The 143,513-nt window shown below is 46.6% G+C and overlaps 9 protein-coding genes across 9 annotated transcripts; 4 read left to right on the top strand and 5 right to left on the bottom strand.

Annotated features, from left to right (window-relative positions):
• Positions 1-1,274: 1,274 nt before the first annotated feature.
• On the top strand, positions 1,275-3,953 carry PtA15_9A128 (uncharacterized protein; the record flags this gene model as incomplete). Its single annotated transcript, XM_053172304.1, has 5 exons — positions 1,275-1,410; positions 1,495-1,554; positions 1,634-1,920; positions 2,017-3,707; positions 3,788-3,953. 5 exons carry the CDS (start codon positions 1,275-1,277, stop codon positions 3,951-3,953), a joined length of 2,340 nt encoding a protein of 779 aa, XP_053023558.1.
• An 8,303-nt stretch (positions 3,954-12,256) lies between these two features.
• PtA15_9A129 (uncharacterized protein) lies at positions 12,257-14,419 on the top strand (the record flags this gene model as incomplete). Its single annotated transcript, XM_053172305.1, has 7 exons — positions 12,257-12,298; positions 12,369-12,711; positions 12,858-13,053; positions 13,152-13,871; positions 13,982-14,097; positions 14,192-14,289; positions 14,384-14,419. 7 exons carry the CDS (start codon positions 12,257-12,259, stop codon positions 14,417-14,419), a joined length of 1,551 nt encoding a protein of 516 aa, XP_053023559.1.
• An 843-nt stretch (positions 14,420-15,262) lies between these two features.
• Positions 15,263-22,463, bottom strand: PtA15_9A130 (uncharacterized protein; the record flags this gene model as incomplete). Its single annotated transcript, XM_053172307.1, has 14 exons — positions 15,263-15,362; positions 15,449-16,719; positions 16,790-17,120; positions 17,186-17,303; positions 17,392-17,506; positions 17,585-17,714; positions 17,815-17,951; positions 18,015-18,188; positions 18,255-18,282; positions 18,379-18,690; positions 18,845-18,881; positions 19,088-19,274; positions 22,290-22,364; positions 22,449-22,463. 14 exons carry the CDS (start codon positions 22,461-22,463, stop codon positions 15,263-15,265), a joined length of 3,030 nt encoding a protein of 1,009 aa, XP_053023560.1.
• A 223-nt stretch (positions 22,464-22,686) lies between these two features.
• Positions 22,687-23,960, top strand: PtA15_9A131 (uncharacterized protein; the record flags this gene model as incomplete). The annotated part of the gene is made up of 7 exons (XM_053172308.1): positions 22,687-22,710; positions 22,783-22,869; positions 22,939-23,035; positions 23,132-23,218; positions 23,311-23,374; positions 23,516-23,798; positions 23,889-23,960. 7 exons carry the CDS (start codon positions 22,687-22,689, stop codon positions 23,958-23,960), a joined length of 714 nt encoding a protein of 237 aa, XP_053023561.1.
• A 1,001-nt stretch (positions 23,961-24,961) lies between these two features.
• PtA15_9A132 (uncharacterized protein) lies at positions 24,962-65,939 on the bottom strand (the record flags this gene model as incomplete). The annotated part of the gene is made up of 20 exons (XM_053172309.1): positions 24,962-25,298; positions 25,385-25,571; positions 25,659-26,546; positions 26,648-27,366; positions 27,441-28,271; positions 28,798-29,609; positions 29,696-29,804; positions 29,879-29,949; positions 30,025-30,129; positions 61,294-61,667; positions 61,735-61,975; positions 62,040-62,171; positions 62,281-62,643; positions 62,711-63,436; positions 63,500-63,763; positions 63,827-64,132; positions 64,188-64,343; positions 64,402-64,893; positions 64,959-65,180; positions 65,412-65,939. 20 exons carry the CDS (start codon positions 65,937-65,939, stop codon positions 24,962-24,964), a joined length of 7,863 nt encoding a protein of 2,620 aa, XP_053023562.1.
• Positions 65,940-76,821: 10,882 nt separating this feature from the next.
• Positions 76,822-79,683, bottom strand: PtA15_9A133 (uncharacterized protein; the record flags this gene model as incomplete). The annotated part of the gene is made up of 13 exons (XM_053172310.1): positions 76,822-76,943; positions 77,028-77,035; positions 77,157-77,179; positions 77,261-77,336; positions 77,441-77,538; positions 77,638-77,709; positions 77,775-77,857; positions 77,948-78,582; positions 78,660-78,786; positions 78,884-79,176; positions 79,256-79,387; positions 79,481-79,487; positions 79,608-79,683. The coding sequence occupies 13 exons, from the start codon at positions 79,681-79,683 to the stop codon at positions 76,822-76,824; spliced, it is 1,752 nt and encodes a 583-aa protein (XP_053023563.1).
• A 485-nt stretch (positions 79,684-80,168) lies between these two features.
• PtA15_9A134 (uncharacterized protein) lies at positions 80,169-80,651 on the bottom strand (the record flags this gene model as incomplete). The annotated part of the gene is made up of 2 exons (XM_053172311.1): positions 80,169-80,309; positions 80,379-80,651. The coding sequence occupies 2 exons, from the start codon at positions 80,649-80,651 to the stop codon at positions 80,169-80,171; spliced, it is 414 nt and encodes a 137-aa protein (XP_053023564.1).
• Positions 80,652-82,526: 1,875 nt separating this feature from the next.
• PtA15_9A135 (uncharacterized protein) lies at positions 82,527-83,951 on the bottom strand (the record flags this gene model as incomplete). Its single annotated transcript, XM_053172312.1, has 6 exons — positions 82,527-82,616; positions 82,720-82,844; positions 82,918-83,227; positions 83,301-83,540; positions 83,609-83,740; positions 83,826-83,951. The coding sequence occupies 6 exons, from the start codon at positions 83,949-83,951 to the stop codon at positions 82,527-82,529; spliced, it is 1,023 nt and encodes a 340-aa protein (XP_053023565.1).
• Positions 83,952-107,050: 23,099 nt separating this feature from the next.
• PtA15_9A136 (uncharacterized protein) lies at positions 107,051-107,788 on the top strand (the record flags this gene model as incomplete). The annotated part of the gene is made up of 2 exons (XM_053172313.1): positions 107,051-107,348; positions 107,442-107,788. The coding sequence occupies 2 exons, from the start codon at positions 107,051-107,053 to the stop codon at positions 107,786-107,788; spliced, it is 645 nt and encodes a 214-aa protein (XP_053023566.1).
• Positions 107,789-143,513: the final 35,725 nt, after the last annotated feature.

Below are 143,513 nucleotides of genomic sequence, written 5' to 3' on the forward strand. Positions count from 1 at the left end.
ACCGCACACCCAGAAAGACTTGGGATTATTCTAATGATTTGGAACAGTTGAAAGTCTTGCCCTGGAAGAGAGAAAACAATGAATATTCCAAATCTATTGTCAATGATGATAATCTGACTAAAATCCAAAAAATGCTGCACAAAAGATTCACAAAGTTTGATTGGATTGTGGTTGACAGTCAAATACGTGATTATTGATTGAAAATTTAGAAACTGGAAACAGTATACAGTGTCTGTTTAGCATGATAGATCTAGAGTAATTAACATGCTGAAATTCATTTTTGAATGTAAAATGGTACAAATCTGAATAGCAAACACCATTCATCCAATTTGCTTTTTATTGTTCTTATTCTTACCATTTTTTGCTGCATTTACACTATATTTATCACACCAATAAACAGGGCCTAAAATGATAATGCTTCAGGTTTTCACATAATGTTTTTGTTTGTTTTCCAAATCTTCAAGTAATGATGATCAACTGATCAAACATCTCAGTAGATTTCATTTACCTCTATGGTATGCCTAAATACCAATCTTCAGACTAGATGAAAATTGTAACTCAATTTCACTTTGAGGCTCCAAGAATGCCTCTTCTGTTCACAGTACCCTCTGTCTTGGTCCTATACTTTCTTTGCTTGGAACTTGTTTTATGAATGGGGATCATTCAATCTTAGCTGCAATCAATAAGCCCCATAAAAACCTAAATCCAACTTGAACGATTTCCTGGTAGAAAAACATAAGACTGTGAGAACTGTTGAAACAGAAAATTCTTTCCAAAATAAACTTGTATCTGGTCAAGTAGCAGATAGGTGTGTGAGTGATGAGATACCTGTTTGAAAAGAGATTATGAAGCCCCTTGGGAACCAATTTCCAGCTTGTGCTACATATGAGGGGATTGTCTTGAACATCTTTTGAACAATCTTTCCTGGTATGTGCTTTGGCCCAAACTCACACCATTTGCCATTGACTTACTTCTTCTCCAGCCATGCACGAGAAGAGAGCACTCTTCACTGTGTGAACTTGGGTAATCAATGAAATAGATGTGATCTTATTTGTAATGACGATGGGATCCAGGTGAGCTATGCCTCTTGGGTGAAACTTGGATGAACTTGGGGTGTTAAACATGTTTTTACTCCGCGCCAAAAATTACAGCGCACCCACTGTACATAGTTGGACGTTGGATATGCAATATGCACTATGCACTATGGAGGTATATGCAATATGGAATTACCTACTTTCGAAACCCGCCACAATTACCCTCACGTATATTTACTTATGGCCGAACAACAAAACTTTCGCTTGCATGTTGGCGGCCTTGGAGCATCGGTGACCTCTGAAGACCTCCAGAAGCGATTCTCAGCATTCGGAACCGTCGCCAAGGTGGACGGAGTGGGCAAGCTGGATGCCAATGGTGAGATTAGCTTTCACGGTCCCAAATTGTCTTACTCGGAAGCTGCTCAACCCGTACTTTCCTTCTCGGTATACGTCGCGCTAGGCTCTCCTTTAAGATACGCCTTCGTGGACATCCTCTCAACAGATTCCCAAGTTAAGCGATGTAAGAGTCAACTATTCATCGTCCCCAGGAAATCCAGCAAAATTAAAATGTTTACCGAGTCCCTTTGCTTGATTTGAAGGCATGAACCTCCTGTCTGGTACGACTTACAAAGGAAGCACTTTGAGAATCGCGCCTGCAAGGCCGGATTACGTCGCCCGAGTGGAAAGGGAGCGTGCAAACTTGCCCATCACCACATTTGTTGATCCCGACGAAGAAGCAATCCGAGTTCGCGAAGAAAAGGCAGCTCAAAAACTGGAACGCAAACTTGCCAAATTTCGCGCGCGTAAAAGAGGGATCGAAGGTTACGAAAGTGCGAACATGGAATTAATGACTGTTAAAAAGTTCAAAAGTCGGCAAGGAGTCAATGTACAGTACAGCTTTACCTCTTGACCCCCGAGTTTCTATTTTAATTTTATGCTGTTCCCGTTTCACCAACCAAAATTTTGACTCGCACAATTTTAGGGATGGAAGAAAGATCCAGAGACCTCGCTTCCGATATTCCCAATCGTCACTCGCCCTCTTCGTCCCCTGCCTTCTTTGGAGCCCACTCAATCTCAGGGTGCCAATATGAAAGAACCATCTGACTGTACTCGAGTCCCCACCCGCGCTAGGAGGATTCGCATTGATCCCACCGTCTATCGTGCTGCGATCAAAAACCGCAAGACTCACATTCTAGGGCCAAGAGCTATGTCGATTGAACAATACAAATTAGGGTTTAGCGGTGGAGCCAAAGAAGTCAAAAAAAGTCAAGCGAGTCGACTGATGTGGGAATGCCAACTCGGAGAAGACGGCTCCGTTGTTTGGAGACTAGCAAATGGTGGTAATTTGAATCAAGAAGAGCGAATGCCGCTTTCTAGTTGCACCCTTCAGAAGTTGAAAGATGCGGATGAGCGGCTTTCGTCTTTGGGGCTCTCAAGTACCCCCGCGTTGCGCTTAAGAGGTGGCACTTCTTCTAAACGTCCCCGGCGATCTGAGAACCGACCTAAATCTCCGGACACAAGCTCCATATCCCCCGAATCAGTCGCAGCGAATCTTCCACCGAAATCGGAGGCAATCTCAAGCGATAAAGCCCTTTCGGCGATCCTCAAAGAAGAGCGTCAGAGATACTTGTCCTTGGCCTCTCAGACGGTGACCCAACCGCCCGACAGGAACGATCTGCTGGAGGAGGTAGGGCAAGGTACACAAGCTGCTGTAAAGAGGCAAAAACTGAAAGAAAAGAGACAGGGTTGTCACTTTGAAGATACAATCGAATTCGTACCGGCAACTGCGGTTAATCATCAAGGTCCAAAACAACAGGGCCCCACGCACAATCACCCATCTTCCAAAGCGTCAGAATCCCTGTTAGTTCAACCAACGCTCATAAACTCAGGCGACGAGTCAATGTCATCGAATTCCGAAGCTCGTACAAGCTCGAAGCCAAGTCACTCATCTGATGCTAGTTCTGAATCTGATGCAGATTCCGAATCTGATGCCGATTCCGAATCTATTGCCGATTCCAAATCTGTTGCCCGTTCCGGATCTGACGCTGGTTCTGAATCTGATGCCGGCTCCGAGTCCGTTGCCGGTTCAGAATCCAATTCATCACTAGACAGCCCAGATCTGCAGACTAATCCCACTCAACCACCAGATTCGGACTCGATGATCATGGAAGGAAATTCCAAGATAGAGGTGTTGAAAAACGGGAAGATGGCGGACCACACATCTGCCGTTCGACTATCAGATTTGACTGACATGTTCAGAGCAAAAGAAGTTGAGAAGACAGGCTTTTGCTTGACTGACGTTTTGGGGGAGATGGAACTGGACGACGATATCCTCGGGCCAGCCGACGAATCAGAAATTGAGGCCCCACCATCCGGGCAAGATGACGAATCTTACAAACAGCAGGGCGGCCCGCCTATGAAGTCCAACGCATTCATCCATCCATCTCGCCTGGAAGGTAGCAGCTTTGTTCAATCCCGGACTGTCGCTCAAGTTAAGCAATCCAAAAGGAAGGGGCCATTCTTTTTTTATCCCACCGACGAAGATCCGGAGTCGAAGGTTGTCGATTCGTTACTGTCAGCTGAGCATCGGGAGACCGCACGCCGACATTGGCTATCAAGTGGCCAAGGAGCATCTTCGAACTGTTGGAGGACGTTTATTAGAACCCAGTCCAAGTAAGCGCTTGATTGTCTTCGCCGTGAGGCACGTGACAAAGAAAATGTGTTGATGATCCCGTTTCGGCTTGTTGAGCTAGTCTCGAAATCGAAACTGCGCACGATGAAAAGAAGTCAACTCTGACAGAACAGCTGCGTCGCAAACACAAGGATGCGATCAAGCGGGATCGGAAATGGGGCAACAAACAGCCTACTAAACCTTTAACTCTCAAAGGATTAGAGTCTGAAAATGATTTATCGGACTGATGTTTCATTATAAGGCAGTCCGCTATTGATACTGAGTTAACCCATAACAAAAGGTTTATATGCTTTTCTCGTTGTGGAAAAGATGTATTTGTGTTTTTACAACTTTAACTAACGGAAGGATGATTGCACTGAGCATTGCTTGCCGCTAGATTTCGTATTCCTTCTTAGGTTCTCGTCCCATCGCAGGCACTCGTACATGATCAGTAGCATACTTTCTGTTTTTCTTTGCAATAATTAAGTGATAGGTGCCAGAAAAGAAATGGCTCCACCGGGACTCTAACCCGGGTGAGACTAACTCTGGGAGGCTGCTTTACCAAAGCCGCTAGCAGACAAATTCAAAGTCTGACATGCTGCCAGAATCTGGATGCTCTTTGGCTCAAGACCCCACCCGTGGGCTCATTCCCCTGCAGGTACGCACCGTCCTTGAGCTCCAGACTGTAAATCTTACAAATAATAAACGGATTTACTTCGCGCACAGAGGGAAACTTGTTGCGCATGGGAATTTCCATTGACTTGACGTCACTTGACGTCAGGCACCCTCAATCAGTCCTCTCGTGTATCCTCTCAGTGGCTGGTCTGTTCCGGTCATCGAGAGGGTGGTGTCCTCTCGATGATCGGTCTGTTCCGGTCATCGAGAGGGTGGTGTCCTCTTGATGACCGGTACAGACCAATCATCGAGAGGACTGATTCCTCCGGATGGCCGGTGTGTCTCAACCCGGCCGCCTGTCACCGCAAGTCACCCCCCGTGCGCAGATAGTTTTTTGGGGGGAGCTGATGGCGCGCAGATCAATCCAGGTCATCATTCCCCCCACAAGAATCAAATATTTTTTCACCCTCACACTCTCAGCCACATATTGTGTTTTGAATAATTCTTGGACATTTGGGTAATCCCCCCCTCCATCACAAAAACACCAACTTCACTTGATGTACGCCAAAAATGGGGTTCACTCACAGATTCTACTCATATCCAGCTACCAGTGCCTCCCTGACCCCAAAAGTGTAGCTTTTGAACTTTCCGGTGCAGAACTGATTTTGGAAAAGTGTCCAAGCTTTTTTCAAAACACAATATTAAATACTAAACATTATACAGCCATTCTCAAAAAGCTTGCGGTTGGGTAGGCCCAAATTTTGGACTGCTATTTTCAGCCTCAAAGCCTGTATAGCCCCTGTATGACAGGCTGCATACAGTAATGTGATTGTAAAAAAATCACTACTTTCTTTGTTTTTAACTTTGGGGCCTCAAGGGTTGGACCATCGGAATCCTGGGCCAATTTTACACTGATTAGACCCTTCGCCGCATCCCCCTCCCCTGCCCTGTGGCCAGCGCGGCACCCTCATCAAGCCAAACAGCCGCCCAAAGGTATGTTGACTGCCTGTACAGTGAAGCTGTACAGGCCTGTGGCTGAAATAAAAAAAATCTTTTTTTGGCCTCAAGCCCGCAAGCTTTTTGAGAATGGCTGTACAGCAGATCACAAAAAGCTTGCTTTTGACGGGGGGTCAAAATCAACATTTTTATTTTTTACACCTGGCTGCGGTGTATTGAACCCAGTATAGCTCCAGCCATCCCGGGATAAATTTCTGACTTCTAGAATTTTGTGATTCAAGGGCTGGGAGCTGGACTATTGGAATCCCCTTCCATTTTAGGGGTTGGGGGCCTTGTCACAACCAGGGACTGCTGCAGCTGGCTCATCAGCAAGCAGGTTGGAGTTGCTCCAGTAGGGCCCCGGCAGCCATTTTGCATCCTGTACAGCCATGTGTACAGGATGCAAGGCTGAAGATTCCGGTGGTGTAAAAAAATAATCTTGCAAATGGGAGCGGTCCCAGAAAGCAAGCTTTTTGGGATCTGCCGTATTGTGCAATGCATAAGGGTCTTGACCATCTCTCCAATTGAGCCACTTGTGAGAAAACTATTCAACTAAACTAGATCACTGTTTTTTTTGCTTCCAGCCTAGCTGGGGGTGTTGTCAGTCTTTGTTCTCAGAGGGGCAGGGGTTTCCCCACACATAATTCTGTAAATCCAGCCATAAGAGGTACAAACCGCTTTTGGAGTCTTGCAACCCTTGGCCAGGACTTAACATAACTAAAAACCTAATGAGAGAGGGAATTGTTAGGGCCAGGAACCAACAGCAAGCCAGAGATAAGTTGGGACATTTTCATATGTGTCCCAATATTTTGAACAGATCACATTTCAACGTTTCATAATTCTGACCTCACCATTATCTACATGTTTCCATTCTGCAATATCAACTTGTATGAACAAGTGGGTGTGGTTTCCCAATCCAGGCCACAAACAAAGCTCTCCCAGGCAGAACCTTGTTACCAATCACATGGATTATGAGGGTAGTAAGAGGGGAGATTTGTTCAAAAACTGAACATATGTACCAAGTATTTTCAGACTTTGAATCTGTCTGATAGCAGATTTGTAGCTTAATGGTAAAGCAGACTCCTAGATTCAATCTCAACCAGATTCAAATGCTAGTGGAGCCATTTTTTGGACTTATTATGTGCACGGAGGGAAACTCATTGCGCACAGAAATTTCTGTTGACTCAATGTCACTTGTTGTCAGGCCCCCCTGCAAAGGAAGAGAGTGCCTCTCCTTATATAGGAAAATGTGGGGCATTTGTGCTGGTGGTCTATGTACATTTTGACAGTGTAGACATGATAACATTTAGCTGGTTATCTACTCACAAGTGTGGCTTACACAGACCTCTGGGAGTCTGGTTGCTATGGAATCTTCTCAAGTGACCTGCACAGTGTAGAAATAAAGGTTGGGTAGGGTGTAGAAATGACCACTTCCACCTTCTTCAAGAATGTATATCCGGGCTTGAATTATTATTGATGTCTTGGCTCCACACTGCTATGTTCCGCTAGCCTTCATATATCCAAAATGAAACTGATCTATAGTGTAATCATCCGCAAGTGATGAAGCTCTGCACTCCGCAAGCATAAGTATGCAGTAGCAATGAAGCAAGTAAGAAAATAAGGGTCACATAAACTCTTCTAATACTCTAGTATGTCTGAAAGTGTGAGTACAGTGATGAGTAGTAAGTAAAATGATGAAAAGGGAAAAGAGAAGAGAAACTGTGATCCCTCCATGCACATCCATCTCCGTTCCCACCCCATCCCACAGTTTGACACTTTCCTGCACTAGTCCGCCATCTCCACACATCACATTCCACAGACTCCACTCCTCTACAATGCTTGACCTCCCACGTTGTCTGCCTGGCCCCCATCAGTTGATCTCTCACCAGTGCCTCCACCCCAGCTCCACCCGCTTCAGCTGCCCTGGCTGTCCCGCTGACGCGCCAGTACCGCTCCAGTCCACTGCCCAATCCAAACTCCATGGTCCACAATCCGCATATTGTCCAATCCGTGCTTTCCGTGTGTGTGTGATTTTCTGTAAGCTTTTACTGTTGTGCTTTTCTGACATCATCCTAAGTGCTCATGTCCCCAAATGCACTCTGAGCTCAGCTGCTTGTGCATTCCTGCCTGCGCTATTGCCAAGTGGAAATTCTACCATGCTTGTCAATATAAATCACCACAACAACTTCCTGTATTTCTGTGTAGTCTGCTTGAGTGACTTGCACAGCCCCATCTGTAAGGGTCCAGTGGAAACTCACTAGAAATTATGTGGAAAGTGGCAAGGGTACTACAAGGCTAATTAATGCCTTTGGAACTTCTAGTTCCAATGTGTACTGGATTTGAGGGAGCTAGCCAGCAGAGAGAAGGGTCCAAGATCTCTGTAAGTACAAATAGGTGAAGAAGAAAGAGAATAGAAAGAGGAAAGTCTTACCTAGCCAGTAGAGACTAGAGAGAAGGGTCAAAGATCTCTACTGGACTAAGAGAGAAGAGAGGCAAGACTAAGTACAAGTGGATTATCTAAGCATATGATAGTCCTTGTGAAACCTCACTGAATGGTTTTACACCATGAGTAATATGCAGCTTTATTGATGTGGCTTTTAACGAAAAAAATTGGTGTCTATTTTGCTGTAATAAGTGGCATGTGCTTGCTATCCAGCTGCAACTGAGGCTGGCTGGCTGCTACACAGTTGTATATATGCACACAGATATATGTAAAGGGTAGTACATATAAACTATATATGTTCAGTTGTGTACAAGTATGTATGTAAACTGGAGTGTGATTTGACATTTCTTTCTCACCAAAATTTTTGACCTTGTGCGCAAGTCCCTCCCTGCCGGAGAGGTGGCTTTGCCAACAGCCACAGCAGAACTCCCGCCAGGAGGTACTGGTATTAAGCTAGAGGTCTGTTCAAGATTGCCTGGCCCACCAAGTCCTTTCAAAACTTCAATCAGAAATTCAAACCAACTATCTGTCATTGATTCCAATTGAGTACATTCAAGTTGATAGATGCCTTGGTAACAGAGTCTGTTTAAGAGTCTGTACACATGAACAGACAGAACCAGTGACCCATCTCACCCAGTCTTTTCAAGAAGCAGGTGTCTCACCCAGTCCATTCAAGCTAAAATATTGAACAGACTGGGTTACATAATACAATTGGGGAGGTATCAACACCTGTTTTACATTGCATACCAATTCTAGCATAGTATGAGATGGTTTGTTTTGCCGCAGGAGACTATTTATTTAATTTCATGTAGATATTAAATATTTGAAAGAAAAGTGACTGAAGATCGAGGATGAGAGAAGACAAGGGCTGAAGAAGTCAAGAGCACAAGATGCTCAGGGACTCAGAACAAAAGATCAGAAGTCTCCAAAGGAGCAGGTCTGTCTGATATGGGCCCGGAACTGAGTGAGTGTGTATTTCATGAGGGAACAGAAGAAATACACTGTGGCAAGGGGCCTAGAGAGGGGGCCTAGTTGGCTATGGAACACTCTGGAAAGGAAAAGAACAACAACAGAAATAACCCCTCTTCTGGGCATGGGGCAGAATTCTAACAATATTCATGCAGAGAGTATTTTATGTATTGAAAATTTTATGATATGAAATTTGTTGAGTTTATGCCGCCGTGACAGCCCTGTGAAATCTCACTCGCATGCGCTCCCTTGTTTCGCTCAACTCACTCAACTCACCGGTCTTCTTTTTCTCCGTCGATCCACCTTCTTCAACCGCTCCCGTCTCGACTTTGATCAGACTCTGAACCCTCAAGCTTCGTCTCGACATCGCTCAAGATCAAGCTTCGTCTTGACTTCGATCAAGACTCAACTCTTTCGCTTCTCGACATTGCTCGAGCTTTCTCATCAATCTCTCATTCGGCTCTCTCTCCAATTTGGTGAGAAAAGAACCGCGATAACCTCGGTCCACATCTCCCTTGGCTAATCTTTCTTTTCTTTTCTCTTCTGTTTTCTATATCATCTCCAGTGTCCTTGTTTCCCAATCTCTCTTCTCTCTTCTCCTATCTTTGGTTGTCTCAGAAGCTATATTATCTTGTGGTGGTAATTCTTTCTCACTTATTTCTTCTAATGTTTTCTCTCTCTTCCCTGAAAGTTCTAATGTTGTTTCTTCAGTCTGGTTCTTGTTTCACAGCAATACAGTTTAAATCCTAACAAAATTTGAACACCATATTTTTTTCATTGTGACTTGTTCCATTTTACTTAAAACATTATTGGAGGAAAAACTTGGGAATTTCCAACAGTTCACTGGGTCTGGGACATCCATTTATTTTGAGCACAAATACAAAAAAAAATCACTGGCACACACTTCAATTCAACATGGTCAATTCCACTCACAAATTCTGTGTTCTAATGATCTACTCCCCACTTATTCAATCTATATTCCATCACTGTATTGCTTGGCCTTTATTCCATCATGGGGCACCCGTATCTTGGGATCAAAGAGCACCACTGACCATTTCTGAGATGGATGAGGTCTTGGATTTTAGATTTGATGATTTAACAAACATTTTGGATCCAAATGATTTTCCTGAGTCTGAACAAGGCTTCCCCAAAAATACTTTCCCCAAATTTTCACCATCAACATCAGTAGCTCTCCATAATAATGCTGTTGGTTCTGAAGAGGATCAGTATTTCCAATCCAATATGCACATCCCTATTGCAATATCTGTAAACGTGATAGATCCATTAACCAGTCTGTACCACTACAACCCCAACAAGTCCATTCAAGTTGACAGATTCACCTCTGGAAGTTCATCCAAGTATGAGGATTTCTTGGAACCACATTCTTCTTCACCCTCAAAGCGTAGTAGCCTTTCACCCAACCAGTTTCCACAACCCCTCCAGAATAATATTTCTTCAAACCCGGATAATGCACTACAGAAATTGACTGCTTCAACAGAATCATCTGATCAGTTTTTTGAAATGCTTTTACCAGCAAGTTTAGCAAGAGGCCAGGGATTTATTGCAGAAAAAATTGGAAATACTCTGTCTGGTAACTGCTCGGAAATCCTTCCCAAATCTGATAGCTCACACAGTGCTGCATTGAAAAACACACAAAGTAAGTAAAAATTATGTTTCATATGTAAAATGAGAATACTAAAATCTCAATTTCTCAACTTTTTCAAGGCGGATACAATAAATTCCAAGGTAGTTTTCAATACATGCCAAATGATGAAGATTTCCCCCTCTTGATGAATATTTATGGGGGAAAATCAATTGAAAAAGAATATGAAGATAAGAATTTGTTTGATGTATCAGACATAGACCCAATGATATTTGCCTGGATCAAAACAGTCAAATTTCCCACCAAAAGATTAGATACTAAACATGAAAATTCAGGAAAAAATAAAGAAACCCAAAATAACTCTAGCATATTGTGGAATAATTTTCTTAATGGGGAGACTCTTCCAAATCTCATTCAAATGGTTATCAAATATGGGAATATTTCTAGATATGAAGTTATCCTAGACACCAAGGAGTTAATTGAGGAGGTTGACTTAAGAAACAGGCAGTTTCTTGCTTTCTTTACTACACCTGGCAATCCCAAAATCAGAAATTGTTTGGGTTGGGAAAAAGAGAAATCTAATGAAGAATTGAGAGTCAAAGAATATTTAAAACTGCATGAATGGTTGAAAGAGAAACTTCACATCAATGATTTGAGCATTGAATATGCAAATACTAGTGATCCAAATCTCCTGCAGCATAAACTTGAATCATTATCTGAATTTCAAGAGCAGCTATTTCTTTATTTTCAGGAAAAACATGAGAACATCAATATACCTAATACATAGAATTTCATTTACCATAAAACTAACAAAAGAGGTCAATACACAGTCTCAAGACAGGAAGCCATGAAAACCAAGACTGCATTATGGATTTTAGGAGAGTATTATAAAAGCAAGAACCAACAGGCTTGGGACTTTGTGTTTGATAAAAAGGATGCAAACTTCTTAAAGGTTTTTGCACTTATCAAGATGAATAACTTTCATAGTAACCTCAGTAGAACTTGGAAAGCTTGCCAGGAATTAGAACAATTGAAGATCTTACCTTGGAAAAGGGAGCTCAATGAAATTCAAATTGATCTCATAAAAAGTAACCGCATCATAAAGGCAAGGCTTTGTCAAAAGTTCAATAGATTTCATTGGGGTTTGGCAGAAAAACAATTGGAACATGATTCATAATTCAACAACTGATCATAATCATAATCTTTCACATTTTCACATTTTGTTTCTTTCCTTTTTCCAAATATTGGTTAATGATGATTAATTTATCAAACAATATATCATTCAACATTATGTTTTTATCAGATATCAATCTTATGACCTGCAGATGGAAATATTGATTAATGTTCTACTCCAGGATTCAAGAGTCCTTTCAGACCCTCTATATTTTATAATAATACATTTATCTTGATTCCTAGTTGGGATTTACTTGATTGAGATTGGAGGCTCAGTCAAACCTGCTTGCCTAGTAGCCATCACACAGATGCAAGTCATTTGCCCTAAAAATTCAACCTGACCATAACTGTTTCCCTACAGAAGAAATATTTGATGCTGGGGGGGGGGGAGTGGATACAGAAAATATGCTCATCAGGGGAAGTTACAGATAGGTGTGTGTGATGAGGATTCTGATTTCTTTTACTTTGGGAGCAAGCAAGGATTGGGTGATCAGTGCGGAAATAGCGGGACTCAAAGTAGACCCACGCATGCCACTTGCAAGGCAAGGCAAGCCGGCGTTCAACTCAAATGTTGAACGTCGACTTGCAGTCTCCCCGCAAAACCGGGTTATGCAAAGTGACCTGCATGCACGCGCGGGTCTACTTTGAAAACCCCTATTGATTTCGGTGGTTTTGTCTTGCGGCGGCCCGCCCCGCCCGAAAGCACAGCGGGGCAGTGCGGAGTTCGCTGGGAACCATCATCGAAGCAGACTATGTCATTCTCAATCTTGGAGGACGTTCGAGCTACCCATCAGGTTGGTTCAAGGAAACATCGAGATCGATTCGGGAATTTAAACTTACGCCCTTGCTTTGAAACGTCACCAGGACCTAGACCGACTGACGAGCTATCTGACTACGGTTCTCCTCCCAGGCCCACCACGATCGCATCGTGACAAGCTGGTACAAGCTCATCGAGCGAAATACCTTTCAGACCTGATCACCCTTCGAGCGGGAAACTTACTCGAATCCTATACCGATAGAGACCATGAGCGGGCGGCTGAGATAGAGAAACTATCGGACACGACTAGAGGCGAATTGGCTGAGTTTTACGGCCGACTGGGACGACTCAATGATTTCCATCGGAAATATCCTCATCATGCTAACTTGGATCTTTCGGCCCCTTTCGATTGGAGTGGATTAGAGGGAGAAGTGATCGACGGTCGTGATTGTAAGCGTCTTTTCGTCATTCATTGCCATTGGCGCAGATGAAGCAATGGTTCCCCTAAGTCACTGATACTTCAATTCATCAATTCGAAAAAAAAAAAAAAAAAAACGGATTCCTCAAACTGGGTTTGAATTTCTTTTGTGATTTAGTCATCGATCGAATGTTTACTGGTGAAGAATTGCTCGGCCGGTATCTCGACTTGCATATCCATCATGACACCTACAACAATCTCACCTCCACATCTAACCTAGCATCGAAAAGGCTTCCTTACATTTCATATATCGATACATTTGATCATTTCAGTAATATCCCCCGGACTACTAAGAACCGGCCAGAATATATCACGTCAGCGCAAATCTTTGAGTTACTTATGATCTCATGCTCCTCGCGTGGGCTAATTTTATATTCTCTCCTCCTCTTTGCGACGTTTCATTCGTGTTTAGATACCTCAAGGATCTTCGTGATTATCTTGAATCATTTTATCGACGCACCCATCCTCTATACGATCTTGATGCTGATCTAAATAACCTATATGAAGAATTCGAAGAGAAGTGGGCTTCAGGGGAGGTGACTGGATGGACGTACGAGGAAGCAGAAAATACCGAAGGGATCTGGTGTGAAGCCTGTACCAAGCTCTACTCCAAACAGACTGTATACGATGCCCATCTGAAATCAAAGCGACATCTCAAATCGATTGAAAAACTGAAGGAAACCGATACTACGGGGACCCACTCGAGTGAACCTAGCGCAAAAAACCTGAAGGAGTTGAGGCGTGCCAAAGACCGACCGATAGCGTTCTTGGAACAAGAGATTGAATTATTAGGAAAATTGCTCGAGTCGTTTCGAGTTGATACTAAAGCAAATGTCGAGCGTAGGGCCGCACTGACGGATAAAGAACGCCAACAAGAAATCGAAGAATACGAGGAGCGTGAAGCAAAAGAACGTCTGGAGGCGGAGCGGCAAGCGGAATCAGCGGCCAATGGGGGTGGGGTCGGCGGAGAAGCGGCTGAAGAAGAGGAGGATGACGAGGCCCGGATCTACAACCCACTGAAATTACCACTTGGATGGGACGGAAAACCCATCCCCTATTGGCTTTACAAGCTGCATGGACTTGGAGTCGAGTACAAGTGCGAGATTTGCAGTGACTTTGTGTATATGGGCAGGTCAGTTCTTCCTCTCTACTCCCTAAAACTTCTTCATGTCTTCATGGATTCACGCATCTAACCGAGGATTTCATTGTCTATGTTTAACCTGTCTCGGACTTCGAATATAGAAAAAACTTCGAACGTCATTTCCAAGAATCTCGCCATGCCTTCGGCATGAGAGCCCTGGGCTTGCCCAACACCAAGCATTTTCACGAGATCACCCGGATCGAAGATGCATTTGCATGTACGACCAACATCACGCATTTCCTTCCGAATCGCCCACTCCTTGAACTGATTTTCTCGCTTTGTCTGATGCATGTTCATTGATTCAAACATAGTGGCTGAGAAGTTGAAGTCGGAAGGCAGGGCCGAAATCTTTAGGGATGAAACGATGGAAGAGTTGGAAGATGATGAAGGCAATGTCTATAATCGCAAAGTTGCGTTTCTTCCTTCCTATCCTTATGCTTCGTCGATCTAACTTTTGTTCGACACGTTGACTCTGTTTCTATTGAATTGGTTGACTCCTGTAGACATACGAAGATTTGCAAAGGCAAGGACTGTTGTGATGCGGATTACGGTATGGAAAGTAAGCTATCAACCTTGGCGACCTTTCCCACATTTGTGCCCTCAATGTGTTAGAAGTTTATTGCATCGATTCTGCCTTTAAATCAATTTATAGCATCCAAAGCACAGCTATCTTGCCTTACTTGTAAAAGAAACGAGTCGCAATTGAGAGCACTTGATAACACTTACCCTAGGTGTGCAAGCCATTTCAACTGAAATACCTTATCTGGTTTGAGATGTTGGTGTCAGATTGCACTCTAGCCTACGCAGATAATGTAACGCGTCCAGCATTGCTTTAAATTTTTGTTCACATTCTGGCAGCCATGACTGATAGAGACAAAGAGCGAGCAGTGTAGACGGAAAGGTGCTGTTGTCTTGTGCTAATGTATTAAAGTTTTCCAGGGTACGGTGCTCAGTTGAGTCCGCCCAGCTCTCTATTTATGTAGTTCAGCCCGGTCGTCCGTCTTCCTCCACACTTGGCAAAAATACATTAAACGTCTCTTGCTTACTCATCTACGTCAGTTGCGTTGCTTGTACTGCAGACCCCTAGCCACAAGGAACCAACCAGAACTGCCTGACTGCTAGAAAAATCTTCTTAATCCATAATTCAAGTTCATGCAGATACATACAGTGTTCATGCAGATAGTCCAGAGGTAGCTGTACATTATTTTCTTTTTCTGTCCTCTTTCAGACAGTCTATTTATCTAGATCTAATACATTCAACAATGTATCAAGCAAATAGAAAGAAACCAAGAAACTGGAACTAAGGAAGACCACCAATGGTAATGACTTATTGCAGGACTTGTAGCAAAATGATAAAACTGAGGTATTGGTGGTGGTTTGATCTAGTAATATGGATATTTGGGTTTGTTCTTGTGATTGACTGATTGAGATGGACAAGAAAGAAACAGCAAAACAAAGCAAAGAGTAGAACAGATGGAGAAACTGAACACCCAAGAACAGAGTCAGCTAGAAAGAATCTTTCCAGATTTAATTGTACATTTTTTAGACGTTGAGGGCAATTGAATCACCAAGTCAAGAAAGTGTCCAGAAGGTCAAACTGAGTGTTTATCGGACTAGTCATCCCTTCAGCTGCAGTAGTAGTGTCTTGCTGTTGGTTAAGATTGGAAGAGACGGGCGTATGATTTGGGCTATTCTCGAACGAACTTGGATTAGGCATCGGTCCATAAATCCCAGGGTAGCTGGATGGTCCAGGTGAGAGCATGGTATCGTTCGATGGAAGGACCATTGGAGGGTGGAAGTGCTCAGTAAAGCCTTCGAAGTAGTGGTTGGACTGCGAATGGGAGACACCAAAGATCGGGGTATTGAAGGGCTCTTCCTTTGGCTCGATACTCAGGTTTTCCCAACACGGCGGCTCGTTAGATTCCTCTTCATCAAATTCATCTCGCGGAGAATTCACCATGCCTGCCCATGAAGCCATGTTAAATGAAGTGGTAAGTGTGCTGTTCATACCGTTGTTATTGTTTGGACTACGACTCGGAGTATTTCGATTCGCGCCCGATCCTTGATGAGATCCGTTGGGGGGCATTCCGATGCTGGTGGCAGCCGATGGTCCATCGGTTGGACCCGTCGATCCAAAAGAGGTTCCTCTGGACCGACACGAGGAGGTCAAAGAGGAAACCCTACCAGAGGCAACTGAAGAATTCGACATGCTTTGCGTTCGATTCTTGCGAGTCAAGCGAGTTGATGCCCCCAGTTCACATGGGAAATCAGTGGAGGTATGATGCAGATGTGCGCCAGATGATTCCAAGTAATGCGCCAGCGCCATCGATCCTTCACCCATCTTACTGGTGTTAGGTGATAAGAGTGGTTGGTTGGGGTGATAAGAGTGCATGGAGCGGCTTTGCGGGTTCGGAAGAATGTCGGCGGTGAAAGGGGACATGGCTTGTTTGTGCAATCGACTTAAGCGATTAAATAGGTCCCGACAGATCGGACCGTACTGAGCAGCTGTATTGAAAACAGTCATGGCAGTCGATAGAGTCGACCAAGCATGTTTGCCTAAGATGCACCCGGGTGATTTGATGAGCAGCGTGGCCACGCAAGTCGCGCCATTGTACGCATGGCAGAAGAGATACCACCAGCGGTTGGCGAGTTCTGGATAAAGTGCTTGGGCAGCCTGGGCGATACTGACTAGATTCCTGGAAGATTCGATTATCACTGAGAGTACACTTTTAGAGAACGGGGAGTTCAATGGCTCGGCTGCAGCTTCAGATAAGGCTAGCGCAAACGCACGTCGATGCAGAAACAGGAGAGTTGTATTCTGCAACGCGGTCATGAAGTGCTACAAAAATGAAAGAATGGCGTGAGCTTTTCGGTGTGAAGATGTGAAAATTCAAAATGTAAATCGCTACCTGCTGCATATTCAGCTGGAGGTCAACTAGACCATCAGATCCTGACTTCCTTTCAACTGGATTCAGATCGCACCAGGAGGGACCTTGGCAGATCGGAGGCGTGTTGGAGCACTTCAACTTTGGCGATAAAGCCTGATCAAACTGTCTGAGCTCTTCATCCAAGCGATTCACAACTGCCAGTGATGGTGGGGACACGCTAAACGCGTCATCCACGACGCGTCCGATGTAAGATGAAAAACGCCACTTGGCAACATGAAAGTCTACATTTGGTTCATGGCTTTCGGGTTGTTTGAGGTCAGCTCGTGGGATCGAGGTGTCGAAATGTTTATCACTGTTGAAACAGGAAACAATTCATGTCAAGGGTGGCACTGTAGAGTAAGCTAGTTATCTACGGACCTCATGGCATAAGGGCGACCCAGGACCAGACTCTGCAATCGGTCCAGTGATAAAATCTCATGGAAGGTTCGACGCCTGGATTCTAATTCGGACGACTGCAATCCCCAATTGGAGCCGTCTAGACCAGGGCAATAACTGAGCTGACCACGTCTGACATTGCAAGGTCTCTTTGTGTGGTGTAAGAGTACTGGAAGGCACTAACTAACCACGATGAAGGCCCATGGACTGACAGAGGCGCATGGCGGTGCCCAACACTGGCCAGAAGGTTTCCGCCCCATCGGCCCGCGAATTCATGACGTAGGTACCCATAGCGTGGATAGCCTACCAAGTAACGCGTCAAGATGAAACATCAGTATATTGAATGGAACAGGGTTTAGTCTGCATGGTTCGTGACGTTACCTGTACAATCGCCAGACTGGGACTAGAAAGGTAGTCAGTTGACCTGAGACAGGTTTCAGCAGCATCGTGCCACTTCCGCGCATCTGGGTGCAAGGCCTGGACAGCAGGGTCGAACAAAACGCTCAAGGAGCTGTCAGGATGAGGGAAGAAAACAGGTTAGAGGCGCGTCGAGTAAATCAAATGACCAGAGGCTTGGAAACACGCAGGGTGGATAAGGAATGAACACGTGCAATATGGAGTATAACAAGGCCAATCTTCCGATACAGATTTCGTTGCGATGATCATCGTACATTTCATCGAGGAGAGCGCTAAACTCGGTACGAGTCAATAGCTCATAGAGATGAAACACGTAGTTATAGTAAACGTTCTACATTTCCAAGACAAAGTATTAGCTTGGGTATATGGAATTGGCGAATGAATAGAAACGTACTCCTAATCGTTCGGCCTCGTGACGATCGGGTAAGTATCTCTTGAGCTGGTTTGGATCTAAGGCCGAGCGACCCATGAGAACCTGAAATGTAAACGGGGATGGGGACTCTGACGTCTCATTAGGATCTTCGGAAGTGCCCGGCGTCGAAGACAGAGAGTCACAATCGGACCAATCCTGTGAGATGAGTGAAGATGAATATATGGGCGTGGTGGATGTCTGAGGATATAAAGCAAATCTTACCCCATCAAAAAAAGCACTGCTTGCACTCCTGAAAGATAAAGACGAATGTACAGAGTCAGGGAAGGTCAGCCATTAATCCCAGTAAGGCTCACTGGTTAGACTGTGAGGGCAAAGAAAGACTGACAACCCAAGGAAGCGAGACCTGCCATCATCACTGACGTTCAAAGTTCCAATACCATCGATCAGAGCTAGTACATGGGTATCTTGTGATTGTTCTGATGGTGCAGCCACCATGCCCATATGCAAATAGTCGGGCAGGACTCGAGAGCCAGACGGGTGCTCGGCTTGCCGATCATCGGAACAGTGGAGCCGTAGTTGATGGTCTTTGCTTTGCAGCAGGTTCTCCAACTCGGAGATTCTTGCAAGCAGGACGGAAGTGTCCTTGGTGCGGACTTTGGATTGGAGAGTTCCGTCGGGACAGATGCGTGCGCAGCCACTGAGACCGGAAAGTCATCCAGATGTATGAGTCAAAAGTATACGCGGGTTGGTTGATACAAGGAGAAGGTGGCGCGAGCGGGGTTGAAGGCCAGTCCGCCGAAGCGGAAGATACAAATGAACGGGGAGAGTGGTATGAGGAGAAGCCGACTGACCGTTTGGTGCATGATGAGCACGGCCAAGTCCGATCGCCTGATTATGGATAGTTGAATTGAATTGCAGGCCGCAAGACAAAGCGAGGGGGGAAGACACCGGTGGGGAAGAAGGATGCAGAAAGATGGTTGGAAGAAGTGGGGGATAGCCAAAGAGAAAGAGTCATTACGCATCGGATCAGAGGCCGGCCAAGAAGGTTTATGTCAGATCAAGTCAGGAATAACTAGGAAACGATGCTTTCGTACACTTGAGCTTCAATCGCCGACACTCGGCGCAACTCAATCGATGACGGGGCCGGCGCTTTGGAGGGGGAGCCAGATGGGTGGTAGTCGGAATCTTAGGTTCATTGGACGCGGAGTAAACAGGCTCTGACTTGATGATTGAGTCCATACAAGAAAGATAAAGATAGGATGGGGGGAGGGGATGTCCTGCCTGTAAAGAATGCAATCGCCAAAATGGAGCCCGGTCTCAAAGGGAAAGGATAGCCGATCTGAAGCACAAAGTGCAGCTACAGTGCCCTAGCCCTCTTCTCTGTAGCCCCGCGCCCGCAAAATGTCTTTTGAACTATGACCGCTAATTAGATGGTCGGCTCAATATCACCCTACGCATGTCTCAAGAGTTACGACATACCGGCATATGTCATGACCACATGAAACCTTCTTTGCAGGAACTGTCAAATATTTGCTTATGTAATCTGCATATTGCCCTGCAAAGAAGAGTATGTATACATGTGCCACCATATGATGAGTTTTTATGTTTTTAATTACAAGAACCAAAGTAACTGGAGGACTTCCCGTGCAATCTGGGACCCCCACAGATGTTGGTTTAGACAGACTGGATGACTTCCCTTCACATCTGAGACCCGCAAAGTTGTGGATATAGACCCAAAAACTCTAGATTTTTGCAAGGAAATGGAGGACTTGCCATCAATTGGGAACCCCTTCCAGACCTTGATCTGAGGCAAATTTTGCAGGGAAATCTAGGCTTTGGGACTCTGGGAGCCTCCCAGATTGTAATGGGAAGTCCTCCAATCTAGCTTTTGGGGCTCCAGATCACTTCTGGGAGGCCCTCAGATCTCAACTGGAATTCACCCACTAACTTAACACAAGTCCTCCCTGGTGGCAACGGGCCGGTGTGCTATCTGCTAGCTTAGCATTGTGTAGTTCCTGGCAACATGTCCTTTGCGGTAGCGCCGCTATGAGAGGCTGCACAATGCTAATGGATGCTATCCACTTCTTTATTTTGAGGGGAATCTGTTATCAGTAGCAGGCAATCTGCCAATCACTGACTGCTAACAGAATAATGCTCAGCAGTAGTGTAGTCCGGCTAAGCTATGCTAAAATACTGACTGCAAGTAGTTTAGTGGACCACTGTTTTTGGTGGGAGGCTTGCAGTGGCTGGCTGCAAAGCCGGCCTCCCTGCAACTTGTGTATTATCACAACTTTTACACAGAAGCAGAAAGTTTGTTTGTTTTGCATTTTGTTTTACTTTTTTATAGTTCCCTCTCCAAAAAGTCTGCCCCAAGATAATTTTTCAAAAATTGAAGAATGTGACTCCACTGCCAGGAATCATTCTTCTGGCTACAATATGGGTAAGTGGCACAAATTCTTTACAAGGACAGAACCTAAAATTCTGCCTATTAAAGATTTTTCACTTTTACCTTGTTGTATAGCAGATACTTTCTGCTCCTGCTTGTATTAAGAGAGAACTCATAAGCCTTGCCTACAGTGAGTGCTCTGTGTGGGGTCCCCCAGACCCTCTGTTTAAGTGGCTTTGTTAAGCTAGACAAAAGTATAATCTTTCAAGAGTGGAATGGGACTGGGAGACCATCCCTAAAGATCTGACCCTGCAGAACCAGATCTGCAGCCTCAGGAATTACTTTTCCCTGCAAAAGTGAAGTATTGTATTTTGAAGTATGCTTGAATGTTTCCTGAATGTTTCTGGTTTTGTGATGCAACTTTAATTTAAAATTCAAACCAAACTGTAGACAGACCTTGCACTGAAGGCTTTTCCACACCTAAGTTTAAGCCAAACCTTGAGATTGAATTTTGCCTGGGATGTCCTTGTGTGACAGCCCAGCACTTGGTTGGCCCCTCCCTGCTTGCCCTATACTTAGAGAGGAAAACAGCTAATGGTCATGGACAGTGGCTTGTAGGGTCAAGAAGGTGCTCTGATTATGAATGTGAACTTGGTTTTTATCTAACCCAACTCCTAGAACACTTGCTGGAGGATGCTGGCTCCAGCAGTGGATTTGGCCTTGGGAGGATCTAGCCTTGGGCCTCAAGGCTCACATTCTTCAAAATACAAGATGATTTCCTGGCTGCAGATGTACAGGAATTTCTGCAATACCAGGAAATATTTTCCAAATTTGATGCATGTGATGAATACATAAGCTTTGCAGATACTTTTGCAGATATGGATTTACTTCTGAAGATACTCAAGGACCCAGGATAAAAATGTATGAATTATTTGGCCAAAACTCAAAATGGAACATATTTGGCCTTAAGGGTAAAGCACCTAATGTCATTGTGATGTACAATTTTTTTCCTGTCAAAGGATTCATTCTCTCAGCATACACACAGATGTGTATGAATGGGTTCAAGAATAAAAAATGTATGGATTTTCACAAAATTCTGGATTTTTCATCACCCCCATTTACAAGGAGTTTACTGACTCCTAATCAGATAGCCTGGCTCATAGGCAACTTGAACACTGCATTTTTTTGAGAACACAAGTTGTTTGGGTGTAACCCAGACAAAATTATTCAATCCAACATAATTTTGGGTATTGATTGAGAAGAATGTTTGTACTTAGACTGGAACTGTTGATATCGTGATGAAGAAAAATTCCACATGTCACAGTAGTACACACAATGAAAAAATTGATGGCCAAGCTTGCAAGCAACGGTGGGTTGCTACTTTACTCTACAATAACCGGGGCTGTAGAGTAAAGTAGCAAGCTGCGCCTAACATTTTTACAGTTATTGTTAACGCTAGCACCCGGATCGCCGCGTCACGGTTATTGTAACTGGCCTTTTTTTGTACAGCCGTTACTAGTAAAGTAACGTGTTATCAAGAAAATTAACATTTTATTAAGCAAACAAGGGTCAAATTGGCCCTTATCAAGCAGAGCAACACTTTATTGAGCAGTGAAAGGCCAAATCAGCCCTGAAATGGCCCTTTCTTGCTCAATATGTTGATAAATACCTGCTGCTCTGCCCATAGATATCATAGCAGCCTTAAAAAAAAAACACCCGCCCGGTGCGATATTGATATCGCACCACATTTCCCCATTGCTACCGGTGCGGTTAGCGTAAAGGGACCAAAAATCGCTACAATAACGTTACGATATCGATAACCGTAAAGTAGCGACCCACCGTTGTCGCAAGGTGTACTAATCCATAAAAAAAACGTTTTGCCAACTAAATATGAAAGATATTCAATTCACCATGATAGGCGAGCTCCGAGAATCAAGAGGAATGGAGTGTTGGGCTGTAGAGATGATGATCGAGTGAATTTTCTGCTAGAAAGTGCGAAAAAAGTGATGTAGACTGTGCACACCCAGCTTCATGAAACCAAGGGCTGATGAGAGACGAAAGATGCTCACTTTAAAAGTGTGCATCTTTCGTCTCTGCTGCTATATATGAAAGTTAAAAAAAGGAGAACTGGGACTGCAAATTATGATCGGCTGCTGTTGCTGCGTGGGGGGTGTATGCACGCAGCAGTGTCGGGGGCCCCCAGTGAGGGTTAACGATCAATCCCGAAATTTGGGATTGTCGTTTCGGCGCGCACCTAGATCTTGATTGACCAGGGACAGGTCGGAAACAATAGCAACTCGATTGAAAATGTTCGTCCTTTCTCATCTCAAGGTCGGCTTATCCTATCCGCTCATCAGCCCCGTCTGATCTTACTGAATCTGTTTCTTCTTCCTGTCTTTCCAGGACACTGTGCGGGTACAGGCGCGTGATTTTGGGAGGGATCGGGCCACCGTGATTACCGCAGAGATCAATCGGAAGTATTCGAATAAGGTTCGGCCGGATCTTCTACCTATTTCGCAATCAACACTCACTAACGATTGCATTCCCCTTATCATCCAGGTTCTTCCAGACCTTGGATTGTGTATAGCGCTTTTTGATTTGCTGGATGCTTCGGAAGGGAAGGTGCTTTATGGGGACGGCTGTTTGTATCACCGAGGTAAATGAAAACCGATAAACAATTTTATAATTGTCTTTTCTCTTTTTTAGTTGAGGGGCTAAAAATACCTTTTTTTTTTCTCGATTGTTCCATCAGTCGAGTTCACTTTGGTTGTTTTCCGACCGTTTATTGGAGAACACATGATAGGCACCGTTAAATCGAGCTCACCCACAGGAGTCCGAGGTGGGTGAATTTGCCTAGTCGCTGGACTCAACTAGTCCACAAACTGACAGACTGTCAAAATCCTACACCTCGATAAACAAAAATTCAACAAGTCTCCCTCAAGTTTTTTGATGACATCCATATCCCATATCGACTGCTACAGACTCCCTCGGCCTAGTATGAATTCCATCTGAACTACTCAAACCACGAAAGAGAACGAAACCCTCTCCCCCATTTTGCCTTTTGCCCGTTATGTGAATTAATGATTTTTATTTTACTTTTTGCTTTATTTTTCTTATTTTGTGACAACCACCCCAGTGACCCGGCACTGAATGAGTTTTTCTGGGCCTCAGAATATTCGGATCCGGAGTCAGCAGGTTCGATGCCGGCCGACCTACTCTCTTGCTCGGAAGACCAACGGCTGTACATGCAAATAGGCCAGCCGATTCGGATTCGGATCGAGGAGGAACATTTCTTGGACGTTGGGCCCAAGGAGGCTCCCAAGGCAGCCAATCCACCACCCGAGGGTGTCGAGACTAGTGCGCTTGAGGAACAGCTTCGGAAACAGAAGGAAGAGGGCATTCCTCCTTATAGTCTAGTCGTAAATTGCTTCTGCCATGAATGGCTTCCCTTACATTCAATTCCAGTGCAAGGCTCTTAACTCACCCACCCCATTTTTTGCTGCATGTAGGCCTCATGTGATGGACCCGGATTGGGTATCTTAGCCTGGTGGCAATCAGAAGACGGCCAGGAAGATCAATAAAACAGGCTGGATGGCTTTCTTGTTTGTTGATTTTGTTTTGCTCGTTTTCGGAAAATGGAAGTATTGTGATCACTGCGGAATCCCACCGAACAGTCCAATATCAAGGTTTCTTAAGTATTTACCAAGATGGTAGGACTTCATGTATCAACGAAATTTAAATTTCGAAAACCTTTCCAGGAGACATGATTCATCCGGCCCTTTGCTGAAGACTTCGTCTTCATGCTCACTGCACAATAGCACCTTGGCACACCTGCCTACATAGATCCAATCATTTTTTGTATTTGTGCATTTGATCGAAGACAAATTACACAACTTACAAACATATGTCTAATTGAACTTTGACCCGTCGGGTGCCCAGGTTTTTTGGCTGGTCACTCAAGTGGATAGGTGGACTGTTGCTTTTGGCTTCAGGGGAGTTGTCCAAAGTTTGTCCGCGCCAGAAAAAAAAAATGTTCTATACACCGTAACATTCGGAGGGTCCCTGCTACGGCGTCCCCCCTCTGATTAGGGACTTAGTTAAGTTAACCGTAACACACCAGACTGGATGGCAAAGTACTGCCCTCTTTCTTTCTACTTGTAGCTGGAAAGGGCAATTATTCGAGGTATACATTCACATTTCACGTTTCTCGGTCACCAGCAACAACAATCAGCATGCGAGCATACATACATACAGACATAGATCAAAAAATGGAGTAGGGATTGTTGGTCAGAGCAGACAATTACAAAAAGGAGTTCAGATCAGATGACACTCCTTAAAAGATGACTATAAGACCCAAAAAATAAATAAGGCAATCAATAAGCACTACAACTTGAGAGTAGAAGGAAAGATAGCAGGCGATGTGGTAGGGTGTTTATTTTTCTGGAAGAGTGAGTGGGGACTCGGGAGGAGAGCAAACGATGGGTAAAAGCAAGGGTTAAGATGGCATAAATGTTTTACAGTTAGTGCATGTTTTCTGATCATTTCAATAAACCTTGTGAAATGTTGCGCTTGCGACTATCAATCAATGTAATCGATTGAGGTCAGCTAAGCAGTCGAGTACCTGGTTGAACTTGCTCGACAGATCGGCCAATGGAGCCTGCCCATCAAATACGGCAGATGTAGCAATAGGAGCCAGGGTCATGGATTGGTCCTCGTGCGCCTCATCCTCGACGGTTTCTTGTCGCTGGGTATCATCATCATTTGGTTTCGATTGGGATTCTTCTGCCTTCAAAGCCATCATCTTTTTCATCAGATTCTCGACTTCGTCCGGCTTCATATCCAAGCATTCTTCCAAGAAATCACCGTCCAGAAAGCCGGTCGATTCGATTTTTCTTGACTTCGTTTTAAACATTCTATACCTATTGTAGATCAACATAAAAAAAAGTACATCAGAAAATCAGCTGCTTCTGTGCGAGCAGAGGAGTGGGGATGAAGGAGGACTTACGCAGAATGTCCGAGATTTCCAACGGAGTTGGAGATTTTACTCAAGTCGGATTGGAATCGAGCCAAGAGATTGGTCTTCTTTTTGGAGCGGATCTTAGCAACCAAGCCGATCCCACCCGTACTGGTAACGAAGATCAATTTAGTGTGGCCGATCAGACTTGATTCGATAAAGCTCGGTACCAGGCTGCCTATAATGCGTGCACCGATTACACCAAATTGGCATGAGTCACAACAAAGACTCAAGCCAGCAAAAGGTCGGCGCGAAGGTTACTTACCACTTCGGAAATGATTGGTATTCTCTCCAAGATGGAATGCACCAGCTTGAGTTAGAATCTCTTCCTCGCCCATGAAAGGGCCAGGGCTACTGATCTGAGGATTGATTTGACTATCGTCTTGCTCATCGTCTTCATCGCCGCTATCCTCGCTATCGTGATCATAGTCAACAAGCTCATCACGTCGATCGAAAACTCGATGTTGAGCGGCTCGGTCAGAATTGCCGTCCGAACCGGGGGATGTAGAATTATTTCGATACTGGACAGTGAACAGGTTGAAGTCACTATCGGATGCAATAAACTCTCGCTCCGAAATCGTGCCGATCGGTCGAACGGACATCGCGCTGAAATCACGCGCTTTGACGACGAGTTCTAAATGTTTGAGATCAAACTCGAGTAAAACTACCGATTTGTAGAGATCTCCCACCAAGACCTTCGTCCCATCGGTGACGACTGTTTGAGAAACGAATCCGCCACCCCAAGTATCCAATAATCTAAATTCACCTTCTGCTTCGTCCACCATCCTTTCTTCGCCCACCTGCATGACATTATAATCACGCAAGCTTCTTTCCAAGCCTCCTTTCAGAGCAAACGCATGGACGAACGCATTGGCGGAAGCTACGAACATCCCATTGGGTAATCCTCCGATTCCTCCCACAGATCCGGATAATCTTCCCACATTGGTCAGTCGGAAGTCTCGGTTGGTCGTAACGTTGTCTCGGTTCGGATTGATGTCTCGGAAGGCCAAGATCCTCCCAGTTTTCGCTTCAGCTTCAGAAGTTTTGATCAAACCAGTTCCAACGACGAAATGCTCAACCATGTCGCTACCTAACTTGATAGCTGCTATACTGGAACCTTGTTCTGTGTCTTGAAGTTTGAAGTCATACAACACTAGACCAGACAGATAATGTCAGCATCGTCATCTGCGAACCTAACCTTGCGACGACCCTGGTTCTGGATTGAAGCAAAGCAATTTAATAGAACATGCTTACATTGAAAGGTCTCGTCGTCGAAGACTTTAAACGACCCGATCCGATCAAGTGTTCCAGCCTCTTGGTCCAATTCTGATCGGATGCAAACCACACCATACGCTTTCATATCTTTGGAATGAGCGATGCGGCGAGGTTGCTCGCTGCCAAGGGAAATCTTCACGGCATTCATCTTTTCGCTCATGTTCAACTTTCCGATTCTGATCTCGTTATTTGACGCCATTACGATCGAGTCTTGGAAGAATTTAGCATGTAGAGCGGTCGTTGATGTGACCCATCCACTTTGAACAGTAACGGGGGTATGCACAAATCGGCCGTTGTTGGGAATCCGGTCAATAAGGGATGGCTGATCACTGTTGGCCCAAACAAACGCTCCCGTTGTTTTCTTCATCGATACAAACTCGACAGGGCGTATGCCAAGAGTCGTGGTTCGTGATGATTCCTCGTCGACAAGCTGCCCGTTCGGTCCTAGGGCGACGTTAATCATTTTGCCGTCCCCTAGTCCAATCAGCAATCTGCAATCATCGGATTCGGTCCGCTCAAAATTTGTCATCACTAAGGAGTTTACCATGAAGTCTGAATCGGTATTGACTCGGCAGATGCTGGATGATGTAGATATTGAGATGATCTCCACGCAGTTAGTAACCCATTGAGCGGCCGCTACAAAGTTTTCGTTTGGATCAATTGCTAAGCTCGAGATATCATTTAATAATTCGCACGATCTACAAATTGAATGACATGTAAAACATTGGTGAGTCATACACCAGCAGTACAGTCTGATTGGAAAAAAGCGCACCCTTCTTCAACAAATGCGCCATCTTGGACACGTAGCACGACGACTTGACGCTTCAAGGACACTGCACATCTTGTAGCACCATGGGCAGCACCAGTTATACTCTTGACATTGTCTGGTTCCCAAACGAGCGTGTGACTAGCAATGACTTTTTTGTAAGTCACCTGGACAGAATATCGGGAGTTGGAGTGGGAGCCATCTAGTATGTTTCCGGCAAGTATGGTAGGTGTGTTAGCTTCAAAGCCATTAAACTGTTCAACTTCTTCTATCGTGCCATCTTCATTCAGCGCCAGGAACCTGGTGCAGTCGGCGCATGAGAGTACAAGACGATCATCAAAATCCTCCACCGATTGGACTTGTGTTGCAGATCTTAGCGCCCAGAGCCGTTGAACACCACCGACCTCGAGAGAGCCAGACTCGCACATGCCGATCCCATGCTTGATCACCCGAAGCGAGCCATCGCGATAAGCTCCACTACACGTAACGATTTGGTTCACCAGACTCTTTCGATCTTCGGTCACGCAGAAGTCCGATATCGGGGCCAAGTTGGGGAATGTGGTGATCACCTCCGGCTGGGCGAATGTAGGTTTCGCTTGATTGAATGAGGAGGCGAGATCAGGAAGCTTGAATAGTTGACTGTCACCAAAGTGCGAGGCCAGAAAAACGAATCCAGATGGTATATAGACGAGCGCTTCGGGTGAAGGCACATGACCGGCATCAAAATAGCGCAGCAAGGGCGCCCCAGTTTTCGATTGCCTCAAGACTAGGAAAATTATGTTCCCATAAACATCTCCGAGAATCCAGCAGTTAGGAACCTCATCTAGTTTGCAGAAACTGAAACAAATAAGGACAAATAGTACTGATTGATTAGAACCGCGTCATGAGGGACAATGTATTATGAGCACTAAGTGAAAATCCTTCAATGCAGAAAAGGGCATCTGCCCTTCAGATCGTCTGCCGTGGTTTAGTCAAGTTGGGTAACTTTTTGCCAGAGGTGTGGTGGGACATGTGAACACACTCGAACGTGTTGGTTTAAGCGCCCAATGTTGGCGAGTGTGAATGCCCTTGAGGTTAACAATGCACATATAATATGATTTAGCCTGTGGGTTGAGTGTCGTCAGGTTGGCAGAAAATTAGCCTGAAATGAACTTTCAGGTCAGCTAACACCTCGTACTCTGGCTCGGATGCGGATAAGGGGCAGGTTAAAGCTGCTTGAGCCACAGATTCAACCCGACCATTGCGGATGTAGTGAGTAAAGAAGGGGGGAGTTCGATCGAAGTAGAGGGAGATTGTAGTGACTCAAGATGGTATGTTGGATTGAATCAGAGATTGATTGAATTAAAAGCTGGTGACACCTTACCAGGTATATTGTCCAAGCGGGAGTTTTATTGCAGGGCCAGTCATCACGCCTTGTTCGGCCGGTTGTTTGCGGGGAATGCCACTGATAGTCGAGCCGGTTGCCTTTGTTTTCCCTTTGGTATTGCTCGCTGAGGATTCCGGGGAACCAAAACGTACAAGTTCGGCACATTCTTCACCGATCAAGATCGCACCCTCATTGGCCGGATCAGAGTCATCACCATGACCAGGAAGGGAGAATGGAATGATCAATCCGGTCACTGGATCACGACAGCTATAACTACGAAACAGTTCTTGTTCACAATGGGCTGCTTGCAAATCAAGTTTCCGGCTTCGCAAGACCCGATCGCCAAGGTGGTTCGAATAGACGATCAAAAGGATAGGTGGATGGCTCGCAGGAAGAGTGGCAAAATTGAGAGCGTGTACATTGACTTCATTTAGACGAAGCTGGAAGCTCCTGTAAATTTCGCCATCAGGATCGTTGTAGCTAGGATGTAGGTTTTTGTTCTGATTGGCAAACCCGGTTGGGACGTTGGCCTTTTTCCGCTTGCTGAGAACTGGATCGAGATGCTTGGATTTGGAGAGGCAACCGGGGACCAGCGGGATAACATGCAGGATGCCATTGAGAGCATGGAGGACTACACATCTTCCGTGGGGGTCGACGATGGATGTGTGAACGTAATCAGCAGGTCGAGCACCGATCTGGTGGAGGGAGATTGAAGCCGTTGTGATGATAGTAGCTGATCTAGGGCAAAACCGAAGCGTAAACAAGTTGAGGTCGGTGGTGAGTACTAGCAGCGTGGCAGTTGAATCGTTCTGGATATCCAAATTACAGAAAATGAAAGATAAGTTACGGTGAATTCAAGAAGCAGTGTGTGACAGTCAGGTTTGGTGTGACATACCGGTTTCTTGTAAGAATTGATATGTTCGACGACATCGAAGACCTTCGCCAGGTGCAGCAACTTCAGGCCATCTGGTTTGATTCCATAGACCTCGATGGTAGATTGTTTCCTGTCAAGTGGCGAGAAAACCCTTATTTAGCGGCTTGGCTCTAATCTCAGGTTGAGGGTAGTAGAATCTCGTACCCGAGTACGAGTGAGTCGATCCCAGGTTCGATGAAATCGCACTTGAGCGCATGTCGGGTGGAAGTGGGTAGCTGTCGGGTCAACAGAGGGGGCCTGATTAAGCTGATGATGACGAACAAGCCATTCAGAGCTGTGTGATGACTGACCTGGGCATGAGTGAGATAGAGCATTGGGACTGTTTGTATATCTGGACCGTCGGCCGGGTTAGCAATGAGATCCGAATCGGTCGACCCGAACAAGGTCAAATGGTGCTAATAGGATGAGTGATGACGGATTGACGGTCAGCTGGAGCAGGCTGGTGGTCAAGGCCCAAGGGTGCTCGGAGTCGGCGGCATCGATCGATGGGTTTATATCTGAGGGGGTATTGTTTTGCCCTAGGTCAGAAATCCGCTCGTCTGGACGGGGATATCTTCACGGTGGGGCCGTATAAGTACATAATAAGGCCCCGCTTGGTTGAGTGATTTCATAACACAGCAGCTGACTTAGTTCTGCGTCATGGTGATAGAACTGAACTGCTCATCCTTCAAGACGGAGCAAAACTGACAATGCCGGCGGAGAGGATCCGCCCGGCGATGCTCGGCGATGCCCGAGTTTAGCCAATTTCATCAAGATGAACTCCAGTGACGCCACTTCTCAACACACATAGCGCTCATGTATAATACCCACTTATGTACATAAATAAATGCATGAAAAAATATGTAAATGTATACTTCCCGACTCTCCTGTCGTCCCAGAATCGTCCTCAAAAGACAGTTTAAGGTATGTTATGCTTCTATCCGACTACATTTACCCCTCTTCCTGATGGAAAGTGGGGATCAGCTCGCCGGGTATGGTAAGTATTGCTTGAACTGCAGATAAATCATTGCAATTATACTCACAAGAGATTTTGATTCCTTTTGATTTCATTTTGTCTCCGGCTTTCTGAAGATGAACGGGCCCCTTTGTCGGGCAATTGTGAAGGTAGCTGAAGGCAGTGCCAGAAAAACGCTACGCCAGCCCGTTGAATTTTGGAATATGCACAAAGCGTCTACATGCCAGAATGGTTAGCAGTTTGTCACACACTGCACCAGGTGTCAACTCCAGATGCAGATGGTAGACCCAAATAAATCCTCATTTTTTCTGGTAATGGATGACTTCCGTTGAGTCTGGGAGCCACCCAGATCTCAATTTACACACCCAAAGTCTAAAATTTCAGTATAAAGGAACATGTTTTCCTAAGTCTGTAGTTCATGGCTTTCATGTTTGCTGCTCAGGTTTTTGGTAGGTGTCTTGATTTACGATTTAGGGGGGATCTAGAGCTCTCCAAATGCCAACAGGAAGTCATCCCATGGAGACAGTCAATCTGGGAACTCAGATTTTTTTGGATTTCAAAGGGAAATCTGTGCTTGATTGTCCCAAATCCTATATCTGCCAAGATTTCCCTGCAAACTCTGAGAAAATATGGGTTTCCAGATTGACAGGAAGTCCTCCAAACTGTTTCATTTTTTATAATACATTCCCATCAATACAAAATTCAAGACTGTAAACTGACACCTCAACAGATCCTTGTCCAGTTGAAACATAGCATACACTGGAGGACTTCCTGTCACTTTTGAACAGATCTGGAATTTCAGATTTCGCAGGGAAATATGAAATCTGGAACTCTGGATATGTAACTTTGGGGATCTTTGGGGACCTAGATTTCCCTGCAAAATCTGAAATCTGGCCGGTCAGATCAGACTTTCCAGATTGACAGGAAGTCCTCCACAGAAAAAAGAAAAGAAAAAAACCAGGTCAGCTGCTTTTGGTTGACATGTGGGATGCTCCAACCCCGCTGCTGTTGTAGCTCCACCTGATTGGGTAAATTCCCGTCAAGATCTGAGAACCTCCCAGAAGTGATCTGGAGCCAATAAAGCTAGATTTCCCTGTAAAAATCTAGATGTTTTGGGTCTATATCCGCAACTGCAAAGATGTGGCAGGAAGTCATCCATTAACAGTTACCTTGCATTGATATTCATTTGTGAAGGGATTAAGGCCAAAGAAAGATGTGATAGGAAATTTTAGATTGGCTTTGAAACAAATTAAATAACAGACAAAGTCTGAAAAAAAGGACTAGATACTTACTTGTCAAGGCTTAATTGTATTTGAGCCATGTGAATGGGCTCAATTTTCCTCAGATGAAAAGTTAAATTCATGACTGATGGGTATAGTGTTGCTGTGTATCTGGCTCATTTACATAGACTAGACAAGACTGATTGGGCTGTGGGATCAAGAACAAGATGCATAAAAAAAAAGAAAAAAAAAATTGATAAATCAGACACAGACTAGGAAATAAAAGGAGTGACAAGGATTTTGATCAGGAGTTAAAAATCTGAGAAAAAAGGGGAGGAAGGAGAGTGATGCAAGTGAAAATTTGAAATTCCAACAATTTGTTTTGATCAGTGGATTTCAACCCAGATCAAGTAGGATAACCTCAACCTCTGACCAAGTGAAGCTTCCTTCCACTGCAACCATATATTTCAAATATTATGAAATTTCAGATCATAATATTCATCATGGTGGAATCAAGGGCTTAAAGTTTTCTTTGGTAAATATATAAAGATTTATTTTGAGAACCACCTAGCTTTTTGAATCCTGGAGTGTGGAGAAGAAACAAGGAAAAAAGATGACCTTATGAAAGAAAGCAATCTCAATCAATTTCAAAATATCCAAATTAAACATCAAATTTAATTGAAACATGATTTAGAACTTGATAAATTATACCTTGAACTGAGAAGAAGACTGAATTTCTTATATCTCGGAGAGGTAATAACTGAAAGTAGAATTTCTCAGATTTTTTAAATTTGGTGAAACACAGTGATTTTATCCAAAAAATCCTGATAGGAAGGGATTTGTGAATCATTTGGATGAAGTGCATTGTACTTGGAAACTATATCTTCGTACCAAAATCCAAACAGCAAGATTGAAATCTTGGATGCCTCAATTGGTGATTGAAATCCTGCATCATTCAGTTTTATTGATAAATATTTGTGTACAGAACCAAATGAGCTTTCTAGAGACTGAATATATGGAAATTTAATTTCAACCCAACCAAAAATTGGTAAGCTGTCAGGAGTTTTATCAAACAGAATCCTAAGGAACCATTTTATTAGTTCATCACAGTTTTCCAAAATTTTATTTCCTGGAAGTTGGTCTGCAAAACTGTGTATAATGGTGAGTGTCTCAGCTATTTGTGTTATTCTATGACAAAGGAACTTTATTTTAGGATACTTCTGATGGTGCCTTGACTCAACCCCCCTTAATCCAACAAAAGCCTCCTGATGACCGGAATTATCTTGAGATTGAGCTACTGGCATGATACAAAGTGGGAAACCATTCAAGCTTATCATTTCTCCATTATATAGATCAAAGCGGCTTCTTGACACATAATTTCCAACTTTTTCTGCAATTTGCTTTCTGAAGTTTTCTGGGATACCTGAGTATCCATGTTTCAACAATTGTTTGATTGAGATTGTCAGTGATTTTATGTTCCGCTCATGAGTGATGTTTGATATTTTGTCTTCAGTTTCATAGAAAATGCTACTATGCCAATTTAAATAATTTTTTGTATATTCTCTTATTTTAGAAATAAACTTCCAATAAATCTCAGGGTGATTGGTGAGGTCAAAGCCACCAAGTTTCAAATCAGACTTCTTGCTATACCAATAACCTAACAATGAAAGTGCTAATTCAGATTTGTGATGTGATTTTGTTCTGTTAAAGTGCCAGTTAGACAAAACTATTGAAAGTTCTTTCTTGATGCTTTGAAATCTATTTTCAGATTGTTCTGCCTCTTCCCATGTCCCCTCAAACCAACCAAATAATGGAAGGCCATCTTCAGTTTCTTCCAAGAAAAGATTCCTGTACCATTGCACCAAATCTTCCAACTTAGTTTCAACCTGATGGCCCAGAATCTTTTGGCTTAAACCACATGAAAGTGAAAGTCCATGAAAAAGCACCAGGATTTCCAGGATTTGAACAATTTTAACCTTTGCATGGCCCATGTTTCTGCTAAATCTCACCCCCTTGCCTCTAAAACCCTTAGGTAAGATCAAAAAGTCATGCTGACCATGGTCCAGCCTTTCTTTTTGTAGATCACAAGGTTGAATCAATTCAATCGGGGCGCTTTTTAAGGTTATCCTTTGCCAACACTTATTAGCTGGTAGCTTATTGTTTATTTCTGTCAATTTCTCTCCAAAATCCAACAAAAAAGCCTTGATGACTGGTGACTGACTAGTATCTCCGAGGTATGTTGCTGCCCAGTCAAGCAGGGGCTCCCAAGGTTCATCTAAATTGATTATTTTGAAGTCCCTTTGGTTATTTTTAACTGTAAACACAATTGGTCCCTGCTTCACAGAGATGGCCAGAATTTCTTGGCTTTGTTTCTCATCTTCTTGTGGTTCTCTTTTTAATTTTTTTTGGCAGTAAATGTTTGATTCTTCAAGGAGATCTTCCCTCTCACGCTTCTTTGCAATCTTAAGAGTTCTGATCTGCCCATCATCCTGCCCATTATTAGCCACTGATGATTTGGATTTAGAAACATTCAATGGTTCTATGCCTTCTTGTTACCACCACCCCACCCATCTATGTCAGCGCAGGGGATGAAACATGCAGGGTACTGTTTTAATATCAGCAAATTCATGACTTACTCTCCAGCTTGACTCGAACAGGTACGATTGCACGCATAGCTTCAACTCGAGGCCTATCGCCTGGATTGCGCAAAAAGTCTTCCCGTGATCCCGAATGATCTAACACGCAGGCATGAGTGACAAATGTATGTACGGCAAGAACCAGCTTCAGCCACACCATAGAAACTGGAAAGCTGAGATAGTATTCCTGCCCACATTGTGCATGGAAACCTTTACCGGGTTGATTTAAATCAATCTTATCTTCAAAAGAGATGTCGGGTTCTGCTTTGCTTTTTTGACTCAAAAGTCGACCTCGAGATTCGTGAAAGTTGAGTGGTGATCTAAGATCGTGCAGTTCACTGTCACTGTTTGTCGGTGGTATCGGTTCAGTGCGACATAATGCGGGATGAGTACCGATTGTGAACTTCAAATAAGAAAGCAAAGCTAAATTTGTCACAAGAAAACAGAGACGAAAAGCGTCGTTCATCTTGGTAAACTTTGAGAAAAGATGGTCTATGAGATTTCCAGTTTGTGAAGAAACTTGTGGGGCTTGGCCTATGTATATACCCGAACAGGGTTTTCATCCTAACTCAACCAAGTCCCTCTTTACGTACTTGGAGGGGGGGGGGCGTCCCCCATGGACTCTCTTGCGTAAATATGCAAATACATACATATATATGTCCGCAGTTGCAAACTTGCACGATCTTCCGACTGATCAAGCCCTGCGCACCACGAGCTGAACAAAGCCTCCCAGTGAGGCAGCCCCGCAGGGTGACGGGAGGTCGCACTTCGTGCGAGGCGCTTCGCGCCGCGCCCCCCGGCAGGCGAGGGACTTGTGCTAAGTTCGTGCGCACCAAAGTTCAAACTTAACAGTCCCTCGAGACTTCAGCTTGAACTCGCGAAGCAAGCCTCCGTCCGGAGAGACCACCATGCCAAAAAGGGGGTGATAGCGCGCAAGTTGTCGGGGGCTCGCCAACATCGGCAGCAAAGGGACATGGGTAAGTTTGCCTGCGCAAGTAACGGCAACAATTGTGAAACATGTTTACTGCGAAAAGCGCAGCGCTTGTTGAGCCAGCTGCAGGCTCTTTGGCTTTGGTTTTGAAGTTTGGCTTTTTTCAAATACACATATAAGCTATGTGAAGCCCCTCTTGAGGGCTTGCAAGAAAAATCACAACTCAGGATTACCTAACTCTGGAGGGGCTTTGGAGGTTGTGATAGGGGTGCAATGGTGGTCTGCCCCCGCAAGAAATCTGCAATTCCTGTGACATATTGGCTAAATTTACAAGTGATTTGGCCTTACCACAGAGGGTTGCAACTGATACAACCCCCTTCAAAGTGTTTAAACTTTGGATAATATAAAAGCCCTGTATCTTGGCCATTTTTTGATGAAATATGATTTCAGGAGTGGAAATCCCCTTCACTTATGGTGTTCAAAATTGCATAAGATTTTTTTACATAAAATCATAAACTGCAATTTTGGCTGGGAGATGTCACTTCAAGTTTTATGCACGCTGACATCTCCCAGCCAAAATTGGCTTTATGATTTTATGTAAACCATGACATATGCAATTTTGAACACCATAACTGACAGCTGTTGGAGTGGCTCAAGAGGGCCCCAAGGGAACTGCTACTAGAGCCAGTGAATTTATTTCATAAATGAGTGGGAGCTAGCTCAGAGAGATGTGTCATTCTACAGGGATCTCTGCTGAGATACACCCAGGGAGTCCTGCGACAAGGATATCCCAAGGAATCCTTGAGGATTCCCCATAGTGCCCCTGCGCAAGGTTGGACCAGCGGCTGCTGGTCCACACGTTCATGTGCTCTCCACCAAATGGATCACAGGGGCTCCTCATGATGATCATCCAAGGATACCAATTCTGCCAGCCGTGGAATCCACGTGGAGCACGGTACCAAGCTGGTGAAAAAAGGCCTGCACCTAAAAACAACACTGACAGGATTTGAAGCAGAGCTCTGTGACAGGACATACCCAGAAGCATTGATTGGCAGCTACACTATTCCAGATTGTGAGGGGGCTTGTTTTTAAATATTTGACCCACTCAAGAAGCCGTTTGCGAGTCAATTTTCCAGCAAAGTTTTTTTTTCTTCCTTTCAATTACATATTTTCTTGAACTTTCAACACTTCAGGACCAGCCTGAGCTAGTCCTGGTTGGAAGTGAAAAAAAAAGTTGTGGTGGTGGAACCAATGTGAGCAACAAGCCAACGTGGTCTCCACATGTTACAGGAGTGTGCTTTGTGGAACCAATGGGGAAAAGTGACAAACATGTTGGTTCCATGGGGAAAATGATGTTCTGTAGAACCAACCAGCTTACCAAGCACTTACCAAGCCAATCCTTGTCAGTTCCACGGATCAACAGCTCCTTTTTGGATCCACAAACCTGCTTGCAAGGAAGTACCCCCGGTGTCCAAAGGGTAGGGATGACACTGGGTACCAGTTGGCAGGTACGGGTGCGGCTGTCTGAATTTTGTGAAAATTTGGCCAGGTACCTGCACCCACCATGGGTACCCAGGTGCAAAGTGCCATCTCTAATTACATATGTTCATCACATATAGATTACTTCCCCTCAAGATCATCTACCGGCTTCCCAGACGTGATCTATTACTCAATAAAATAGTTTTGGAAGTCTGAATAAAAATCTGTGAGGGTTTAAGATGGGAAGTGAAGTCACCTGGGTCCCAGTCTACAGTTGCGCGCGGCAAATCACTATACATGGTCCCCCGCAAAAGTTGGACTGCTTGCGCAGGCTGACATGAGACCCCCAACTGAGGTCCCTGAAACCCAACAACCACATTTTTGGTGTGCCTGGGGTGAGGGCTCTTCAGAACTATCGCAGCAAAGCAATCCACCCAGTAGTAGTTTTTTTTTTTTTTTGTACTCCATCATCCGGACATATGGCTTTAGGCCGCATAATTATGGCCTTAGGAGTAATATAAACCCATAATCATGGGATAAGCACACAGCCATGTACATACTGCCCATACCTGTCCCTCGCCTTCAGAATTTTCATCATCATCTAAAGAGGCACGTATAAAATTCATGACATCATTTGCCTCATCAGCTTGCTTGATTTCCTGCTCTTGAGACTGTGTTAACTTGTCTTGAGAATCATTGTAAGCGCCAGTAGGGGTTGAGGTTTTGTCGTCCTCTCCATCAGAATCAACCTGTATTGGGGATCAAACGTTAACCGCTTTTGATTTCATTTTTGCTGCTTCGATTTTCTTCCTTGATTCCAGGGCCTTCACGTTTTCTGTGGCCTTTTTTTCAAGGCGCCGACGTTGTTGCTGTGCATTCTTTGCCTTACTTGGCATTTCTGAGCTAAAAAAAACTTTCAATCAGCCAGATGCTTGTTGAGAAATCCATCACAGTCTATTTACGTGCTCACTGGGCTATCTACAATTTTTCTTGCACCGTGGAAAGTGATCAACATAGACAATTTTCTTGCTGCCTGGAGCCCTCGCCACCAGGATACCGGCGGGGATCCCCGTACCCCGGGGGAATTTTCAAAAAAATTCTGGGCCTCAACCATCCGGACATCTCGAAATTGTGTACAGCGATTTGCCGTGCGCAACTGTACCTCAACCTGCCCCATCATGGTTTTTTTTTATCATTCATCACACCCTATGATATACAAAAAAGACACACTAATAGGTTAGAAGATATCCAGGCCTCTCATACTTCTAATTCTAAATGTAGAGGGTGATTTCACAAAGACAATAGCGCTGAACCAATGACTAGAGCTTGATTTAACTCTTGCACCAAAACCACCTGTAAGGCCTAAGTCCCAACCAAAGAAAGCCGTAGTCCCTCTTGAAGGGCTTCATTTAATTTGAAAAACACTGCACTTCTGCCTCTTGGTGCACATTTTAAACTGGTAAACATATTTTTTTGAGCTGGGCTGTGTTTTTCCTCAGCAAAACTTGGAGCACATTTTTTCCTTTTCAGCTTACAATGTTTACCTGGGTGGGTAACAACGGTACACCAAATACTATACATGTATTTGTATATGGCATGTATTGTATTGTTTTGTATAGCATATACCACCAGGAAAAAAAAATAGTCACTTGATGGCAAGTGACATGATGCAGCTTTGGTTTCTGCTCCAGAGCTACTCCAGCGCTGCTCCAAGTCTGCTCCACCAGCACTTGTAGAGCTTGCAGGACTGCACCAGAGCACTCAATGTGGCACAGTCAGCTGATCCTAATTTTTTCCCAGGAACAGCTGATGCTCATCATAAGCTGAGCAGTAGGCATTGACTGAGCCTGGGCCAAAGCTGAGCATTGGCTGAGCCTGGGCCACAGCTGATCATTGGATATTCCAAGCCTGAATCAAATCCAAGTGTCAGCTGGACCAAGAATATTCCAAATCTGAGCATCAGCTTAGCCAACAATGGTCCAAAGCTGAGCATCATCTTGGAGAAGGCTTGTGCAGAGCTTAGGATCAGCTGGGACAATACTGTTCCAAAGATTAACACCAGCTGGGCCAAAAATTTTCAAAAGCTGAGAATTGGCTGAGCCAATGCTGGTACAAAGCTGAGCATTGGCTGAGCCAAGGCTGTTCCAAAGCTGAGTATCAGATTTTTTGAGACTATTCAAAAGATTAATATCCCCTGAGCCAAGGCTGTTCCACAGCTGAGCATCAGCTGAGCCAAGGCTGTTCCACAGCTGAGCATCAGCTGAGCCAAGGCTGGTCCACAGCTGAGCATCAGCTGAGCCAAGGCTGGTCCACAGCTGAGCTTTATCTTAGCCAAGGTTGGTCCACAGCTGAGCATAAGCTGAGCCAAGGCTGGTCCACAGATGAGCATAAGCTGTTACAGGAGTGGTCAGACTCAGAATCTGAGCATTGGCTGGGCCAAGATTTATCCAAAGCTGAAAATCAGCTGAGCCAATACTGGTCCAAAGCTGAGCATTGGCTGGGCCAATGATAGTCCTAATCTGAGTCTAAGCTGAGCCATGACTGGAATAAAGCTGAAAATAAGCTGGGCCAGGACTGGTTCTGATCTGGGCAACAAAGCTGAGCATGAGCTGGGCACCAAAGCTGAGCATAAGCTGGGAGCTAAAGCTGAGTATCAGCTGACCAGAAATGGGGACCAGTGGTGCCCAGCAAAAACTGAGGATCTCCTGTGGAAATTCTTAAACTGGTTAGATGGTGGGTAGATGGTGGGTAGATGATGGGTAGATGTTGGGTAGATGGTGGGTAGCCCGCTGGAGCTGGCATGATGTCACTTGTCATCAAGTGACTATTTTTTTTTCCTGGTGTCAGGCTCGGTGATGCCAAGACACTAAGTCCTCTAGCTACACGAGTGACTGCGGCGAGTGGGCGCGTCTGTAGATGCGGTAAGATGATGGTTTATAAAGATTTATATCCCTGATGGGATGTAACGGAGGGGCCGCGAGAGCAGCGGAATGGTTAAGGTGCCCTCCGGGGCGGTTCTTACAGGGCCTGACAAGCAGGGGTAGTATGTCCTGTGTTGTCTGGGGTCCGACAAGCGGGGGTTGTTCGACAAGTTCCCAAGTATATAATTGATGGGGATTACTCCCGAGATGATAAAGAGAAAATGAGCTGGACTTACTGTTGGAGCAGGAGTCCAGCGACGAGCAATGAATCTAAAAACAATCTAACACAAGCTGAGAGCGAACTGATCAACAAATATGTTCGGCGAAGTAGTGCGCTGCTGGGCGGTTAAAGTGATTGATGATTCTGGGGAGCCAGAGTCCTCCCAACACCGGCTTTTATGCTGTTTCTGGGAGGCTCGTCGGCTCGCTATTCTCCTGGATGGCCTTCCAATACATTTTGTTGGAAGGCACAGCCTCTTTACTGGTCTTGCTACTCGTAAGACCCGTATCTCTTGGATACCGGTCACAAGGAAGATTCTTTCTTCTTGGAACTCGTTTAAAGAGTTCTACTCGAAATGACACGCTAGAGATCCTCTGCTCTCGAGTGGAGGATCACTAGGAGTCGGTTCCTATGCGGAGCTCTTCGGCGATTCGTGTCCGAGTCTTTCCGCTACTGTTGCTGCGACGGAGCTCGGAAGAAGATTGCTACCACGCGACCAGGTACTGTAGTTCTCTGAGTCGCGTGGCTTGATTGTTTAGCCGCCTACTGGCGGCTGTTGTTTCCATGCGACCAGGTACTACAGTACTCTGTATCGCGTGGCTGAGTGATTTAGCCGCTAACAAGCCCACGTAGTTTTCGCGCAACCAGTGGCTGTCTGCTGAGTATTACGTGGGTCTTCTGAGTGGGTCTTTTTATACATGCTCCCTTGTTTTTGTTACTTGTACCTAGTTGGGATATATTGTACAGAAGAGATTCTGGACCGCGCGGCGGTCCCGTTGGTGTCTAGCTTCTCTAGGAAGCTATTTGTAATATTTAAAACAATTTAAAACAAATCTATGCTGCGCAGAGATCCGCGCTGCGGTCTGCTCTGCACCCGGTTTACGGTGCTCTTGGCTGCGCTACCGGAGCTGCAGGCGGGGCTCTATTCTAGAATGGTAGCCCGGCTGACACCTGGTGTACATTGTATTTGTATTGTATTTTTTATCCAATACAATACAATGTATTTTTTGCATAATGTATTGCCCTCCCCAAATGTAATATTTTGTGGTTTGGCAAGGTCAACACATTTTTTTGAAATAAATTGTATTGTATTGGGTGACCAATGCAATACAAATACGCTAAGAAATTTTGCATTCAAAAATAAATTCAATACAATGTAATACAACACACATATTGCATTTTTTGCACTCTTGTGGGTAACAAAAAACACAGGAGCTGCATACATCTGTAGCATTTAAATGACTGCTTAAAGCTTTTGTGGACAGACATAAATTTGGTACCCACAAAGCTGTATTAGAACAGGTGTAACACATAGTTTTTAGCATAGTATTTCAGTGTTGATGTAAACTAGAGCACAAAGCGGCTCCGCCGCTGCAGGGTGCAAAGCAAACTTAACACAAGTCCCTCCCTGTGCTCGCGGGGCGCGAGTGCAGGAGGGACTTGTGCCTAATGTCCAACATTTGGCTTGAGGCTGCCCAGCCAAATGTTGAAAAATGCCTTCTAACCCAAATATCACCGTATACCCCTCTGATTTATTCACAGCCTCCGGTACCATTAGAATCCTCTTTCATTTCTACATAATCTCAGCAGTCCAAAACAACACCTACTGCCTTCCCCTAATAAAAAAATTAATGTAAAAATTCCACCTGAGAGCCTATCCGGCCTGATGTAGACTGGATCACCCATCTGGCCTAAACACATGAAGATAAGGTTAGACATCAGGCGTTGAGGAACTCCGTCCGGTGCTAGGCCGGCGGCAGTTGGGGGAGGGGAATGGAAAAGAAAAGAAAACTAAGATGTATGCCCTCCGGGGTGATTGGCCGAAAATGAGCGCGGTGAGCCGTGTAGCGTTCGGGGGGTTTGATTTTACGACGGCGGGAGATGCACGTCGGCGGGTTTGTTTTGAGAATGAAGCCGGGGATACTGCCGGCGGGATGTGATCTAAACCAGAGAAGTGGAAGAGATCGGCGTTTGCGGGGTAATAAACTTAGAAGACGTGTGAAAAACTGGGAATACGGGCGGAAATGGCGCCAAAACAGTAACTTTGATTTGATGGAGAACTTAGGAAATTTCTGGTTCAGAGTAGGTCCATGCCGCTCCAAACCAAAGCCGGAGTTTGAACTGAACTCAAACTCTGGAGCTTGTGACATCTAACAGACAGCTCATCACAACCTAGCGCGCACACGCGCGCTACAAGCAAGACAAGACAGAAAACAGAACAGAACAACAACAAAACAAAAACCAAGACCAACCCTCCTCATCCAAACCTGTCCAAAGCGCGCAGAGTGAAAGATAAAAAAAGCAAACAACATGATGAAAAGAAAACTGACCAGAAAACTAAAACACCAACACAAAAACAAAGGAAAAGAAAGAAGGAAGGAAAAGAAAACCTGAAACTCCTTGAGGATGCGCGCCACGCCGCGCCATTGAAACTTGAGGTCTTGATGTCTTGACTCTTGACGTCCTCCGGCGCGCGCCATGCGCGGCAAAAAGCTTGAGCCTCCGCGTGTACCAGATTGTCCACCACATCCACCCACGACTTGCAGTCTGTCCCTAGAATGCTCGTCCAATGCCCGTGCCTAAAGAAAATCCAAGCCCTGAAGAGGAAAGAGAAAGAAACCAGGCGCGCCCGCGGTGCTCACAAGCGTGGCAAGGAGTAGAGTTTTCGAAAATCGCGGTAGTAACTACCCGGGAGGTGCACACTTGGAGAGGAACTTACTTGTGGTCAACAATGTCCTCCCAGGAAAAGAACCTTTTCACTTGATCCGCGGCGAAGCGGCGCTTCAGCTCCGTGCCATTGAGTTCCGCCAAGACGTAAGAACCGCCCTGAACTTGCTGCACAATCCGGTAAGGCCCATTCCAACAATGCGCGAACAACTGACCTCATTGAACCTCCAGCGCCCGGTTGTACGCAAGGACTTGATCCCCTGGCTTGAGCGGCTCCCGGACCCGCGACGCGTTCTTCTCCTCCCAATACCATACAGATTCGCCCCTCGCGTCTATCATCTTCTTGTACGCGATTCCGCGCGTCTCCTCGCTGCGCTCCAATTGCAGGGAGCGCGCAACTAACAGATCAGCAGTGTCTTGTACGGAATCCCAGTCAACCCCAAGGTAGGACTCCATTTCTAGATCCAAGGGAAGAACAGCCCGCTGGCCAAAGACAAGTTCGTAAGGGGAATAGCCGGTGGTCCGCTTCGTCGAGATCCAGTTGGCAAAAAGAACTAGAGGCAGAAATTTCTTCACCAAAGCCGCTTTGAGGGGTCCGTGACCGCGCTCCACCATCCCTTGCCCTTCGGGGTAGTAAGGAGTGGATACATGATGCTGGCCAGGCAAAGCGCGTAGCATTGCAGCGAGCGCGCCTCCGAATTCCGAGCCGCCATCCGTTGAGTAAGCTTGGGCCAGACCATACCGCATGGTCCAATGCTCTTGCAAGAAAGCGGCCACTGCCTCGGAAGTCAAGTTGTTGAGGATTTTAGCTTCAACCCAGCCAGAGAAATTGTCACAAGCGACAATTAAGTACTTAGCGCCGCCCGCCTTTAAGTGAACGGTGTCCATAGAGACTCGCCCAAAGACCGTAGATTCGCCCGTGGGATAACGTAACTCCTGCGGACGTCGAAGGTCTTTCCTTTGGCACGCCTCACAGCTTTGGCACCACTCGGCCACAGCTTTCTTTAACAATGGCCACCAAAAGCGCTCTGAAACTCTGCGGTAAGTCTTGGTGGAGCCACGGTGTCCCAAATCCTCATGAAGCTTCGTGAGGATCTCATGCTGCTTTGACGGCATCGTGACCACTATTTGAGGTAGGGGGCTCCCTCTCTTCATAAGGCGTCCCAATTGCAGAAAGAAATCAACCAATCGGCGCTTCATCGTCCAAAACTCCTTCGCATCCATCCCTTCCGGCTTCCGTAGAGTCGCCAAGAAACTCTCCACTTCGCGCCAGTAACCTTGCTGAAAGCCGGTGTAAGAATCTTCCGCGCCAAGCGCATAAGAGTGCCGCGACTTGATGTGCGACTCATCCTCATCAAAGTCGGACGGAGGGTCGGATTCATCGTCTCCTCGCGGGCGGCGCAAGAGTCCGTCGGGCATCGTAAAGGTCTTCCCAGGCCGGTGCACGATGTCGAACAAAAACAGCTGAATAAACGCTACCCAACGCGTCATAGGCGCGTTGGGAAGACTCGGGGCATTAATCATCTCGATCAATGAGTGAACGTCAACCTGCAACTCGAAATGTTGGCCCCACAGAATCGTCTGCAACTTCTTAAGAATGCGCGCCACGCCACAAAGCTCCAGCTTGGGCTGGGAGTAGCAAGACTCAACGTCAGAGAACAACAGTGACTCGTAGAGCGCCGGCCGGTCAAGTACGTTTGAATCTTCCTGTGTTAGGACCGCGCCTGCTGCATGGAAGCTTGAGTCCACTGCCAGCTTAAGCTTGCCGGCCTCCTTCCCGTATTGAATTTTGGACAGGACAATGTCATCAACACTGGGTCGCTACACTATTTCAGCGCTACGCGTTAGCGTAGCGGCAAAAAGCGCCCATCTATTTTGCATAGCGTTAGCGCGCTGTTAGCGCCGCTACGCTGCGCTAATTTTCAGCGGCGCTAACAGCGCGCCAATTCTTTGTTAGCGTTAACGCGCCGCTACAGTCGCTACGCTACGCTGCGCTGCGCTACAGCGCTTTTAGCGGGAAAAAGCCCTTTTTTCCCGCTAAAGGCGCTGTAGCGCAGCGTAGCGCGCGCTCTTTTGCGCCCTGCATGTGTAGCGTTAGCGCAATTGCGCGCATCTGCGCTAACGCTACGCTATCAGCTAAAATAGCTGCGCACCGCGTGCGCGTAGCGTTAGCGCATATGCGTGCAATTGCGCTAACGCTACGCTAAAAAATAGCGCATTTGCGCTGCGCTACGCTACGCTAACCGCTATGGTTAGCGTAGCGACCCAGTGTTGATGTCATGGCCCACCAAAACTTTCAACTTCCGAAACGCGTCCTCGCACTCCACCGACCATAGCCAGTCAGCATCCTTCCGTGTCAGGCGTCGCAGAGGTAAACATATCTCGGACAAACCCGGTATAAAGATCCAAACATAAACCACTACTCCCAAAAAACCGCGAAGTTCTGTCGTGTTGACCGGGGTGGGCCAAGAGAGAATTTTGTTAACCTTTGACTTCGCCATTCGGCGGCCTTCCTTGCAAACGACATGGCCCACGATGTCCAGGGCAGGAACACATGCTGCGAGCTTTGACACAGAAACCGTGAGACCGCTCTCCTCAATCCTGAAAAGAACCCTTTCCAGGGTTGTTGCGTACTCCCAAATGAAATGGCGGATCCCTGCGTGCCACGGAAGAGGCTTGTCATCGTAATCAGAAACGGGGCCCTTTATACCTCCATCATCTATGAAAATGCCGGCGTGGTCAGGGATTTCTTCTTGTAAGATCCATACCATCTGTGCTTGATAGACGGCCACCGAGTTGGTGGCACCTTGTGGAAGGCGCGTGAGTTGGAAGCGCCCTAGAGGTGTGTTGAAAGTCGTAAGGGGTCTCGAGATGGGGTCCAAGGCGCGCTTGTTGTAGCCGCCCATGATGTCGCCAAGACCGTAACATGCTCTTCCTGCAAAGGACTCGACGAAATCCTCCGTAGCCGGGGGTACTCCCACATCCTTAACGGTCACTTTGTTTAAAGGCTGAAGATTGTGAACCACCCAAAGCTTGCCGTTGCTCTTTAAGACGCAAAAGACCGGTGACGAGTAACTCGAAGTAGATTGCTCGTACAACCCGTTCTTCACGCACTCCCGGATGATCTGAATGTATTTGTCCACTTTAGCCGCCGGTATTGGGATCCTTCTCTTTTGCCAGGGCTCACGCTCTACCACTGGAATGATGTATGGGAGTCCGTAAGAGTCCTTGAGTAAACCACGCTCCTCGGGTACAAAAGCGATGTTAACATTGCGCTTGGCTAGCACGTTCTTGATGAGGTTAAGCTTGTCCGGCCGCAGCCAGCCATCCGGCCCGAAGTTAACCACCGACAGCCTTTCTTCCGTCACCCATCCCTTAGGCTGAAAAGGACCCGCCAATAATCGCGACAGGCCCTGATAGGGGTCCCTTGAGAGCGGCGGTTGTTGTAGCGGGGGATTGAGCCCCTGAGGCATTGGACAATTCACCGGCTTGATCTTCTTGGACACCGGCTTGTACTTCGCCGCAAAAGATAACAAGGCTCCTTCCCACCACGATTCCACCAGTGATAGCTGGGTTCGCATACTGAGGCCGCATTTCAACAGTCGCCAGGTCCGGTGCTTGGCGACATCTTCAAACGCTGCCTTCTCTGCAAGGGTAGAAAGAAACACCGGTGCTTTGCTCACGAGTGTGGCCCGAGGTAGGGTTTTCGACATTGACGTGGCATCTTGCCTGGAGGTGCACTATTGGGAAGAACTTACTTTTAGTTCTCCCAATCCCCCCGTCATCCCAAAATACACAAATCCTTCCTCCTCCGCCATTCGAAATTCAGCTAGTTTCACCTCATTGCGGAGGGTCATTAGTTTTACCTCGTCGCGGAGGCTTGGGAGTTTAGGCTCATCGCGGAGCTGAACTAGATTAATCTCATTGCGGAGGACGTCACAGGACGTATCTAGTTTATTCTCATTACAGAGACAAAATACCGGTGAATTAAGCGCTAGTTTTCCCTCATTGTGGAGGCGTTCCGAGTGAGCCACAAGGCTCTCTGAAAGTGAGAAACAAAGGGGGTCGCTGGCGGGGCTCACAACTGTGGCGCGCAGTAGAGTTTTTGACAAAGGCGTGGCATCTTGCCCGGAGGTGCACAATTGGGAGGAACTTACTTTTAGTTCTCCCATCCTCCGCCGAAAACCATCATCCTCCTTTCCAACCTCTCCTGATAAACCTTTGCCGATATATGCCGCCCTTGCGGGTAAACTAGAATTGAAAGCTTGAAGAGACTTGAAGGGAACTTGAGGGGAAACCGAGCCACCAAGAAAAACTGAGTGAAGAGTAGGAAATGTTTTTTCTGACTTTTGACAATTTTTTAACTGTTTTTCGAAATTTTTGAATGGATTTACTTGAGGAGTACCAGAAGACAAAGAGAAATAGGGCCTGTGAGTTCCTAAGGGCAAAGTTGATCCAGCAGCAAGATTTCGGAACCCTAAATTAGATCTGCCGCCTCCCAAACCAACTGTGTCTACAAAAAATGACGGCCTTCCAGAGAGTCGTCACGAGCTTTCCCTTTATGAGAGAGGACCGCCTTTTGCCCGTGGCCGGGAAAGTCGCGCTCCCAGCGTCCAGAATCCACCGAGCACAGAGACACCTCGATCTTGCGGCCTGTCGAGTCCGGCAAGAGGATACGCTCGCCCACCTGATTGTCGAAGTTTAAGCTTGCATTGAAGTCCATAAGAAATGGCCGACCAAAGATGAGGGGCCCGTCCATTTGTATGATCCAGAAGTGACACGACCCGACGATTGTCTTTCCAACCCGGATGGGAACATCTTCTGCGACTCCGACGAGTTCACACGCCTGGTTTCCAATACCATACACCGCGGAGCTGAAATTCACTCGAGGACTAATGTTAAACTTATTAGCCATGGAGTCGGAAATCAGGTTCAGCTGGGAACCAGAGTCAATTAACGGGAGGGTGTTACTCTCCTCATCGTCGACCAAACACGGCATATGACCCAGCGGACAAGAGTAGAGCCTCATGCCGTCGATCCGCCCTTTGCCTTCCGAATCTTCCACCAGCGTTCCCGACAACACCCTCATCTCGTCCGCTCCAACCTTGACACGCCGTCACGCCACCCACTTCTTCATTCCTTCTGCGACCAAAGGAGCCACCGCCAAAAGCTCCGAAACCGTTACGTTCGGCACCGGGACGTCAAACATCTCCTTGAGTATCACATCCGCCGCGTTGGGGTGGTCCTTGGAGATGCCGCGCTCGAAACGCACCTTGGGGGACGGAGGAACTGTCTTAGGCGTCTCCGGTGCCGCTGAACTATCTTTTGACATATCTTGCATGGGAGGAGCCGCGGGCACCCGCTCAAACAACTCGGGATCAGCGTCCATTTCGTCCGTGTCCGACCCAGTTTTCGGGGCTGGAGCCTTGCGCATTGGTCGCCGCGCCATAGAAGGAGGGGCGACAGTGAAGGGCTTAGAGGTCTCGTGCTTCTTCTTCGCAGGATCCGATTGATACGTCCCAGAAAACGACTGGGATGAGATTTGGGGAGGCTGCCAAGGGTCTAGAGAACCGCATGCAGCTCGAAACTCCTGATCCGGAATGCTAGCTGTTGCTGCCTTTGGGTTGTACGAAGCCACTACGTGGCGGATGGGTCGCGAGGAGTCAACCGGTATGAGTGCGCCGTTGGGGAGAAAGAAACTGCCTCCCCTTTGCTCCACCAACTTCTCTTCCTTGTCCTTTTGCAACTCGGTGCATCGACCCAGCCCGTGGCCCTCCCTGTGACAGTAATAGCAAACAATAGGGCCTCGAGGCGTCGAGGGCCGAGCCTGATTCGCAAACTTTTGCTCCAGCCGCTGTTCGAAGGACTGTAGCATCCGCTCGATCTCGTCTACCGTAGCCGGGGCTCTGACCTGCTCCGGAGTCCCTTTGGGCCGCCGGTCAGCCTCCATCCGCTGCATGACATCGTTTGACTGCTTGAAAGAACCCTTGGGTACCGGAACTTTCGCGCGAGAGCCTTCGAAAGTAAGGGCCGTCTGGTTGTGCATGAACTCCTCGACTGCTTTCTTGAGGATCTCGAAGGTGGGCAACTTGAACCGATTGTCCTGCGTTGTAATCATTGTTTTATCCTTGATCAGCTGGTCTCAAATACGCTCCTGTACGCCTAACGAAAACGACTGATAATAAAGGCGCTTAATTTCTTCCACCAAGTCAATGTGGTCCTTCCTGAGCAAGTAGGACTGAATAGGCTGCCACATTTTCCGAACGTCCTGAAAATCGACGAAAGAAGCGACACCTCCTTTGCCCTTCCAACTCTGCACTAGATTCTCCAAATCCTGCGTCGTAAAGCGCGCAGTATCAATCTTGCCCCAATGCGACAACATGGCCGCCTTCAAAGCCGTCCAGTTCGGAGGGTCGAACCCATCAAGTGTCTCAACGACGTCCTTGATCTCAGCACCGCAAATAAAGAAGCGGACCTGCTGCGCCATGTCGAGCTCCAAAGCGCCATCCAGCTTTGCGGCAAGTTGATAGTCTGCCAGGAACCTTTTGACGCTGGTTCCATCAAATCCCAACGTCTTATCCTGAGGTTTGATCTTGATCATCCTGGATTCTTTGGGCGGTGTGGAACTACTCAAAGGGGAGAATAGAGCTTGGAAGGGAAATGGATAGCAACACTAGTACTAATGTAAGCTATGCAAGGGTGCTGATGAGGCTGCCTTCCTGACTAATGCTGAGGGGATGAGAGTAACACTAAGAAAAAGAAGAAAAGGTGTGGCTGATTTCTACTTGATCTTAGGAGCTAGTACTATGAGCTGACTACTGCCTACTGAAGGTGAGAGGGTTGGAGCAATGGTTGAAGGGGGAAAGCAATTGGAAATGATTCAATGGCAATGGGTTGATGAGAATGGGCACTATAATTTCTGTATCTAAAATTCTCTATAAATTCTGCATCAAGTACAAGTGAGGGGGAAGGACAGTTCTTATATGAAGGAAGGATGAGCACAGACAATGGGGAGCTCTGGCTATGGGAATGAAGGGTGTACAAATGGGGAAGGTGATGTGAACATAGTAACTACTTGTAATGATGAGCACTACTGAAAGAGGTAAGCACAGATCCAATGATGTAATGTGTACAATAGGCATAGTACATAATGAGTTATGTATGTAAAGGGTTTAGTATGTGAGAAAATATCTGTAAAAAGAATGTGATGTAATGATTCAACTAAGCTACTAATGAAATGAGTATTGTAACTAATGAAGACTGTAAGGTTTCTGTAAGTCTTGTATCCTCTATAACTACTGAACCATTGGAGATAAGGGGGTACTATGTATGAGTGGCTATAGGTGAAATTTGGCGTAGAATCTGAATATGCAATAATAATGAGGTATTTGTGAAGGTTTATGGGGAGATGGGCAATGTAATGATGAATATATGTAAAGAAAAGGAATAAAATACTACTTATGGTTTGGAATGGAGCACCACAACGGTAATTCGTGGTGTGGCGGCAGTTGAACCCTGGTTGACGGTAATTTGTGGTGTGGCAGAGGTTGAACCCTGTTGAGGCGGCGGCGGTGAGGTTGAGAGGAGCATCTGGTATTCAGGATGCGGAGGGCGGTAGAAATAGAGTCAAGGGGGAGCGGAGGATCATTATATAAGGGGGGGAGGGGGAGGTATTGACAGCAGGGGATCCGGTTTCGTCCTACCCCCTCCCTAGAGCAGCCCTAATTAATTGATTAGGCCCTCTTTGATAAACAATTTGACCAATCCCTTTTTGCGTGTTGCTGCGGCACGGGCTGGGGGGTCAATCCAAGGCTCCCTCTGGGGTGTTTGGGGATTAAATTCAATGTATTTTCAATTTAATTCAATGTAATTATTATTATTGGTGCCTCTTGCTAAAGAACACATGCCAAAACTTAGATCTAAGTTTCTGTGTTTGTGTGAATTTAATAAACTTGGATAATTAGCTTGATTTCTAAGTGTGTCAGCTTTGGACCCAGTTGGATGCACCTCATGCTCTGGCTAATGGATGGGTTGGGATGACACTCTATTTGGATGGATCAGAGCAGTTCAGAGTCCTAACCAATGTAGTTTAAACCAAACCTTGTTGAAAATCAACATACACCTCACTGTCACTCATGTGAAATGGCTAGACTCTGGTGATAGCTCAAGCTGTGCAATTACCGGTAAATTTTGAGCATGGAGATCATCAAGTGAAACCTAATCTGTCCTAGAGATTCAAGATCAATCAGCAAGCTCATTATTAGATTCATCATTCACCACTTCCTCTCAGCCTGCCAACAACCCTTCCACCTGACTCAAATTCCCCAATGATTTTGAATCAAGACATTGTCTCCCTTGATCTACTAGGATCAATTGATTGATTGGATTCAACTCTTCAATTCATGGACCTCTCTTGCTCATCTAAACATGGTGATAAGCGTATATTAACTAGCTGTCTTTCCAAGACCTTTGTTTTCCCATTGGGTATGCCTTACTTTCTCCAAAAACCTTGTCCTTTATTCTTTTCTAATCTCCCCGTTCTTTCAGATCTGGTTTTATTTTCTCAGGATGAATAAAAATTGTAGGTTCTTTAAACCTTGGTCTCAACCTGTCCCCAGGGCAAATTAAATTCAACTCTGCTTTCAGGAATACCCCTTTTAACCAATAGTATTGAATAAGCCGTACTGAAATGGTCCACCAAATCACTACATAATTTCCTCTTTTCAAGTCAATTTTTCTCTTTCAGGAATTAAGGCCCTGTTTGGCGCCGGTATATCCATTGATATATTTCACAGATATTTCACAATTATATCGCTGAAATACCGGTGGTGTTTGGCACACCAATATAAACAATTGGCTGTAATTACAATTATTTCAGCTCAAATATATTGGTAGCCAGGATCTCAGACCCGGCAGCTCACACCAACAATGCACAACCCAACACCCGAGACCTCTCAAGAAGAGCAGGTCAACACCCAGCAATTGCCTCAAACATCTACTCGTGGACGTGGAAGAGGTCGTCCAAGGGGAGGAGCGATTCAACACACAGGTAATCGTGCCGCCACTATCCGAGCAATTCAGCAAGTGACTGCCTCACCTCGAGAATCCGATTCCCATCTGAGCGCTGCACCAGAATCCGGAACCGCTGACGTTGAAGATCCTGATGAGCCATCCCTTCAGACTCCGACTGCCTCCCAGAAAGGCTCGAAAAAACTGCGCTGGACCGGTCCAATGGAGGTTATGTTGCTCAAGCTCTATGTCCAAGAAGTCGAGAAGGGGAAACAAGCAGATAACGGATTCCAAAACACATCTCACCGGCACGTTGCACAACAGTTAAGGGAGGTGTTCCCGGAAACTGAGCATCTCCTTGATTATGCCAAGTGCAAATCCAAGTTGAACCAATCGTTCAAAAAGTACTACAACACTTTCCTGGCCTGCAAAGAGGCAAGTGGTTTTGGATGGGATGAGACTGCATGCGAGGTGACTGCTTCACATGATGTCTGGGAGAGATATGTGGCTGTGAGTCCGTTCGGTATCCTTTCCCTTTTATTCAGTATCCTTCTCTCTGACATGTATTGATTATGTATAGGTACATCCAAATGCTAGGAAATTTTGGGGAGTACTGTATCCCAAGTTTCGTAATCTGGACAAAATCTTTGGTACTTCATTGGCTACCGGCAAAGGATCTCGATCCCTTGCGCAGCAACTGCTTATGCCCTCCCAGCCAGTTGAACCTGATCGCCCCGAATGGGTGGATCAGCAAAACGACCAAAACAACAGCCCGTCTAATTATCTCTCACGAAGTCACAAGAAAGATTCAATCGCTACGGCTATTAGCGGATTGGTTGGCTATATGAACACCCAACGCAAGGAACACGCCCAAAGACTTCAACAACGGGCAGCCAATAACCAATCTAATCTTCAGCGCGCAATGGCATTGTATCAAGAAGTTCATGCCGAGGAAGCGAGTCAAACTGAGCAGTTGGAAGCCTTCCGAATCTTCCAAGACAATACTAACGCCCAAATGTTTACGAGTATCTTGGACAAGGACCTCCGAACCCAATGGCTTTATCATGAGATTGATCAAATGCATCAAAACTGATGCATTTGAGAAATCTCAATTTTTTATTTCCTCACTTATAGCCCATGTCCGTTAAAAAAAGATAGAACCAGTGCTGGATTTCATTCATATATACATATAAAAAGAATATAAATGATTTTTATTGTTGTTGCCTTCTGTTTAAGGTTGCAACATATTGCTGCCAAAGACCTTCAGCGATTGAGTCTTGCCAGTTTTCACATTCCTCTCTTTCTCAATCGCTAGAGTACACGCCTTTAGGTGGAGGATCATTCACCTCCTGATTGTGGAAGTAGCTGTTGCTACTATCTGAGTTCGCTTGTTGAAAAATCTTGTCATTGAGACCGTTCCGAATGATGTTGACATTGTGGATGCAAGCGCAAGCAAACACAATTTCATATTGCTGCTCCAGGTTGTACTCGCTGGCCTGCATCAATATCTTAAAGCGTTGTTTGATCACACCAAAAGTACGCTCGATAACATTCCGAAGACTTGAATGTCTTAGATTGAAAAGTTCTTCTTGGTTTGCTGGTCTAAAAATCAGAGAGCCAAAGAGTCAAATCGGACTCTAGTGGTGAAAATCAGAGCAATGAAGATTGACCTTTGGCCAACCATTGCTTGCTCTCTTAGGTGATATCGGGTACCTTGATAAGGAACCAAGATGTTTGGTTCCAGCGCGTAACCAGCATCAGCGAGATAAAAGTGGCCGGGCTTTATATCAAAATCCTGAGTCCGAGCGTCTTGAAGTACTCGGGCATTGTGGGCACTGCCCTCCCATCCAACTCGCATGTAGGTGAACCTCATGCTGAAGTCGCACACACCAAGGAGATTTTGAGACAAAAATCCCTTTTGATTGCGGTGTGCTGCTGCTCTTTCAGCAGGTACACTTGCCGGAATATGGACGCCATCGATAGCTCCAAGGCATTTGTCGAAAAAAGGCAAAGATTTGGGATTACAAGCTATATGTCAATGTGCGCGTTCGGGTGAAGGAGGGATGAAGAATCTTGGGGCAAGCTGCACTAAAAGTTCAAGGATATGTCGGAAAACCCTAAGCAAAAGCATGGTCAATTTCCAAAAAGCAGGCAGCCAAAAGGAACAATGACTCACTTTGAGATAGTCTGACCGGAGTGCTGAAAACAATCCTGAGCTTGTCGATTCAAGTTATTATGTCCGATAATGTAGAGGAAGATTGTGAGTTGTTCTTCCATGGGCAGTAGCTTTGAGATTGGTTCAATTTGGACAGTCAGGAGCTCATCACATAAGAAAAGGAACGTCGAAGTTGTTACTTGAAAGACATCAACGGTGCGGCGGGGATTTCCCTGAAGGATTGCCAAGGTGTAGTCGGTGCCAGATAAAGGTAAGTCGTTGTACGGCCTTTGAATGGTTTTGTAGCAAGTTATTGTTGTCAGAAGGAGGGAAAATCCCATCAGCAGGGTGGTTTCTTCATGAAGAAAAAAATCCTCTTCTTTGCTATTGATCTCGTCCATTGATGCTGTTAGGGTGGGTGGCTGGCTGGGTAGCTTTGTGTTTGGGCCACAGGGTTTATTACACCTGTGCTGACAAACACTCAGCATTATATTCATTATTTTTTATTTCAGGTGAAATAATTGCCATGTCACAGATTATTTTGCTGGCAATTATTTCACTAATTATACCGGCGCCAAACAGGGCCTAATTTCTTCAGTTTTTTTTTGCACTCCCAAGGGATATCAACCGACTGCATTGTTCCAAACGGACACTGCATACTTTGAATGCTTTTAGTGACCATGAAGGAAGTACAGAAATGTGGACAAAAATCCAGAAATAACTAGCTTGATTTTCAGTCCTAGAATTCAAAGAAACACCCCATAATAAATGACAGAAGACCATAAGAAATGCCAAATTCAAGAAACACAAATATTATGGGGGAGAAAGATAACCTTGAACTCAAGCAGTTACTCCTGGAAATGAGAAGGAGCCCAAAGTTCTTGGATCCCAGTGAATGAATCACAAAAAGTAGTGGTGATTGGATTTCCAAAGCTTCAAATAACCAGCCATTTGATCCAAGAGAATTTGGTAGGAAGGAAGCTGAGAAGATTCTGGATGTGGTGCTTTTGCAGCTATCTCTGCATACCACATCCCAAACAGTGTGATTGCAATCCTGTGTGCCTGATTTGTTGACTGCATGCCTAGATGATTCAGTTTAGTTGATAAGTATTTGTGCACAGGGCTAAATGCGCTTTCTGGTGATTGAATGTATGGAAATGGAACGGTCACCCAGCCCAAAACGGGCAGGCTCTCAGCAGTTTGATGGAACAGGATGCTTAGGTACCATTGTATGAGCCCATCACAGGTTTCTAGCACGATATCTCCCGGAAGACGGCTTGCAATCTTGTGTAAAATGCCCAGTGACTCGGCTATTTCGGTTATCCTGTTTGTAAGCAACTTCAGCTTGGGCTGCTTTGGATAGTGTCGTGCTTCGATCCCCCTCAATCCGACAAAAGCCTCTTGATGGCCAGAACCATCTCGGGATCGAGCAACTGGCACGAGATAAAGAGGGGAACTATCCGAGCTTAGCATTCCTCCATGATCTAAATCAAACCGGCTTCTTTCCACATAACTCTTGACTTGTTTTGCAATATATGCTCTGGATGTGTCTGGGATACCAGCGTGTTGCTGTTTCAAGAGGTGTTCAATCAAAATCACCAGTGATTTTGTGACAGTTTCCTGCCCTTGAATGATGGAGAGTATTTTGTCTTCAGGCTCATGGATGATGCTACTACCCCACTTGAAATATGCTTTGCAGGCTTCTCTAATTTCAGAAACCAACTTCCAATAAGCTTCAGCTTGATTGGCGCTTCCCAAACCAGGGATTTTCAAATGAGCCTGCTTAGCATACCAATAAGCTAACAATGAAAGTGCCAATTCAGCTTTGTGATGTAATGACTTTCTGCTCCAGTGCCAAGCAGACAACACGATTGCCATTTCTTTCTTGATGCCGAAAAATCTATCTTCAGATTGTTTGGCCTCTGTTGATGTGCCCTCAAACCAACCAAACAGCGGAAGACCATCTTCAGTGTCTTTCAAGAAAATGTTCTTATACCATCCCACCAGGTCTTCCAGCTTGTTTCCAATCTGCTGGCCCAGAATCGTGTGGCTCAACCCACATGAAATAGAAAGTCCATGAAAAAGCACCAAGAGTTCCAGTATCTGGACAGCTTTATATTTCGCGTAGCACATGGTTCTGCTGAATTTGGTGTCCTTGCCTCTAAACCCAGTAGGCAGGATCAGAAAGCTGCAATTCCCAGGATCCAGCCTTTCACTTTGTAGACCATGAGCTTGGATGAGCTCGATTGGGACGCTTTTCAAGCTGATCTTTTTCCGAAACATACGAGGCGGTAGCTTGTTGTTAATTTGTGTTAATTGATCTCCAAATTCCAACAGAAAAGCCTTGGCAACTGGGGACTGATTGGTGTCTCCAAGGTATGTTGCTGCCCACTTGAACAGGGGATCCCAAGTGTCATCCAATTCGATGATTTTGAAGTCCCCTGGGCTATGTTCAACTGCGTGAATAATTGGTTCCTGCTTCATTGAGATGGCCGGAACTGCTTCGGGTTTTTCCCCATCCTCTTGGTTTTCTCTCTTTAATTTTTTCTGACGGAAAATGTCTGAATCTTTGGTCTGATGTTCCTTCTCACGCTTGTTTGAAAGCATCACAGATCTGACCAGGCCAACATTTTGCACATCATGAGCCAGTGGGAATTTGGATTCAGATGGCTCTACGCCTTCTGTATACCAACACATCTGTGTCAGGGAAGGGGATGAGACACACAGGTTACTTGAGCATCAGAACGTGTATGACTCACTCTCCAGCTTTACTCGAACAGGCGATATTGGACGCACTGCGTCATCTTGGGGCCCATCGCCCGAATCACGCAACAGTCCTTCCCTCCCTCCTGGATGATCTAACAAGCAGGCAACATGTTCCCAGATGAAATTCAGCAACCCACGTCAGCCATGTTACAAACACAAGACCATGAGACACTATTCCAGCTCACATTCTGAGCGAAAATCTTCACAGGCAGGTTCGTTCAAATCGATCTCCAGAAGACCGGAGGTAGTGCCTTCCGCCCGGCCATCTTGGCCCAACGATCGAGCGCTGAATTCGTGAAAGCCGGGCGATGATCTATGCAGTGCGGTGTCGCCGTTCGTTGCTGGCACAGGCTCAACACGACATGGCGGGGGACGAGTACTGATTGAGAACTTGAGATGAGAAAGCGAAGCAAAAGTTGTACCTAGTAACCAGAGACGAAAGGCGCTATTCATCCCGATTTGTTTTGAGCAAGGATGGTATTCGAGATGTCCAGTTTGCAGAGAAAATTCCAGCCGACCCAAAGGGGCCTTGATTTCCCAGTGCTTTATATTCATGTCTGATCTTGATAATGCTACCTTGCTCGGAACTGTTTCAATCCAGACAGCTTCATGTTTGCGCATTCATTGATGACCATCTTAATGTTCCATGTTTTACGGCCCGCAGTTGCACATATAAGCTGTTAGTACATCATGACATGTCACCACGGGTCGATACTTTTGATTGGCGCACATCAACCCTCACAATGGGGGTGGGATTTGAGTGGGCGCGGGTCAGTGATGACCAGCGTGCTGTGGATCTGATATACACGGCGGGGACCTCCAGAAGACAACAAGTGTGCGTTAGGGGCTGCGTTCGGAGGCAGGTGGTAGCAAGGACAATGATGGTTCAATAAACACAAGGGTGACGACGAACGATGGACTAAACACACACAATATGAAGAAAGTATGGAAGATGGGGAAAGACAAATAGTGAGCAGAGGAGAGATGGAATCCTTTTAAGAAATGGGGGAAGCAAGATATGTTATTCTTATTTAGGGCCTGTACCATGGGTCTCAACTTTAAAAAAATTCAACTTTTTTTGCCCTGTACACAAAAATTGAAAACTAGCAGAGGGTTCAAATGTTGAAATTCTTCACATTTAGGCTCAAGCCTACATTTTGGACAGGCTCAGTTTTTGTCCCAAGAAATTTTGAGCCAAATAAATTTGGAAAATTTCAATTTTCATGTCCTGTGGTACAGGCCCTTAAAGAAAAACCCAAAACAACTCGCTTGATTTTCAGTCCTGGAATGCAAAGAAACACCCCAGAATAAATGACAGAAGACCGTAAGAACTGACAAATTCAAGAAACATTAATATTATGGGGGAGCAAGATGACCTTGAACTCAAGCAGTTACTCCTGGAAATGAGAAGGAGCCCAAAGTTCTTGGATCCCGGTGAATGAATCATCAAAAGTAGTGGTGATTGGATGTCTAAAGCTTCAAATAACCAGCCATTTGATCCAAGAGAATTTGGTAGGAAGGAAGCTGAGAAGATTCTGGATGTAGTGCTTTTGCAGCTATCTCTGCATACCACATCCCAAACAGTGTGATTGCAATTCTGTGGGCCTGATTTTCTGACTGCATGCCTAGATGATTCAGTTTAGTTGATAAGTATTTGTGCACAGGGCCAAATGCGCTTTCTGGTGATTGAACATATGGAAATGGGACATTCACCCAGCCAAAAATGGGAAGGCTCTCAGCAGTTTGGTCAAACAGGATGCTTAGGTACCATTGTATGAGCCCATCACAGTTTCCTAGCACAATATCTCCCAGAAGACAGCTTGCAATCCCGTGTAAAATACCCAGTGACTTGGCTATTTCGGTTATCCTGTTTGTAAGCAACTTCAGCTTGGGCTGCTTTGGATAGTGCCGTGCTTCGATCCCCCTCAATCCGACAAAAGCCTCTTGATGGCCAGAACCATCTTGGGATCGAGCAACTGGCACGAGATAAAGAGGCAAACTATCCAAGCTTAGCATCCCTCCATGATCTAAATCAAACCGGCTTCTTTCCACATAACTCTTGACTTGTTTTGCGATATATGCTCTGGATGTGTCTGGGATACCAGCGTGTTGCTGTTTCAAGAGGTGTTCAATCGCAATCACCAGTGATTTTGTGACAGTTTCCTGCCCTTGAATGATGGAGAGTATTTTGTCTTCAGGCTCATGGATGATGCTACTACCCCACTTGAAATATGCTTTGCAGGCTTCTCTAATTTCAGAAACCAACTTCCAATAAGCTTCAGCTTGATTGGCGCTTCCCAAACCAGGGATTTTCAAATGAGCCTGCTTAGCATACCAATAAGCTAACAATGAAAGTGCCAATTCAGCTTTGTGATGTAATGACTTTCTGCTCCAGTGCCAAGCGGACAACACGATTGCCATTTCTTTCTTGATGCCGAAAAATCTATCTTCAGATTGTTTGGCCTCTGTTGATGTGCCCTCAAACCAACCAAACAGCGGAAGACCATCTTCAGTGTCTTTCAAGAAAATGTTCTTATACCATCCCACCAGGTCTTCCAGCTTGTTTCCAATCTGCTGGCCCAGAATCGTGTGGCTCAACCCACATGAAATAGAAAGTCCATGAAAAAGCACCAAGAGTTCCAGTATCTGGACAGCTTTATATTTCGCGTAGCACATGGTTCTGCTGAATTTGGTGTCCTTGCCTCTAAACCCAGTAGGCAGGATCAGAAAGCTGCAATTCCCAGGATCCAGCCTTTCACTTTGTAGACCATGAGCTTGGATGAGCTCGATTGGGACGCTTTTCAAGCTGATCTTTTTCCGAAACATACGAGGCGGTAGCTTGTTGTTAATTTGTGTTAATTGATCTCCAAATTCCAACAGAAAAGCCTTGGCAACTGGGGACTGATTGGTGTCTCCAAGGTATGTTGCTGCCCACTTGAACAGGGGATCCCAAGTGTCATCCAATTCGATGATTTTGAAGTCCCCTGGGCTATGTTCAACTGCGTGAATAATTGGTTCCTGCTTCATTGAGATGGCCGGAACTGCTTCGGGTTTTTCCCCATCCTCTTGGTTTTCTCTCTTTAATTTTTTCTGACGGAAAATGTCTGAATCTTTGGTCTGATGTTCCTTCTCACGCTTGTTTGAAAGCATCACAGATCTGACCAGGCCAACATTTTGCACATCATGAGCCAGTGGGAATTTGGATTCAGATGGCTCTACGCCTTCTGTATACCAACACATCTGTGTCAGGGAAGGGGATGAGACACACAGGTTACTTGAGCATCAGAACGTGTATGACTCACTCTCCAGCTTTACTCGAACAGGCGATATTGGACGCACTGCGTCATCTTGGGGCCCATCGCCCGAATCACGCAACAGTCCTTCCCTCCCTCCTGGATGATCTAACAAGCAGGCAACATGTTCCCAGATGAAATTCAGCAACCCACGTCAGCCATGTTACAAACACAAGACCATGAGACACTATTCCAGCTCACATTCTGAGCGAAAATCTTCACAGGCAGGTTCGTTCAAATCGATCTCCAGAAGACCGGAGGTAGTGCCTTCCGCCCGGCCATCTTGGCCCAACGATCGAGCGCTGAATTCGTGAAAGCCGGGCGATGATCTATGCAGTGCGGTGTCGCCGTTCGTTGCTGGCACAGGCTCAACACGACATGGCGGGGGACGAGTACTGATTGAGAACTTGAGATGAGAAAGCGAAGCAAAAGTTGTACCTAGTAACCAGAGACGAAAGGCGCTATTCATCCCGATTTGTTTTGAGCAAGGATGGTATTCGAGATGTCCAGTTTGCAGAGAAAATTCCAGCCGACCCAAAGGGGCCTTGATTTCCCAGTGCTTTATATTCATGTCTGATCTTGATAATGCTACCTTGCTCGGAACTGTTTCAATCCAGACAGCTTCATGTTTGCGCATTTATTGATGACCATCTTAATGTTCCATGTTTTACGGCCCGCAGTTGCACATATAAGCTGTTAGTACATCATGACATGTCACCACGGGTCGATACTTTTGATTGGCGCACATCAACCCTCACAATGGGGGTGGGATTTGAGTGGGCGCGGGTCAGTGATGACCAGCGTGCTGTGGATCTGATATACACGGCGGGGACCTCCAGAAGACAACAAGTGTGCGTTAGGGGCTGCGTTCGGAGGCAGGTGGTAGCAAGGACAATGATGGTTCAATAAACACAAGGGTGACGACGAACGATGGACTAAACACACACAATATGAAGAAAGTATGGAAGATGGGGAAAGACAAATAGTGAGCAGAGGAGAGATGGAAGAGATCGAGGCAGAGAAATGTATGTGTGTAGATGATTGGCGCTAGCCATAGAAAGAAGAACATAGAGAGAGGTGAGAGAAGAAACGGCCGATAAGCCGCAGTCGTCGGCGTATGTACACTACTCCCCCAGCCCGACCCACCCGCCCAAAAAAGATTAGAAAAAAAAAAAACGAAGACAAAGAGAGGAGAGAACCGAGGACCGTAGAAACAAACAAGGGGCGGAGAGAGTGAAGGAGAGGGAGAGTGAGAGGGAGAGGGAGGGGGGAAGTTAATGGAGGGTGAGTGGGACCATTTCGAAGACGCGATAGAACGCGTCGTTATCCTTCATCATAACATGCACCCTACGTTCGCCGTCGTCCTCGGCCCCGGCATGACTGCCCCTGGCCGCTCCCCCGCTGGCGCTCCGGGGCCTTTGGTCGATAGTGATAGTCTTATGGGCATGCGAGCCATCATCGCCGAGCGCCCCGCCATCATAGGTGCATTGGATAGCCTGCCCCCGGATGATCTGGACCCGGCGGGACGTGAGCGTGTTCCACACTTCGACCAGCGTCGTCGAGAAGCAGATCACGTACGGCGAGCTGTAGGCTACTGTCGTCGGTCGGCCGTCCCATTCCATCATCGCCCCGTATCGGTCAACAAGAGGATCCCCATGCTTGTCCGCAAAAAACGCAAACTCTATGTACAAACACCCCACATATCAGTCTCTTGTTTTTTGTCGAGGGAGGGAGGGATAGGGACTGACCGTCATAGCAGAGAAGAAACTCGTTGTCGCCCAGCCGAAACATGCCTAACGGTCTCGACTCGTCACAGCGTCGTTGGAGCGCGGCCAGCCGGGCGTCCTGCTGCTTGATCTGGTTGAAGTCCGGGATACTGGCCGTCTTGAGCGTATCGATGTTCATGATCTCGAACCCCCTTGCACAGTGGATCGTCAGCGTGTTGCGCAGGTACTGGATCGCATACGACTCGGACGGCACAAAAAATTCCTGTTCAAACAACCACAACACTCAGCCTTGTTTTTGGGTTGGGCTGGGGATGGGCAGGACTCACTTTGTAGCCCCGGAACGAGTCCGAGCGGGTCCCTCCGATCCCAAAAAATCCCCGCCGATTAGTCACTTGCGCGTTCTCAGAGTTCCGGACGGGCTCGAGCGCCTTAAACACGGTCTGGTTGACGCCGCCCTTCTTAACATCTGTTACAAAAAAAAGCACAGTCAGAGATAAGAAACACACGGGATGTGATGGAAGGGGGGAGAGGGGAAGACGGACAGATGACGAGGGTGCGCGGTCCGACTTTTCCGCAGCGAAAGAAGAGCACATCTTTATTTCCACTGAGTCTAGAAGCGATAGCCCTGACGGGGTTTCTAGCGCCTGCAGAGGATATCATGCTCGAGGCGTGGTTATGCGGATGGACGGCGGGGGAGTTGCGGGAGGGGATGAGGGAGTCGAGCGGGTAGGCCATCAGGATCTTCTCCGCTAGCACGAGCAGGAAGCCGTACTCCTGTAGGACCGCACATTGGGTGATTGATTTCAGGTAGATCACTTGCTTCATCGAGCCCGGGTCGTTCCGTAATCCGATCCATAATCCATCCTGGCAGCCGATCGCTATCAGCCGCTTTCCATCCGACGACCGGAACGGAACCGAACACGTCGGCGGCTATAAAAAAAAGAGCACTCATCAGGAAAATGTGTGTTGATTGGTGAGAGAGGTAATCGTCGCGTACGCCGTGCATGTTCGAGATCGCCTCGCCCACCGTGGGCCCGCGATTGGGAGGATTCAGTGGTCCGCTAGATTGGGCATTGATAGAGCCGGCGGACCCGCCGATTCCGGAGCCGTTAACATGGCCAGCAGGGGGAGTAGTGTGAGCGGGGACAGAACCGGAGGCGGCGAAGGTCTGGTCGGTCATAGGGTAGAGATCGAAGACCTTGTAAGAGTCGAGGATCTGGAGGCGGAGCCCGATAGCCTCCTCGAACTTAGCCTTCCAGACCAACCGGAGCCGCTCCGAGTCGACATACATCGTGCACGAGTAGCTGTTCCTGCCCAGGGACTGGACGGTGATCGGGAACAGCCACCGGTCGTCTGCCGCCACCGCCCCGCCTGGCCCGCCCCCGGCGCCTACTGGACTGCCACTGTACGGGTCGCTGTTCCCCCGCTCGAGGCCCCCATTGCTCCCCAGCGTGCCCGTGATCGTCCGGAGGCCTCGCGACTTGCGCTCGCATGGGTCGTTGAAGCCCGTCACCCGCATCAGCTCTAGCATCACCGGCGGGCGCGAGAGATGGTACCGCTGGTTGTACTCGTCCTGCCGCTTGATCTTGGTCATCAGGAAGTAGTGGTCAAATAGCATCACGTGCAGTTCTGACCATTCGGATAATCCCGTGCCTCCCTCAGGCTTCCGAAGCATCTTCCCAGAGAATATCAGCTGCCGGTTGGGCGATAACAGTTGTAAATCCTGTTTGAGCGTAATCAGATGTCAATAGGTGAGATCGCGTGGGTGTTATTTTTGTAGGCTTACCGGTGTATCCGGTTTGGTGACGATTTCGTTGTTCAGCCGGACCAGATGGAGCTTGGCCTGCTGCAAGCTGACGGCCTGGTCGGCCTCCTTACACTGTCTCCGGATGACCTCCATGGCGTCTTCGATGCTCGACCGGTCCTCGTGTCCGTCTGGGGTTTTCTTCAACAGACTCTCGAGGAGGAGGTTGTATCGTTGTAGCCTGACAAACGCCCGGGAGTGGTAGTGTTTGAAGTCGGCACGTCGGGGACTGACTTTCGGGATTTGCTACACATTGCTTTTTGTCAGTTGTTTAGGGTGAGGTGAGGACGACGAGGGGTGGAGACTGACGTTGATGAGCTCAGCAAACGAAGGATTCCGAGTCTTCTCGTCGTTTACTTCGACTTCACCAAAGACGTGATCGCTCGTGTAGCGGATATAATCCTGGCCCCATTCGAGGGCCGAATTGAGGATGACATCGCCGATGCCCTTGACGAGTGGGTGCTGATCCTGTTGGCGGATGAGCAGGTTCTGGAGCAGGACCCGGTTGTGGTCGCGGATCTCGAGGACGTTGGAGACCACTTTCTCCTTGAATTCCGGCAGTCTTTGTGGGGGCAGAATCGGCGGACTGGCTTGGACGAGGGGTATGATGAAGAGCTTTGAAGAGCTTGATCAGCCGGACAGAAATTTCGCGATGAACTTTGGTACACACTTTTTCGTAATCATCCAGATCCTGTACGTATTCCTGTTCGCCAGAGATGAGCTCGTAGATGATCGATTGGCGAGCGATTTCTTTGGAGTTTAGAGAGGATATGAGTTCCTTGGAGACTACGGAGGCCCAATCCTTAGTTTGGACGACGGAGGGGACCTAGATCAAACCAATCAATCGAGTGAATCTTAATAAGGGTGTATAGTTAAAAACGCACGGGAGAAGCCTCGGGCAATGAGGGGGCTGGAAGCAGAGTGGGGGGGTAGTGAAGAGGTGCGGTGGTGCTGGTGGTGCGGTTCTTCCTGAGTGGACAGTCGTAGCTATAGCAGAGGGAATGAGTCGTATTTGGGCCGGCCATCTGGCAGCTGAACGAGTAGCATTTCGTGAGGCTTGTGAGTACGCCTTGGGGCAGGTCGCACGGGGTGATTTGGGGAAGCTGTTGGTAGTCGAGTAAGAATGATGATGATGATGATGATGATGTTCTTGTTGAGGGGTTGGGATGGATCCAGCTGTGGGTGTGTGGGAAGATGTAGACTTCCTCGATGTTGTCGTTGAGGATGAGCTCGTGGTTGAGGTTGGAGACCTCGTGGAAGAAGCGTTCGGCTAGGAGTGCTCGTGAGAGGGATAAGGCTAGTTTGCGGTTGAGGGTGGCTTGGGTGGTTGATTTTGTGGCAGGATTGAGACGATTGAGACAGTGTGTGATGATTGTCTGAAGGAAGAGAAGATGGTTCAGTGTGATTGTCAACGAGTGACGGTGTAGAAAATTGGACTGACGACTGCATCCCTGCCGGTGAATGACATGGGATATTCGATGTTCCCCTTGATCTTGGTATCCCGTGGGACGTGATCCAGCACGAACTTGGCGACATGGCTGAGATAGGCGATATCGAAGCCGGGCTGGAGGATGATGTTCTTGTTAGCTTCGCCCCTCTGGTTGGATCTACTGGGCCCGCGCTCGACGGAGAGCGAGGATGAGAGTGTTGAGGGGGGTAGTTTCTGTTTGAGTTCGTTGACGGAGGTGCTCCGGCGGTGTCTGCTGGTGCTGGTGCTGGTGTGGTGGTGCTCGTCGCGATTGTTGTGGTCCTCTAGGGATGGCCGGGTGGTGTAGATGTGTAGCCTGTCTGGTGGGTGGGTGGGTTTGGGTGAGTTGTTGTTGGGCTGGGAGTCCGTTGAGGAGGGTGGGGTGGTTGTTTTCTGGTCAGATGATCGCCTGGGTGGTGGGCCTGCGGATGATGAGAAGCAGATGGGGCGTGTTCCGATTCTGATTGGGATGGAGTGTGCGCCGAGTGGCTGGCCGTAGTCATGGAGGTTTGAGGTATAGCTTGCGCCGAGTGCGGATATCCTGTGTGGGTTTGATGTCTGCGGTTCGGGGAGTGATGGATGGTGGGCTGAGCTGGGTGAATGTTGCAGTGGTGGTGCTAGTGGGTGTGGCTGTGGCTGTGGGGTGGGTGGGAGTGGTCGTGGGCTGGTTGAGTTTGATGGCTGGGCGTGGGTGAATGATGAGATGGATGACTTGGATGCGTGCTGCTGGGTTGATCGTTTGAAGATGTTGAGTGGGGAGTGGCTGTTGTAGTTTGGCGGGAGTGGCGGGAGTGGGGGTGGTGGTCTGTGTGTGGTTGCGGATGCGAAGTGGGTGGATGAGTTCGTGAGGCTGGGCAGGGAGATCTTGCGCTTGATGTGGCTGGTGTTTTTGGGTGGTGGTTGTGCTGGCTGGGGAGGTGTTGTGGTGGTTGTTGGGAAGCTGATGTTGTTCATGGTGGGTGTGTGTTGGGTGGCTGGGCTGCCAGGGGAGAAGATGATATACGAGCACCACCTGTCACAACCCACCCGCGCACCTGGCCATGTCACACCACCAGCCCATCGGCTTCATCGAGAGCCCGGGACCAGCCTGTTCAAGTTGGCGATCCCATTCCCGCCAGCGGAGTCCGGACACGGTCAACAAGTCTCCGGCCGCCGGCGACAGGGGAAAAAGGTGTTGATCAGATCCACCAAAAAAAATCTGCAAAAATAGTTATTCCCACCCGAGGGTGATAACGAAAGATTGGAGTCATGCTTTAGCCTGCCTGGTCCCCGGGTCTCCCTAGTAAAAGGCGAGGGGGACGTTCGAAGAAGAGACCAAACAGAGCATGTGTCTGAAGTGGGATAATTTCAGGCATTTATCCCCGTTGGAAAGAGGCACGGGTTCGATCTCGGCTGTCGTCGGCGCCGTACTCTACCGGCGACAATCACGCAAACCACCGACACCGAATCAATGAATGAATGTGAGCGAGCTCGGAGGACCCACTCCGCCGGACACCTCCGAAACGCTGACGAAATACCTGATCATCGCAGCCGGCCAGGCCTTTTTTTTCTGGGGGTACTCTTCCGGGTCGCCGTTGAGAGTCGTCGGACCGGATTTCGATCGATTGCTTTTTTCGATGGGTTGTACCAAAACCGACGGCGAGGTTTCCTCACCGATCGGAAGCAATCCGTCCCGCACCCCGCCCAGTGCACGCGACCTCACTCACCGGGAGCCTGGAGGGATCCCTCCCGGTCATTAAGGGAGGTCAGCATGGAGGCTGTCGGCCCGAAAGAGCCTCTCGCGCGCGCATATTCGCGCACGGTACATTTTACCCACATACTTCGGGGGGTCCTGTGCTGTCCTCATGTGTCCTCTGAGACGACATTGACATGGCTTCCAAGTGTTTTCCTACGCTTGTCTTCCGCCAGCTCAAGTCAACAATTCCCTCGTTATATATATCTAGCAAACAAGGCCTCACACTCGGCTGGCAAAAGCCTTACCTGCGACGGGATTACAGGCAATTGTTGCAACGGCAACATCAAGCTCCAAAAGAAAGAGGTGCGTTGGACAGCTTGTACCGACTCCAACGGATTATGTATTGTGTTTTGCTAATTAATGGTTGGACTTCGAGAGTGAAGTTGAGTGCTATAGTTATGGGGTTGTCTGGCACAGCCCCAGTTTTAATCTCCATCATTCTACGGAGCCCGCCTGTACCGAAGTGAAAATCTAACTTAACTAAGGCCCTGTTTGGCACTGATATAAATATAGGTGATATAATCACCGGTTAATTCAATAAAAAATACAAAATTCAACATAAAGCCTCCAAATTTTTTTTGTAGGCAACCAACAGTGCTGTTCTCTTCAACTGTGAACCCAGAATCAACTTATCCAGCCATCTTCAGCACCATAATACCATTATATCACTTCATATTGGTCAAAAGTGATATATTGGTAGTATGGTGCTGAAGATGGCTGAATCAGTTGAATCTGATTTCAAAGTTGAAGAGACCAGCACTGTAGGTTGCCTACAAAAAAATATTGGAGGCTTTATGTTGAATTTTGTATTTTTTACGGATGTACTTCGCGCACTGCGAAAAACTCGTTGCGCACTGCAGGGGGCGTCCACTCGACGTCCCGGCCACAGTGCGCGGAAGCTCAAAACGCTTCGCGCACTGCAGAAAATAAACCATGAAATTCTCATTTTTTTTTCTGCCAGCCGGCAGAGGGGATCTTTCTTGCCCCTCCTCCATTTTCTTGGGGTATTTGGACCCCCCAGCATGACATAAAAAAAGGATGATAAAAAAATACAAAAAATAAGCGGAGCGCCTCCCCGGGTTGCACCCCCCGGGGATTTTTAACCTGCTAAAAAGCCATGGATCGGGTACCCAGCCCCTCAAAAACAGAGTTCGAGGGGCAGAAGTACATACCCCATGACTTCGCCGTGCGGATGGCCGGCACAGGCTGGTCCCGGAGCAGAGTACATGCACACTCCCCCGATGACCGGCCAGCACGCACGTGGAGTGCAAATCACCGGTCATTGAGGGGATTACGTACTCCTCTCAATGACCGGAACGGTCCCGCTTATCGAGAGGAGTAAACACATCTCTCGATGACCGGAACGGTCCCGGTTATTGAGAGGATTAAATACACCACTTGATGACCGGAACGAACCCGGGCATCGAGAAAATAATCATCTTGATGACCGAGTCTGCTGCGGTCACCAAGTAGAGAAACACTCCCTCAATGACCGGAGCAAACTGTTCAAGGAGAGGATTGATGAACGGTTCGCTCCGGTCATTGAGAGGAGCACTTAATCCCCTCAATGAATGGAACGGACCCGGCCATCAAGAGGAGGAACACTCTTGATGACCGGGTCTGTTTCAGTCGTTGAGAGGAGCAGTGTTTACTCCTCTCGATGACCGTGACCGGGTCTGTTCCAGTTGTCGAGAGGAGTAAACACTCCCCTTGACGACTGGAACAGACCCGGTCATCAAGAGTGTTCCTCCTCTTGATGTCCGGGTCCGTTCCGTTCATCGAGGGGATCAATTGCTCTCGATGACCGGGACTGTTCCGGTCATCGAGCGGAATGCTTAGTCTCTCGATGACCGGGACTGTTCCGGTCATCGAGAGGTGTGTTTACTCCTCTCGATAAGCGGGACCGTTCCGGTCATTGAGAGGAGTACGTAATCCCCTTGATGACCGGTGATTTGCACTCCACGTGCGTGCTGGCCGGTCATTGGGGGAGTGTGCATGTACTCCGCTCCGGGACCAGCCTGTGCCGGCCATCCGCACGGCGAAGTCATGGGGTATGTACTTCTGCCCCTCGAACTCTGTTTTCAAGGGGCTGGGTACCCGATCCATGGCTTTTTAGCAGGTTAAGAATCCCCGGGGGGTGCGCTCCACTTATTTTTTGTATTTTTTTATCATCCTTTTTTTATGTCATGCTGGGGGGTCCGAATACCCCAAGAAAATGGAGGAGGGGAAAGAAAAATCCCCTCTGCCGGCTGGCAGAAAAAAAAATGACAATTTCAAGCTTTTCATTTGCAGTGCGCGAAGCATTTTGAGCTTCCGCGCACTGTGGCCGGGACGTCGAGTGGACGCCCCCTGCAGTGCGCGACGAGTTTTTCGCAGTGCGCAAAGTACATCCGATTTTTTATTGAATTAATCAGCGATTATATCACCTATAATTATATCAGTGCCAAACAGGGCCTAAGTCCCTCTCTATGTGGAGGGGGGACGCCGTCCCGCAGGGACCCTCCGAAGGATGGACTTGTGCGCTATGTCACCCCTCTTGCCTGAGAGCATCAGGAAAATCGAGCTTTTTTTTCAATCTGCTGTACAGCTGCCATCTCTTATTGGGTGACTACAAAGTCACCCAGCAAAAAGAGGGGCTTATCCAGGAGAATCTCTGTGTCTACTTCTTGAACTTGTGAGGGCCTTCAATAGGGGGGTTCACAATTGAAATTTGTAAAACTTTAGGACCCATTTTGACCTGTTTATGAACATATTATTAGGGAGTTGAAAAATCGACTCCCAGGAATTAATAATTCGACTCCCAAACGTCGTTTACGTCGCGCGGACCGTCTCGGGACGTCTCCCCCGGGTCCGCGCGACCTCGCGCGGCCCCAAAAGCATTTTGGGAGTCGATTTATTAATTCCCCTCTCGAGGATGGGAGTCGATACATTAATTTAACAAAAAATGACGGAATATACAAAAAAAATATATCTTGTCACTGTTGTACCCAAAAGCCCTAAAGGCTTCACAGAAATATAAATACACTCTTTAGAGAATATTTTGAGCTTCACGGCATTAGTACTCCTCAGGGAGACCCTGTGTAGCCGGGGGCAGATTTGGTGGATTTCCTACTAAGGCAAACCCCCAAAACCTTATCTACGGTACTCCAAACGGCCCCAAAGTTTCTTAGCTATAAGATTACACTCTTTAAAACATATGTTAAGCCTCATAGCATTAGTACTCCTCAGGGAGACCCTGTGTAGCCGGGGGGTGGATTTGGCCGATTTCCTACTAAGGCAAACCCCCGAAACGTTATCTACGGTGCTCCAAACGGCCCCAAATTGTTTTAGCTAGAAAAATAACCTCTTTAGAGAATATTTTGAGCTTCACGGCATTAGTACTCCTCAGGGAGACCCTGTGTAGCCGGGGGCAGATTTGGCGGATTTCCTACTAAGGCAAACCCCTGAAACCTTATCTACGGTGCTCCAAACGGCCCCAATTTTTTTCTGCTATGAGAATAAACTCTCTAGAAAACATTATAAGCTCCAAGGAGGTATTACACATCAGGTACACCTTCTATTGGCCGTGGTGTAGCGTAGCGCAGCGCAAATGCACTATTTTTTTGTGTAGCATTAGGGCAATCACAGGTATCTGCGCTAACACTAAACTATAAGCTAAATTAGCTTTTCACCCTGTGCGCGTAGCTTTAGCGCTTATGCGCGCGATTGCGCTCACGCTACGCTAAAAAATAGCGCATTTGCGCTGCGCTACGCTACACCACGGTCAATAGAAGGTGTACCTGATGTGTAATACCTCCTTGGAGCTTATAATGTTTTCTAAAGAGTGTATTCTTATAGCAGAAAAAATTTGGGGCCGTTTGGAGCACCGTAGATAAGGTTTCGGGGGTTTGCCTTAGTAGGAAATCCGCCAAATCTGCCCCCAGCTACACAGGGTCTCCCTGAGGAGTACTAATGCCGTGAAGCTCAAAATATTCTCTAAAGAGTGTATTTATATTGCTGTAAAGCCTTTAGGGCTTTTGGGTACAACAGTGACAAGATATTTTTTTTTTGTATATTCTGTCATTTTTTGTTAAATTAATGTATCGACTCCCATCCTCGAGAGGGGAATTAATAAATCGACTCCCAAAATGCTTTTGGGGCCGCGCGAGGTCGCGCGGACCCGGGGGAGACGTCCCGAGACGGTCCGCGCGACGTAAACGACGTTTGGGAGTCGATTTATTAATTCCTGGGAGTCGATTTTTCAACTCCCTATTATTAAAAAGTTGATAAATTGCACTGATTGATCAGTCACACCTTTTTCAGGACATCTTGCCAAAATTGGAAAATTATGTTCATAAAGGCCTTAAATTGGCCTCCAAAGTTTTATAAAATTCAATTGTGAACCCCCCTAATGTTTGGTTAATTTATGGTGTTCAAAGTTGATTTGCATAATTTTATGCATGCATAAATCATAAAATCATAAAAATATTTTGGTGAGGAAATTTTGTATTACATAATCAGACAGTCATATCCCCTGCAAGAAAAAATTTATGATTTTATGATTTATGCATGCATAAAATTATGCAAACCAACTTTGAACACCATAATTGTGTGTTTTCCAATTTTGTTTGTCCAAAGAGACTGAAACAACAAGTCCTGTATCAACTGCCACATCTCATGGAACAAAGATTCCACATGAAATACAGCAGTTGAAATGATTAATCAAAAAGTGTAAAGAACCATTGCTACTTAAATGACTATACGTACTCATGGGCTACAGTCATTGAAACAGCATAGTATGTTTCAGCACTGAATACAGTTTGAATGTGTGGAAGTGCCTGGAATTCAAGTGTAATGCCCAAGAGGAAATAAAAAATCTACACCGCGGGACAAGTGGGGCGTCAAATTGGCGGCGACCGTGGCGCCCCATTGACCCCGCATGGGAAACTGTGCCTCAGTGGCGCGCTGTGACCATACCCTCCACGGGCGCTCTCTATACGCCCATGTGGCGAGTGGGGTGACGCCACACATGCGTTGCCTGATGTCCAACAACCGGGGGGGAAAGGATTGCCGCCCCTGGCAAAAGAATTAGTTGACTGCGTGCAGGTTTGAACACACGGCTCAGCCGGGCTTTCTCGGCTGCACTCTGTACTGGCTGCGCTAATGTGGTTTCAGTTGAATTCAGGCGGGAAACATGGGTTTTCAATCTCCCTCAATCTTCATCTCCTCCAGAGGGATGTGTGAACAGAGGCTTGGGATCCATGCTGACTCTGTCAAACAAACCAAGAAGGTAGTTGGAGGCGATGTGATGTGTTCATGCGGCGCGCGTTCTCCTCCATTGCACTCTACCCACACGTGCTCACGAGAAAACTAAGGACTTCGATGTAAAACTGATTCCTAGGATTGTCAAGTCGCAAAGGTATGAGAGTTATCCCACATAGCTCCATGAGTTGGCATGGATATCTTCTTTGGCATAGTCAGCAGGGACGCAGCTCGCACCGCTCAACTCCGGCGGGGGTTCAACCCCGCCCTCATCTTTTTGTCTGAACTGCCAAGCCAGACCTCACCCCCTGATTGGAGTATGTACCAGCTTGGGCGCCCCATGGACGCCCCTGTCCATGCCGCGCTTGTGGGGCATCACCACACACTTGAGGTGGAAGTCCAGCGAGCGCCCATGGAGAGTATGGTCATAGCGCGGGCCAGAGACGTATGCGTCCTCTGGGACGTCACAGCCTTTCAGGAATCGCCCCGCGGTGTACACATCAGGATAGTGAAGGCAGTTGATGGGATGGAGACAAAAAAAATAGTAGGTACATGGGGACCGCTTGCGTGGTCCCAGAAATGAAAACTAGAAGGAAAAGCGTCCAGAGACAAGTGTGTGAGGTTGATTATGAAAAACTGCCCACCAAAAGCTGAAATGCTCTCAGGCCACGGAGTTGACTTAGCACATATGTCCCTCCTTCGGAGCTTGCTGCGCTCCCCCAAGGAGGGAAATTAGCTAAGTTAGAGTGAAAATGATCATGATGATCTTTATTTCACGATGCAAGGCAAAAACAAAAAAAAATGGAATTACGGAATGCCATGATTTGTACACAATATAACAATCCCTCATCCCACTTAATCGTACAATCACTCTGAACAGTCCACGCCCTGGAGCCAACACAAGGTTGACAAAAATTGTTATTCTTGGGATGCCCCAAAAAACCCTCCCGGCGTGCAGAAGCCACCTCAATGATGATCATCTGCCACTTTTGTTGCCCGTTAACTTCAATCACAATCCCCCTACCGGCAACAATATCACACAAGTCCCTAGACACCCCAGAAACGTACAAACAAACAACCCGTTCTCTCTCAAGAATTAACATGCTGTAGATTAGCTAATGGACACTTCGTTTAACTCCCCTTGGAAGTCCTTGCTCCATCTTGTCACCTGGTTTTGTGAATCATGTTTTTCTCCCTGCCCGGTGCATAAATTTCTACCCTTCTTATAATAGGGGGTTTCAAAGTTGGCCAGATTCAACTTGCATGCACTTTTGCAAGTCGGTGTTTGAGTCCATTCTTGAACACACCGAGTTGCAAAAGTGCATGCAAGCCACACTGTAATACACCCCCTAAGCCTGCTTGGATGTTTTTTTTCAAATTTGGTGTTCAATGAAAGCCTTGAACACCAACTTGCAAAAGTGCATGCAAGTTGCCCATGGCCAACTTTGAATCCCCCTAATACATACTTGGCCGGACTGAACCCCACACGCTTCCGTCATGGACCCCTTGCCAGTACAAAGTGGTGTTGCAACCCAAAGTGAGTTGTGAGCAGTACCTTTTGTTCCAGCTCTGGGTTTGTTGAGCAGTGCTGGGACAGAGCAGAAACCACAAATGCTTCATTATCTGCACTGTAAGAAGATGTGTGTGAATCAAGCAGATATTTTAAAGTCAGGTTGAAATTATCCTATGAGGGAGGTTCACAACTGAAAGTTGCAAAACTTTAGAGCCCATAGAGAAAGTCAAGCAAGTGCCAAACATTCAACATGTGAAAGCTCTAAAAGGAATCTGGTAATGTAACTTAAACCTTTGACATAGGTTGCCTTGAACTAAGCTTCAATACACAGTCACTGTGCAACAAAAAACTGATGTTTGCTTGAGCAGAGGCAGAATGGAAGTTACACAGGATTATGTTACATGCCAACTGGTAGCAGTGCACAACTCTTTCTTATAGTGTTATGGACATTTTTTTAAATTTGATATTTTGTACCAATTAATCATTAACATGCAATCACATACAGCTTGCCATATTACTTTTACGATTTTGTTCATAAATGCCTTAAATTTACCTCCCAAGTTTTGAAAATTAGAATATTGGTGATTAGATTATCAATGTCCATTGATTTTGACACAACCAAATGTTAAAATAAAGGGGACAGATGACCTTATATATGAAGGGATTCTGCTGTAATATTTTGATTAATTTCTTGATTGGTTTGGAGTTCACATATCATCATCATGCTCCAATTCATTGATCAACTTGATCCTTGGTAATAGAAAAATGGTGGTCAAACTGTGATTGCTCTTTTTGGAGTTCCTGGCAATTAGCCATGGGGTATCAGGCGGGAGCTAAAACTCTCAGTGCTCTTCCAGTTGTAGTACCAAAATACCGCTAGGGGAAGACTGGTTAAAAAAAGTTTTATGTTTGAGGTTCTGTAATAAATTAGAATGGGGAGCAGTGTTTTTCAAAGCAGTGCAATAATCATTAAAGTAGAATCTGTTGCATGATTCCTAAAATTACCTTCACAATTTTTCTTTTTTTTAAAAAAAAACTGCTGGTTTTGTTTCCCGCCAGTCAAACTCCCCTATACTTATTAACCCACTCCCTCTGTAATTGCCTGTTGCCATGAAGTTGCTAAAATGTGCTATGAGAGAGGAGTGTGGACTAAAACCAGGGGATATTTGACTGGAAAGGAAAAGTCTTCAACTGTCCACAAAGTACTCCAGTAAGCCTTGTTCAACTACCCAAACTACACGCTGATCATCACCGGCCATTTTCACGGCGAGGGGGGGGGGGGGGGGGCGCGGTGAGAATAAAGGATGGTTAGTTGGTAGAAATGACCACTTTCCGCCTTCTTCAAGAATATATATATCTGGGCTGAGTGATTATTGATGTCTCGGATCTGCACTGCTACTTTCCGCTAGCATTCAGTGCTCCACAATGAGCCTGATCTATAGCGTAATAATCCGCAGGTGGTAAGCTCCGCACTCCGCAAGCACAAGTCCGCAATAGCAATCCCGTAAGCAAAAGGTAAGGGTCACATAAAACTCTGCTAATACTCTAGTACCCGTAAGTTGTAAGTACAAGAATGATTAGTAGTGAGTAAGATGATAGGATAAAGAAAAGAGAAGAGAAACTGTGAACCTCCACCAGTACCAATTTTCCGCACATCATTGTCCCAGGCTTTGCTCCTCTCCAACGCTTGACCTCCCAAGTCCTCTGTCTAGCCCCTGCCAGTCAGCCTCCCACCAGTGCCTCCAACCCAACTCCACCCGCTAGTGGAACCCACTTTGGCTGTCCTGGCTCACCACTGCTAGATTTTGTTCCGCCACAGTCCAGCCCTGCCTATCCAATCCAGTCCAAATGCCCAATCCAAATTCTGTGATCCACAATCCTTGTATTCTGTCCACGTGCGACTTTCCATAAACTTTCTGAGTGTGATTTTCTGGCATCATCCTCAGTGCTTATGTCACCAAAATGCATTCTGCACTCAGCCGCTTTGTGCATTCCCGCCCCTGCTATTGCTGAGTGGACATTCTACCACACCTGCCCATATAAATCACCACACTGTGGCGCTACTAAATGTGCCCCTCTGTAGAACCAGGACCAAGAATTTTCTGTTTTAGACAAGTGAGATAAGTGATCCAACCTCGAGAGGAGCACACAAGCAAGACACACAACAACCAACGTTTTAGACTAAGACAAGTGAGATAAGTGATCTGACTTTGACACACAACAACCAATGTAAGAGAGAAAAATGATGAGAACATGGTGATGATGGAAGATAGTGAAAGAACAATACCTGAGACACAAGATGCGTGGATCAGTTGAGGAGGAATGCCGAGTTGAATGAATGAAGAAAAAGAGAACCTGTACAATGTGCCCGCGGGCTCTTGACTACATACAACTAGGTCTATGACTACTGCGGCAAAGCTACTTGAAACTATAACAAGATGACTAACAGGAACCCTGGATAGTTCAATACAACCCTGGCCAATCCTCCCCACTTGCCCACCCGCCCATGATGTTCACAGAGAAAAATACAAAAGATAGCACAAGGGGTACCTGTTGTACCTGCCAAAAGTGCCGCTGGTGCCCGCCAGGTGGTGCCGGGTGTGGTGTGAGGTACTGAATTTTGCAAGAAAAGCAAGCAGGTAGTCATTATTCAATTTGTCAGGACTGATGAGTGAATTTCTCAGTCTGGCTAACTTATATAGACTAATTACACATGATCAACTTGTAAGTGGGTGCAAGGATTCAAGCATAATGAATAAAAAAAGACACAAGCATAACTGACACATGAAACAAGTGAAATGAGAATAAAAAGGAAAGAAGACTGGGAGAGCAAGGAAAAGTGAAATTCCAACACAAAGCAGTGAATATTTGCATTGTTAATCATTTTAGTGTGTTCAATGTGGTGTGACTAGGGAAACAATCCAATACCCCTCACCTCCTGAAATGAGTTTCTGGGTTGTTCAATATGTCACTTTTGTTTTAAAATTTCAAGTTCTTTTGAACACTTGTTCATAATTTTTCGGGAGGATTTATCAGAAGAAAAACTTGGACTAAGACGAGCGGCGGCGCAGCCACCCTACAAGTTTAGCTCAGGTGAACGACAAGAAAAATTGCAATCTTCAAAAGAGCAGATTAAGCTTGAATGATACATAGATTTAATTCACACGTTAAATGACTGTTAGTTCTGGTAGTACAACACCATATCATTTTTTGATAATCTAGGAATGAAACGGAGGATGGGGGTGTGCAGTTTTCGTTATGAAGTGAGCTTGATGTGGAATAGCTCATGATTCACATTGACAATGTGATTTACGATCATCACATTTCACTTGGGTAATCTTGGTTTATCAGGCTCCCGGCTCGATTGCGTCCATTGGTTCTGTTCGAGAATCACAAAGAGCTATGCTCTCCTCCGGGATTTCGAACCGCCTGACCGCATCTGGCTGGACCACTACGATCCCGGCAAATCCTGCAGGGAAAGATAAATTGAGATAATGTGCCGTTTCAGCCATTCTGCAAAGAAAGTAATATTTTTAAAGGTTCGTTTACCCACCGCCAGCTCTATGAGATCCCGCCGGGTGATAATTCGGGACAGTGGTACAAATTGAGGGATCAGTTGGAGGTCAGTTTCCACTAACTTCTGTGCGAGGGCTGTTCCCGATTGTGAGATTCTCCCACTTACATGTGCCAGCCGATGTGACAGTGCTGAGCGAAGAAACCAAATGGATGCGCGGAAATTAGCTACGGCTTAGATGATCCAAATAAGATTGAATTGGTTGCACGTACCATGATCCAAGCACCCGGGATATCAGCAAGGATTCGAATGACCACGAATGAAGCCGGAGGTACAACAACAGTATCCCTGAAATTTCAGAAAAAAAAAAAGCAATCAACCAAGTCATCAAATTCACGAACCGCGTACATAATACAGAGCTACCGAGTGCGAAAAAGAAAATGACCACTGACCTCCGCAGAGGATTGTCAGTATTGTACTCAAGTTGTGAAAGTCTTTCTGCTGTGGGAAATCCTCTTCCAAAAGCAACTATGTGCATATCCATCGCGTGCTGATTATATTTTCAAAAATAATCCAGTCAAGTCAGCACGCAAGAGTTTCATCCGTAGGAGCCACAGGAAAGTATGAAAATGCGAGAGAGTGATAATACCAAGTGGTAAGGGTGACTTCCCGTAGCATCTACGTTGACCAGATATAGATCATACCATTCCGGAGTTGGAAACTAGAAGCGGACTTGGTAAATAACCACATTGCGCGTGAATTGTTTTACTAATCAGTCAAACTTACAATAACATTCGCAACTCGTGAACTATTAATTGTGCCGACGCCTCCGGGTGTCAGATCATGGAGAACAGGTTGGTATGGATATGCTAGAAAGGCAGAAGCGGAAGATGGCAACAGATCAGCGATTAAGCATTTGTGGAAATTTTCGAAAGTGCGATCGGTGCAATTGAACTTACTCGCCCAAGAGATATTATTCATAAAATATTTGCCTATCGTTCCTACCGGGGTCGGGGGAGGCCCTGCCAGCCTTGTGACTCCTAGAAGACTGGGTCTATATCCAAAGGGCGGCGGAATCTCATGGGTAATTTCCACTTGCCTTTTATTGGACAGAGCACGAAGTGGAGACGATTTCTCCTGATGCGTTTCTCCCCTGCCGGAGCCGGATCTGCGAGGAATTACGTGGCTGCCGTTTCGATCTTCAGCAGCACTCTTGCTGTCCGCAGAGCGCGCGACTGGCTGGCTTGGGGTAACGAATTTTTTCTTCTCTCGTAGATTTTGGTCACGGGTCCAGTCAAGATTCAGTTCCTCGGCTATTTTGACTGCGTCACTTCGTGAGAGGTGTTCCTGAGTATTATTGATGAATTGGAATCCAAAACCAGCCTCAAAGCGTCCTGAACCAACGACTGAGGCGGGGACACTGCGTTTCACAATAGGGACCATGATTTTGGGGTCGATGTCAAGGCATTCTTGCGGGAAATCTTGTGGCCAACCACGCGTATTCGGGAGAGCTTTGGAAATCTTGACAGGTTTAGCATTGTCATTTACTACTCTTAGAACTCCAAAGGCGGTGTCTTGGATGTCGTTCGGAACCCTATAGTATGAAGAAAAATGAGTGGTCAGCTTGGGACTTTTCACGAAAGTGCTTGTGCGGTCAAGCTGGAGGATTACCAGGACCAGCAATCTGAGTCCATCGTAGCCCTCATGTGAAAGTTTCTGCCTGCATCTTTTTCCTTTGTTTGAATTATTACTGAATATCTTTGTCCATTATGAAGCCAAACATGTCGAAAGTCGGAAGCTGAGGAAACAAGAACAATCAGTGAATGTGGCACAGAAAAGAAGTGAAAACGCGTGGGCTTCAGGACGATATAAGTAGAGAACGCGGCCAAACGTACGTCCATAAACTGGTGTGCTATCAGCTTCGGTTATGTTCAGCATGTGTTCATCGACTGAATAAAAAAACATGGCATGAACGCCGGCGTTTATCAGGCGGAATCTGATCCTTTGGCCAGCAGTGATGGTGAATTCGGGCGGGGATGTAACCTGTTTGCATTGTTGAGTAGTAGTTGCTAGGGAGCAATTCCATTCACCGACTCCATTGATCAGTGCGGAGTTTGCGCCGGGTGCAGCTGCAGTTCCAATGTGGCCTGCTTCGCTAAGCATCTCGCGGACGATATCGCTCGAAGTGCTGGGGGGAAAAACGTTTATAATTAAGATTAACAAGTTCAATCACTTTCAACAGAAGGGAAGGGGCCGGAATACTCAACTTGTGATACCAATCGCTCAGCATTAGGACCACATCTTCATCGAAATCAACGGATCTTTTGAGCGGATCTTTTGGCGAATGGATAATCATAGGGCCGTTTATCCCATCTGCCATCAAATTTTGGTGATGAGAACTGCAAGGTTGATTGTGAGGAACGTGATGTACTTCGATGATGAAGCAGAAAGGCGAAAATAAGTATGTGTAGAGAACATTTTCGAAAACTTACTGGTACCCTATTCGGCATTGGGCAAGAAAAGAAAATAGAATGGCAATTATCAGTGACCCCAAAGAGCCTTATGGAACTGCAGGTATTCACACGAAGCGTGGTAAAAAGGAGATATGACGAGACTCACAAAAAGTCCCGAATCTGTGTAAGGTAATGAATGCGCGATTAGCGCAGTAAAATAAATTGAATGGGTGTGATCCCATTCGGCGGCTCTTTCTAGTTCAGGAGGAATAAAGGCATTGAACTCAACTGTCCATTCAAATTAAATTTGTACGTATAAACACCACCATTGGGAGGAATCGGGCATTGTGTCACGCCTAGCAAACCCAGGAAGAAATGATTAAAAATCATCTTGATAGAAGAAAAGCGGCGTTTTTCAGTCCCAGTTCAAGTTAGTAAAATGTGCTGCTCACCTGTTACACCATCTTCCCAACTGGAGTCGCAATTAGACCAATTTCATTCTACTTCATTAACTGAAATTTAGTGGGGGATGTAAAAATGGAGACTCACTTGGTGCCATTCTGTTGAAGCCGGAAGAAACAAGAAGAAATTTGTCGTGTGCCAGAGGATTTGTTTGACGTGTGGTCCATCACCCGGGCGGGGAAGCAGTGATTCAGAAAATCAACACGACAAAATGAAGCAGTGTAAAGATTGCGTAGGCCAGCGCAATGGTTAGCCTTGGTGGTATCTACTTCGTAGACTCTATAACCGGATATAGAGAAGATGAGAGTAAAGTTTCACTAGCCTGATAGAGACCATGCCAATGCATGGTCAGCGAAATGTTCATTTGGTTATTTACTGTGATCTCCAATCGATCGCCCTCATTGGCCTGGCCGAAGTGGAAGTCGAAACAGTCGCATTAGACTCGTCGACTTGTGAACTCAGACCCTCAACTCACTTCGATCAAGGGGCCAGGAATTTGTCCATTGATAGCCAGAACCGGTCTCAGGAATCCATCTAAGGCTGCCGTCGTTTCAGTGACGGTCAGATTATATCTACGTGTTGTTGGTAGGGCGTGGATGTCAAAGTCGGCTTTCAGAACGTATTCCTGAGGATGCGCTGAGCCTGCCAAAGAATGATGGGTATGTTTGAAGGGCGAGGCGGAGATTATGGCTACGGAGCAATAATAGTAACAGACGAAAATGAAAATTGACAACCCAGGCACAGACATCAAGGGTGATTATTAATCGGCTTCGAGAGGCGTCTTGAGCCGTCGGGATGTTTATGAGATCCGGCTACTCGCCCTGGTGACTCGCGAGCCAAGCAAGAAAAATAGAGTTTTTGGTAATGCAACTCAAGCAGCAGGGCTGGATAGTGATAACTCTGATGAAGTTTCTTCGGACAAACAAAAGTTCAGAAGAGTCTTTACGTGTTCCTGGTTGAAAAAGTAAGGGGGAAAAGACGAAACAACTGTTTGGCAATGGTTGCTGTTAGTGCCTTCGAAAGCGGATTGATGAGGTTGGCGTACTAGAGTGTCGCACAGGATGGATGTCTCTTTCTACTTGGTGCAGGAAGGTTGCTGGTAGCAGAGTATCGAAAGTTTGAGGACTTTTTATACGTAAATGACTGTTGACGCTTTGTGTGGTAAACCAGCGGGCAATCAGTAGGATGTGCTGCTTATCCGGGCCCTGGTCTTGCGCCATCGACCGACTGATGCTTCACGGCGGGCGGACAAGAACCAGTGCTGGTTGCCAATCGTTCGAGCAACAAACAATGTTTCGTTCTAAAACAGGTCCAGCAGAGGATATATTCGGTGGCATCTGGTGCAGGCTCAAGGGAGGATAAATCATGAACAGACGACTTTCTTCCTGTGAAGCCTGAAGTTTTACCCTTACGATCATGCCGGGAGTCGCTTGCTCTTCGGCCCATCTAGTTGTTCCACAGCCCGAGGAGACCCAGGTGGAGAGCTACCCCGGAGCCACAGCGTAACTTTCAAATCATGTATCTGTCAATCGAATCGAAGGGGGTTCGACATCGAGAAGGCTTCGGTGAAAGACAAAGCTCCAGTGAAAGTGTGAGCCAAGGAAATCGGGAGTTCATTGACGACCTGTGAAAGAAACAGACGCCCTCATCGCCTGGCCGGGCTGGGCTGGCTCGGCTCGGATCTGAGAAACGATTGGCCGCAAAGGAATGGCTAGAAAGTTAGGAAGGGTTCCTGTGGGACTCGGAGCCGCATCATGTACCCGCCCATCTATTCGTCCGCCATGATTTCCAAGACTTCAATCTATAGCTATCGGAAGCGTGCATGGTTGCCTAATAGCGTCCCCCAACGTCCCCCGGTCCCGTCAACCGTGAGCACCTCTTTATCAAAGCCTATATGTACTATTTCCTCTTTACGGACGCCCTGCATTTTGTGCTGTCTCATCCCGAGATCTGCGCCTGCGCTGGACGGAAAGATCTGCTCAAGGTCGCAAATACTTTTCTACTTTCATGATGTCATGACCTTACTATTAAGTATTACTACTCCGGGGTTTCTCGAAACGCGTGGGTATTCAGCTCTACAAGAAGACATGAAGAACAATCCAGCCTGGATGTCAAGGAAATGGATGTTGTTCGGCTGAAGATTGAATATGATTGGAACTATGTACGGAATCCTTTGGGAGAGAGTGACCGCAATCGACGCACTTCATTTGCGAAAGAGTGACCGCAATCGACGCACTTCAAGAGTTAGGAAATTCTCTGTTTTCCTATTTTTTTTTTGTTTTTTTTTGCGCTGTCTTGGATTAGAAAAATGTCTCAAGTTCGACGGTTTCTGCCTGATCAGTCATGTTCGTTTCTCAAATATTGCTTTTGATGTTTAAGTCTTGAAGAACGATCTTGCTGGATAGAAAAATAAAAAAACAAGAGTCTGAAAAGAAATCAAGACTTGTCGAAATATTGGTGACAAATTCATTTGAGCTCCTTTTTCCGACTGAGTGAGGATTATCGATGATTCTTAAACTACTTGGTCCCTTCGCATGACGGCCATGAATCCTGACATCCAGTAGGACATCAATTCCATTCAGCACGAAGCTGGGCTTGTAGTGGCTGAAAGGAAGCTTCAACCTTATAATCGATCAACCACTTCTTTCTTGTGTTGGGGGATGTGTGACCTAATCTGACGTTCTGTAATCTTCCTCCAGATCGGGATGGCGATCTAAATCACTCGACATGGTCAGTAAGTACATACAAGGGAGAAGCATTTCGATACGCCCCAATCCTCCAGAAAATGGGTATAAGGAAGAAAAAATTGAACTGACGGGAGCAACAGCGGCAAAAATTGGATCAAGAATGTAGTTCGAGACAGGTGACATTCCACGCATGCTATTTCTGAAGAGGTGGCCAATTGGATCTGAAGTGATCATTACGTGCCCTTTCTCGAGACCTGAAAACAAAGTAGTGTTATCTTTGATTTTGTACAATTAGCCTTCCAAATCTGAGGGAAAGTTTGCACTTACCTCTGACCAGTCGAAGGGCACATTGCTCAGGCGTTAACCCCTCGTCTGCCCCTTCGATAATTTTTGTCAGTTCAGGTTTCGATTTCTGCTCTTCCTCAAAGCCAGGCGAAAAAATCGTCGCGGGAAAATAGCAATGGACGTTGATGTTGTAAAGTAGGAACTCGATCCTCAGTGATTCGGCAAGTCCTCTGACAGCATGCTTGACAGCTGCGTATGCCGAATAACCTGGCACGGCAAAGAACCCAATTACTGAGGATGTCAATACTATCGATCCACGAACACCCTGTTTAGCCATCCTTCGACCAGCTGCCTGAGTATAAAATAAAACGAGAACACGATTAGTTTCCATTTTACAAGTTGATGCTCAAATCCAGGGACTCAACTTGTGCTGTCCACACTGCGGTCCAATAGTTCACATCAATACTTTGTTGGAGTTGAGCTGGTGTAAGCTCGATGAAATATCCAAGAATTCCGGCTGCCCCTCCGGTGCAACTAAATACATGGTCTGGTACCTTCCCGTCAAATGGTGCAGCAGCGGCATCCATGGCTTTCTCCGCACCCTCGACACTCGAGAGATCATACGCCAAGCTTGCAAATTTTTGAGATGGAGATGTTCGAAATGTCTAACCAGAGGAACCACATCAGAAAATAGGCACGGTATCTGGTAAGCCAATCTAACACTGTCGCCCACTTCAATTCTTTCTAGAGCCTCGTCCAGCTTTTTTTGACTCCGAGAAACGATCGTTACGTGGGCTCCCCGACTGGCAAGTAGACATCCAAGTGCCAGGCCAAGGCCTTGTGAGCCGCCTCCGATATAACAGTGCTAGATGATTGAGTTCTCTTCCGATTAATCAGTACAAATGATTGAAAGGAGGTGATAGTGTCTTTAATTGATTGAGCTGATTTACTTGTCCTTTCGGATCAAAACGTTTCTTGCGGAACTGGATCATCCCGATGGTGACAACAGAACAGACAAGGATCCAGGTAACGGTCGATCGATCCAGCCAATACGGTCCACGAAAGAGTTCGAACATGCTTGTGGTATTTATTGATTATGTGAGCTGAACCTCGGCTTCCCAATTGTCCGATAATGAACCCCCGACCCCCAACCCCCGATCCACAGCCGCTGACCTGGAAATTATGCTTCTATGACATCAGTCACTGGACAGATACATGCATTGGTACACCCAAAAGCTCATTCCAGAAGGCCAACCCACAGGCTTGAAGTCATGAGGATTCAAGAATGAGTGTACAAAATGACTTCAGAAGGCAAAGATAAGCGCTTGGGGATATCTTAACATCAGGTAAATCCATAATCTAAGGCCCCGTTTGGCACCGATATAATCAGCGGCATATTTCACAAACATTTCACAATTATATCGGTAAAATGCCGATGGCGTTTGGCAAACCAATATATCCAAAATATGAAATAATTACAAATTACAGTTCCTACATGCCGATATATCGGCGGCTAAATCAGACCCACCCCTCGCAACTCCCAACCTCATCGAGTGGATACAACACTCCACTAGCTCAATGTATCCACTCAATGACCAACAGTTGGTCATTAAGTGGACTTATATATCCACTTGATGGCCCGGTTGGTCATCGAGTGGATACAACACTTCACTTACTTGGTGACCAACCGGGTCATCAACTGGACTTATCCACTCGATAGGCCGGTTGGTCATTGAGTGGAGTAGGTATCCACTCAGTGACCCGGTCGGTTGTCAAGTGGAACATACTCCACTCAATGACCGACCGGGCCATCGAGTGGATATAAGTCCACTTGATGACCGTCCTGTTCATCGGGTGGACTATAATACATCCACTCGATGGCCGACTGGGTCATTGAGTGGGTGAGGTGGGTCATAGGCTATAGCCACTCGATGACCGGGTGGGTGGTCATTGAGTGAAGGGCGAGTTCGTCCATTCACTTTCTTGGTTGATCAAGAGGTGGGTGGTTGGCTGGCTGGGTTTATTTTGATGTACTGACAAACGCCAGCGATATGTTGAATTGCATTTTATTTTGGGTGAAATAATCAAAATGTCACGGATTATTTCACCGGTGATTATTTCACCAATTATATCGGCGCCAAACGGGGCCTAAAGCATTGAGAGCTGCCAACATCAATTCATATGCAATAGGAGCATGCCAAAGCACACAGCATGACACACCAGGAAAAAAAACAGTCACTTCATGAAAAGTGACAAGATGCCAGTTCCAGCAGGCTACCCACCATCTACCCGCCATCTACCCACCATCTAACCACATCTCCCCCCCATCTACTTACCTTTCAGAATTTCCACAGGAGATCCTCAGTTTTGGCTGGGCACCACTAATCCTCATTTCTGGTCAGCTGATACTCAGCTTTGGCTCCCAGCTCATTCCAGCTCCTGCTCAGATTTGGTGCCTGGCTCATGCTCAGCTTTGAACCAGTCCTGGCCCAGCTTATTCTCAGCTTTAGTCCATTCATGGCTCAGCTTAGACTCAGATTAGGACTATCATTGGAGCAGCAAATGCTCAGCTTTGGACCAGTATTGGCTCAGCTGACTTTTAGCTTTGGATCAATCTTGGCCCAGCCAATGCTCAGCTTCTGACCACACCTGTAACAGCTGATGCTCATCTGTGTACCAGTATTGGCTCAGCTGATGCTCAGCTGTGGACCAGCCTTGGCTCAGCTGATGCTCAGCTGTGGACCAGACTTGGCTCAGACAATGCTCAGCTGTGGACCAGCCTTGGCTCAGCTGACGCTCAGCTGTGGAACAGCCTTGGCTCAGGTGATAATTTTGAATAGTCTTAAAACATCTGATTCTCAGCTTTGGAACAGCCTTGGCTCAGCCAATGCTCAGCTTTGGACCAGTATTGGTTCAGCTGATGCTCAGCTCTTGAAAATTCTTGGCCCAGCTGGTGTTAATCTTTGGAAAAGTATTGTCTCCGCTGATCCTCAGCTCTGCACAAGCCTTTTCCAAGATGATGCTCAGCTTTGGATCATTTTTGGCTAAGCTGATGCTCAGATTTGGAATATTCTTGGTCCAGCTACACTTGGCTTTGTATCAGGCTTGGAATAGCCAATGCTCAGCTGTGGCCCAGACTCAGCCAATGCTCAGCTCTGGCCCAGGCTCAGTCAATTCCTACTTCTCAGCTTTTGATGAGGATCAGCTGTTCCTGGGAAAACTTTAGGATCAACCAAATGTGCCACATTGAGTGCTCTGGTGCAGTCCTGAAAGCTCTACAAGTGCTGGTGGAGCAGATCTGGATCAGAAACTGTTGAGTATTTTCTGTGACAGCCCTGGGAAAGGGACTGAATCAGGGGCAGATTCTCATTTCTTTGAGGGACCACTCCTGATCCTTTCCTTGCGGATCCCTTTCCTCACTCATCCATTGGCCACTATCCTTCTCCTCCAAAATTCCTCATCTGTCTCAACTTTGCTCCGGACCCTGTTAATCCTCAAAACTCCTCTCTGTCTTGACTTGGCTCAAGACCTCCTCTCTCCGTCTTGACTTTGCTCAAGACCTCCTCTCTCTGTCTTAAATTTGCACAAGACCTCCTTTTCTCTTGACATTGCTTGAGCTATCCAGAACATCCAAATGGCTCCTTTCTCCAATTTGGTGAGAAATGAACAGCAAAATCCTTGGTCCTTCCTCCCTTGGCTGATTTCCTCTTCTTTTCTATTATATCCTTTATCCCCAGTGTCCTTGTTCTCCATCCCTGTCCTCTTGTCATCTGGTTTTCTCACACTTCTCTATGTCTTGTGGTGGTAAATTCTCTTTCTCTTTCTTCCTGTTTTATCTCTTGTTTCTCCCATTTGTCTGATTTTGTTTTTATTCAGCCTGGTTCTTAATTTCTTAGCAATCTAAATCAAATCTTCACAGAAACCAAAGCTGCATCATGTCACTTGCCATCAAGTGACTATATTTTTTTCCTGGTGACAGGAGTGCTCCAAAGAAAACTCTGGAATATTTGTGAAACCCTTTTTCTGAATGGTGAAGGTGATGATGGTGGTGCAAAACTCTGCCTGACAGCTCTGTTTATGAAGCTTAGGGCAAAAAAACTCGTCAAAATAAGGGTTTTGGGCCCTAGCACTATAACTGTGCTGATGTAAACATTGGTAATTTAAATTACCAAGCTTGTTACGTGGCAAATATGGCCACTACAAGGGTTTAAACTCTCTGTAACAGAGGAAGGATTAATTATGTAATTATTAATTACAGGGAATTAATTTGGCGTAAAAGTAGGTGGTAAGCGCTTAAACTGATTGGCTGTTTGACAGAGGCGGAGGTCTTACGGCAACTACTTATAAGGATAAATCTTTAAATATGCTAATAAGGGATTTTTGATGATTTGAAGGGTTTAATCCAGTGGATTTTACGTGCTGGGGTTGGTTTAAAAAGAAACAGGGCTACAATAGTAGCAGGGGAGAATATTCACGGCAAACTTACGGTTTATGGGCGGTGAATGGTCTGGGGGATTCATTCCTGAGGCTCTAAGGGCTCCTTTAAATATTGGAGGGGACCTTGTGCACGCTACACAGTCCCTTTTTGGTTATGGGAATTGACCACAGTTTGGCGTGTTAACTTCCTTGGCTGTGGGCAATTATTTGTACTATGTTACTTAACTTCCCTTGCTTTGGCACGTGACATTTTATAACCAACTAGAGTCCAAGGCGGCTACGCCGCCGCACCCTCAGGACCCGCCAGGACCCCCAGCCCCTAAGCCTGCCGCCAGGCCCCCCCGCACCCGCCAACCCAAACCCCCCGCCAACAACCTGCAACACAGACACACCACCAAAAAACAATTTCACATTCCCTCCCAATCCCGTATAGCGAGTGTGTCTTAATAAAGTTCTTTGACCCAGGAACAATATATTTAACCTTGAATGTCTTGTGGCGGTGTTCCTTGAAAAAAAAAATCAGCCTCATGTCTTGTTTGAAGTGAGTAGAAAGCTTACTTGAGAGTCCCAATCCGTGTGTTCCATTGTGACTTCAAGGCAACTTTCACTTCCACTGACAACTTCCTTGCGTCTAATGACAATCCCAAGTCCCACAATGCTTGACTTGTTATAGAACTCAAATTCCTCATCACTGAAATCTTGCACACGTGCGACAGAGTGCTGATTGTAAGTCACAACCGGGTTTTTTCTGTTGTTTGTCGCGATTAACTTTCCTGCCAATGAATAGATCACACTTGCAAGGAGGATATTTGCAAGGGCAGTATTTGTTGTAAGAGTTACTTCAAAATCTTGTTGGTTGTTCCTGTCAATGCTGGCACATTGAACAAAAGATTGTGTCGTGACATTTCCGTATTGATTTGCACGGATGTTTTCTGGTATGGACTGCGGAGGTTATCAGTTAAAAATCAAGAAAATTACAGATAGGAAGTTAGCATACTTCATTGAGTGGCTCATAGAGACTGTTGAAATGGACTGGATGATTAGGGTTTCGGTTCATGGCCATTTCTGATAATTTGTTGAAATCAAGATCAGGGAAAACTTCGGAAGCGGGGACGTGAAATTAAAGGCAAATGTGAGTGAGTTCTGATGATTGCTGAAATGTTTTGGTGTTAGGAGGGAGGGGGGGAAAGGGGGGAGAAAGGGAGAGATCAGGTTGCCTTATGAAGTATACGCCGGGTGTTTAATTGTGGACCCGATGAAAGTGGAGCAGGCTAAGGAAAGGCCCTTGACAACACTAAGGAGTGAAGCACTCAACAACAAGAGTAAGAAAAGCTGTTGAGTCCCCCAAAATGAATGACCAACAAGGCGCAGGTCAAAAGACCCGTGTTGACCGTAGATATTCATCTTGAATCTGAAGCGGTTGCCTGGTTGCAAACAGTCAGCTCGCCAAATCGGGCAAATTGTTTTTAAACATTCCAAACAGTCCACCTCAATGCTGGCCAGGAATCAAACTCACAAATTTCAGTGGATGGTAGTCCAAAGAAGAATGTGGGTCGACAAGGTTCAAGGAGGCATTAATGACCCGTAACAACCGTACAGCATGCAAACATTCTAACCGTGCAACCATGGTTAAGGGGGGATCCCTGCAGTCTGACAATTTGGAATCGGGCTGTGGCTGATGTTGGGCGTGGCTTGGCAAGGGTTCAAGACAGTTCGGCAGCTATGCGTCCAAAGTCGGAGTGAGCTGTATCGGAAGAGGAAACGTTGGGCTGCTTCATATTCGAAATTACCACTCCAAAAGGTCGGGAACCTTGCCAAAGATTGGGACAAATGACCAAGCTTATCTCTTGAGCCCTCCTGCCAGTATCGCGGCAGTGGTTCACCGCCTAACAACTGGTCGTCAAAGCAGAAAACCGACACGAAAAACCTCGTAGAAGCGGCCCGCTCATTGCATGCGACGCCGGGCGGATGTTATATTTGCAAGGGAGGTCGTTTCCCCTGACACCACGAGATTGAAAATTTTGGAGCAACTGAAATGTTTTCCTTATCTCAATAACTTATTGTATTTACATATTTATATTGAGATAAGTGAAAATGAAATCTGAATGGAGAATTTACCTGAAAGCAGCACGAGTGGGTGCTTTGCTTCTAGGGATAATTCTTCTAAGTTGCTTCGTCTGGGTTTGAGCTGAGATGAGAGAGATGACTGTCCGAGGGCGGGTTGATGCAGGAGCCAGTCAACTAAGTAGCCTGGTCTTATCCTGTCGGTACGGGTTTGGTTTCTTTTGATCTGCTTGTCGCGCATAGCTCGGATCAAGTCAGTCATCTGCTTTTTTATCCTTTCCTGGGTCACAGGAGTTGGACTACTCACCGGCTGCGGTGCTGGCCGTGATCCTATCGAGTAGGATGGCTGGGGTCTGACTGCCGAGACGGTCTGCGAGGGATCTACGAGAGTAAAGTTGGTCAGCTTATCTGAGCCATAACTTTATCTCTCCACGAGCACGTACCCGGAGGCTGAGTCTATTCTTCCTTTCCCCGGTGCGGTTGCCGTTACGGTTTCCGTATCTGCAAGTGATCAAGCGGGGCTTGTCAGCTCGAGATTGGGTTAGGTTTTGGGTCTGGACTGCTCGAGGGGTCTTACCTCTTTGCGCAGCTGGGTCTATGTTTCTGGCTAACCGCGCGAGCTTCCTTTGCGGTTGCTGCGGGTGGTCTGGGCTTGGCCGCACCAGCTTCCTTAGCGGTTGCTGGGGGTGTTCTGGTCCTGTATTCTTACAGCCTTGCATGCTTCGAGTCGTGAGATTCGAAGCAAGGTCGGAGATTTGGACTACCCCAATTTGGGCTAGTGAGCGGCGGATTACTGAACGGCCGAGGGCTTTGGTCAGGAAGTCGGCCGCGTTGGCGGTGGTCTTGACGTGTCTGAGTTTGATGATTTGAAAGAAGATAAGTTCCCGGACGAAATGAAGCCGGATGTCCATGTGCTTCGTTCGGAAGCTGTTCTGCGAAGTCTCACTGTTGGCCAGGTCTATCGCGCCTCTGTTGTCGGCAGCTACGTCTATCAGCTCGACCTTGTTGCTGAGTTCGATTTCCTTGATGATGCTAGCAAACCACGCTAAGTCGCGGCCTAAGTCGGACAGGGCTTTGTATTCTGCTTCGGCGGTGGATAAAGATACTGTAGGTTGCTTGCTTGCCTTCCAGTTTAGCAGGTGAGAGCCCATGGTTATCACGAAGCCTGTAGTCGATCGCCTAGTGTCCAAGCAATTGCCCCAGTTGGCATCTGAGAAGGCTTTCAAGTTGGCCGCCTCCGATCGCTTGAAGGTCAATCCGACCCGACGCGTGCCCGAGAGGTACCTGAATACTTGTACTGCTGCTTGGTACTGCCTGATTCCTGGGCTTTCGAGGTATTGCGAAAGTTGACTGACGGCGAAAGATATGTCTGGTCTGGTTAAGATGCTTAAGTAGTTCAATGAACCCACTAGAGCGCGATAATTCACGTTGAGTTTGTTGAAGACTTCAATCTCTTTTGCCGTAGCCTTGGAAAGACGCTCTCTAGGATTCAGGGGGCATGAGGCAGGATGCTCTTTCTCAAATCCAAATTCAGCCAGTTTACGCTCGACGTACTGAGTTTGGTTGATTTGAAGGCCTCCGTCGAAGCGCTCGATGTTCATTCCGAGGAGGAATTCAGCTTCTCCTGGGTACTTGATGTCGAACTCTTTCTCCATCTCCTTGCGAAAAACCTCCGGGTGTTTGCTGATGATGACTATATCATCCACATGAGCGAATAACCATGTAGCTGACCGTCCTTTCTGCTCACGCCTCCAGAACACACACGGATCCGACAGTGAGATCTGAAAGCCTAGGGTCTTAAGGTATGCTGTGAGGCGCTTATACCAAACTAGGGGTGATTGCCGTAACCCGTAGATCGCCTTCTTGAGCTGCAACACTGAGTTTGGCGGGCATTCGTAACCCTGCGGCGGTAAGAGAGTCACCGTGTCCTCCAGTGGACAGGTGAGGAACGCGCTCCTGACGTCCAACTGGTGAATCTTCATTCCGTTGTTGACTGCGAACGAGATGAGCAGGCGGAGGGAAGCGGCTTTTCCGGTTGGCGCGTAAATTACGTTGAAGTTCCTGCCGTGGATCTGCCTGAAACCTTGCGCGCAAATACGGGCTTTAAACTCAATTACTTCATTCAATGGGCCGAGCTTCCTCCTATAGGACCACGTTGATGGGATTGGCTCATCGGAGTCTAGTCGCTGGCGGATCTCCCAAACTTCGTGTTTGATCATGTTCTCAATTTCTTTCTTCTCTGCCGCCGACCAGTTTTGACTGTCCTTTCCTGCCATAGCTTGCTTGTGGTTCTTGGGGTCGACCTCAATCTCCACTAGGTATGCTTGTCTAGTCCGCTTTCCAGAGACTATGTTGCTGGCGTCGATTTGGCTGGAGATTTCCTTCGCCGGAGGGGCGGTGGTCCAGGCATAGCGCCGGCCGCTAGCGGCCTCCGGTGGGATCGACGCGTCTGTTTGCCCGGCCTGAGTTTGAAGTTCTTGGGTGGGGATTTGAGGACTGGTTGAACGAAGTTCTCGGATGATCCTAGTGATGTCTTGCTGTTCGGCCTCTAGTTCCTCCGCTGCAGCAGCCATGTCGGAGGTCTCAGGCAAGTGGTCCTCCTCGGAGAAGGGCAACGGCTCGTCAGTTTTGAAGCTTGGGAGTTTGTTGTGTCCCAGAGGAGTGTAGCTTTTGCTGAGAGGGGGACAATCCGGAAAACACGATTCATCAAAGTGGACGTGTTTGGCGGTAACGATGGCCTTGTCTTCAAGGCGGTAGACTTTATATGACGAGTAATCATTTGCATAGCCCAGGAGTACTCCTTCCCAGGAGATTGAAGCGAATTTCGAGTCGCGCTTTGGTTTTGGTTTGACAATCCAGGCGCGACAGCCGAAAGGCCTGAAGAACTGGATGTTTGGCCGGATGTTGAACAGCAGCTCGAGCGGACAGAGTTTGCTTTTTCCGAGAGAGGGAAGGCAGTTTGTCGTGGCTGTTGCTGTTTGAACGGCCTCCGCCCACCATTCTGGGGCGAGATTGGCCTGCATCATGAGACAGCGGGTCATGTCTATGATAGTCCTGTTTGCCCGCTCCGCAACTCCGTTGTTTTGTGGCGTGTAGGCCGGGGCAACGTTGTGTTGTATACCTTTGGCCTTAAGGTGATCCGCCAAGGTGCCGTTGACGAATTCACCTCCACCATCCGAGATGAGCTTCTTCAATTGATGGCCGGTCTGCTTCTCGAAGAAAATCTTGAAGTCCAGGATGGATTGGGCGGCCTGACTCTTTTCTTTGAGTATAGTCGTGTGGATGAAGCCTGTGAATTGGTCGACCAGAGTGAGGAAATACCGGGCTCCGCCGTTCGTCGGGGGGGAAATGGGTCCCACCAGATCTGCGTGCACGATGCTCATTGGGGCATTTGCAGATTTGAAAGTGCCATTACAGGGGGGCCTTGCGATCTTTCCTTGCATACATGCATCGCACGCATGGGTCTTCGTCAGGTTAAGGCTTTCCGGTACCATTCGCGCTATACGTCCTGAGCTGGCGTGGCCGAGTCTGTTGTGCCATTTCTGGAATTCAGAGAGACTGGCCGCGGTAGTGGTACTTAGCCCGGTTGCTAGATGAGGTACCGGGGAAACATCTACTATCTCTAGCAGGTCGTTGGAGACATTGACTTGGAAGGGACGGCTGTTATCAATCTGCACCTCGAAGGCGCCGTTGATTTCGCGGATTGCTGCCTTATGGTTCAGGAGTTGAACCATGGAGATAAGGTTACGTGTTATTTTCGGCACGTAAAGGGCTCCTGATAGTGTCAGAGTTTCGCCGGAGGGAAGGCGAAGCCGAGCAGTGCCGCGAGCAATGGCCACCAGCTCGGATTTGCCGCTTCCGGTAAGGATGCTGATGTGGACCGGGGTGGTGTCAATGAAGTATGCCAACAAATTGAGCATATGGTTGCTTGCACCGGAGTCTAAGATGGTCGACAATGGTTTGGCGGTTGCCGTCGTGTTGTAGGTAAAAGACGGCTTGACTAGCGCCACATGATGCGCTTCCTCTTTGTCTTCATCGACTTCAGCTTGGTATGCGGTCCTTTGCCGTTTCTGAGGGCGCTCCTTTTCCACGAGGGGCTTTTCCGGAGGGCGAGAAGTAGGATTGATGGTCCAGCAGTCCGCTTCCACGTGCGAGGTGGCTTTGGGATTGTGCTTTCCCTTGCTGCATCTAATAATCGGAGCCGAGGTTTTCTTCGGCTTGCGACTGGTTCCTGTGGCAAGGGCTGTTGATGTGGGTTCGGGGTCCTCTACAAATTTTCTCTTCGTGGCTGTCTCGTGGCGTCCGATGTCGCGAAGTTTGGCGATGATTTCCTTTGGTTTGGCCAGGGCCTTGAGGTCTGCGAACAACGCCTGCATCAACATCAGTCGCCTTTTTGTAATCTTGCCCACTATCCCGCATCCAACGAGCACGTCCGGGACCTTGAGACCGAGAGAGCTGAACTCGGCTAGGCTCTCTTCCATCTCGACGATGTAGGAGTTCATATCCTTGTTGTATTGGATATCTAACCACTTGTTCCAGACCTGGAACACTGACAACAGAGAGTCAGATGCGTAAATGGTCTTTATGTCTGACCATATCGCGTAGGGGTCCTGCTCGTTGTCGTCGTTAATGACGCTCGTGAAGATAGCGTTAGAGATGGCTTCGCTAAGTATGCTACACGTGCGCAGTGCTCCTTGAAGTTCTTCGTCATCTGGTTCTTCGGACATTGGTTCTAGTATGTAGTCCTCCAGTCGCCAAGGTCGAAGATGCATCTTGATCTTGCGCTCCCATAACGGAAAGTTAGTCCCGTCGAACTTTGGGACGTTCACGTGATCTTTGTCTGGGCTGTAGGCATCGTTCTTCGGAGCTTGGGGAGTTTGTCCAGATGTGGAGCTCGAGCCTTGCGTGCGTGTATTTACCATCTCGTACTGCTTTCAGCTGCCGTTTGGTTGGGTGGAATCAAGCGTTCCGAGACTGTAAATCTGAAAATTTTGGAGCAACTGAAATGTTTTCCTTATCTCAATAACTTATTGTATTTACATATTTATATTGAGATAAGTGAAAATGAAATCTGAATGGAGAATTTACCTGAAAGCAGCACGAGTGGGTGCTTTGCTTCTAGGGATAATTCTTCTAAGTTGCTTCGTCTGGGTTTGAGCTGAGATGAGAGAGATGACTGTCCGAGGGCGGGTTGATGCAGGAGCCAGTCAACTAAGTAGCCTGGTCTTATCCTGTCGGTACGGGTTTGGTTTCTTTTGATCTGCTTGTCGCGCATAGCTCGGATCAAGTCAGTCATCTGCTTTTTTATCCTTTCCTGGGTCACAGGAGTTGGACTACTCACCGGCTGCGGTGCTGGCCGTGATCCTATCGAGTAGGATGGCTGGGGTCTGACTGCCGAGACGGTCTGCGAGGGATCTACGAGAGTAAAGTTGGTCAGCTTATCTGAGCCATAACTTTATCTCTCCACGAGCACGTACCCGGAGGCTGAGTCTATTCTTCCTTTCCCCGGTGCGGTTGCCGTTACGGTTTCCGTATCTGCAAGTGATCAAGCGGGGCTTGTCAGCTCGAGATTGGGTTAGGTTTTGGGTCTGGACTGCTCGAGGGGTCTTACCTCTTTGCGCAGCTGGGTCTATGTTTCTGGCTAACCGCGCGAGCTTCCTTTGCGGTTGCTGCGGGTGGTCTGGGCTTGGCCGCACCAGCTTCCTTAGCGGTTGCTGGGGGTGTTCTGGTCCTGTATTCTTACAGAGATTAGCGCAGTCGTTTCCCCTGACGCCACGAGATTAGCGCAGTCGTTTACCTTGACGCCACGAGATTAGCGCAGAGGGGGTTGTTCCTGAAAACACCCTGAGACAAGGTGATAAGAAAAAAAACCTGAAACACCAATCAAAAGGTCCGTGAAAATAATTGTCATAAGTAAATGATGAAATTGGATTAAGCATGGTGTTTGAACTGCATACACTACCTGAGACAAGTTGCGGCCAAAGACTTGTCTGATTTGGGCTTTTGAAAGCCAAGGCGGGAAGGTTGTAGTCGCGGAGCTTGAGGAAAAATGATGTTTCAATTCCGTACACTACATGCGACAAGTTCGCGCCAGGGTTCGTCGGATTCGGGTTTTTGGAGGCCGAGGCGGAATCATTGAATTGTCGGAGCTGGAGGACATTTAAGGGCGCCTCTCGACAGCTTCGAAAAGTCACGGCTCAAATCCCCTGTAGCACTTGCTCAGGTTGAGGGTAGCTTGTCCTTGTGCCTCCGCCATTGCACTTGCAATGCGCTTGAGGGTCAAGTAATCAAACTTTAGCCCACCTGTCGCACTTGCACAGGTTGCGCGCCCCTCTTTTAAACCTCCATCCCCGCATTTGTGGGTGATCTGAGGCTCACATTGTTTCACTGCGCTTCTGCAGCTCAATAAATAATTTGGGATTTCCATGTTTTTTCCCCTGGTGCGCGAGCCCAGGGTCAACATTTTGCCCACTTCTGGCCCGAGGAGGGAGAACCCGGCCCCTTTTCATCCGTGATTCACTGATTGGGGGGCCAGTCCAAGGCATTCATGTTCGGGGACTTAAAACAATTTTTCTGGGGAAAAGTCAAACGTACTTTTACCTCCAAGGAAAAATGGTGGGCAGTTGTTTGAAGATCAAGCCTTGCACAGCAAGGCCTGATTTTTGGGCTTCTTGGTAGCACCATAGGGGAAACCCTTGATCCCAATTTCCACGGAAATGTGGATTTAATAGACTTAGATTTTCACGTGTAAAAGCTATGTGTGAAAAGTAACATAATTAATACAATGGATGTTTCTCACCCGTGCTCTCTTTTCACGGTGTACAGGTAATATCTCTTCTAATATATTTTGGACCTACTTTGCGCAGCAGAGAAGAACTCTTTGCGCACAGAATTGACCGTCCATTGACGTCAAGCCCGCTTTGCGCGCAAGCCGAAAAATACTTCGCGCACAGAAATCACCAAATGACATATTTGATGTGATTTCTTTACCAAAAAAAGAGGGAGGTTTTTTTGCCTCCCCCAACAGTTTTTGAAAATTTTAGGGCGACCCTTATGGTGCCAAAAAAATCCTAAACTTTAATCCCGTAAAATAGTGGATAAACCCCCGTCGGGGACTTGGTTGGCAGACTCCCCCGCTCAACGGTCAGTCCCCGGGAGATAGGAACCATCAACGAGCAGCCCCCAAGTCCACTTTGCCTAGAGGACACTGCCAGGGATACGCCAGATCCGTACCTCAGCGACACGATACGATATGATCGATCTCCAGGAAGCATTGGCGAAACCCAACAATACGTCACAAAATCCCCAAGAATCCATGGCAGACGAGGATGAAATTACACCAAATAACCCTCAAGAATACCTTGCGATTCCTCCACCCCCAGAAGGCACCTACCAATCCAAGGAAGAATGCTTTCAAAGCATCCAAAAATGGGCACTTGATCACGGATTCGCGATCTCAACTGCCACATCCTACAAAGTCAAACACGGAATCTGTGTTAAATATCAGTGTGACAAATCTGGCACCTATCGACCGCATCAGAAGCCAATTGAGCCCCCTGAAGGTTCCAAAGAACCAACTATCACTCCTCCTGAAGATTCTGAAGACCCCAAGCTTCCCAACAAGTCCATACAGTCCGATGATCCAACAGATAATCCTGAAGATACTGCAAAGAAAGTCCGAATGAACAACGCTAATCAAACTCGGAAAGCCGAGTGCCCGTTTTGACTGCTCTTAAAGTGTAATCACCAGGGGAGAAAGTGTTGCACTGTCTAGAGAGTGCCAGGCCTGAATTTTATACGTTGCGTGGTCTGATGTCAGTCCAATGTCAGCACTGCAGTCATGTACATGTCATTTCTATCCTTATGTTGAAGTCATTAAGAACTGTTTGAAGCATGAATCAGTCTGGAAACCTGAAGTCATGACTCCAACTGAGGTCATGTTCAAGCATAGTGGATGCTACTTACACAACCAAATTAGAGTTTTGAAGACCCACACAACTGAACCCACAACGTGCAATTTCTGGACAACATCAGAGCTGGGCAATGCTGATCTTGGTAGCACACATCATGTATGTGGGTAAGTCTGTTGAGGTTGATTTTAATGTAGCGGAATGTTGCCAAGTGCACACCGCCATCCCTCCATTGGATCATGGTGCACACCCCTGAGCCACCATCTTTCAACAAGAATAATTCTTGGTCAAGATTACAAAGAAGGTGCTAGTCCTATGTGCATTTGGGAGGGAGGAAAGTATCCCCAAGGGTTGAAGGCGGACCAAGCATTTTTATCCCAATGATCCTCGGAAGGGAATATCCGGAAGTAAACCCATCATGATCCTTAGGCACACCATCCCTGCCTTCCAGCCAGCAAATTTTATCATCTCTTATTGCATTGGCGGCTTTCTATGGCAATTGAGTGTGGTTAATCTCTGGTGGGGATGGATGAAGAGTATTCCTTCCCCTGAGGGGATGAGGTCCAGTTAGCAATGTCCCACATTGTTGACTGCTTGGACATCAGCAAGACTTGGAAGTTGTGCAAGTTTGGAAGTCACGCTGGTAAATCTAACAACCTCCTTCCCAGTAGCACATATATGTCTGAATGTCTTGACACATCTAGACTGATTTGGCTCGTCAGATCCACCATGATACCTCAATTAGAAATATTGAGTGGGTGGGCTGTCCTGTGGGGTGAGGGAGTTGTTACAAGATAATGAAAAGTCAATCTGCTTGAAAATGCTCTGGGAGTTTAGCCACAGTACTTACCTGTCCTGAAATTACTTCTGTGGCAGTCAAACAAACAATCCTTCATTGAGTTACTTTGCATGCAAAAGTTGGACCTAGAGATGATGAAATCCCTTGACCTCTTGTCCCTATGGAGAAGCTTACGATGTGTCCAAGACAAGACTTTGTCCGCAGCCTATATCAATCTTATGTAGGTAGAAAGTTATCATATTTGGGTTGGGGTACAAGTGTGTGGATGCCGGGGAATGTTATGTAACAGCTACAAACACACATCACATGCAAGGGTCAAGGGGCGCGTGGCTCCTGATGGAAGCTGCTTGGCATCTCGTCAAATGTAACAGATTCAAGAATCCACCAGATATCTGTGATCAGCACCAGTGGAGCTTTTTTTGGAACTTCCGCGGCGACCCTTGCGATCAACACGGCCACCCCATTGCCTGGTGCGATGAGCAACACGTACTGTCTTGGTCAATTTGTTGCTCCGATTTCAGCATCTCTGCACTTGACCGACAACCATGTCCCACAGGTCGGCTTCCTCCAACGAGGTCGCAGTCGAGTGCATGTGTATTGTGCCCCACGGCAGGCGGTAGGAGATCTCAGCGCAAAAGCAAGTGAGCACCTGGGGCCGTTACTAGGCCCGACATCGACCTGCTCAAGTCCAGTTTCCACAAACGAAATTGCACCAGACAATATCAATATCATGAAGATTCGAGCGTTTGTTGTGACCCACCATGGGATGCAGCCCGAGCTGTGGGGTTGCGTGTTCAGCCGCTCCAAACACATCCACCGTATCCAGACCTCCTTCGCCGCTGCGAGCGTCGAGCTTATGCCAATCTGGAACTACAACCCAAGACTCTTCTTTGACATCCCCCATTTCGTTTCCGAAAGGCCTGAGGGGGACGTGATGGGTGGAGAAAGTTGGCTCGGAGTGGCTCTTCGACAATGCCGTACCAATCTAAAACCACATCAGATGTCAGCACTTCAATTCCTCCAAAAGAATGAGTCCGCCGATCATGATACAAGGTTGCTGTGGAATCATCCGGCCCATGCTTGGATTCACCACCACACGGACAACGCTGGTATCAGGACGCCTCACGATGAGACTGATATTCGGCCCCAAGGATCCATACTGGCAGACGATATGGGTTTGGGGAAGACCCTGACCACACTAGCTTACATTCTCGCAACACGTGATTTGGCGGTCGAGTATCACTGGGCGGATTGGATACAGCACTCAGCAGCGACACTGGTGATTTGTCCCCTGGCAACGCTGTCTAATTGGGAGAATGAGATCAGATTACACTTTGAGGATGAGGCGATCACTTACAAAGTCTTCCACGGCTCGGATCGGAACAAGCTAAAACGGTGTGACCTGAAATCAGCTTTGGTTGTCCTCACAACCTACGAAATGATTGGTGAGAGTGGAAACAAGTCACATGCAAACCAGCCGACCATTGAGTCACTCAACCTGCGCTGGTTCAGGATTGTTCTAGATGAAGCACAGTAAGTAAATTTTGCTTGAACACCATGGAAGCCACATGAGGATGATTGTTAATGATGAGCACAGTCTGATTAGGAATCCAACTGCAAACCGGACACTCAATATTCGCCAACTTCAGTCCAAGTTTCTTCTTTTTTTGACGGGGACGCCACTCCAAAATCGCCTCTCGGACCTACAAAGCTTGATAACAACTTTGAAGGTTGCGCCGTGGGACAATGAACTTATCTGGCAAAGATGTCTCATTCCAAAAATGAAAGTCGGGGCTCCGGAGGCTATTAAGAGCCTGGCACAGTTGATGAAGTCCATCTGCCTCCGAAGAACAAAAGATGTCCTTTTGAATCTCCCCCAGAAAATGGAACACGCTGTGGTAGTCCAATGTAGCGAGAAGTGGGAGCCATGTTCACGGGAATTGCACGCGAGGTTTATCCGGACCTTTGGAAGACTTCGCACATCCGGGGAACTGTGGGACCCTGCAGAGTTTTTCCGACAGTTGATGATGCTCCGCCAGTTCTGCAACCATCCTATTTTCGCACGGGCAGATCTACCAAACCAAGCAACATGGCGATGGCAAGACTCCAGCAAGGTTGTTCATCTGATAGGCAGTCTGCGGAGCTTCCTAGAAGGAGATCAAGGGATTGAACGCACAAAGGCAGTCATATTTTCGAGTTTTGTTGCATTTTTGCAGATGTAAGCAGAGAGGTTCGGCTCAGATTCTGATGGCTGCGTGCTGATCTGCTATTTTTGAAGCATCAGGCGAGCCCTGGAAGAGCATCATATTGGGTTTACTTGGCTCACAGGGGCCTTAAGGGTAGCTCAGCGTGACGAAAACCTCAACACTTTCCGAAATAATGATAGCTGCAATGTTTTACTCGCGTCTGTAGAGGCAGCGGGAGTTGGGATTGATTTACAATGCGCGCAGAATGTTTACATCATGGTATGTGCTGATAAATTCATTGCAGAATTCCCAGCTGGATGACATATTCTATGTGAAATTCTAGGAACCGAGTTGGAATCCCGCAAGTGAATTTCAGGCCATTGATCGGCTTTACAGTTTGGGACAGGAGAACAGTGTGTTTGTATATTGGTACTACTTACAACGAAGTCTGGAGATGAACATACATCAAGTCCAAAGACGGAAAGGAGAATTGGCGATGTAAGCAAACATTATTTTAACGGCCATCAATTCTCATTGATTCATTGGGAAGCTGATTCAAACAGGAGTAAAGACTAAGTGTACCTAGGGCGGGAAACAAAGAATACGAGTGTGCTCAGCTCCTCATGAAACATCTATGCAGTTAGAATTATACTGCTTACCCGAGCTGTAAATTATCAGCAATAAGTGACCAATTTCGGAAACACAATACAATCCCATGGGTTGAGTAGCTCTCTTTGGGAGTTGGAAAGGTGGGACAGGTATTGTGGAGCGTAGCAGTTGATGGGTAGGTGTTGTGGCACATCTTTGAAGATGTCTGAGGAGCGCACGTCCGAACTTTTTAGGCGGGACTCAAGGATGAACTGAGAAACATAGATGCGTCCGTTGGTGTTGATCTTCTTCTGTACATATATGTTATCCAACTTTGCCGCCAGCCTGCCAAATTCTTCAGATCTCCAAGACATTGGCACCTTGACGAGAGACCGAGTAGGTGCGGTTTCAGTGTCAGAAGTTGCTTTGATGTTATCAAATAGCGATTTTACAGAGGATCGAACAGGGAGTGTAGAGAGAGTTTCTTGACGGTGTTGCTGAACCTGGGAATGCGCAGCCAGATGATTAGAAGCAGTCACCAGAACATCAGACATTGAAAGTGCCCACCTGCATGCGGATTTTGGATTTGCATTCCGACTCCTTCTTTTTCAACTTCTGCTCAGGAGAAAATCGGCCAAGTCTCAGTCCGTTTTGCCTCCCAACAAACCACCGGTGGAGAATGCCAAGTTGGATGGAATGATTGTTGGCTTCCACGGGATCCATGAAGAATACTGCAAGAGCGCCCGCCTGGTAAGCGTTACACCAATGCTTCAGGACGAATTTTGCAAACAACTGGTTCCAGTGGGTGTCCCACGGATGATCCCACGCAAAGGTAACACCGGGGAAGTGAGAGTTCGCAAGGTCTTGAAGAAAGATGTTTCTGAAGATGGGGTGGATTGTCTGGGATTTGCCCAGCAGAGCTTCTGGTGGAATGGGATCTATCGTGTGTCTCAAGATCGAATCCGGCATGTTGGAACCAACGTGAAAGTCATGAGCAAGGGGACGCATCAGCCAATCTGTTGTTACCGGTTTCTTGGGGGAAGTTGCAAGGTTGAGCAACGTTCTGATGAAGGCGGCAATGCTTTGAGCGCAGGGTGATTTGGAGTTGGGGAGGAAAGTTGAATAGACAGCGTTGATCTTGGCAACTCCGAGGGGCGGCTTACCGGTTGAGAAAGTGACCTTGGATGAGGACATAGCGGGATCGAAGTGGAAGGAGAGTATGGATTGACAGAGCAAAAGGTCACAGGCGCTGACATTAAATATTGTGGAGTGGTGGAGGCCATCTGTCAGGCAGGTCAGGTCACAAAGGGGTCAAAGGGGTCAATTATTAGTCAGATACAACAAGGGGGCGGGGTACTTGATCTGTTTGGATGTTGACAGCCAGCAGAGCGCAGAGGACTGTGTGGGGCTCGTGAAATTGTCCACCACAACGTACAGCCAAACTTGAGGGTGGACACTGGCCCACAGATTGCACACAGGTGGAGCTTGTGCCAACCCCGTCCGGGGGGATGGGGGTGCACCCGTGCAAGCAACTATTGCACGGGTTGTCCTTTGCAGTGAATGTCCACCGTCATGTTCGGCCGTACATGAGGGTGGACAGCCTGTGCTTGAAGTGACAATCCCCACACTGCCAGCATATAAGCCTCGGATGCGTGCATCCCTGTTAATCTGGGATGCACACAACCGATTCAACATTGGTTGCGCGCATCCGATGCAATCCGCATCCGAATTGACATCGGGGGACAGTAACCCAAGGGTTTTGCCACCCGATTCAAACTCGGCTGCTCCGCGGCCGAGCCAAAATTGGCAGGCTGTCTGGCCGAGGAATTGAATTCCTCGATCAGTGGCCAGCCGAGTTAACCTCGGCCGCCACCAATCGAGCAATGGAAGCTCGGTTGACAGTTCAACCGAGCTTTCATATGATCGGTCATTCATAACCGATCATATGAAAGCTCGGTTGCGGACCCACCGAGCAAAATGAATATCGGCTGTTAACTCACCGATGATTTCGAATCATCGGTGGGTCAACAGCCGATGATTTTGAATCATCGGTTGTTAGCTCATCCGACGAAATCGAACTGGTCAAGAGAAACTCTCCGGGGAGAAGTTACCCTCCCCGGATAACTTTCCCGGGGAGGAGCCCTCCGGCAGTTAGCACGTCGAACCACAGTGGCCGGAGCCTGCTTGCTGGTCCAAGACGTCGACTTGCCGGTCCAAGCAGACTGCTCAGACTGGCGAGCAGTGCTGGCCGATCACTTAGAGGTACCTCCTTGGCGAGCAGGTCAGCCTGCTTGCCGAGCAGATACTTATACCTGCTTCGCCAGTAGGTCAACCTGCCAAGCTGCTGGCCGAGCAGGTTCAGGTACCTGGTCAGCGAGCAGGTCAACCTGCTGGCCAGGCAGGTAACAGTGCCTTGTCGCCAGGCACCTGAGCACCTGCTCGGCGAGCAGGTTGACCTACTCGCCGAGCAGGTAAAAGCTCGCCGAGAGGGTACTTTTACCTGCTCGGCCATCAGGATGACCTGCTTGCCGAGCAGGTACAGTTACAGGTACCTGCTCCGGCTCGGCCGGCAGGTCATCCTGCTGGCCGAGCAGGTAAAAGCTCGCCGAGAGGCTACTTTCACCTGCTCGGCCATCAGGATGACCTGCTTGCCGAGCAGGTACAGTTACAGGTACCTGCTCCGGCTCGGCCGGCAGGTCATCCTGCTGGCCAAGCAGGTAACAGTACCTGCTCGGAGCAGGTTGACCGACTCGCCAAGCAGGTAAAAGCACGCCGAGAGGCTACTTTTACCTGCTCAGCCATCAGGATGACCTGCTTGCCGAGCAGGTACAGTTACAGGTACCTGCTCCGGCTCGGCCGGCAGGTCATCCTGCTGGCCGAGCAGGTAAAAGCTCGCCGAGAGGGTACTTTTACCTGCTCGGACATCAGGATGACCTGGTCGCCGAGCAGGTACAGTGCTGCTCCGGCTCGGCCAGCAGGTTGACCTACTCGCCGAGAAGGTAAAAGCTTGCCGGGCAGGTACCTCTACCTGCTCGGCCATCATGATGACCTGCTCGCCAAGCAGGTGCTTTTACCTGCTTTGAAAGCAGGTTGACCTGCTCGTCAAGCAGATACCTGTAGCCGCTGCGAAGTCAAGCGGAAACAAGTACCTGCTTGCCGAGCAGGTACAGGCATGTGCTGCTCGCCGAGCAGGTACAGCGATGTGCTGCCCGCCGAGCAGCAACGGTGAAACCATTGTGAGAGTGAGGTTTGATTGAAAAAACCCCGGCGGGTACCGGCGGTGCCGGGTACCTGATTTTGGTAAAAAAGACGCGGGTACTGGCGGTGTCAACCCTTGAGACATTTAGAACGTCCAAGAGGGTTGCAAAATATCATAACTACTAATATAATATAAAATTGTATAAGATGTGCAGGCGCAGAGATTAAACTGTTCTAATTAAATGTAAACGCAGAGCACAGAGCGTAGAGCTAAAGAATGTGTAATGATAAGCTATGTGATAGATCAGTGCTATGGAGCGCAAGAGCTGGGCGCAAGAAAACAGAATAATGCATACATGCTTAAGGTAAGAACAACCATAAGCTGTAGAAATGATAATCAAGAATTAACAAACAAAGAAAGCAAATAGTGAAGAAAAACTTTGACATGCATGTTGATGAGAAGATCACAAACAAAGCCAGTAGAGATCGCCCGCAGGTGCCGTGTGCGGGTCCAGGTAGGTAAATTTTGGATGGCGGGTACCCGTCCAGGTACCCGCTGCAAAAGGTCTGGAGACAAGCAGTCGCGGACGACCTTTTGCAGCGCAATCATGGCCCCTGCTAACCTAACCCTCTTGGTGTCCAGCACATACTGGACGCCAAGAGGGCATACACTCTTGATGTCCGGCACAGAGCGGACATTGGGAGGGTGTATGTATGCCCTATCAATGTTCAGTATGTGCTGGACACCAAGGGGGCATACACTCTTGATGTCCGGCACAGAGCGGACATTGGGAGGGTGTATGTATGCCCTCTTGATGTCCGGTATGTGCTGGACACCAAGAGGGCATACACTCTTGATGTCCGGCCCAGACCTGACATCAAGAATTCACACACAGACATACCCTCTCAATATCCGGCCCAGACTGGGCACCAAGAGGGTATATACACCCTTGATGACGGTCTATGCTGGTTTCAAGGGTGGTGTAAACTCTTGATGACCGGCACAGACCAGAAATTGGGAGGGTATACACACACCCTCTCAATGTCCGGTCTGTGCTGGTCATCAAGAATGTATGCCCTCTTGGTGTCCAGCACAGACTGGACATCGAGAGGGTATACATACACGCTCTCAATACCCGGCCCAGGTCAGGCATTGAGAGGGTATATACACCCTTGATGACCGGTCTGTGTTGGTCATGAAGAGGTTACACCATCCTCGACGCCACAGGTACCGCCGGTACCTGCCCTACGGGTGCTGGGTCCGAGTCCGGGTATCTAAATATGCCCAAAATGACCGCAGGCACCCGCACCCGCCACAGGTACCCAGGTCCACTCGGTGATCTCTAAAAGCCAAAGAAGAGAGAATATTTTTCTCTTCGAAATAGTTGGAGAGATTCTCTTCTCCCCCTCAGAGAAAAAACAGATCAATAATTTTACTCAACTTGCTACCCAAAATCGTAAACAAAAAGTAACATACTACTCAGGATGAGTCTGTACTAGACTGCTAAATTTTGGTACTCAAGTATCAGAATCTTTTATTTAGTATCTTCTTTACTCTACCTTAGCAATCAGAACAGGAGAATAATTGATATGACTATCTTCTGACCCTTTTCTCAGATCCGTTAGAACTTGTTAAGCCATTGTACTCAATAGAGATATTGCTACCAGGTACTTCCTCTGTAAGTTTAAACTCTCTAACCTTACAAAAGGTTATATGATAGTCCCCTCTTATAAATATCCTTTCCAAATCACTTTCCATTTTTACTATCCATAATGAATATTCCTACAAACACAAATACTATAAAAATTTACTCTTGGGTTTTTTGGTAATAACCCAACCGTGCAATCATAGCCAGAAAGAAACCAAAATATGTTAGAAATATCTTTTATCTAACCTCTGATAGAATTCTATTGGAGAGGCTAGCTATAAGCAGCTTAAACAGTCCATAAGGACAAGACAAGTATAAGCGCTATAGATGCTAAAATAAATTTCCTAATTCTTCTCTTATATTCTCTTCCTCTCTATTACTATTGTATCCAGATTTTTGTAGTAATTATATATATAGAGTTACTAACTCCTTGTCCAGCCTGTTCCCTACGCGGGTACACCAGCTGACAGGCAGTCCAACCAGTACCCAGGTCCATTTTGACATTCTCTATGCCTTAATGACTGTCCGGCTCTGGTCATCAATGATCAAGGTGGCCTTGATGAACTTCTGGCTCTGTTCATGGCAATGCCTGGCAAATGCCTGGCAATGCCTGGCAAATGCCTGGCAATGCCTGGCAAATGCCTGGCAATGCCTGGCAAATGCCTGGCAATGCCTGGCAAATGCCTGGCAAATGCCTGGCAATGCCTGGCAAATGCCTGGCAAATGCCTGGCAAATGCCTGGCAATGCCTGGCAAATGCCTGGCAATGCCTGGCAATGCCTGGCAAATGCCTGGCAAATGCCTGGCAAATGCCTGGCAAATGCCTGGCAATGCCTGGCAAATGCCAGGCAATGCCAGGCATTTCTCAATCTCAATGTGACCCAGCTATCCAAACAGTTAGGGGTCAGTGGAGCTGGTGTTGGGTTGAATGTAATCATGATCATTCAATCATTGCTAGCTTCAAATAATTGATGCTAATTTTTTGCCCCTACCGTCAACAGCCGTAACGCTATCCACAAGCTCTTGCTACTTTACAGTTGCTGGAATTTTGTTGTTCAAATTTAAATTGGACAAAATCCCTCAAAGTAAGAAGATAATCAAAATCTACAAGATCGTCTGTCTTATCAAGCAAAATCATTGGTTGATATCCATCAAAGATAAGGACTCTCGCACCAGCAAACCCGCCCAATCTTGGCCACCATCCCAATGTCAAAAGGTGTTTGTTCTTGATCATTCTAACGTGCCTGAAATCAAGTGAGTTCTTCCCAATGGGCTGCCGTTCAAGCCATCTGATGTGTCGCACTTGGGCAGTCACACGCCTGATTGTACAACTTCGGCTTCCAACATGGGTGCCAGCAATGCACCCAGTCGGACAACTTCCTCTCATCGCCCAGCGGGGACCGTCCAACAGACCTCGCCTTTGCAATCCCGCTCCAGATCACGTATCCAAGGCCTATTGATAGGCCCTGGGAGGAGTGGCGAGCACCCAAGCGGCAAATATAGCAATCAATCACGCCATGGAAACCACTCCTGGAATGGGCTCACCTCCATCAGAATAGGGCGCCGGCGCAAACAACCTGCTCCCTCGGAACCACCCCCAGCTGCTCAAGAACCCCAACTGTATTTGAGCCACTCCGCCAACCGTTTGGGAAAACCTTCTCCAGCCAATCACCAATCGAGCCCCACCACCAATCCAGGCACTCCCCCTGCTTAGAGCGACAATCCAAACAACACAGCACCTCAATCTGCCAGCGCTGGACATCAGAGACCACATTTGCCCAGCCACCATTCTGTGGTCGGCAGACCCGTCAAACAACCCTCTGGTGGTAGCAATCTGGAGGCTTTCCAAGCCTTGCATCTTGAGCAGGTCCCGCCTCCCCCAGCCGGTCACCCCCGCCGAGGACAACAGCAGGGAGAGGCCGGCCCGACGGCGAGGGACAAGTCACACACTTCTCAGAGCCGGGGTCGAAAATCACGTCCCAAACATGGCCCTTGCGATGCCCAGCCACACCCCAAGCAGGAGATCCCCTTGGGCATGCTGAATGATGACCATTTATCTTGGGAGGTCAAACACATTGGGTGAGCTCTTATTTTGTAAAATGCTTACCATCATCCTCATCCCCCAATTTTTCATGTTGGTTTTTGCTTTTGACTTATCCTCGCTCTCTTTCTCCAGCTGACTACCAACTGATGATATTATTTGAACATTCACAAATCCTGGTACTCATACCTATACTCACATCTTTGTAAGTTTGTTTTTCCTCAGAAAGGATTTTGATCATGCATGCCAACCGGCACACTCACTTTGGAGTCCTGTTGATCTAACAAGGCGAGGGCCTTGAGACTAAGCCAATCAAAACTAGCTATTTGCCCGCCGCGGGGGCTGCCTGCATCAAATTTGATAACATTCAAGGACATGTGATGAGCTCATCCCTTTCATCACTTGAGGTATAGACAATGAAGAGTTTTAAACTTCCCTACCCCAGAAAAACTTGGTCACCCACAAAGTCCCAGTCTTCCACAAGCTTGTTGCATACGACAAGGATTCAGTGCTTCTCCTGATGGTCAATTTACTCAATGCAGTTGAATCATACTTCCCAGCTAAATCTGCAGATACAGTGGTCAGTTTGGTGGAGGATCCAATTCCGTACATCAGGTTCTTCTCCTTTGATTCATTTTTCCCCAAATTTCCACGCAATGCTTCTTAAAAATTATTCTATTACATAAGTTTCATGATTGTGATCCAACCCCACCAATGAAAGATTCTGAGGATGAAGCCTTGAAGAAGAAATATTCTGAGGATGAAGCCTTGAAGAATGAACAAATCCCAAGAAGCCCCAATTATTTTCAATGTGAAGATAAAGACTCTTGATCTATTTCCTCTGCTGAATCACATGTGGACAAGATTCAATCTCCAAACCATACAATTTTGTGTTGAAGCATGATAATTTAATTCAAACTCATTTTTTTTTTTGATCCTCCATCAGCCACTTTTTTCCTAAGACAAAACCCAGGTACTCTTTTGATTAACATTAATGATTTCACTCATTCTTGTGCAATTTTTGGTCAGATGAAAGGCAATAACCATTAAATTATACCGGTGGGCCATTGAAATTCATGCAAAATGAATTTGATCACTGTTGGTTTGGTTTAAAATTCTTCTACAAGTATTGAAACTTCCTGTTCCACCCTGAATAAGCAAATGATTTTATAATCTTCATTCAGATTTGAGCTTTTAGCCCCAAATTTTGGCAAATAGGCTAAAAATTGGTTTTGCAGCGGCGAAGCCGCCTTGGCCTCTATTTTGTATTATAATAGACCAATTTCCCTGACTCTGTCACATGACATATTGATAACCTATTTTCATGTGAAAAAGCTTCAGTAGAAGTCTACATAATGTTTTCAGGGGGTATTTTTACACGAGTAAGATTACTCTTTAATGTACAGTAGTTTGATTTTATTCAACTTGTTTATTTTACTAATTTTTTGTATGTAATACCTTGTTGGGCGCTTTCTGGGGCCAATTCTTAATTATGCAATTAGTACATGAAGGAATAGGAATAAGGGGTTGGTTTGAGTGGGTGACCCCCCTTAATTTATGATGAGGAATATGATTCTGCAATAATAATGCACTAATTATTATTATTTACTAAGTGATTGCAGTCTTTTGGATACTTGATGTATCTCTAAGGCTGACACCTGGCAATGCCTGGCAAATGCCTGGCAAATGCCTGGCAAATGCCTGGCAAATGCCTGGCAAATGCCTGGCAAATGCCTGGCAAATGCCTGGCAAATGCCTGGCAAATGCCTGGCAAATGCCTGGCAAATGCCTGGCAAATGCCTGGCAAATGCCTGGCAAATGCCTGGCAAATGCCTGGCAAATGCCTGGCAAATGCCTGGCAAATGCCTGGCAAATGCCTGGCAAATGCCTGGCAAATGCCTGGCAAATGCCTGGCAAATGCCTGGCAAATGCCTGGCAAATGCCTGGCAAATGCCTGGCAAATGCCTGGCAAATGCCTGGCAAATGCCTGGCAAATGCCTGGCAAATGCCTGGCAAATGCCTGGCAAATGCCTGGCAAATGCCTGGCAAATGCCTGGCAAATGCCTGGCAAATGCCTGGCAAATGCCTGGCAAATGCCTGGCAAATGCCTGGCAAATGCCTGGCAAATGCCTGGCAAATGCCTGGCAAATGCCTGGCAATGCCTGGCAAATGCCTGGCAAATGCCTGGCAAATGCCTGGCAAATGCCTGGCAATACCTGGCAAACGCCTGGCAAATGCCTGGCAAATGCCTGGCAAATGCCTGGCAAATGCCTGGCAAATGCCTGGCAAATGCCTGGAAAATGCCTGGCAAATGCCTGGCAAATGCCTGGAAAATGCCTGGCAAATGCCTGGCAAATGCCTGGCAAATGCCTGGCAATGCCTGGCAAATGCCTGGCAAATGCCTGGCAATGCCTGGCAAATGCCTGGCAAATACCTGGCAATGCCTGGCAAATGCCTGGCAAATACCTGGCAAATGCCTGGCAAATGCCTGGCAAATGCCTGGCAAATGCCTGGCAAATGCCTGGCAAATGCCTGGCAAATGCCTGGCAAATGCCTGGCAAATGCCTGGCAAATGCCTGGCAAATGCCTGGCAAATGCCTGGCAAATGCCTGGAAAATGCCTGGCAAATGCCTGGCAAATGCCTGGCAAATGCCTGGCAAATGCCTGGCAAATGCCTGGCAAATGCCTGGCAAATGCCTGGCAAATGCCTGGCAAATGCCTGGCAAATGCCTGGCAAATGCCTGGCAAATGCCTGGAAAGTGCCTGGCAAATGCCTGGCAAATGCCTGGCAAATGCCTGGCAAATGCCTGGCAATGCCTGGCAAATGCCTGGCAATGCCTGGCAAATGCCTGGCAAATGCCTGGCAATGCCTGGCAAATGCCTGGCAAATGCCTGGCAATGCCTGGCAAATGCCTGGCAAATACCTGGCAATGCCTGGCAAATGCCTGGCAAATACCTGGCAATGCCTGGCAATGCCTGGCAAATGGCTGTCAAATGCCTGGCAAATGCCTGGCAATGCCTGGCAATGCCTGGCAAATGCCTGGCAATGCCTGGCAATGCCTGGCAAATGCCTGGCGATGCCTTGCAAACGCCTGGCAATGCCTGGAAAACGCCTGGCAATGCTTTGCAAACACCTGGCAATGCCTGGCAAATGCCTGGCAAATACCTGGCAATGCCTGGCAAATACCTAGCAATGCCTGGAAAATACCTGGCAATGCCTGGCAAATGGCTGTCAAATGCCTGGCAATGCCTGGCAAATGCCTGGAAATGCCTGGCAACAACAGTGTATCCGCCGCGCTAAGCTAAAAAAAAGTGGACATTTAGCTTAGCGTAGCGGTTGACGCCTATATGGCCAGACCAAAAAAGTAATAGCGCAGCGGTGTCTCAGCTGCGCTACTCTCTACACTCAGCAATTGACCACTACCCTCCCAGGGCATTGAGCAAAAGCACAGCAGAAAAATTTCTGCTTTCACTGGATAAAAGCAAAGCAATATCAAAACCCCACTACACGCAGCTACATGCCCACTACATGGTTGCTAACCGCCAAATCACCAGGTAGAAACCATGTAGCAGGTCCGCAGCATTGCCTGCCATGTGGTTGCTACCCGCTAAATCAGCGGATAGCAACCACGTTGTGGGTGCGCAGCATGCTTGCTGTCTGCTCAAAGCTTCCGCCTTTCCACTTTTTTCCCAGTGTGTTTTCTCCTTGTAAGTAGAAAAGCAGCAGTAAACCACCACGCTGACCGCTTTGTTCGCGGAATTACGCTGTGCTAACGCTAAAAATCAGTGGTACATTGCTAGTTTACATGACCGCTGATTTAGCGCGCTACAATTCACTTTTTTTTCCTGGGAAATCAAAAATTGGGTAGCGCAGTGATCTGTCTGCTGCATGTAGCAAATAGAGTTGGAATTGGGTTCTAAGGGAGAATTTTTGTAGAGTCTTGAGATCCTATTTGCAAAGGCTCAAAACCTGTGAAGCAAGATAGTAATTGATAATCAGAATTTCTAATTCCCCCATGGGCTTCAAATCCCCCTACAACTCGTAACTATATACATGACTTGTTGTGCAAACCCCTACAGCATCAACCCACAAAATCACTGTGCTGCACTAAACACAGCGCAGTGGACACACTGTTTCTGGCAATGCCTGGAAAATGCCTGGCAATTACTGGAAAATGCCTGGCAAATGCCTGGCCATGCCTGGCAAATGCCTGGCCATGCCTGGCAAATGCCTGGCCATGCCTGGCAAATGCCTGGCCATGCCTGGCAAATGCCTGGCCATGCCTGGCAAATGCCTGGCCATGCCTGGCAAATGCCTGGCAAATGCCTGGCCATGCCTGGCAAATGCCTGGCAAATGCCTGGCAAATGCCTGACAAATGCCTGAAAATGCCTGGCAAATGCCCTCAGTGCTTCCAGGAATTGGTATTTTGGATTGAAGGGTTTTGATCAGACATGGTTGGTCTTTCAAGAACGGCAAAGGAGGGGAGGGGGTCTCAGCAATCCACTGGTGAGAGCTTGGCAGGTGGGGAAATGACTTTTGAACTGACCAACTTTGCTGTTTGTTTTGATTGAGACCTGACACTGCGCTTTGTGAACTGTACCGCTGACAAGCGTGTTTTATGAATGCAATGAGACATCTCTGTGATAGGTAGGGAAACTACCCAAGTGCAGGAAGAGACTGACATTGTTTTTTCTCTTTTTCCCACTGGTAGCGTGTTGCCTGGGGGAGAACACAAAACCTCAATCAGACTAGAGTGTTTGTTCTCCCTATTGAGAGAGGAGGAACAAAAAGATATGAAAACTAAAAGTTTTAGGGCAAGAAAGCCATTATTTCAACCTCTCTTCTCCCCCCCCCCCCCCTTTTTTTTTTTGGAATTGCAAACACATTCCCCCCTCATTCATGATTTCTAATTCAATGTAAACTAATAATATTCAATGGGTGGGTGGTCAGGATTTTTTTTTTGCTTTTGTTGTTGAGGAGAAGGAAGTGCTGAAAGTGATGGACAGTGAGAGCAGATGGGGGAAGAGAGATCCTCAGTCCTGAGAACTATAACAACCCATTGAATATTTTCTTGCAATCGTGGGCCGCTCCACTACACTACGCTTCAAGGCCTCTTATTGTTAGTGTAGCGGTAATGAAAGTAGCCATATTTTCCTGTAGTGTTAGCGCCGCGCTAACGCCGCTACGCCACAGCCCTTTTAGCCGCAAAATAGGCCAAAAACCCGCTAAAACGCACTGTAGCGCAGCGTAGCGGGCGCTTTTTTGCGCCCTGTTACACCACGGTTTTTGTAGCTGGCCCACCGTTGGTTCTTGCCAGGTGCTCAGGCTCGGACTGAGAACCTGGCTGGGAACTCCGCCCGTCAATCACTGCACATGGATCTTGGTACCCTCCTGCGTGCCTGGCTTTTGTACCACCAATGAAACCCCCTATTCAAACCAGACTCAAAGTGTTAGGACTCTATTGAGTCCTTCACTGAGCGTTGTCAAAGGGGCACAAGGGCCATGAAATGTTCTAGTTCCAACGTCGGGGGTAGAGAATAACAATTTGGACCCAGGTACCGGGTACATTTTTTTCCCAAAGCAGGGACCAAGTACCACACCCAGCACTGCCTGGCGGGTACCAGCGGTTCTTGGGGCGGGTACCGGCGGTACTTTGTGCCTTTTTTTCACATACTTGGCGAACGGGACTGGGGACACCAATTCCCCAAAGTCCAGCTTGCCAAGAGGTATATCTCTTGGCGAGCTGGTCAAGTCCAGCTTGCCTAGATGAATACACACCTCTTGGCAGACTGGGATTTTACCAGCTCACCGGGAATAACACTCTTGGCGAGCTGGTGTAAAAATTCAGCTCGCCATGAGGAGGTGTATATTCCTCTTGGCCAGCGGCACTTTGACCAGCTCACCAAGAGGCACACCCCTTGGCGAGATGGATTTCTCGCCGACACCAGGAAAAAAAAATAGTCACTTGATGGCAGGTGACATGATGCAGCTTTGATTTCTGCTCCAGAGCTACTCCAGCACTGCTCCAAGTCTGCTCCACCAGCACTTGTAGAGCTTGCAGGACTGCACCAGAGCACTCAATGTGGCACAGTCAGCTGATCCTATTTTTTTCCCAGGAACAGCTGATGCTCATCATAAGCTGAGCAGTAGGCATTGACTGAGCCTGGGCCAAAGCTGAGCATTGGCTGAGCCTGGGCCACAGCTGAGCATTGGATATTCCAAGCCTGAAACAAATCCAAGTGTCAGCTGGACCAAGAATATTCTAAATCTGAGCATCAGCTTAGCCAACAATGGTCCAAAGCTGAGCATCATCTTGGAAAAGGCTTGTGCAGAGCTTAGGATCAGCTGGGACAATACTGTTCCAAAGATTAACACCAGCTGGGCCAAAATTTTTCAAAAGCTGAGCATTGCCTGAGCCAATGCTGGTACAAAGCTGAACATTGGCTGAGCCAAGGCTGTTCCAAAGCTGAGTATCAGATTTTTTGAGACTATTCAAAAGATTAATATCACCTGAGCCAAGGCTGTTCCACAGCTGAGCATCAGCTGAGCCAAGGCTGGTCCACAGCTGAGCATCAGCTGAGCCAAGGCTGGTCCACAGCTGAGCATCAGCTGAGCCAAGGCTGGTCCACAGCTGAGCATTGTCTTAGCCAAGGTTGGTCCACAGCTGAGCATTAGCTGAGCCAAGGCTGGTCCACAGATGAGCATAAGCTGTTACAGGAGTGGTCAGACTCAGAATCTGAGCATTGGCTGGGCCAAGATTTATCAAAAGCTGAAAATCAGCTGAGCCAATACTGGTCCAAAGCTGAGCATTGGCTGGGCCAATGATAGTCCTAATCTGAGTCTAAGCTGAGCCATGACTGGAATAAAGCTGAAAATAAGCTGGGCCAGGACTGGTTCTGATCTGGGCAACAAAGCTGAGCATGAGCTGGGCACCAAAGCTGAGCATAAGCTGGGAGCTAAAGCTGAGTATCAGCTGACCAGAAATGGGGATCAGTGGTGCCCGGCAAAAACTGAGGATCTCCTGTGGAAATTCTTAAACTGGTTAGATGGTGGGTAGATGGTGGGTAGATGATGGGTAGATGGTGGGTAGATGGTGGGTAGCCCGCTGGAGCTGGCATGATGTCACTTGTCATCAAGTGACTATTTTTTTTTCCTGGTGCGAGAGGTGTAGATTTCTCTTGGCGAGCTGGTCAAAGTCCAGCTCGCCGGGAGGGATGCATTCCTCTTGGCGAGCTGGTACAAATTCATCTCGCCGAGAGGTGTGAATTTCTCTTGGCGAGATGGTCAAAGTCCGGCTCGCCGGGTGCAATGTATTAGGCACGGGCTCCAGCCCCTGCCGCATCAGGAGGCACTTGAGCGAGTACCTCAAGCAGTACCCGGATACCCCCCCACTTTTCACAAAAAAAACAGGCACCCGGCACCGCCTGGCGGGTGCCGGCGGTGCCGGCTACCTAGCAACGGGTCCAAATCGTTATTCTCTAGTTGGGGGGCTTTGTTGCAAGTTTCTAGAGCGGAGAGAGGGAGAGCTCTCTCTGTAAGTACAACTAGAAAGGAGGAAAGAAAAAGGGAAAGGGTGACTGGCTTACCTGGAGCGGAGAGAGGGAGAGCTCTCTGCTTGACTAGGAAGAAGCGGGAGGAGACAAGTCTAAGTACTTGTGGCAAGTTGGGGATGATGTAAGCAGGTTAAAGGACTTGTGAAACCCCACAAGTGGTGGGGGCTTACACAAAGTTTGAATTTTATTCAGTCTTGGGGGAAGAAGATGAACTGATCAGTTTGAGCCACCAACTGCTTCTACTAGCTCAGTCCAATTTGATCCTGTATGATGAGTATTTTATGGGGTGGGAGAATTTGACATGGGCCTCTTTACAGTGACACAAGCATGTAAAGCCCACCACATGTAAAACTACAGAAAATTCCCCTTGGATAGAATTTTACACTTACTTTGCCTAAAATCACCCAACGTAAAGTCTGAGCTTGTAAAGGGTAGAATGTAAAAACACCCCTGCGCACCCGCATCCGGTAGTTTCACACGCTGTTGGCTCACAACCTTGTTCCAAGTGGGTGCAAATCTCCATCCAAACCTCAAGATGTGTAATTTTGCAACCTTGCAATGGCAATCACATGGTACATCCTCCCCAAACCGGACTCTTCCTGCACCAACTAACCACGCACAGTCATCACCTTCCTCCTCAAGCCGCCAACCATCCTTGAACTCATGTAACAGTCTTCAATTTGACACATCCTGCATTCATCGCTAAGTGGGCCACAGACATTGGAATTGGGACCAACACAAGGTGACAGACAACTATGTATGTACAACTACCTCCCACTTCCCTCATTTGACTTTTGCCATCCATTTCATTTTTACGGCTTCTCAGTGTCTCTTCCCAAACATCCCACAGACAACTCATCCTTATTTCCCCTTTTCTTAGTCCTCTCCATCAACTCACCTGACTTGACCTGACCATGACCAAAATTGCAAAGCCAGCAACAACGGCGGACTCAAGGGAAGACTGTCAAAGCTTGTGATTATTCCTCTCCATCTCTGATCTTTCATCACATGCGCGGGCCTACACACAAATGGAGTGAGCAAAAAATTGGACTAACGCTGCTGGCCACATGTAAATCCCCACAAGCACACAGAAACTGCATAGTCCTACCCACCAACTTTGATCTCTTGATCCAGCCACTCTGGTCACCGGCAATGGCGGCCATCTGAAATGTGAAGTTTGGTTACCCGTCAACAGCCCAGCTGCGCCCGCAAACCTTGTCCCTTGTGCCCGCCCCTCCGCCATCGACCCGTCAGTAAAACATGTCTGCCCAAAAACCCTCCTCGCCGCTGCCCAGGGCCCCCAACTCTCACCCTGTTTGCCCCCTTGCCCACCCCTTCTCGCCCCAGCTGTTATACGACCTGATTGGGAGTATGGAGCACAAGTTAGTCAGCGGAGCCGGCGCGAGGGGGCGGATGCGGCGGTACTTGATTGACCTACTCACCGGCGGCCTCTTCCACACCTCTGTTCGCCATTTGCTACTACGCTCCGCCCAGCTCAGCATCCAGGCCCTCCTTATGGCAAGGACCGCGCACACTGCAGCCAAGATCCGCGTCGCTGAGCTCGACAATCTGGTGCGCCTGCAGAGACAACAAGATCCGCAAACCTGTCCCCAAACACGCCCCCCATTGCGCATAAGTGGCTCTGCAAAGCCGCTCTGATCGAACTGAGGTGGAGGGACGAGCAACGTAGAACAGTCCTATGGAGGGCCCTCCTGGTCTGTCTTCTGACCTTCTCCTTTTTTCTCTCTTCTTACTTTAGTTCTCACTTTTGTCTGCCGCGTTTTGTTCCTCTTTTGTGCAGTTAAAAGTCACTGTCATCGAGGAAATTGAGGCGGCGGTGTGGTAACCCTGTTCCTGTTCATACTATCACCCTCATATCACCAAAACCCTTCATAAATACCTCATTATTACTTCATATTCAGATTCTACACCCCATTTTACCCCTAGTCACCCACTCATTTCACCTAGGATTTCCAAATGGATCAGCAGTTATTGGCATGTATAGTTTTGGCAGGTATTTTCTTCATACATATCCTTAGCATTATTACATACATCATTCATTAGTATCATAGCTACATAGGACTGCAGATCTTACATAACTTCATTACTCATTTTTCTCTTCATATGATATCAGCAGTATATTCCTTCATAGCTCTTGTAGTTATTATCAAATGCTCATCATTATTTCATCTTCTACATAGTTACCTTTCATGTGCACTCTTTGGTCATTGCGCCTTCATCATTACTGCTCATCTTCAGATATTGTTACTATGTGCTCATCATGTATCACCCCCCTGTAGTACTTCTCACATATATAAACACCCCTCTAGATGTTGTATCCCCATGATGCACTTTCTACTACATCCCCTCTGTAGCACCTTTACACATCACACTTAGATACACTTTCATCACCATAGAAATATATCCCTCAGCATATATCTCATTACCCATCTCAGAGTGACTCCCAAGAGCTTCTGCTTTTCCCCTTCTCACTTCTCCTCTCTCACTCAGTAGGATTGATACACCTCAGACTCATAAAGTGTTAAAGCCATCTAAGTCAAAGAGAATCATCAGCCATACCCTTTTCTTTTTCTTAGTGTAACCCTCTCTCCATCAGCATTAGTCTAGAGGGCAGCCTCACCAGCACCTGTAGCCTCTCCTACATTATTAGTAGTGTAGTTGACTATTTCCCCTCACAGCTCTTTCCTGATCTTTTAGGAGTTCCACAAGTGGTGTCCCAACAGTGGCCTGATTACCTTTAGATTTTAGTCCTAGTTACCTTTTTCACTACCAGTTCATAGTCCTATCACCTACACAAACCCTTTCCACTCCATTCCTCTTCAGTGCATCAGATCCCAAAACCACAAACCCATAAAAACAAATTTCTTCAGTTTTATTTCTCCCTCTTCTTTTCCCTCCTCTTCAGAACTCTTTTCTTCCCCAGCCAGTTACCTTTCAAGATGTCCATCCACTCTCAAGATGCTGCTCATCCTATCAACAACAACCTAGGAGAGACTGCCAGTAACAACCCAGGAACTCTCTTCAACAACCCCTTCCAAACTGCTCCAGAAGATAACAACACTCACCCTGCTGGACCAGCCAATCCCTTTCCTGAAGATCCAGCTCAAACCAACCCTTTACCTCAACCTACCAACAACTTCAATCAGTACAGAGGCAGCACTGGCCCCAACAATCCTCAGTTTCAACACCCCAATGTCTTCAACCAGTACAGGGACAACATACCTGATCTTTCAGAAAGCTCTCACCTAGGACTCAGACAAAGAATCACACCTCCAGCCCCATCTGTATCTTCCAAACACTCTGTGGTCTACTTTTTGGAGAAGGAAACCAGGATGCCAGCCTACAAAGGACCAATCAAAGGAGTCAAAATCAAGCCCTTGGACAAGGAACTCTGCTTTGATGGAACCAACCTCACCATTGAAAACTTTATTAACAGGTATGAAAATGTAGGATCAACTGATGGAGCTTCTTCTATAGATTTGGTCAGGCAGGTTGTTTCTTTTCTCAAAGGGGAGGCCATCAAGGAAGAAGTGGAACAAATGGAGGCTTACAGGAACCAGAACTGGGAGGACCTCAAGAAGCAGCTACTGGACAGATATGGATCCCCACTCCCTTTGGTCAGATATACTAGGAGGGACCTCACTCAATTGATCAACAACTCAATCCAGGCTGGAGGAATCAAAACTTCAGAAGAATTCAGGTTGTTCAACAATAAATATTCAGTCATTACTAATTATCTTTTAAGAATGAAACAGTGCTCCCACCTGGAGGAATTCAGAGAATTTCTATTGGATGCCCTTAGCCCAGAACTGGAATCAGCTGTCACCAAGGAACTCATCAAGTGCAATGAAATGCTGGCCTCAGAGGATGGAGGAATGATTCTACCCCCAACTTCAACCATCTGCTCCTTCATAATCAGAGAAGTCCATTCAGCATCAGTCATGGAAAGGAGAAAACTCTTCAAAATGGCTCTTCCCCAGGATCAAAAGGACTCAACTCTTCCAGTAACCAAGGCCCCTCCTTCCACCTCTCAACCCATGGCTCCTCCTTCCAGGCCTCCATCTCAGATTACCACTTCCCAGGCACCTAAAACCACAGAGCAGAAACTAGAGGATATCACACAGCAATTAGCAGCTCTTACTGCAGGAAAATCAGCCCCACCTCACCTTATTGGAGCTGCCCCTGGCCAACAGTACACCCCTTCTCCTAGGAATAAACCAGATTTCAAATGCTTCTACTGCTTTCAGAACAACCATAGAACCAGGTCTTGCTCTCTTCTAAACTATGATGTGGATTCTGGATTAGTCATCAGGGATGGAAACAGATACAAATTTCCAGACAACACACCTATTCCTTGGGATACCAGTAGACCTATCAAAACTATAGTGGACCAATTCTCCAAGGATTCTGCCAGGCCAACCACCATCTCTTCCTTTGGCCAACTTGAGGAACTAGCCCAGGACTCTCCAACTGTATATGATGTGGATATTGGAAAAAGGACCAGATCTAGCCAGGACCCAGAGGATGAACCTACTACTAGTGGAAAAAGGACCAGGAATGAAAAGGAATCTCTAATGGATATGGACCAGGATGACTTAATCAAATTTGCAACCTCACCTTCCAAAACTCCTCCTAAACCCAGTCCAGCCCAACCTTCCAAACCAGGCCCAAAAGTTAAATTCCAGGACAACCAGGACCAAGGCCAGCCCAGTACAGACAAGCCATCTAGGAAAACCCACTTGGAAAAGCCACTAGCCAAGGAATACCCAGGGATTGAAGATTCTATAGTCAACAGGGTGCTGAACAAAACTACTGTGGAACTTACCATTGGGGAACTTCTAGCCTCTTCTCCTTCTGCCTCTGAAGCCTTCAAAAAGAAAATTTCCAACAGGAGGGTCTCTGTGGATTCAACCAAATCAGCCAACTCTGCAGCTATGGAAGAAGAAGAGGAAACTCCTGGACAAACTCACTACTCCTGCCCCCTTGCCTATGTCAGACTCACCATGGGAGGAAAATCTTTTGAAGCACTCTTGGACACTGGATCTATGGTCAACATTATCCCTGAGGAGATGGCCCAATCTATAGGACTGGTTATCACTGAAAAACCCATGAAGCTCAAAGGAATTGGAGGCCACCATACTGGAATCACTGGAATCACTGGAATTGCTGAAGGAGTGGAGGTTCTTCTAGGAAAAATCACCAAGACTGTTCATTTCTGGGTAGCTAAAGGAGGAGTTCAGCTAATTGTAGGAAAACCCTTCTTAATGGATGCATCAGCCACTATCAAATACAATGGAAACAGGGAGGAATCACTGTCTGTGGTGGACAAAGGACAAACTTACTTGGTACCAATCCTCCTGCCTAATCATCACAAATGGGAAACCAGCCTTCCAATCAATCTAGTCACCAGGGATTTTTTAGGCCAAGGACAGGATTTCAGCTTCTCCCAATAGGATCTGGAACCCTGTCTAAAGCAACATCACCAACCTATGCCACCTATGCCTCAAAATATAAATCAACCTTAAAAAAGATAAAACCAGTCAACCAACCTATGCCCCTTTCTCTTAATCCTCCTCTGGCCAGACCACCACTCTCCAGGGATCCCTATGCAACTCCTTTAACTCCATTTCCACCTCCTTTTACTCCTACCTCCAAAATTACTCAAGACAGGCTGGACCTTATCAACTTTGGACCCCCTGGATGGCTTTCAGAACAAGAATATTTATTATTAGTTTGGGTCATCACCATCAGACAAGGAGCCCTGGCCTTCAAGGAAGATGAAAGAGGACTACTCAAAAATACCTATGGACAACCTTACACCATCCCAGTTATTCCCCATGAACCTTGGCAACAGAAACCTATCCCAATCCCTGGACCCATCAAGGACCAAGTCATAGAATTAGTAAGGGAAAGACTCAGGACTGGCCTCTATGAACAATCTTTTTCCAGCTACTCCAGCCCCATTTTCTGTGTCAAAAAGCAAGATGGCAAATTAAGGATAGTCCATGATCTCCAGAAACTCAACAAAGTCACTATCAAGGATGCAGGCTTACCACCATCACCAGAGGAACTCATTGACTCATTCACTGGAAGGGCTTGCTATGGACTTGGAGACATTATGGGAGGATATGATGAAAGGGAGTTAGCACCAGAATCTAGGCCCCTCACCACCTTTGAAACTCCTCTAGGAAGATTCCAACTCACCAGATTACCCCAAGGAGCCACCAATTCAGTTGCAGTTTATCAGGCCCAGATGATGTGGATCCTCCAGGATGAATTACCTCACCACATGGGAATCTTTATTGATGATGGAGGAATCAAAGGACCAACCTCAGACTACAATGGACAAACCCTGGATGCCAACCCCCAAATCAGAAAATTTATCTTTGAATATGCCATCACTCTGGAAAGGATACTCTTTAGGATTGAAGAAGCTGGACTCACTATCTCTGGTAAAAAGTTTGCCTGTTGTGTCCCTGCCCTGGATCTAGTAGGCCATGTTGTCTGCAAGGAAGGAAGGAAAATCTCAGCTAAGAAACTCAACAAAATAGAAACTTGGCCAACCCCAATCACCCCAACTGAAGTCAGAGGATTCCTAGGTATCTGTGTCTATGTCAGAATGTTTATCCAAAATTACTCCACCATCACTGCACCTCTCAGACAACTCACCAGGAAGGACTCTACTTGGGATTGGACAGAGGACTGCCAGGAAGCTTTTGAGGACCTTAAAAGGATTATTGGAAAGGATATCACCCTCAAGAAACTGGAATTTGGACCTGAAGCTGGACAAATCAAACTCTCTGTGGATTCTAGTTATATTGCTGCTGGAGCTGTTCTTACCCAGGAGGATTCTGCTAATTTGGACAGGCCAGTTTTATATGAGTCAGTGGTCTTTTCAAAAAGGGAATCAGAATACTCACAATCAAAACTGGAACTCTGTGGGGTCTCTAAAATCCTCAAGAAACTTCAAATCAAGCTCTGGGGCCAACACTTTCAACTCAGGGTGGATGCCAAGTGCCTTATTGGAATGATCAACAACCCTTCTCTACCTAATGCCCCTATGAACAGATGGATTGCCTTTATTCAGCTCTTCTCTTTTGACTTGGTCCACACCCCAGGAAAAACTTTCACCTTACCAGATGGACTTTCCAGGAGGCCTCCAGACCCAGATGAGGAGGACTGCCCTAGCTTTGATGAGGATGAAGAATGGATCAAACCTCACCCTGGATTTGGACTCAAGCAATCTTCTTTTGGAATTCTTTCTTGTCCTGGTTTGCTGCTGGGGACATCAGCTGAGTTGGGGGAGGAGGTAAGGTCTCTTCAACAAGGGATTTGGAAACATTTGGAATACTACCTGGCCACCATGAACAAACCTCCTGGATGCAGCACCCTGGAATTCAGACAAATTTTGCACAAATCAGCCAACTACTTTCTCTCAAATGGAGTATTACACAGGATCAACAAACCTTTCTCCCAAATAGTGGTCACTTCCCCTTCAGCACAGAAATCCATCCTCAGCTCTCTCCATGAAACCCTAGGTCACAGAGGAATTTCAGAAACCTACAGAAGAACTAAACTCAGATTTTGGTGGCCAGGACTTAAAAGAGGAGTTACCAAGTGGGTCCAATCTTGTGAAGCTTGCCAAAAGAGGAACTCAGTACTACCCATGGAACCAAAGAAGCCCACTGGATCATCAACAATCTTTGGAAGAGTTAGTTTGGACACAGTACACATCAAGGCAGGTAAATGGAAATACTTGGTAATTGCTAGAGATGACCTTTCTGGATGGATAGAAGCTGTTGGACTGGAGAAAATACAGGCAAAGAAAATCTCCCACTGGTTCTTGGAAAATTGGATCTACAGATATGGAGCCCCTTGGTCAGTAACGGTGGATGGAGGCTCAGAATTTGGACAACAATTTCAAAACTCACTTCTAGAAGCAGGTATCAAAGTAAAAGTCACAACACCCTATTATCCTGAAGCTAATGGAATGGTAGAAAGAGGACATCAGGCAATCAAGGACACTTTGGTCAAACTGTGTGGAACTGAAGGCAAGAAATGGAGGTCTTATTTACCTTTAGTATTGTTTGCAGACAGAATATCCACCAAAAGATCAACTGGCTACTCTCCCTATGAATTGGTTCTTGGACAATCAATCTTACCCATAGACTTGGAACTGGAAACTTTCTTTGGAATAGACTGGACCACAGTGGAATCAACTCAGGACCTTCTTTTGGCCAGGACTCAACAATTGGAAAACAGGGACACTATTCTTCAGCAGGCACATTTGCACCTTATGGAAACCAGGAAAAGCTCTGTGGATTACTGGAACAACAAAAAGACAGCAAGAAAACCACTACAAACTGGAGAACTGGTATTAGTATACAATAAATCTCTGGACTCCCAATTTGGGAAACTCTTTGAAAATAAATGGAATGGACCTTACAGAATAAAAACTCAAAATCCTGGAGGCTCTTACACCTTGGAAGAACTGGATAGAACTGAATTGGCCAGAAGATATGCATCAACACATGTCAAAAAGTATCATTCTAGGACTTCTTTCTCTGAAAACATACCATAAAATATATATATATATATATATCAATCCCTAGATAAATCTCCCTTCCTCCCTTCTAAATCTGGCCCACTCTACAGGATCCCAGGCTAATTGCAAAAAAAAAAAAAAAGATAAATAAGTAAAAATTAGTATATAATCACAACATAAAATTTCATTAGTATCATTCACAATCATCAATCCTCTCTCTGGCTCTTTCTCTGTCTCTCCTATTTCTTTCCTCTTCATCTCTTTCCCTATTCATCTCTCTCCTATTCCTAGCAGCCTCTTCTCTTTCCCTCTCACGACGTAGGCGGCGGCTAGCGCGGTTCCTTTGGCGGCGCAGGCGCAAATTATCAGCTCGGCGCACTTGGCGCTCAAAGTCGGATCTCGCAATGGCGTCCCGGTCACCAGGACGCAGGTTGGATAAATCAATCATCTACACATAAGAAATAAATAAAAAAAAAAAAGAAAGAAAAAGAAATTAACTCGTTTTAGTATTAAAAATTACTTCTAAAAATAAATAAAAGAACTTACTTGGTTGTAGTGCTCCTTGAACTGAGCAAAGAAGCGTTCCTTGGCGGCTCGAACGGCGTCCTCGTCTCTATGAGTAGCGGTGGCGAATTCGACGAACTCAAGCTCCATGGCATGGTAAAAGTTCTGTGCCCCACGCAGAGGAATGTTCTCGGCCGGAAACGCGGCTTGAGCAGGCATGGTGGGATGGATTCGAGGAGTATGTACTCCATTATAATCAACTTCGTCGTCGGAATACTCGGCTGGGTCTTCGGCATTATCAACACTGTTATCAGAATTATCTACTGGAATACCGGCGGCGTCTTCTTCGGAATTGGGAGTTGGGGGGCGAAACAGCTCTTCTTCAATAGTGCTATCCTCAATTATAATAGGATTAAGATAAGACATCGCTTTGGTTTTCGAGTTAGGGAAAAATAATGGGCAGTTTGGCTATTTCTGCGAGGACTACGGGCTCAAGAAACTATGGACGACGCTGGTGTACGACCCAGACCCTACACTCTTTATTATTAACACTCTTTTCGACTCTGGTGCACGATCCAGGCGGGTTCTCCTTTGGTTTTCTACTTCCGGCCGCGCTCGGGCCGGATTTTCATTAATCCTTTTAGAAAAGGTATCGGCGCTCATTTCCCAAAGCCGCCGTATGGCTCAAACTTTTTCCTGGGGTCTTGCCTTTCATTTGGCGGTGGACCTTTGGATTTCCATCGAGCGGTTCGAAAGATACAAGCGTTCAAAAGGCGTGGATCGAATTTTCTTAGCCCCGCGGACCTACGGACTTCTCCTTTTCGAACGTTACCGGCACACGACAACTCGGGCCGATTTCTAGCGCCAAATTTTCCTTGCCCTCTGGCCTTTCATTCTATCAAATTTTTATCGAATTCCATCGGACGGTTTCGATTTTATGAGCGGTCAAAGCTCGACTTTCATTTTCGACGCCGGTGCGCGACCCGGATTGGTTGTTTTCTCACTCTCTTTTCGACGCCGGTGCACGACCCGGTTTAATTTTTCTTTCCTTTTGAGTTCTTTTCCCTTTATTTTCCTTTTCCTTTCTTTTTTTTTTTTTTTTTCTTTTCTTTATTCCCTTACCCCATGAGTTTTGGACGACTAAAACGAAGATTGGCGATATCTACTCGTTGCGCCTAGGAACAGACTCGCCGCAGCCGCGCCCAATCAAGTAAAACTGGATCAGCGTTGTTATGGAGCATCAACAACATCCTCAGGAATAAAATTAGTATAAATAAGGACCTCTAGTCACCTCATAATGGAGGAGAACCTGATAAGGGATTATGAATCAAGGAAAATAAAATAATCATGGATGGAACTTACTCCCCTCTTTTCTTTTCTGAATATTACTCTCCTTCAACTCCCTTCAGACCCTTTATTCCTATTAAATCTGAATATTACTCCCCTTCAACTCCCTTCAGACCCTTTATTTCTATTAATCTAAAAATTACTCTCCTTCATATCCCTTCAAGATTTTTTCTGTTATTATCATCTGGAAATTACACTCCTTCCCCAATCCTTCTTCAGATTTTTTTCCCTTCTCTTCATGAGCACTACCTCAGATAAAAATTCCTCACTCCTCTTTATGCCACTAGGATTATTCTTCATTCATAAAAATCTTTCAAACATATACTTCACCTTTCTGGCCACATTGGACTACTTCTACTTGCCACTTTGGTCTACTTTTTTTTCCTTTTTTTGCCACTTTGGGACTCCTTCTTACTTCAGATACTCCAACCATTCCTACATATAAAACCCACTTCATACATATAAAATCTGGTCACCCTTCCTTTGCTTTAAAAACCTTCTTTTCTTCTTTTTGAACTCTGGACCTTTGGACTCTGGACCCCATATAAAATCCTCTTCTTCTAGGAATTCTGGACTTTCTTCTCAAGTATTCAACCCTCTTCAAGTCACATGGCCACATTGGATTTCTGGACTTCTTTGGACAACAGTAGATATTCTTTCAGGTTAAATATATAAATACCTCAACTCTTCATTCTGAATTATCATTAGCTTCATCATATATCTTCATACTTGCCTATCCTCTGGTCTAAGCTTCCATCCCTCACTCCCCCCTTACTAGTTCAGTGATACCCACTGGATTTTAGTCTTACTAGTCTATGGATATGCCATTAGATTTTAGTCTTCTTTTTTTACTAGTCTATGGATATGCCATTAGATTTTAGTCTTCATAATTGGTGTACTACACATAGTTAGTATATCGTCCACTCCCCCTATCTCAACTCTCTTCTTCATAAGCTTAGATTTTCAGCAGTTTAGTTCTAGTATTATCTTATATAGTGAATCTTCTAGTTTTTCATAGTGATTGAGATATTCAGTTTTATATAGTTGATTAGTTTAGAATTATCTTCTTCTGGACTTGGACTTTTGGACTTCTTTTATGGACTCTATGGACTTCTTTGTGGACATTGGATTCTTGGATTGCACTCTCAGGACTTCTTTTTGGACACTGGATTTTGGACTTCCTTGGTTGGATAACTACTTCCCTCTTTGGTTGGACCTCTCTCAGGAATTGGCCTCTTTGGTTGGATAACTACTTCCCTCCTTGGATTTGGACCTCTTGGACTTGGCCTCTTTGGTTGGATAACTACTTCCCTCCTTGGATTGGACTAACTCCTTTTCCTTATTTTTTTTTTTCTTCCCCAAATTTCTCTTCTTCATCTCTTTTCTTTTCCTCTCAGTGTCTGGGGACAGACAATCAGTTGGGGGAGCTTGTGGTAACCCTGTTCCTGTTCATACTATCACCCTCATATCACCAAAACCCTTCATAAATACCTCATTATTACTTCATATTCAGATTCTACACCCCATTTTACCCCTAGTCACCCACTCATTTCACCTAGGATTTCCAAATGGATCAGCAGTTATTGGCATGTATAGTTTTGGCAGGTATTTTCTTCATACATATCCTTAGCATTATTACATACATCATTCATTAGTATCATAGCTACATAGGACTGCAGATCTTACATAACTTCATTACTCATTTTTCTCTTCATATGATATCAGCAGTATATTCCTTCATAGCTCTTGTAGTTATTATCAAATGCTCATCATTATTTCATCTTCTACATAGTTACCTTTCATGTGCACTCTTTGGTCATTGCGCCTTCATCATTACTGCTCATCTTCAGATATTGTTACTATGTGCTCATCATGTATCACCCCCCTGTAGTACTTCTCACATATATAAACACCCCTCTAGATGTTGTATCCCCATGATGCACTTTCTACTACATCCCCTCTGTAGCACCTTTACACATCACACTTAGATACACTTTCATCACCATAGAAATATATCCCTCAGCATATATCTCATTACCCATCTCAGAGTGACTCCCAAGAGCTTCTGCTTTTCCCCTTCTCACTTCTCCTCTCTCACTCAGTAGGATTGATACACCTCAGACTCATAAAGTGTTAAAGCCATCTAAGTCAAAGAGAATCATCAGCCATACCCTTTTCTTTTTCTTAGTGTAACCCTCTCTCCATCAGCATTAGTCTAGAGGGCAGCCTCACCAGCACCTGTAGCCTCTCCTACATTATTAGTAGTGTAGTTGACTATTTCCCCTCACAGCTCTTTCCTGATCTTTTAGGAGTTCCACAGCGGGGAGGAAGCCCCGCTAGAAGAAAAACACAGACAATGGTAATGCCCCTGGATTGACCACTACTCAGCTCGCAGCGCCATTCCCGGAGGGGCCCCTGTCGCTGGAAGAAAGCATGTACAGCCAGCTTAGAGGGCTGCTTGCAAACAGGACCAGGAAAAGGGGCTGCCATTGACTTGGCCACAATGTGGTTTCCTCAACAAATTTTCAGCCTCGGCCATTGGAGCACATCAACTGGGATTGTATTGTGGCGCACCATCACAACTTGGAAGCCAAAGGAAACAGGGAGTCAAAGGGCTGGGGGGCTTTGGGGTTGTAGCCATTGTTTCTTCTATATTTTTGTTTCCTGTTTGCTCCATGCTGCATTTCTTGGATAGGTTATTTGGTTTTTGTTCTTTTCTTATGTGCAATTAATTGCATTACGCGCTCTTTGTCTCCTAAGATGAATTGTAAATTTTATCTGCTGAATTTTTCCTATTTTTTCCACCGCATGTAAAATTGCATATTGGGTGTTGGAAGTTATAATTTTGCATGGTATCCATTTTACATGGCTGTGAAGAATTGTGTTAATTTCAAGAGTTTGAATGAAGCTGCAGTTTCACATTGCATGATTTTTGCATAGTCCACAGGATGTGGAAAATAGACTGTAAAATTGTATGGTAGAAAGTACAGGTATGATTTTACATGGTAGGTTTTACATGGCGCTGCTTTACATCAAGGCTGAAACGCTGCGCTGCGCTACAAAAAAGCGGTCTTTTAGCGCAGCGCAGCGGGGAACCGCTGCGTGGTCAGCCCAAAAAGCGGTAGCGCAGCGCCAGTCCCGCTGAAAATAGCGGGGACCCGCTTTTTCCCCGACCCAAAAAGTGGTAGCGCAGCGGGCAGGGCCGCTCCTTTCAGCGCCGCGCAGCGGCCACCAAAACAGCAGTGCTTTGCGCTGCACTGCGCTTTTTTGGCTGGCAGCGGGGGAGCGCTACGCGGCCAGCTCAAAAAGCGGTAGCGCAGCGGGCGGGGCTGCTACTTTCAGTGCAGCGCAGCGGCCACCAAAACCGCTGCGCTTTTTGAAGGGCAGCGCTTTCACCCTTGTTTACATGGGGTGGAATTTTTGTGATGGAATGTCAAGTTGGGCCAATTGCAACCGTTACACAACTTTACATGTTCTCCTTTTTGCAGGGTGGATGCCATGTAAAACATAGCATGTAAAAATCAGCATCCCCATATTTTATTCATCTGGCAAGGGTGGGCCACTACGCTACAGGGCCGCTATGCTTTAGCGTAGAGCAATTCTTTTTGAGCAAAAACTTGCAGCATTAGTGGGATTCTACACTGCTAAACTAATCACGTAGTGTAACTTGTTTTTTCCGTGCTAACACTTTTTCAGCGTTAGCACAGAAAAAACATTGCAACACTAACTGTTAGCATAGCGGATTCACCGCTAACAGATTATTTCCCCTCAGTATTTTAGCAGATTTACCGCTAACATATTTTTCCCCCCCAGGTGTGGCAGATGAAAATGAGAAAAATCAAAAGTTTTTCTCTCATTTGCGTAATTATTCATAGAATGCCTCACAGTACAGCCATATGGAACCCAGAAATGGAATCTACGGCCAAACTTACCCCTATTCACCACTGGAAGCATAACCAGAGCTACTACACTGGAAGTTAGCCCTTTGGACAACCTGTAGCATCCTGTCAAACCCCTGTCATGCATCTCAAGCCACCTTTTACCGCACTTACACATACACTCCCATATGTTCTCCGCTCCACTCTAGCTCCACTGCATATATTAGTTTGTATTTGTTTGCCATCTGCATTACATCATGTAGCACTGCCCCTGCAGGCTGTGCCCCGCAACCCCATTATTCCCCGCCTCATTCATGCACCTCCTTGCATAAATTAAGCACAGTCTCACTCATGCACGCACTCCTTGCATAAATTGTACACAGCCAGTCCTGTATTTGCACAGCCCCCCCTGGAGCAAAAATCACTCACATTTGTCTATATAAGGAGCTCTCTCCCCCCCCCCCCCCCATTTTTTTCCCCAGTCTACTACTCATCAGTGATTTACTCACTGCTTGTACTCACAATACTTACAACCTACTACTACACTCATAACAACCCTTACATAGCAATATATCATTATACTATGTCTTGAACAAACTCATCTTGAGCATTCAACTCCTATCACCTTGTTAAAACTTTCCCTTGGTGGGTCTTGTAGCTGGTATTATAGAAGGTCAGAGTTTTCACCTCCGTCATCCCCTTCTCCATTCAGCAAAAGTGTTTCACAGCCCCTTTCGAGTCTTACAACTCTGACTTCAGCGGTTCGCCGTGGATGCCTGCTGTTGATCAGCATTAGCGCAGCGCCGCTGAAGGGCACTAACAATGAATATCAGCGCAGCACAGTAGAATGACTGCTGAACAGCCGCTGACTGCTTTTTCAGCGTCAGCGCGCTGATTTTTCTGCGCCCTATTGGGAACTGAACATGGCTGCAGTGACAGTGGCGCTGCCAGCGCACTCACTACAGAGTTTCATCCACACAATCAACCTCCCCACCACCCATTTACCCACCGTTGGACCTCAATTGGTCCTTATGAACATGTTGGAGCGCCTCAAAATCACCGCTCTGACACTGAAAAAGCAGTCAGCGGCTGTCAGAGGTCAATGTATGACCGCTGATTTAGCGGCGCTGAAATCATCAGTTTTTTCCCTTGAACTTAATCAGCTTTTAGCGCAGCGGGGCGCTCCCAAAAAAACCTCTGGGCTGCTTGCAGCGCAGTGGCTTTACCGTTGCTAGGAACGCCTGTCAACGCTTATCCGGTCAAATGTTCTGCACATCAATGTCACTTGAGATTAAATTTGAGTACCAAGGAATTTCAGTTAGGCCCTCCTGACTGTTTTGTGACCGTGGCTCCGAGCAAAAACCAAGAATGTCCTGAATTTTGTGCCTTTCACATTCTTCTTGCAGGCTGTTGCAAAGGTGCTCCTCCACGCCGTACTCCTCTGCATATGGCAACAGTTCCTGGTCTGTGAAAGATGGAATCTTGTTGATACCAAGGTAATTGTAGCTTTTTTTTATTGATGAGCAGACTGGGAAGCTGGCCTCATCAAACTGGGACTGCTTGGTTGTTACAATTGACTTGTCTTCTTGTCAATAGACACAATAGGCTGAGAAGTCATTTTCATATCCAAGTAGTACTCCGTCACATGAAATTGCATCAAAGCTTACTCAATTTGCTTTTGGCTTCACTATCCATGCTCTACAGCCAAAAGCCCTGAAAAATACATTTTAGGCTTGATCATAAACATCAGCTCAATGGGGGACGCCTTTGACTTGGCTAAGGACAGAAGGAAATTGGTGATAGCTGTGGCTTTTCTGATGGCTTTGGCCCACCACTCCTGTGCCAGGTTTGCCTGCATAATTTGTGTTCTGGTCATTTCAATAATTGTGTGATTTGCCCTTTCTGTGAAACTGCTATGTTGAGGCGTGTACGGTGGAGAAACCATGTGGTTAATACTGGCTTCCTTGAGGGTTTCCTTATTAGCTTCTTGAGTACATGACTTGTTTGCTTTTCAAAGAAAATCCAGCATTCTTCTGTAGCCACTTTTTCATTGCTCTTGAGCTTGAGAATTACTGTTTGGATGTAGCCAGTATGTTGATCCACCAGAGTAAGAAAATATCTCGCAGCAGAATTTGTCGCAGGCATTATTGGACCCACAAGATCTGCATGTACAACTTCTGGCGGCTTTGAAACCGGCTTGAAGTGGCTGCTAAAAGGCATATGTTTAATCTTGCCCTTCATACAGGCATCACATGCTCTTACCACATTGGTAGGGATTTCAAAGTTGAGCATGGATTGGATTCTTTTCCTTCCAGCATGTCTGAGGCGGCTATTGTAATTATGGCCTGGTGTTATACCTCTCTGGGGGAGAGTTGATGCCTGCTACAATCGTGTAGTTGGGTGGTACCTTTTCTTTCTTCCCCGGGGTTTTTACAGTTATGCCATTTGACTGGCTTGTTCAAATTGGATCCTGCGTTGTTCTCATTGGCAGTAGTAAAGTTGTCCTGAGGAATCTCTTTTAGGGGTGTTGATAAACACACACCCCTCTCCAGGGGGCACACCCACACCCACACCCTTTGAAAAGGGCGTGCGGGGCCTTTTGTGGCGGGACTATGGCTTTATAGTTTATTATATATTTCTCATCACTTTACTCCATATTGACATACTATTTACTTACACTTATTTGCATAGTTCTAGTATTTTACTTCACATAGTTTCTCACCAACCCAATTACATACTTGTAAATACTATAAACACCATACCTCTATGGCCATATGATTTTCCCCTTGGGGGAGTTTTCCTATTTTGTACACTATTATGACCTCTGCGCTCTACAGGGCCCCACACCCTATTTTAGCCCTCAGTGTGGGACCCGAAGGGCGTGCATGCCTCTGCATGGGTGTGAAAGGGTGCGCAAGGGGCGTGTGAGGGTGCGCAAAGCCTTGCATGGGCGTGCACCTGCACGCCCATGCACACCCATGTCTATGTACATTATGTACATAAAACGGCCCCTCACAGCTGAAGAGGGCCGGGAGGGGCGAGATCTCTGCCCCTTCTTCCCTCTTTCCCCTTTGAACAGCAGGGAGTAGGGGCCTGGGGGGGGGGGGGGGGGGGGGGGGGGGCAGGACAAAGGGAGGGGCTGTTCTATGTACATAACTAGAGGCCAAGGCGGCTCTGCCGCTGCAGACCCAAAATCCAGAGATTTTTCAGCTTAAAATTTTGGCAAAGCTGGATAGATCCTTGAATTTCAATTTCACACTCTCAGACGTCATGGTAACATGCTTCATCTGGATTATGAACTTACTTATTTATTTCCTTTTTAAGATTGAGAGCTCTGTCTGGAATCACAAATTTGAAAATACACAGCTCAGCCTCCAGGATTGTTAACATCAAATTTTGTATTTTCAATAACTGATTGAAAAATATTTTCCCCTCTTGTAAACAAGCCCTGAAATTTATAATTTATCATGTGAGAGGGGTAAATCTGGTATCTGTGCAAAATCAAGTAACATAATATACAGCTGTTATGTTTACATGAAATTTCCCGCTTTAAATCATGTGGTCTTGATGTTAATTCAGTTTTTTAAAAAGAAGCATTGATGATAAGTTTGAGTTTGAGCAATGACATGGCATGTGCTCCACATTTCAATAGATGCACTTGATATGAATATGAATACTCACCAACTCACCATATATTCTATCAATGATTCTGACTTTCTTCATGCTACTACTAAATTCCATCCCATTACTCAGTTCAGGGAGATATTCAATAATATATCTATTGATGGTAAGACAAGAACATGTGTTATCTATTTGAGATCAAGCTAAATCAGCACTATAAATAACGGCAAATATTTCTTTATGTAGCAGATCAGACAGTGCTTAACGCCAATCCCGTCGACTTTGCAATCAACAACAGACTGCACATGTTTCCAATTGGTGTGTTGCTGAATAAACCGGCGAAAAAACACAGGCCACAAGAATGCAATCAGTTTCAAAAAAAAACATATGGGTATCCATACAATGTGAGGAAGGAGATAGACCTCATTAAGATTGTTGACACTCAGCAGACCAAGCTTAGTGGCCCCAACGCCACCAAGCTCACAGAGGAAGCAGGTGAGGCCTTGGGGTTGAGGAAGCCCAAGTGGGTGGCGGCGAGCCTGATCGAGGGGGAAAAGAAGTAGTAGTGGGCCAGGTGTCGGCCCAGGTCTATTTGTAGCTGGACAGAGGCGGGGACAGAGATTGTCGTCCATTTTGCATAGCAGGCTGTGTGCACACCCATTTGTTTGTTTTAGTCTGCCGTTCCAAGATGCACATGTGGATGCAGAGCCCAATTTCTTGGTCAATATGTCCAAGATCTGTCTGAGACTGTTGGAGCGGCCAACGAGGGACTGGGAGATGATATTGAGGTGTGCCACGACGGCTTGACAAGTTCGCGTAGGCTGAGGCTTGTCCTCCTCAGTCTATTGGGGGCCGTCCTGCTGCTTCTGATCAAACAAGCTTGGCAGAAATTCACGAGGATGTTGGAGGGCGAGCAGCGCTTAGTCCAAGAAGCTGAAAAGCTGGTCAATGGCGAGACTGAGGCCATAGGCCACGAGCCCGTCCACCCGGATCTCGAATAGCCGCTCTTCCGTGCCTGCCCAGCTCAGGAAATCACTCTGGTCAACGCCCCCCCGATAGCGCTTGCTCGGCAAACACCTCAACCATCTCTTGCACCGTGTTTGAAAACTCCAGCAGTCCAAAATGATTGCCCAGACTCTGCTCGACGCCGCCGTTATCTTCTCCCAGCTCTGCAGACGGCATCATCCACAACACCTTAGTCATGCCTTCATCAATTTTGGCAAGGTGGTGAGGCACGCGCTGAAGCAGAGGGACAAAGATGTGCTTGGCAATGTGGGGGCTCAAAGGGCAGGAAAATTTTGAGATCATGAGTGCTTGGCGGTCTACAGTGTTGGGTGTGGTCGTGGTCAAGGGAGTGAAGTGCTCTGAGTGTGGGCTTCTGGGGCTTTTCTTCTCTTTCTAAGTGGTGAAAAAGCAAATTGGAGGTTCCTGACAGTGGCTGCTAGGGGAGGCTATTCACACTGGTGAGATGTGGTGTGCTGCAGAAGTGGTTATAGGAGGGTCTGGGTGATGTGGATGGAGACTGTCATGGTGGCTGGGCCAATCAACTTTAAAGAAATGACAGTTGCAAGGGCCGCGGGGTGGATTGTGTAAGGTGAGGCCAAATAGGAGGGAGGCAAGCGTGTATGTACATGCGTCTTGCGTTAGAATTCTGCGTGACTGGCGCGCTTGTATTGTTACCAGGCTGTGGCGTCGTGATTGCACAATCAATGCCAAACAGGAAGCTTCTTAACATGTTTTCTGGCGATGGTTGTCCTCATGGTGCTGACAATGAGAAGAACCAGTCCATATTTTGATCCAAGGGTCTCATCGCGAATGCCAAGGGTGAAAACGCGGCCGCGGAAGCGAGACATGGAAGAGCATTGTGTATAAAAGGGAGGGCTTGATGAACATCAATACCCCCAGGGCGTCCTCTGCCGCTGCACTTCTAGCGGACGGTTCGTCCTTGCCCCTCCGCTGTTGCACGTGTGCAGTCTGAGGGGCTGAAGAGTGGGCCCCCCACGGGTCTGCAGCCTTAGCTGCGGGCCGGGGGCCTTCACGTCTATCACTTTTGACCCGTGCGCTTGAAGCGGGCTGGGTGGTGAGCCTGGGGGCACAGCTTTGCTGATGTTGGAAGGCTGGTAGAGATTTTCTTGTCAATAAACTCAGATTTTTCTTATGTAAAATTCCCCTTTTTTTGTATCCTGGTTTTTGTAGTGGGAAAACCCCACCTGTTTTTTTTTTTTTTTTTGAACTTTGGTTGATGGGGAAACCCATGATGTTTTTTTCTCATTTTGTATAATTGTAAGGGGGAACCCTTGATCTTATTTTTTTTTTAATTCTGGAAAAACTGTGTCTTTAATAAACTTGGATTTACATAGTGCATTATGTAAGTAGGGGCATGAACACCCTTGCACGCCCTTTGGGTCCCACACCAAGGGATAAAATAGGGAGTGGGGCGGGCATGTGGCCCCACACGCCCTTTTTCAAGGGCTTTGGCGTGGGCATCCCCCCGGGAGAGGGGTGTGCATTGTGGGACTTCTACACAAGGCGTGATCTGAGCTTGGAAGGGAATAATAGCAAAACTAGGGAAGTTTAGGCTAAAGGTGTTTGAAGGGCTGCCTTCCTATAATAAACTTTGGAAAAATTTGACACTAAGAATTTTAGTGTGGCCCAATCTACTGAATTATTCTATTATCTAGCTTTTTCAGAACCTAAGAACCAGGTTTTGTGCGCATAAAGAGATGTTATGAATGACGTGATTGGGTTTGTTGTCAAGGGCAAGTTATAATTATCAATTTCTAAATTTATGATCTAATTCTTAACTATGATGATCTAACTATAATAAAGTGATGAATGCGGAAGTAATCTCTTAATATTACTATTTAGTGCAAGCATGGGGAAAAAGGTAACAGGAAGGGGCAAGGAAGGCCTCCTTTTATAGATGAAAACTTGTCTGAGAGTGGTTTTAGTGATTTGCAATAATGTATGTAGTGTGAAATAAATTATCATAGTGTGAAAAAGAAATTAATGTGGTTTGAAAAGAAATTAATGTGTTGTGAAATGAAATGGCTACATTGGGAAAGAAAATCACATCTAAGATGAGATTTACCAACATGTGAAATGTAAATCACTGTGGGGAATTTTGTGTGAAAACAAAACAGACAGAAGTGGCTGTGCGCCTAATATGAGCTTGAATATACGTGTGAAACTAATACTTTACTGTGCTAATTTGTGGCGTTATTGAATTCTGCTGAGTGAACTATCACAGGTTTTCTGGGTGATAAAAAGACGTGAAATCTGAGGAAAAAGATTTAATGTAAAGTATTTGTACTAAAAAGATTAATATGTAGTTTATAATGTATTTTATAATTTAAAACTATACTATCTTGACATTGTTAACGGTTGATTGATCTCACCACAGCTTCACTTTTTGCTTCCAGATAGGAAATTTGTTGCCATCTGGTTCCAGTTATGGGCACTTTATGGAGTCTTGATTGTCACTTGTACTCTAATTTACTGCAGAGGGTTTGAAAGCACTGGAGTTTACTGTTTCACAAGATCTACCAGCCATTTTTTGTTCCACTCCTAGCTATTTGCTGAGGTTGACTGGTTTGAGTGTTACAAGACTGTAAAACTTGAACAACTAAGAGTGTTATTGCTTCAATGATGGAGCTAGAACTAGTTACAAATACTGGACTTTTAGTAAGCTAGAAATCTATGTTTTTACTTAAGAGTGGCACAGGAGCCGGCTGAAGCTATTAAAGATATAAAAAGCTGAGACTTTTGAGACTGAAGGTTGAGTTATCTGTTTAAGTTTAATAGGGGGATTCAAAGTTGGCCATGCACAACTTGCATGCACTTTTGCAAGTTGGTGTTCAAGGCTTTTATTGAACACCAAATTTCAAAAATAAATTCAAGCAGGCTTAAGGGGTGTAGTACAATGTGGCTTGCATGCACTTTTGCAACTCGGTGTTCAAAAATGAACTTGAACACCGACTTGCAAAAGTGCATGCAAGTCGCATCTGGCCAACTTTGAAACCCCCTAATCAACCAATAGGACAAAAATCTTGTTACCCGCTTGGCAAGCACCTTAAACTGCTCGGCCAGCAGTTTGGCGTCCTGGCAAAGCTGCCTGTGGATTTTGCTCCCAGGAAAACTGATTTGGAAGTTTGCTCCCAGCAAAACTGCTTTTGCAGAGTTTGCTCCCAGGAAAACTGCTTTTGCAGTTTGCCTGTGGTGTGAGCCTGAGCCTCTAAAGTGACTACAGGACACAAGAGAAATGGGGGACACTGGTTGTATTTCTTGGGATAAAGAACTACAAACAGAAGGAGAGAGAAAAAGAGAGAGAAAGAGAAGGAGAAAGAGAAAGAAATGATCTGGAGGGGGTCTATCTACTCTTTATAAGACGATCCTCAAAGTCAACTTGAACCACCTGGAAAAGTGGTAAGGACAGCTGTGCCATACCAACAGGGGCTACAGCCTCCGCGCGCACAAGGAGATGGTGGGGGGACACAGAATAGTAAATCTAATCTGCTCTGATTTTTAGACTAAGTCTAGGATTAACAGAGTAACCTTGATCTTGAGAGGGGTTGGTGTGAAGAGAAATAAAGAGAAGCAATCAAGAGACACAGAGTAGCACTCTGGATAATCAAGGTTCAGAGAAATATTATACTTACTGTCAATAACCTAGGCGCCTGTGACGGTAGGTGTACTGGGAGCGTGGTATCCTCTTTGGTGGTGATCCTGGGTTATCTGGGGCGTGGTTTGTAGAATCCTGACTTCTAAAATTTTCATAGTTTGCTTATGTAATTACATATGTACATGTGTTTGGCGCGCCTGGTAGCGCTGACATGTCACAACTGCGCATGCGCGCCACAACTCAAGAACTCAGGGAAGGAGTAGAGTTACAAAGAATTTGTAAGTTGTAACTAGGTTTGAAATTGCATGAGGAAGCAGAATCTGAATTCATAACAAGGATATCTCTTAAGATGAAAAAGATATGTAGTAATTCATATGTAAAAAGTAGAAAAAAGGCAGACTTTAGGTCAGCTGTGTTGACTCTAAGGCTGACATGTGGAGCTTGCTCCCAGGAAAACTGCTTTTGCAGTTTGCCTGTGGAGTTTGCTCCCAGGAAAACTGCTTTTGCAGTTTGCCTGTGGAGTTTGCTCCCAGGAAAACTGCTTTTGCAGTTTGCCTGTGGAGTTTGCTCCCAGGAAAACTGCTTTTACAGTTTGCCTGTGGAGTTTGCTCCCAGGAAAACTGCTTTTGCAGTTTGCCTGTGGAGTTTGCTCCCAGGAAAACTGCTTTTGCAGTTTGCCTGTGGAGTTTGCTCCCAGGAAAACTGCTTTTGCAGTTTGCCTGTGGAGTTTGCTCCCAGGAAAACTGCTTTTGCAGTTTGCCTGTGGAGTTTGCTCCCAGGAAAACTGCTTTTGCAGTTTGCCTGTGGAGTTTGCTCCCAGGAAAACTGCTTTTGCAGTTTGCCTGTGGAGTTTGCTCCCAGGAAAACTGCTTTTGCAGTTTGCCTGTGGAGTTTGCTCCCAGGAAAACTGCTTTGGCAGTTTGCCTGTGGAGTTTGCTCCCAGGAAAACTGCTTTGGCAGTTTGCCTGTGGAGTTTGCTCCCAGGAAAACGGCTTTGGCAGTTTGCCTTGCTCCCAGGAAAACGGCTTTGGCAGTTTGCCTGTGGAGTAAAGATGGCAAACAGGACCCGGGTACCGCCCGCGGGTCCGGGTACCAGACTGATTTGTGGGCCAAACCTCATACCCGGCACCGCACCCAGCACCGCCAGGGCGGTGTCAGGCAGTATACTGCCGGTATACCGGCAGTACCACCCTTAAAAAAAACACTCAAAAAAAGGTTTAGATTGTGTTTCTTTGGTCTGTACTCATTCTACTACTATAATATTTCTCCCCCCCTTGTCTCTTGTCTCTGTTGCCTTTCCTTTCTTTGCTTGCTGAATATCATCCTTCCACTTAGCCAAGGTCCCTACCGCAATCTTTCCCTTCTTTGAATAGAAAGTCACCGTCATACCTCTGCTTAAGGACTGAGCTGAGAGCTTGTGCCTTCTTGTTGAAATATAATCGCGCCCAAAGCTGAACGCCTGCTTCACATCAACAGAGGTTGCTGTAATTGTTTAGATGGTTGAATTGGATGATTAGTTAATTCAACACATGAAAGATTTCTCTAAATTTCAAACTCACCCGGACAGCTCAAGACGTCCAGTGCCATATATAAGAGACCCCCATGAGTTTTTCCAGAAATCTTTTGCTGGAGCCACCACCTCAGCGGATTTACGGGTTCGTTACCATCCAGTATGAGTCCCCTGGCAAGCCAAGCATCCAACGGGTCAGACAAGAGGTGTCCGCCTCAAGCTGCAGCAGCACTACCAAGTCCAGCAAGCATGCTGGTCCTAGGCTGTGGAATATTAAGGTGGATATTAGTCTTCAGGATGACAAAACCAACTGAGTTTTTGTCAAAAAACGGAGAAATTTACCTTGGAAGTAATTGCGTTTACTGTTGATGATGCCACAGGGGTTGAATTTGGTGGTTCAGGCTTATAAAATGTTACCCACATATCCCGAGTCAGTCGTATAGCTTTGGCGATCCATTCCGGCTACCATTTGGCTGATTTGAAGTACTCGTTGTGGTGGCCTGTTTCGTGGCGCCCACAACGCGGAAGATTCCTCAAGTTTTTCAGCCATCAAGATATCAAATCACAGGACATCAAGATCAATCAGCGCGTGGCGCGCGCGGCGGGATCATCAAGATGTTTCAGGAGCAGGTCCCGGTTCTCTTTGTGCTTGTTTTTGTTGCTTTTCCCTTCTTTTCTTTCCCAGTCTGATGTTCTTCTGTTTCTTAAATGCGCGTGTTGGAGAGGTTTTTGTATGCGGAGGGTTGGTTTTCTTTCTTTGGTGTTGTTTCCTTTCTGTTCTTTTCTCCCTTCTTTTGTTGTTGTGGCGCGCTTGTGCGCGCGGGTGTATGATGACTTGTCCACAGCATGTCACAACCCCGGAGTCTGAGTTCAGCTCGAACTCAGATGATGGGGCGGGGGGAGGGACTTTGTCTGAACCAAAAATTTTGTCTCAGATCATCCGTCAAACTCAAGAGTCCCGAATCTTAAAGTCTATTGATCCCCACCTTTCTTGGCCGTTATACTCGCGGAGCTTCTGAGTTCATCCTCTCAGCCCCGGCGCCGTTCCCTTTCCTAGAGTCCTTTTTGTTTAGATCACTTTCCCCGGCCAGTTCACCGGCTCTTTTCCCAGATTCTCAACAAACAAACCACCGCCGACGGGAATCTACCTCCCGTCGTCTCAAAACCAAAATCCCCCCCCCAAACTTCCGCTATCACTCGAATCCTAGAATCTCCTGGACCACCTCGAAGGCAGCGCTTAACAGCGCACATTCCCTTCCAGTAACTGCCAACGGCCCAGCACCGGTCGGAGTTCCACATCGTCCCTAAAAGATGGATGAAGGACTGGATTGAAATGTATTAGATCAAACGCATGAGATGTAGATAAGAAACTTCAACATACCAATTGCAATCCTATAAAGAGAGGAGGTATTGGTTAGGCTGTAATATTTGTTGGTTATTTTCAAACCAAGCCGACAGGCATTCCTTAAAGCGGGTGGATATTTAGAACAACTGATTGCTGTTGATAGATGTTCATTTATTTGATCAATGAACATGACAATGTTTGCCAAGCAATCCGAGCCTGTTACCAACACTTGAAGCGTAATCTTGTAGAAACGGTTGAGCACATCGACCAAATCATGAGCCAAGTCCAAGTCTGACTGGTTCAAATAGTATTTCCGGTCAAACCCATGCCGTTTATGACACTGCCACTTGAGGCTGGGGTGAAGCATTAGTTGTAGATATATGAGGAAATCTGGAAAAATAATGACTTACATGGCGGACTCGCATCTGATAATGCCCTGGAGTTGCAAAAGAGTTGAATTCCATTGGGTACATACGTCGCGTTCAATTGTATGAGGTGTTGCACACCCCATTTCAGCGCAGATATTGGGAAAGTGAGCCTTGGAGTTTGGGGAGTACCTCAATTTCTTAGCAACAGCACAAAACTGTAAAATAAGGTGTCAGTTCTGATTCCTTCAATCAATATAATCAAGTTAAGGTCTTACTTTAGCCAGAGATCTTCTGCAGCAATCACTTGTATAGCAATCATCATTGTCCTCATTGCTAGCATTATCAATGTCGTCCAGACTGAGCAATTCAGTATCATCTGAGTCTTGTCCGTTGATAGAATCCCGCTTGCTTCCAATATTTTCTTCATCAGATTGGTCGTCTATCTCGCGGGTGAAGCTGGGAGAAAAAAGAGACTCAGGGGCGAGAGCCTGAATCCAAAACAAGGTGGAGTGGTGCTTACGGCCTTATCTGCAGTGCTGCATTGTCATTGTCGGATGATTCCAAAGTGTCTGAGCCGTCAGGGACCGTTGTTGTTGGATTTTGTGAAGACTTTGCTTTCTTCTGAGCTCCAAAGGGGCGGAGGATACTTTGGAAAATCAAGTTAAGCACATGGGCGAAACAACGTACCCACTGTGCCTCCCCTCGGAAGCGAGTCAACTTGAGCTTCTTGAGCTCGTTTACCATGACTTTGTTGTTGGAAGCGTTGTTGCTTACTATCCCCCATATCTGAAGTAAATAAGAATGTTCAGCCTTTGGAGCAATCAAAAGAAGACAATGTGGACCAAAAAAAGATGATGAAAGTCTAACCTTTTGCTGAATCCCAAATTTCTCAACTACCAGACGTACCGTCTCAGCTAAGTATTCACTAGTGTGACTCTGGGAGAGACAAATAAAGTCAAGAGGCATGGCCTCTAGCGTTGCTTCTGTATCTATATCGCCGGTTTCATGGAGTTCTAACCGGTAGATCACAACCCCCAGGATGTCAAACCCGTTGGGGGACTGCCACACATCCACACCTAAGTACATTGCCCCAGTGTGTGCCTAAGATAACATTGAACAAGGGTCAGCCAACAAATCAATATTAAAGGAAACTGACTCACTTTCAAAACAGAACAGTAGCTCTGTTGTATTGCTGAGTAAAGCATGTGGATGTCACTCGAAACCGTTTGTCTGCATGGTAAGTTCTTGTCAACTGTTAGATGGAGGATTGCCCAATGGCTAGGATCAGCCAGAGCTGAAAAGGGCCTCGCCGCCTCGGCACACCATACCGCACAGAGTTGGGCAACCTAGTTGGGTAGTTTAAATGTCAGCTTTCTTATCACAATCAATTCACACATTAAGATTTTTACCTCTTTTGGATTGATGTCTCCGGTCCCCCTGATTCCACAACTGGCCAAATTGGATTTCTTTTTGTCCTTGGCTTGTTTCCAGAGGCAGATTGAAGCGTGTTTGTTTAAGTTTCCACAAGAGGAGTCCGATGTTGGGTGGTTGATCTTTGTTCCACGTCTGATTAAGGATGTTAGCTCATAGATTATTTTGGAAGAGAGACTTAGAAGACAGATTCAATCTTACATCTGGCAAGGATAAGCAATCATTCGACGACCGTGCTTGTCAAGCTGATTGGACAGCTCGGGTGTCGCATATGATTTGTAGCTGGAACTGATTCCATTTGTAGCTACTTTCTGAGCCTTTCCTGGATAATTACTTAGTCAGAAGGCAATGTCAAACTATATTGAAATAGAAAATGGAAGGTTTTACACACGTAACTCTTCCTTGTCAGTGAGAGGGCGTCCTCCAGACGCAGGCGGCTGACTGCTAGATGGAGTAATATTGAGAGGAGTTTTGCTGGCTGCCTTGGGTTTGTCATTTGCAGGGGGTGAGGCGGATGAATCACGGGATGGGTTGGCTTTTTTTTGCTTGCGGGTGGCCATCGCAGGTTGGTTTGTGGTTGGATGTCAAGGTGGAACTTGATTTCCGGCTTGGACTTCCCGTCCAAATCCCCCTACCCCCGGCGGGGGTAGGGGGATATGGACGGGAATGGCGGGTATGTCTGGGCGGTACCCGGTTGTGTGCCTTTTTTTTGGGAAAATCACGTACCCGGCACCGCACCCGGCACCGCCGGACGGGTGTCAGGCGGGTACAAGCGGTACCCCCTGGGTGGTACCGGGTACCGCCAAACGGGTACCTCTTTGCCATCCCTACTGTGGAGTTTGCTCCCACAAAAACTGCTTTAGCAGTTTGCTCTCAGGAAAACTGCTTTAGCAGTTTGCTCCCAGTAAAACTGCTTCAGCAGTTTGCTGCCAGGAAAACTGCTTTAGCAGTTTGCTGCCAGGAAAACTGCTTTAGCAGTTTGCTGCCAGGAAAACTGCTTTAGCAGTTTGCTGCCAGGAAA

Source organism: Puccinia triticina, chromosome 9A, assembly GCF_026914185.1.
Source record: "Puccinia triticina chromosome 9A, complete sequence".
NCBI lineage: Eukaryota > Fungi > Basidiomycota > Pucciniomycetes > Pucciniales > Pucciniaceae > Puccinia > Puccinia triticina.